General features: G+C 39.6%; 2 protein-coding genes across 2 annotated transcripts; one reads left to right on the top strand and one right to left on the bottom strand.

Moving 5' to 3' along the window:
* Nucleotides 1–35,842: 35,842 nt before the first annotated feature.
* Nucleotides 35,843–120,387, top strand: KIAA1549L (KIAA1549 like). Its single transcript, XM_074842607.1, has 22 exons — nt 35,843–35,861; nt 40,033–40,365; nt 43,207–43,821; nt 45,197–45,309; nt 46,812–47,031; nt 48,037–48,170; nt 50,495–50,657; nt 53,847–53,906; nt 55,473–55,624; nt 57,088–57,259; nt 60,599–60,762; nt 66,536–66,726; nt 70,588–70,715; nt 72,351–72,374; nt 81,580–81,758; nt 83,393–83,607; nt 89,233–89,362; nt 94,697–95,044; nt 101,606–101,703; nt 102,904–103,049; nt 107,410–107,561; nt 111,392–120,387. Exons 1-22 carry the CDS (start codon nt 35,843–35,845, stop codon nt 111,671–111,673), a joined length of 4,038 nt encoding a protein of 1,345 aa, XP_074698708.1. The 3' UTR covers nt 111,674–120,387.
* Nucleotides 120,388–125,247: 4,860 nt separating this feature from the next.
* Nucleotides 125,248–126,872, bottom strand: C16H11orf91 (chromosome 16 C11orf91 homolog). Its single transcript, XM_074842483.1, has 2 exons — nt 126,524–126,872; nt 125,248–125,453 (listed from the first exon to the last, which is right to left on the bottom strand). Exons 1-2 carry the CDS (start codon nt 126,870–126,872, stop codon nt 125,374–125,376), a joined length of 429 nt encoding a protein of 142 aa, XP_074698584.1. The 3' UTR covers nt 125,248–125,373.
* Between the last annotated feature and the right edge of the window lie 17,307 nt (nt 126,873–144,179).

Genomic DNA, 144,179 nt, shown 5'->3' with positions numbered 1-144,179 from the left:
TAGTAGTTTAAAATAGGTTTATTTGTCTAGTAGATTGCTTATTATGTGTATTTCCTATGAAATTTATAGTGGCCTGACCAGTAGGGTTGTAAAATGTAAAGTGATGTATTAATGCATTACAACTGTACTATTAATTCTTACCTTTGTATGATTCACCTGCCCCTTTATGGTCATATATTTGGAAAGAACAAATGCCGTTACCTTAATGTAAAATATTCAGACTTGAGAACCATTTGGTCATGGGGGGAAGCTGTTGTTGCTCTTGTTTTATTGGTATATAACCAGAGTAATGTCACTGACGTAGCAATGACGTTGCAAAAAGCACGCAGAAGTTTGGGAAATAGGCTAATGTTGCCTTTTGAATACTAACAGAATAGTCTTTAATTTTGTAGTCTCTTATTTATTATTTAAGCCCTTGAAAGGTTTTATCTATTTCAGTAAAGAATGGATCAAGCACTAGGAATGAACCAGGGTTGTGAAATGAGGGTTGTTACCTGCGAGACCGCTGCCTCAGCTGTAGGATTTGGAAGATGTTTTCTGCTGTGGACAATCAACTGCAGAAAGGGAAAGGTCTCTCGAGGCAAGGCAGCCGAGATGGTAGGCTTTGTGGTTTTGAATGTAAAGAGTGAACACAAGAGAGTTTGTTCGTGTTGATAATGCAAATAATTTAAATCAGATTTGATGCTTCTCTTTCTCTGAGTGTCTAGCTTGAGAAATCTAAGGCCCAATTTTGCATACGTGTTGGAAAGAGGGAGTTTTGACAACACTGCCAAATTCTAACAGGTCTTTAGAATGAGTGAACTGTCATTTTTCAGAGGCTTGTAATGAGTAGATTTGGCTGGATAGTCATAGGGACAGTAAATGACACATTTCTTACAGTAAGATAGCTCCATTTCTGTATTTCACACCCCTGCTCAAAAGCATCTCTATGCCTATGTTTCTCAAAGAAAGACCTGCAGTAATTTTTGAGAGGACAAAATAGCAAATTTCCTCCTTAATTTTGTTTTCTTAGAAAAACATAATCTGTTTTATTGAAAACCCACATCCCTATATCTCCAAGTTTGATTTAAGAATCGTCTATGTATAAAATCTCCTCTTGAATATTCCAGTTTAACAAACATACAAGGAAGTGAAAATAGGGCATTGTGAAAGAATTCAGCAACCTCAGCTACGGGAGTCCCCACCACTGATGCCTCTGATATGGCACTGCCTGTCATATTGGCTGTGTCAAGATCAAAGCTGTAGACGAGATCTGGGAGTTGAACTTGCATGTCCCGAGTCCCAGTCCAGTACACCAGCGGTGGGCATTTTCATTCCCCTCTAAATGAGCTGCCAAGCAGATTACCTGGCAGGATGCAGTGTGGCAGAAGTATTTCAGTCTTGAAATGGTAATAAATATTTACAGCTATTTCTCCAGAGCTCTTTAGTATTGTTAAAATGAACAACTCTAATTACAGAATATTTGTTGAGGTTGTGATGACTCAGCCACTGGTGCAATAAACAGAGGAACAGAAACACTGTCCTTCCTTGCTTGGAAAATGTTCTTCCTGTGGTTTTGTGGCATGAGTGTCTAGAGTTAACACCACAAACACAGCTGTGATTTTGGCTGCCCCTGACCTATCAAACTTCCTGATGCATCAAAAGCTTACATCAGCCATTTTTGAAAGTCTATTAATATGCAGTATTTAGCTTTATGTCTATTTTGAAAATGTCTGGTTTGTAGTGAACAATTCTACAGTGGCAGTTTGCCATGTTCAGATTGTTTTGGTTCATTATTGAAACAAACATCTGAATATTACCTGCAGTGCTTGCAGTGGTAGCACTAATGCTGAGCAGGGCATCTCTTCTACTGCAGAATATGCTGTGGAGAAGCGTACAATTTGCAGACATTACGTATTACCTATTCTGGTTAGTTTTGAGGTCTGGAGTGAGTGGTAGATGAACACTGCTCTTGACCTGGATTTCTGGGATAATGAAGCCCAGGAGAATAGGTCTGTAGAATTTTAGAAGGGTGGAATCAGTGGGTTTTACAGAAATTAAACTTCTTTTAAAAACCTCTACAGCTCAGCAGAGAGCACTCTGTGGATTCCTATAGGATCACTTAAGAGTTCTATAGAAAACATAATTTTCTGTCCTGTTTCATAGTATCTTACTATGTTTACACACTCAGCTTAATCCTTGTGCTAAAGTATCATTCTCTTTGGCAGAAAAACCTTTTTTACTGTAAGAGTGGTCAAATGCTCCAACTTTGCCCATGGAAGCTATGGAGTCTCCATCCTTGGAAATGTTTAAAACCTGACTGGGCATGGCCCTGAGCATCCTGCCCTGGTTGACCCTGCTTTAATGGTTGGTGCTGGACTCGGTGACATCCAGAGGTGCCTACTAGCCTCATCCATTCTGTATGACTTTCTCTAAGGTGTTCCCCTTCCAGATACCCCATAGATACCCAACTGGAACCATAGTAAGGGAATAAAGTGCCAGGGTCTGTTCTATAGGATCTGCAGAGACCTGTGGTTAGTCTCACACCCACATGCCTTCATAACAACTCTATGTCTATCAGAACAGATCTGGTCCACAACCTTATTCTCCTGAATAGCAATCCCCTCTCTCAAGGGCTCCAAAGAATGAATATCAGTACTTAAATAGTGACTAAAGATAATCTATGGAGTCATCGCGCTGATGTACTTGCCCATGCAGAACCAAGGACTGCCTGTTCCCCTTACTTGCTTACTCCTGTGAGGCACTCCATTGTGCAGAGCAGGATCCCAGCATACCATGCTCCAGTGCACGAGACCCACGTGTGGAAGGTGACCCACTGCTCATAGGTCCCATAGACATGACCTGGCACAGCATCAGTATTCCAGTTATTGACCAACAGGTAGAGATGAGTGTCCCCTGCATCATAATTCCTATATGTACAGTGGCACAATTAATACTGTATCTCTGTGTGTGACTTCAGAGGAGCCCTTCACCATGCTAATAATGACCTTTTAACACTTCTTTTTTTAAAAGGCATTAAAATTAAAATGAGTGGTACTCTTTCCTATTTCATTCCCACTGCCAAAGATAACAAATCTGCACTATAACTGCTGTAACATTGCACAGAGTCTGAGGCAATGATTTACAAAACCCCTTCAGGAGGGAGAAACTTTATCAGGCGATCAGCGATGGTGTCAGCCACGAACACCCTGAGGGGTGCTGGGACCTGTTCTCAGCTGCAACAGCTGTGACTTCTGCTGCCTTGCGTGGAAGAAAGCAGTAGCGAAGAAACAGCTTCAAAAAGCCTTAGGAAAATAGTAGATAGCAGGAGACGGAGGTGGAAAAAATAGTTAGCACATTAATAACAGAAACTTTTGTTCAAGATGATGTCCTCTACAGCAGGTTGCATCTGCCAGCAAGAAAGAATTGAACTAAAGATTGTTCATAAACATATGGACCACCTACTCATTTTTTTCTTCCCCTGCCAGTAGCTAGCCCCTGTGCTACACAAGTGAATGTTACGCCTTCTCCAGTCGATGCACCAGCCACCACTGGTGCTGCTCTGCAGCAAAAACAAGTCCACCATTTTGTGAAAACCTGAGGTTGCCAAATACATTTTTTTTCCCCAAAGTGTGGGGAGAGGGACTGAATAATTTGCAGGAGGATATCAGGAAAATAAAAAAGCAAGGTTTCCACTAAGTGAATGGAACTGTGGGAAACAGGCTTTGTAGATGTGGCCAAATTGTGCAGAAGTTTTTTTAAATAGCATTATAAATTGCAATTTGAGTTTAGATGTCTCTGTTGTATCTGTGAGAAATCAGGGTCCTTTTGCAGGAAAAAACATGAAGCACTAAATTGTTTCATTTAACTCTATAGACATTCTAATTAAGCAGGTCAGCTCATTTCAGACTTAAATTTATAACAAGACACCTAAAAGCCTTTGCAGAATTGGAGGTCACACGCAAAATAAAACAACACAGTATATGAAACTTAAAATCACAGAATCGCTGCAAAGACAAGAATCCCTCCTTAGCAGTTTGTGAAAGTATTAGCAAAATTATATTTAACATGTCTGTTTGTGGTTTGCTTCATTCCCAGAAGGCAATATTCAAGTCCTACATCAGAGAAGAGCATTTGAAATTTGCTTGTGTGGTGCTTGATCTCAGTTTGGTGGGTTTGAAATTCCTAAACTAGGAGGGTGCAAACAAAGCACTGCGATGAAACCAGTCCCACAGCTAACCTGGCAGCCGTTGTGTCACCCAAACCTGTCCTTCTTCCACTGCCTGATCCTGGGAACTACCTTGAATGTGAAGCAGCAAGAAAGCATGTTCAAGTTCACTGGTATGATCTTCTGTCTGAAACTGTGTTCATCAGGGTCCTCTCCAGTTTCACAGTCTGAGAGGACACTTTTGAGGCTGAGCTGCCCTTGCCCCTTCCCTGCAACAAGGAAAGTCATGTTGGTGATATGATGGCGGCACAGCTATGGGTGGGTGGACTTTGTGGTGTGTTTAACCAGGCACTGCAAGCCTGGTTCAGGCAGTCTCTGTGCAGGGTTCAAGGGTTTGGCAAATTTTGCGAGGGGAGATATGTGAGCTAGGCAAACCTTTGCTTGTAAATAACTTCAGAAGGGCATTCGCTTCTCTTCACGGGTACAGTAACAATAATAATCATGATCTCTGTCAAGTCAGCCCACTGTCTAGCCAGCAGTTTTGGAGCACGCCATTCCTGTGGTGACTTTTGCTGGGAGGCATAGACAGGGACAGCAGCCTGGGGCCAAATAGAGAGCATGCGTTTTTTCGAAGGTTTACTCTATTTTCACGACTCCTTGAGGCCAACTGTCTTCCTCCTTAGTGTATGAGTTGGCACCTGAACACCTAGTAATGAAATACAGTGGAAATACTTTGAAGTGTTAGTGCACCAGGTTGGACACCTAGCTTTACTGATGGAGACTCCAAAGCCTCTCTGGACAAACTGAGTGTTTGACCACCCTGACAGTAAAACAGTCTTTTTCTTATGTTTAAATGGAGTTTCCTGTATTTCAGTTTGTGCCCATAGCTTCTTGTCCTGTCATTGGGCACCACTGAGAAGAATCTGGCTCTATCTTCTTTGCTTTCCCATCAGGTACCACAGAGGGGAAGGATCACCTCCCTTGACCTGCTGGCAGTGTGCTGCCCAACACAGCCCTGGAAGCTGTTGGCTCTTTCTTTTGTTTTGGAAAGGATAGCACTGTTTGTTGTCATTAGTGCTCTCCCTGTGAGTGCTTGACCCCATTCTGCCACCAAACACTTCCTCTTGTGTGGGGACAAAGGGAAGAGACAGGATCTGAGCTTGAAACTCAAGGTTACTTGATGGGTATTTCAAATGTGGAACAGGTTGGAGGTATGTTATTAGGACTGCTAGAGTGAAATGGAGGTCTGAGACTGGACATACATGATTCTATTATTACAGATGCAGCTGTTATATGTGATTAGCCCAAAGAAAGGTAGCGTTTTATAGAACAACTCCAAAAATAATGAGTGGATGCATTCAAATTCATCCCTTCAACACTACTCCTAGTGGTTTAAATTGAGTCACCTTGCATCCTATGCAGCTACACAGAGGTAAAATTTGGCCTTGTAGCTTCATTTTCACCGTCCATATGCATATCAGAATTATTCCACAAAATAATTAAGTTTCTAATTCACACTAGAAGTATCCCCGTGTGATTTGGTTAAAGCCTTTAGAAATAAAGGTAGTGAAAAATAAAGGCAACTCTGAAAAGTTACATTTATAAGCTCTGACAATGGAGCAGTTAAATAAGACACATTTTATTGTGTCAGTCATTAATGTAGAAAAACCTGAACTGTCTCCTAATGATTTCAACATGGGTCATTACCTCGAGTGATCCAGTAGCACATAAAACCTACTATCAGCAGAACTGAGCGGGGAGGGGAGGAAGGTAGACATTATTGCTGCCTTGCAGCAAAATGCTTTGCTGTAAACTGGCTCTGCACAACTCAGGTGTTTTGTGATGGGATCACAGGATTCAGCCCATGGCCGCTTCTAGGCTCCCACTCTGAAAGGTCTCCAAAGTTTTGGTTTTAGTGCAACAGAGAATTGTATTGCTAATGTGAGTGATCTTCTCAGGAAGTAAAGCATCTGTGTGTTTTGGGTTTTTTTTTTTGAGTTTTTTGTGTATTGCAGTTTCCTGAAGTCATTATTTCCAGTGGCAGTAGTGAGTGATATCCTACATGATTTGTCAGTGCCACAAACTCTTACGCCTGCTCTGGTAGCTTAGCTCTCTGCTGCAGAGCAGTGGCCCTCTTGATCAAAATCTGTTCTTTACTGATACATCACGTTTGACCTAATTGAAGGTCTGTGTTTTCATTGGCATTTTTCCCGGCTTCCATATCTCTTTCTCTCCTGCTATTGTCCTTAGGATGTCAAGTGATATCGAGGGTTTTGCACCCTACAGGCCTCCCTGCTCCAGGGGCATTGAAGTAATCTCCCTCTGGTACCTTGTTTCCAGTTTTGACTTTTCTCAAGAGGCAAGTGCTCTTTGACATGATAAAATATGTCAGTTATAATTCTTAAATCAGCTGAAATATTGGATCAGTTGGTATACAGGAACAAAATTAGATGAATTATCAGAAGAACTCCAATAGACAACAGAGAAAACACGAGATGATGCTGACCATGCACATGTAATCCTGAAGCCTAATCGGGATGTCCTTTTCAAGCTGCACCAAGAATTTCTCCAGCTAGACTTACTTTGAAAGGACAAAATAATACTGTAGACTCCATTAATAGTTAAGATTCCTCAGGGTTTTTCATTGCATACATCTGAAAGGTTCCAATTTTACATTAGAAATAAAATGCATCTATTTGCCAGTGACAGCTAATGGTATTAATACTGGCCAGAATGATTATACTGCAGTCAGGCACAGTGCAAAAATCTTGACATAGCCTTGTCATTCTCTATCTCTTACAAACATATTCCTTTGCAGCTATAGTCCTACTGTGAATTAGACCTGACTGTATCAGTCAATCTGCTGACCGTGTAAATACCCCTAGGACTCTGAAGTTGAGATCATCACCATAACTCTACTTTCTCCCATTTTGCCCCTCAATCTGTCAATAGCTACTGTAATGCTTCAGTTTTAGTTAGAACTGGCTGAGTCACACCTGTCACTTGTTCTTTACTTGTTCCAAAATGGTGTGTTCTTAGATGAACTGCTAGCAGCAGGAAAATTCAACTAACATGGTTGCAGGAAGAAATATTGAACCTTTCAATATACTTAACAAAATGTTCTCTGAAATGACTGATCGAAGTTGTTAACTGTTTCACTCAACCCAAAATTACTTTTTTGCCAGGCAATTTACTTTTCCACAATATTTGCTGACTGTTTAGTGTGAGGGTGGAGATGAGGGGCATACATTTTATAGCTTACATAGAGCTTGAGAAACCCCTGACTGTACTTGTCTGTCTTTCCCTAGTGGTGGAAAATCTTTTTTAACTGCAGTTTAAAAAGTATTAAAAAAGTATTTGAGTTGGCGTCTTCTGGGAGTAAATCAGTACAGAAGCTAAAACTTCCTTCTCCAGGGTATGCAAGAAGCAGTATTGATGGTCACTTTGTTTCTGTGAAATGGCCTAATGATTTGGTATCAGGTACTGTCGGAGCATTGTAGGGAATGTAGCAGATACTACTTGAAGATACATATTGACAAAGGCAATACTAATTTGATCATTTGACATCACTCATAATATCTATAGAGAATTCTTTCCAATTAGTATAGGTACATTTACACTCTAATATGTCAAATGTTTTCAGATTTTGATATAAATAAAATAAATTGCAAGAAAATCCGATGCATTTAAGTGAGATATGGAACAATATGGCACATAAATTATAGTGTAGTTGTGGAAGAGCAAGAAACTCCTAAGAAATTCTGTTGCAGATGCTTTATGCAAGGTTTATAAAATCCAGTGCTGGAAATGGGACAGGAAAAAAGTATACAACTTGGACCTTCACAATTAACATCAACTGTCTTTAGTAATCCCATCAAACCAGACTATAAGAATAGTCTACTATCATTTTAGCATAGGCCTTTTGCTTCTATTTAAATACTTATTGTACTACGGAATAGCTTAGCTGTTAAATTTCTTGGCTTCATTATCTGTATTTAATTTTAAACATATTTGTATTTGTTTTCAGTGTGATCATCCACGGTGTCCGAGTCTGTGGAAACACTGAGTGAGTCCATTCAAAGCACTTGCTGAGTCCTAAGATTTGTCCAGGTAGAAAAAAAATATTGCTGTGTCCCGTCTACTGCTTTTTTTGGGGGGGAATTAGTCTTACTAGAAATCATTTGCCTTCTGAAGATGCATCTCCTAGACTAGCTGTTCTCATACCTTATGAACTGACAGAAGCAGTGCATCTTCTGGAGGCTAACCCAGAAGTTACCTGGAAAGCACATCTGATTGTGATAGGCACAGCCCATGAAATCAGTCCTGCAAACGCTTCACAACAGGAGAAGAATAGAGATGGTGTGGGGTGGGGGGGTGGGGGGAAATAGTAATTTGAATGTAATGGAAAGGGAGCTGAAGGAATTGGTGTAAGAAAGATGGGCTGTAAAGAAAAACATGGAGTTGCTGATACATTTCTGTTTGGATAGCCTGACAAATTCACTGCTCTGGGCAAAAAAACTCAGAGCTTCTCCTGCTGCCAACTTATGATGAGAAAGGTACGTTATTATAGTGCCTGAGAGGGTATTACTTAATGCTTCTTCTGCATTTGTTGCCTGTAATAGTAATTTTGATAATGTAGAGAGGTTTAGAAGAACAAATCAGTGTTTGGTACTAGAATGACCATTTTATTTATTGGTCCTAACTCATGAGTCCTTTCACAACTTACTTTTACAGATGCATTTTCTGTGGTATGACTAACACAGGTTTCTCCATCCCACTGTGGATACAGTGCACCAGATAATGTAGATTTTTTGACTGGATGATGATTATGTACTAGCCTGGGGACAGCAAAGGAACTATAAGGCCTTTGGGAAATACTGACAGAATGTAACCAATATCTAATCTTTTCATTGTAGAGTTGCTGATGTAGCTCTAGTGAAACATCTAGCAACTTGCTGTTGCCTATTAGGCAACCTCCCACTCACCAGCTATCCTTGGTGTTAATCTGTGGTCATGGGAATTAGTAAATCTATATTAGCACACCTTTTTGTCTTTGCTGTCTTTTATTGCTGTAGATTTTGTTTTTCTCCATAGAATAGATAAATACAAATTTAATCTATTGCCATACATAGTCTTGTTTAGTGAAGTCATTTTCAGATAATATTTACCAACAGGGAGACCTTATGAGTAGAAGGGCAGCCAAAAGAAAGATCAGTGGTATTGTAAAACTTCCATTAATCCATGGGCTACTTTTGTACAAGCTTTAAGTCACAAGAGAATTGAAAGGAATCACTGGCTTCACTTCCTTTTGTACTACGTTGAAACAACGTCTTAGGAGCATTGTGAGTGAATGGTTGAAAGTATGGATGACTTGGGGTTCCTTTTCTGTCCAGGCGTATCCTGCTGTACAACTGAACTTATGGGTGATGGGGTCCAGACTTGTAATCCATTTTTTTTCATTGCCATATGTAAGGCTTGCTTGTGCTGGAAGGGGAGAAAATTCAGAGATCTTTGCCCAGAACAGCTTAATCAGTAAAAATATTTTCTTAGTCATGGGATTGGAGAGAAACATGAAGATCTGCATCTTCTTGACAGGGATCTTGACTTCATCTCTTGTTAGTAGCATCAGCAATTCTCATTCAGGAACAATTACATTGCAGCAAACCCAAAGAATAGCCATTTTGGAGTTGCTTTGAAAATGAAATCTAAAACCTGTTCATTTCTTTAGTTATTCAATATTTAATTAATTAAGGCCATAAAATAAATCATTACAGTTTTGCTTAGATTCTGCATGCCTTCCATGCCTTCCAATGCTAAATTATTACTTTCTTTTATCCAGAGCAATGAATACTGTTGCCTCAGTCACAGCATCAAGGGTCCAACTAAACACTGATATTCTAAATTTTTGTGTGTTGCAGTTTATATACCCTTTGGTTAAAAACCAGTGAGGTTCATTACAGGAAGCCCACTTCAAAGACACAGTTTACATTTTTTGATGACACAAGTGTTCTGAGCAACAAATCCAGGAGAAAAAGTCTGAGTTGTTAATCCCATCATGATAGACCTCCTATAGCCTCCTGCAAATTCCACACGCCTTGGACAGACTCTTTTTGGCTGATGGGAGATTTGACTGTTTGCAATGGATTTATAATAGCAATTCTAAAACTGTGTGTGATGCAAGTGAATTTCCTACAAGATGTGTTTATTTTTTACCATAATCTGTTTTCCAGGGAACTGCATGGAAGTGTTTGCTATACTAACTGATCATCTGGGCTGTTCTGGTAAATATAAACCCTCCAGAATAACTGAATCATGATCTGAGTTCTGTGCTGGTGAATTTTCACACACCAGTGTTTTCTACAGTAACATTGAAAGCTAATTATTTTACAGATTTAGGATTTTTTTTTTTTACCTGTTTCTCATTTGGTGTGTTGCACTGTCACAACCCTTGTTAGAAAGGTCTCTAATTCACAAGGCAGTTAGCCTAGCTGGTGTGCTCACTGTCCTAATAAAACCCCACTCTTCTCCTGTCTGAAGTATCTCACTCTTCAACCTATTCAGGTAAAGCTTTTCTACAATGATGTATGCCAACCCCCTTGCAGTTTTCTTAGGAAAGGAAACAGTGGTAGCATTTCTTATTCTACTTGTCATCACTTTATTCAAAAATTTCACTGAACTTCTGTAAACATTAAATTAATTCAGATGAGACCATTGCCTCTCAAATGATCACTTTTTACACATACTGCAAGTGGGCACAAAAACATGGAGAAATTAAATACCTTCCAGGGGCTCACGCAGTGAATTGTCAAAAGCTGAGCCCTGGAGTCCTGAATCCCTGTCAGAGTTGCAGAAATACCTCACATGATTCCCTTGGGTGCTGAATGTACAGGATACACAAAATGAAAGTGTCTTTGATCTCTGATTTAACTACTACGTGCTTAATTAAAGACTGTTTGTAGTTTGTAGAAAAGATACCAGAATTTTGATTTATGAGTCTCACGTTTGTAGGAGCTGATACAACAACATGGCAAGATTATATATTTGCAGAGGCTGTTGCAATACTGAAGCATTCTGTGACTTCAGTGCAGGGAGCGAATTTCTAAGACATTCATTGAAAAACCACCTTTCTAAGTGGAATATAATTGCAGCACATGCACTTTTAGCTGGTAACATTCAGGTGAGTATCTGCTTGCTCTGACTGTCAAAATGCAACCCAAGCTACTGCCCTGAAAATCATCTTACAGCCTCATTTTTAGAGGAAATACAGAATCTCTTCACATTCTGATTTAGCTTATATTTCTGTAAAGACTGTTTTAATAGTTTTATATTTTTCTGTATTATGACTATACATTTTGTGAACATGTCTACTTCCCCCTGAGATAGTCTTAAAAAAAATCCAAATGTTTCCCACATGCTCTGTCAGCTGCTTTTTAAAGTTGCATTCATTTGATCCTTTCAGTTAATAATGAATCTATCATCTAATGTCGAAGGGCACCATAGTCCTTTTTCAGCTTGCCAATTTAGGTCAAAATCTTTCTTCGTATTTCGTCATTGTCCACCCAGTAGATTGGTTCTAGGGCTTTACTGTCACATTGCATATATGAAGCATTGCTTCAACTTCTACTTGGAAACAATTTGTATAAAATGTGTGGATGCATAATTTTCACTTTTATGATCCCACCGCGTCAGTTCTTTTCTCACACTTTTCCTGCTGGCGCACACCACCTACATACTACCCATCTCCTTCTGGCCTGCCTGTCCTACCCGCTTTCCCCCTGCTCTGGCTCATGAAAGCTCTCTTCGGCTGGGCACAGCCTCTGCCTGCTTTTTGTGGAAGCTCTTCTGTTCTTTTCTGTTCTGAGAGTAGAAAGGCACCATAGCCACACTGGGCATGCTGCTGGTGCTACTCAAGTACTACAGTCAGCGTTTACTCTGAGGGGATCTCTATTCTTTTTCTAAGCATTTAAATCTATTCCAAAGAGAAATCACAAGTTCTCTCTTAAAATAATACATTTCAAGCAATCTGGTCACAAATAACGAAATCATTAAAATGGTAAATAATTGCAAAAGAACTCTATGTACTTGCTTCCGTTAAATATATGTACTTCCTTAAGTGATTATGAAACAGTATTAAAGTGGACAGGTCTTTCCTTGGCATGATTTGACTGTTACATCAGTGGATTTACATTGATTTGTAACAGGTGAAAATCTGACCAATTTAACTTGGTGTAAGTGATTAATAGGTATTTCAGTGAAGCATTGAACCTGCTCCTGACTCTCTTGGTTTCAGTGTGTGAATCAGAGGTAACTCTACATTTAATTTAACAGTGCTAAATATGCTGTTGGCTTGCATTATAAGTAAACTACTTGATAAACACTTTGTAGTATTATTTAAATTAAAGTATTGCTTTCATTTATACAGTCTTCTGAAGAAAAGGATAACAATCATGCTTCCTGATTTAATGCTGAATGGTATAAAAAAATGGAGCATACATATCAATTCAACCTCCTCTAGAAAAGCACTGATCTCTCTGTAACTAGAGGCAAGCCAGAAATACAGATAATCGGAGGCACATCAAAACCCGTTCTGTAAATTAAAAGCATTTGTTAACAGTATGCCATTTCTCTGATTTTCTTCTGCAGAGAAATCATCTCTTAACCATGAATATTTCTGCTAAATGAGATATTTGTTGCATTCAACGGGAACAAAGGAAAATACAAATCTTAACGATTTTTTAATGACTTGATTCAGCTATTTTTAACTCCCTGCAATCAATAGCCATTTTTTTCCTAATTCAGCAGAAATTATTACACCTTCCCATCTAGAACCAACTCCACTGAAAATGGCTATAGACCATATTGCTCTTCATATTGTCAATTTAAAAACTTTTTTTAAAGAATGCAAATCCTAGGATTATTTGCAATAGGACTTTGATAGTTTGTAATTTACAGATCCAGCGTGAAGAGTCTATGGCTTCGCTATCTACAGAGATCTGGAGAGACTGTGAGTGAGTTCGGATACCACTCCCTGTGTCTTTGGCTTATTAAGGTTTAGTGTTTGTACATGTTCTGCTTACACTTTGGTGCATACCACATATACAAAACCTCTGATGGGGTTGGATGAGAAAAGGTTATCTCTCAGAGAACATCTTCAGCAGCAAAGTGAATGCAAGATTAATTTTTTCCTTTGTAATCAGCCTTGTACTTTTTCAACTCACCCTGTTAACGGCACTGCAGTAGCTGGGATTTAGGATATAAACAGGACAATGTTTATAGGAAGAGATGAGATGTTTTATTAGGAACAAGTTGCAGAATTGGCAAAATGCATGTTTTAAATGCGCAAGCCTTTCTTCATCTTTCAAATCTGAAAGAAAAGCAGCAGCTTTCAAAGCTAAATGCGTGAACGCCGGTGCTCAGAGTATAGTTAGGGAAGTATGAATTAAAATATCTTTGGGGATGTTACCAGAGAAGAGAGAGAATGAGGTAGATTGCTTTGTAAGGATGTGAAAAATGTATGACTAGTACAGAGTTTGAGTCCTTTTAGTTTCCTGACACCATGTGCTTACAGATATGTCAGTTATCTTTCTATTTATGTTTTTCTGTCTGTCAGATAAAACTGTAATACTTGCTTACCTCAAAAGACAGTATAGAAGATGAAGTAATTACTGTCTGTTTTGGACTCTGAGTGTGCAATATACTCTGAAAAATCAGGTTATTGGGATTTCAAGTTTATATCCAAAAACAGGGAGGGGTTGATAAAGTTTGGCATTAATTTTCCTGTACTTTAGATCCCTGATGTGAAAACTCATCTTTTTTTTTTTTATTTATTTGGGGAATGGACAAGACAATTGACTTGTTAGGGACAGTATCCTCAGTGATAAACATGAAACAAGAACTCATAACTAAAATCTGGTGCTCATAGCAAATATGGGAAATATATGGTATGAAGAGGATGGTTAGAAAGAAAAGTGAACATACAACTTAATTCCTGATTGCTATCCAGTCCCTCTGCTGAATAAGGCAAGGATTCGGAGGAAAGGGTGACATGTCTGTGTGCAATCAAAGGCTGTTGTGGAGGAACATGTCTAATTTTGGAATACTTGACTTTCCAATTTGAGTAACATTTATCACATCAGGTTTTAGTTTTTGATTAAATGTGATATTCAGCACTGTTGTGCAAAATCTTTATGTTATGTCAGTAAAAATAATGGAAAGGGAGAACATGGTGTTCTCAAACCCAGGACTTTGAATGAAGGCTTCTGACTTGTTGTGAGACCCTTGAGAAGATACCCCACCAGCTCTGTCTCAGCTTCCCCGAGGCAGGTGTTTTTGTAAAATAGGACTGATAATGCATCATTAAATAACAGGATTTTGAAATGGTAGTTTGTATTTGAAAATTTCAGTTTACGAAATGATCAGCTTTGTATTGCATGTAGATGAATACTTTGTTAGATTAACCTCTGCTTCATTTTGCATACAACATAATTATTGAGTTCACTATTTCTTGATTTTCTTTGTGAAATATCATTACAGGATATGTAAAAAAGAAAAGAACACTTAGGTAGTAATTATGGAACCATTTCTATTAGGATATTGAAGTTTCATTCAATTTTTCACCTACTTTAAATGTTGCTATTCAATTTTTTGGTCTGTATGAAGATCACAGTATATTTTCATCATATTTATCTGAAAAAAATATTTTTGGAACATTTAAACTAAATCTATTGCTTTATAATCTTCTGTGCACTAAAGCTGGGAGGGTTGTTTTGCCACTGAATGTCTGGTTTGCTCTCCTCAGGGCTTCCTACATACATCATTATTAGGTAACATCAGATGTGTCTTTGAGAGAAGCTAATCAGATGTAATCACTTTTACTTTATATTGCCATTAATTTTACTTTATTCAAAGTATCAGGTTTCTTAATTTATGGTTGTTTTGAAGCTTCCAGACAAGATTAAAGATCCTTTTTCTATCAGTGAGGAGAATGCTGTTGTTAAGCTCTCTGTTGCTGTGTGGCAGAGCCTCGGGAGGTTGGATGGCAGCCTCCTCGAGGTCGCTGGTTGTAATGTCCAGGAATACTCTAAGGCCATTCTCCAAGGCAGCATCTTTTCACAGTAAACCTGCCTTTGTCTGGCCTGTAAGTCTGGCAGGCTGTTAAATGAGTGATAATTGAGGAAAATCTGTAAAGTCCATTTTGATTTGACCTAATTGGCAATGCTTTTCTAAGACTATTATCACTTCATCCTTCTCCAACAAGTTGTTCATTTGAGTTATGCTATCAGTCCTTGTTCATGCTGATCTTGCTGACGGGGTAATTATTAAAGTATGTCATGCTGTTAGTAAAGATGGTGTATTGAATAATGTGTGTTTTCATGTCATGTGAGGGCTAAAAAGTTCTTTATAATGATACAGAAATCACTGCTGTAGGTGAATCACCTACTAGAAAGCTTCCACTTGTTTGGCATTTCCTTGCTTTTTTAGGATTTATGTTGGAAAAAGTATTAAGTGACCTCAAGCAAAATGTGTTCTGGAATATTGTGTAATGGATGTCACAGTTAAAACTGTAAAACATGGAGAAGACATTTTCATGGGACTCCGTTGCAGAGATGTTTGGTGGGAATGGTGAGATTGGTGTGCACAGAGAGCAAATGGGGATGTCCAGATGCAGAAGAAATGCAAGGGATGGCAGAAAAAGCGTGTCAGACCTAACCACATCTCAGGGCACCTCAGTCAGGAGGAGGCTGCACCCAGACTAAAATGAAGGTCAAACTGCAAATGGGGAATCACTGAGCTCTTCATTGAGAGGTAGTTGCAGAAAGATGAAGAGCAAGGCTGGAGCCTATGGAGAGACAGAGATCTTAGCCCAGTGTCAGCTCCAAAGAGCACACCCAAACCCAGCAGTGGGCTTCAAGCTTGGGAAGATGCAGGGGTTGCGATGGGGCTTTTCCCCAGCGTTGCTGTGGGGAGCCCGGTCCAGACGGCATGGACGTGGTGGTGCTCCTTGGTGCCCGACCGTGGGGCAGCGTGCCTGGGCACGCTTCTCTCAGGGTGTGTCAGGGCGTGGGTCAGAGGGGGTGGGCAAGTGAAATCAGTTTTATTTTTAAAATAAAATAATCCTAAAATCACCCTGCCCTGAAGCCCCGCGGTGAGCTGTGTTAAACTGTGGCTACAGCGTGGCAAATGCATTTGCTATGCTGTGACCTTGCAGTGTCCGTAAGGTGACAGCGTAGCACGGCCGATAAAGCACAGCATTTTTCACATTTGGGGCTGTGCCCTGTAGAAGTAGCTGTCAGAAAAGAATTAACAGGAGTGGGTTAGATATGTGAGGGGAGAGGGAGTATTTAAAAGATTTGGCAGGAGCTCAGCAGTGGGTATGAGTCACATTTCCGGCATGGTACGTATTTTTAGCATTTACTCCTTATGCTGTATCTTTTCTCATTCTACAATAAATAAGTACGAACCCTGTGTGCACCTTGGTAGCACTGGTCTTCTTTTTTGCATTCAGCAAAGCTGTTGTGGAGAGGTGGTGTTCTTGGGATTGGGACCTGTCTGGTCTCTGTGTTTGGTGGAGAAGGGCACCGACCACTTATTAGCCCCAGAGATCTTCAGTTTCTTTGTCCTGCTCAGAAAGCTCTTTGTGATCTTTCCCTTTTCTCCCCAACCATTAAATGGAAATGTGAGATGCAGCTGCTGAGAGATGAAGCTCTGGTTTCTCCAGGCTCCTGAGAGTCAGGCTGGAGGAGTGGGCTGGAGTGATCCATACTGTCTCTTGTGGCTCTTTTGAAGGGGGAAGAATCAGGGCGAACTCCAGGATTATATCATCATAGAGATTTTATGATTTTTAATCCTCTCCTCTCTAGATGAAGGGGAGGAGACCTGTTCTGTGTGACTCACAGTCAGAGAACAAAAAGGAACGCATGGTTGTCCTGCAAGTCAGATCACCACTCCATCTCAGATATTATTTCTGAAGTTTTTATATATTGATATGACTACTAATTAAAAAGGTAAAGAAATAATATTTAAAAGAATAAAACATATTTTTTATATTTAACCAATCAAGCGTTAAATGTACCGTCTCTGCATCAAGGTGCATTTAATGCCATGACTGAGGGCTTCAGGTTTTCTGCCAGAAATGTGGGTCATACTACTATGCTTTGAACTAATGACATTTGAGCATCTCTGGGTCTTTGATTTGAGCATGGAAATGGTTAGAATTTCCCATTATTTGTTTGAATTAGTAGTATAGTGAAAACTCTACCTGGAATCGTAAAAAAATAATGTGCAGAGTTGTACTGATGAACTGATACTAGAAGCAAAAGGCAGACCTTGTGCTGCTGACAGTTCAGATTTGTATAACCACTTTGCCTCAGTTATGTGGATTAGTTTGTACTTAAGCTTCTGCAGATTTTAAGAAAAACAAAAATGTAAATCATGTCAACATGTATTACTGCTTCATAGAGGAATTGTGCCTTTGTCTATACACAACAGTCCATTGGTGTGTCCAAAATGAAACTACTTGTCTCTAGAAAACAGTTTCTAAAGTATTTGCTACTTTCTTGTATTGTTTTGACAATACAAGTGGCAGGTAATTTTTTTTAATTACTTTTAATTTGCTAAGGAATCATGCAGGTATATTAATGATATGGGAAAACAAGCCAACTTCTGCCTAATGAATCAGCATATGCATTACGCCTGGTAAACTGCAAAGAAAGAAAAAAAATTTAATAATTTTTTGAGATTTTCATTTGTCATATGCTTTACTCTTCTTCCTTTTTTTGAGGAATTTGAGGTGTTTTTCTCAGGACCTATCAATCTGCAATTGTCTGTGGATTCATAGTAATGATACATGCAAGAAATGTGTCCATTACTTATTCTTTTGAAGTAAGTTAAAAAAATTGTACTTTCATTTAGAAGAAAATATGGTAAGCATATACTGTATCACTTTGCTCTTCGACCGATAAAAAGCAACACCTAGCTTTCGGTGAGTAAGCAGGGGATGGAAGGTGATAAATATAAATGTACTTGACCTTCTAAGTGCCTAGAGGTTTGAGCTGTAAATTTTCTTTGTCTTGAATCAGAGCGAAATTGGGCTTCTGACTCTTAAAGTTCCTTTTCATATCATTCTGCTGCACTTATTCTGTAGGACTCTGCTGTGGGATGTTCTGTAGTAGCAGGTGTGTGAGCATAAATCAATAGTTTAATGCATATTTCTATCATCCTGTGGCTACTTATGCAGTTTGAAAAATAAAATGATGGTTATTAACTAATTGGAAAACTGTTTTCTGTGTGTCCTGGGACTGTGGATTATAAAGAAAATCCCTCACATAGAAAATCTTTTTAATAATAACCTACTAAACCTATTAGTAAGCTTCATCAAGGCAAGAAGGTCAGTTGCCCCCTGAGGATGATTTGTCTTCTCTTTCACCACTCCCATAATTAGCTTCCTTGTTGTAAATGTTTGCCACTGAGTAGTTGAGGGCAGGCTATTAATCACGAGAAGCAGGTGCTGTGGTCTGCAAATGCTCGTTTCAAGGTTACAGCAGCACTGCCCATGGCTGCCTGGTCTCTGGGACTGTTGCAGTGATGGTCTGAAAAGAAACCTTTCTCTGTGTAGTTATCTTATGCCCTACTCTCCAGTTCTGTCCCTGAATGAAACGGCCTGTTTTCAGTAAAGGCTGAATTTTCTGCTAGATTGAAGACAGCAGGTTGTATAGACCAGATCTGAAATAAAAGGTAAGTATTGGTTTTATTGGTGTGACCTGATTTTCCTCCCTTTTTTCACTTCAGGCTCCAGGCTGATTTATGACTGCTGGGGGTGTTGGACCCATAGATTTTGGCCAATCTGACAGCTTACTAAAGGGCTTCTGCTGGTACTTTGGGAGCATATGTAGTATTTCAGGCTGGAAAAGTATCTGTCCTAGAGGAGAAATTTCTTTTGCAGCATGAACTAGCAGGAGAAAAATGGTCATTGCAGTGTGAAGCAGATGCTGTGAGGAGGCTGGGTTGCTTAGCTAGTGATGGAGGAAAAGAATACCAAAACGTTTCTCTCCAGAGCCATGCAAATTGTCTGGCCGTGCCTTCACTCATGGCACAGTATTGGTTTAACGTTAATCAAAATCTGCTCTGGAGAACAGATGGGTGAGAGCACACCACAGAAAACCAGAATAAACTCTGATAAAAAACACAGGTAGAATTTACGGAGCTGGTTGCTGGAGGGATGCAGTGCTGTGTAAAAAGGTGTGTACGTCTGGTCTCTTCTGGGTCTTTTCATGGGAACATTTCAGAGGACTGGGCATATATGCAGGACTCTCCTTCTCAAAAAAGATACTATTTTTTTTCTTGTGGTTCTGGGTAAAATAATTATCTTGTTAAATTAGAAAAAAAATACGTGCTGTAATAGACAAGCAGGGAAATTGCCCCCCTTCCCCTGCTACATGGTCAGCAGGCTTGTCCATGGCTGCTTAATCCACCTCAGAACTTGGCGCAGTCACCAAATTCGAACGAAAGAGCCAGGGTGATGCAAGCTTGTGTGGGCCCAGCAATTTGAAAAGAAAGCCTGTCCTGTTTGTCTTCTGCTTGTAACTCTTTCTCTTGATTGAAATCCTGAGAGGCATTTCTTCATCTGCTGGCATTTAAAGAATTTAGGAAGAATGTGTATTTTATGCCCTGTCTTTCAATGCTATGATATTTTAATAAGCAGCCACTGGGAATTAGTACTGTGACATTAGTTCTGGGTGGATATTTTGTAAAATCTTGCCCCTCTGTGTGCAGGAAAGGTTGTTCTTGGTCTCATTGGAAACAGAGTGACTTTGTTCCTTTACTGTCAGAGGAAAATACTTGTTTTCTCTCAGCCTCGCTCTTTTCTAAGAATGATCTGCTTTTATTTCTGGTGTACAAACACATCTGTCTTGATAGTTTGTGTTGTTTTTTTTTTTTTTTAATAAATGGTATCCAAAATGAGCATCCAAGTCAGATTATATATAGAAATAAGTAATTGCCCTTCTGTGAGTCTGTTTAGGTGTCAACAAGCTGCCTATAAACTCCATTTGTAACAATTAGGCTATTTGCACATTGTTTGCTGGAAGCCCTGAGAGGATCAAAGGCTGGGCTTGTTTGTGTTGCAGTTAAAGAGCATGGCCAAGCCTAGTGAATACCTTCACTGATGGAGGGGTAGGAGAGCACTCTCATAAATCCAGAGGCTGCGGGGTCAGCAGTGGCTGCTGGAGAGTGCTGGGCCGTGGGCACCAAGTGCTGCTGGCAGCCTTGGGGATTTGACGTGGATGGTCTCAGAGCTGTGCCCACTGCAATATGTTACGCAGTGGTACATATGTCATGTCTTTGGGTGTCTGTGGTTTAATTATGGCCCCGGCAGTGGTAGCAGCTCTAGTCATTTGTTTAACTTGGACTGATACATTTTGTTGTGTTTGAAAAGATTATGCTCAAAACTTTCATGTTGAACAGGGAGTTAACCTAATGGTCTATTAGCTGCATGGCTTGTCCTGTTAATGATATTTAGTCCTTTTTCTTATCACTGTTTCAAACTTGCCACCATGTTTAGTGTTTGGCACTGCAGTTTAAATTTATATAGGACATGGTTTGGTTTTTGTGTTGGGTCCATGGGCTGACTTGAGAAACCAGTTGCAAGCCCTTATCTTCCCATGCTGTGGGAGGCAAATATTCTGGCAGAGCAGAACTCTTTCGTAAAGCATTGTAGGACAGAGTGCTTTAAGGGCCAGGCTCTTAGGGGAGCTGTGCATCCCCTCTCATGAGCACAGGAGTGAGAAGTCTTCCAGGAGATGTTGCTGTGCAGGTCCCTGGGCCGCAGGGAAGAAGGGCAGAACAAGGCTTTGGTTATAAACGTCAAGTGTTTTTAAGCTAGGACATCTTGGAAGTGTGGTCACAGGTGTGACTGGTGCGTATGGCCTTTTGTTCCCTGGCTGGTATGTCTCTTCCATATTCCTGATGCTACAGATAAGAGCCTACAACAACCACAGTCCAGCGTTCAATCTTTTCAGTAAATACTATTTACAGAAAAATGTTCCCTGCTCAGAGGTTGTTTATTTTAATTGTCTTTACCTAATGAGAAATATACAACACTTTGTAAGACAGCAATCTAGTTAGTGACTTAGAAGAGTAGTGGGTCCTTTTGTTTTTACTCCTGCCAAACCAGAAAAAAGTGTTTTGCTTCAGATTAACTTCCTCAACATCTCTGTTTTGAGTCAATCAGCTCTCTCGCAAGTGTTTCAGATTAACATGCAACAAAATATTTAGCTAATTCTTCATATTATTTACCTTCAGATTACTTACTCTTTAAGCATGTCTAAAAAATGTTTTATTTAAAAATGAAAATTTGAAATTCTTTATTTTTGGAAATATTTCCTTGGGAGTTTTTTTGTATCAAAATATTTCAATATATTAAATGATTAAAACCTGTATTTTAAAGGAACTATTTAAAATAAAATTCTTCTCCGTTGTCTTCAGCTGGTTTGGAATCACACCCTGATTTTTTTTTTTTCTGCCCTTATTTTAATTCTAGCACCATTTAGACCAGCATATGCTTGGAAATCAATTGTACTTGTTCCCACAAACAGGTATTATTCAGCATTAAATTTGACATTTTTCAAAAATACTCAGTTATCTATTCAAAGTAGCGGTGTACTCAGGCTTTTTTTTTTTTTAGGGTAAAAAAACCCCACCTTGAACAGAATAACACAATATATACATTTTGATTTTAAAAATTTATTTTAAATTTAATAATATTATTTCTGAAAAGGCAGATCAGAGGGCAGATGTCCAGACTCTGCATGAAAATGTTGATTGCTGTGTGCCTGGCAGCTTGTAAATGCCAAGTACTTATTAAATGCTTATAAAATTACTTTCAGGCACTTCAGCTGATAAGTAGCCTGCAAATTGAACCTCTTTTTTTTGAAGAATATATGATGTATATGCATGTAATTGCTATTCCTCCACTTTCAAAATCAGTGAGCCCAGTTTCAAGACATCAAGATCGACTTGAGTGAGTTGAGGTAGTCTAAAACAATTAGCAAAGCTTTCTAGTTTTATGCCTCCAGAAACCCCCCCGGGCACTTTGCCCTTTCTTTGGATGATGGGCATGTGTTGCCTGATGTGCTCCATCCCCAGTTCACACTGCAGGGTGCTCCCTTTCCCATGCTATCACTTTGCTCCTTGTTGCCTTCCAGCTGTCGTCTTCTCAACCCTCTTTCACAGAATCTATATTTCAGTATTTCTCTCCTGGCCTTTAATCATGATGTGGTGGTGTTTTCCTTGGGAGTTTGGCTGCTTTCTCCCTCTGAAGTACCAGGGGACTTCAGCCCCCTTGATAGTAGCTGGGATTTGCAGCTCTTCATCTGAACGTTGTGAGGCTGGTGGGAGGGGGAAAAACCAAAAACCACTTTCAAAGCCCCTAGAACTATGATAAATCTCTCAGAGAATCCTTCATATTGTGTTAATGTATTTATGGATTTCAGAAGCTGGAGACCAAGCTACCGTATAAATCTTTAATGCTATGTACATGCATAAAATTTAAAATTACTGTTTAGTGACCTCATTGTAGAGGGATGGTGAGAAGAAATCCCACAGGAATGCAATATTCTTAATTCTGGGTTTCTCCGTTTATATATTTATTTTCTTAGAATTTAATTTGTCTGTGTTCAGCAACAAATATACTTTAGGCTAAGTAGCTGGAAGGCATGTATTTGAGGTCTTACTTTTGGGAAGTGAATTCCAGTTAGCTACCTTTGTATAAACGGCTTATCTTTCAAGTGTTGAACATCCCCAGGCCACGACGTTGCTAGGGCTAAGCAGCTTGGGAAATCGTTGCTCTGTTTCGGTTACTGAGTCTAGAATTTAGTCTACCAAGTTTGTAAATGTTGCCATAAATAAATAATATTGCTGATGTGGCAGGCTTTGGGCAGTTTTAGTTTGACATGTCAAATGACACTGTTGCTCTTCCAGGGTGGTCCCTACATGCATTGGAAATATGGGGGGAAGGCTGGTTGAGCACAGATTTCAGCAGTGCTTTGTACAACCACCTTCTTCCTATGGAGAAGATAAATGTCTTCATGGAACATCCTGTACAGATGTCTCTGTGCTCAGTGCGTCCTTTCTAAGTGAACGTGTCCTTAAGTCAGTAATTGTGGATGAGTGCGGAGATGGGATTTGCCCTGGTAGGGAAATGATTTGCAGCAAAAGTGGGTTTGGTAAGGGTGAGCTGCACACAGGGTCCAAACCACTGCTGCAAATTGGTGCCTCTGTGATTGTGGTTAGTGACGGTTTGCCTAGGATGCCTGGCACACAGGGCTGGGTCTGAAACCCTTCTAGAGACAGCAGAGAAGGTGAAGAGGGGAAATCAGCATGCCATAGGGAAGTAGAGATTGGGTAACTGACTTGTTTATTATTAAAAAAATAAATAAATTAGTGCTCAGTTCAAGTGGATACTCAATATTTTGGATAGAAACTTTCTTGATGATGTTTTATGACTCACCTGAATGTTGAAGTTGTGGTTGTATTTCAGTTTACCTAGGCAATTATATATATATAATTCAATATATAATTATAGAAAGAAACATTATCAATTATCTACCTGAAAATGCAGTGGTGAGTTGCGTTTTGTTTTTTGGTTTTTTTTAAGAAATGTCTTTCTGCAGGCAAGCCTGCTTGTTGAATTGTGAGCTTGCTGGTAGCCAAGCAGCAGGTCATTTACCGCTGAACACCAATTCCTTCTGTGCCTGTTCTTCTAAGGGAATGGTATTATCTTCAGGATATTTGTCTAAATGGTGTGGTTTTTTATTTTTTTGACATTATATCTCTAAGTAGGAGCAATGTTATTCTTAGCATGGGTGGAAACTTTACCACAGCATTTATTTGTCTTTGTTTAAAGAGACCGCATTTTCCTGAAGAAACCGTAGGCCAGAAGGGACTGATTTTGCTGGGGTCTGAGGAAAGTTGTAGTTAAATCACTGGTGACTGTTCCTCTAAATCCCCGTGGCAAGCATGGTTTGGCTGCAGGTCGGCTCGGAGGTTGAATCAGCGCAGAATGCCTGAACTCTTATGGAAGACTGAACGTGCTAATTAATTTTTAATCTTAGAGCCTTTCACCACACTGAGGGGACCCACTGATATTTGCTGCCTTCCAAATGTTGTTTTCACTTAGCTCGCCATGGTATTTCTCGAATAACTGAAATGCACACCTCTAGGCACATTGTGTGATACCAGGCACAGTGTGACAGCATGACTAATGTGCATCTACAATTAAAGTTCCTGAAGATTTCTTTTTTCATATGATAGTGCCAAGAGATTTCAAAGACTTTGATGTTGACAGTTACAGTAATTACACGGCATCCATTATGTTGTTCTTGGTAAATTAGATTTCCTGAGTTGGCCTGAGCAGAGGTGCTGTCTCCCATTTTAGCCTGCTGTCTAATCTACTCAAAACTTTTTCTACATACTGTATTTTGATCTACCGAGTATCAAATTGAAATTGGGGGTTTTTTTCTGCCTAGATTACTTATAGTACACTTTGTTACTGATTCTTAATGTGTCTCTTTTCATATGATGTAGATACCTGGAGTATGAAGGTGATTAACACAAGAGCTTACAGGGAAAAAAAAAGCTACAGCCAGCTAAATAAATAAAAATCAATGTATTTCTCATTGGAATCCAGAACATGTAACTTGCCTGTAGTGGTATCCACGCATTACTTTCTATTGCTTTTACATCTGGCCTGACTGGATGTACTGCTGAGTGATTTCTCAAATTTCTCAAAAATGGTTGGTGATTTCTGGGGTGTTTTTATGGGGTTTTAAAAAATACCACAAATCCTCAAGAGCAATCTTGCCACTCGCTCATTGCATTTGAGATGCACTGAATTGCTGAAGCATGGACAGTTGCAGTGGGCCTGATTGATCCCTGCCCTGCTGCTCTTGCAGCTGTTTGCAGCTGCGCAGACCAAATTTGAAATGTTGTCAGATTAAAAAATAAGTATTTATTCTTGCATTCAGGCTGATTTATACAACTGTTGTAGAAAGGATGGGCTTTAAAAGAGTAGTCAAGGTATAATGCTAGCACTTTCAGTCCCCTCATGGCACAAGATGGTATTGAGTGACCTGGGTTTAAATGAGCTTTATGCTTACTTTACAAAAATGTAAGTGGTAACAGTAGTTTCAGTGCAGTGGGGATTAGATTTACTATTCTTACAACAGGTTGGAATGTATTTACGTAATTAATTAAAAAAAAGAAGAAATCAGGCCATATTTTGATTGAAATGGTTCTCATAAACAAATTGAATTCACAGCTTGGATCAACTCATGTTTTTTTTTTGTTTTCCTTTCCTGCTGTGTACTCAGATTATAAGAAAGTTGTGCTTTCGTGATAGAACACAACTACTCACTGGGAGACAGAGCTTAAACACATCCTGGCTCACCCTGTAGTATAGGCTCCCTTTTTAATCCACTATGCTACAGTATTAATTTTTTAGCTTCAAGCTAGATTTTGCACTGCCAACAAACCGTCTCATTTCATAGCAATGCAGCCTCATTGTGATAGTCACAAACTGAGATTCTGTGATTGATGCTATTAAGTCATGTAATATATGGCATTCTGTTGTCAAAATTTATTTTTGTTATTGTCAAGGTTTTAATATGTCTAGGCAGAGTTTTAAATAATTGCTGCAATAAAAGAAGCCTTTGGGATGAAAAACATGGTGCCTGGTGGTTTGCAGAAAGGGAATGTGATTGAAGGGTATTTATCACTTTGAAATTACAATTTCTGAGATGACAAATCTTTGATTCATGCAGAAAATTGTTATCAATTAGGTTTTTAATTGGAATTCTGGAAACATCCCTGGTACTATTTTAAGTATCTCCTATTAATGAAAAAGCAGTAGTCAGTGAAGAATAAAATGAATTATTAGTCTTTATTTAAGATTCAAATCAGTTTTTGTAAAACCATGAAAAAGGAATTAATATGAAAGTCAACAAGACAAATCTTTCGACTGCGACCAGAATTTACAATCTCATTTCTGTCCTCTCCTACAAATAAAGCATTTGCCTTCAGTTTAAGGTAATTCAAAGCAGCACCTGTCTTCTAGCCCAGACCCCAAGGTAGGGGGTCTCTCAAGTGTCCCTCATGGGGCCAGCAGAGTCTCCAGCAGCTTGAGGGAGTGCCTTGGGAGTGGTGTTCACCTTGCTGTGCTCTTGATACACAGGTGCAAGGGAGCCTTTTGGGTGTTCCTTGGGGAACCATTGCTGCTGCTCAGGTCTGAACTGGTGTTGGGCATAGATAATCGTGAAGCCAGAACTTCTCTTCATTTCCCCCACCACACCCCCAGCTGCTTTGCCTTTTCAAGGTAGGCTGTTTGACACTGCGCAAAAAAGACTTTCTCCTTGGCTAACGTTTGGCCAACGAAGCTCTTTGCTCTGCAGGTAATCCAAGATCCTACCTGGGACTCTTAGAGCATTGCAGAGGGGCAAGAAAGAAGATAGACCTGCAGTAGATGTAGTGTAAGAACTGTTGGGGAGCAGGGTATATCCCACAGCTTGTCCTAGTGTTCTCCTTGGGGCTTGCAGGGAAGGACAGACCCTGGAGGAGAAGGTGGCAAAGCAGCACCACTCATTGAGAGAATTTTAAAAATCGGAAGGTAGATGCATCTGAACCAAATGGATATTTGAAAAAATAATTTACCAACCTTTTTTCTGCTTGTGCAAGACTCATGATCCTCTTCTGATTTTTTTCATAGGTTCAGCATCCACACTTTAACTCTTTACTGTACTCATAATTTTAGTTCTACTTAATGGTGGGTCATCCATGAAGTCACCAGTTTACTGTAATGGTGTCCTGATCGATGAAAGAAGAGCAGCAGTCTTTCAAAGAAAACTACTTTTCATAAGTGTGACATGTCACCTCTGTGGCTATGTTTGTGCATGTGTTTCCCCATTTTCCTGGCATCCAGACTAGTAAATCTTGACAGTGAGAAGAGTGTGTGTTGAAAAAGTACCTGGAAGTGGCATAAATCTGACTTAAGGAGTTTGCTTAAGCACTGCCCTGATCTGTGCAGTAAGTCACCTGTCAGGAAGGCTATGGGAAGAAACTTTCACCTTAAGTTTCTGATCTTACCCGGAGCAAAGCCTTGGATGGTCAGGATTTCTTTTTGGTAGCATCAGAGCTGCAGATCTTAACACTGGTGCTTTGACACCTGGGCAACTCTTAATTGGTAGTGAGTAATGAATGACTGCATGACCTGGCAGTTTCAGCACCTTCTTCCTTCATGCCTCTTCTCTTCATGTATCTTTTTCTTTCATTACTCTGTATTCATTAGTTTCCCCCCGTTATCCCTATCCCATTTCACTAGCAATACCAGCTTAGAGCAGGTTAATGGAAAACTTTCTTAAATGTTATATAGTGCATATGTTTGACAGTGTAGTGGTAAGACTGAGACTTAGACTGAGAGCTTTAAAATCCAGATATTCAGTTATAGTTATGTAATTGCATGGTGTATGTACAAAGGAAAAGCCTGTCTGAGTAGGGCACCGTCTTCTTTCTCTTTTTGTTAAAACTGACCATGCATGTCTCTAAAGATTAACTGAGTGGTTGGAAAGAAATTAGGGTCTGGTTTGGTTAGAGGCTGTTTTTGGAAATAGCTTCCAGAAATTTTTAGAGAACGAAATCTTATGAAACTTTAGCAAAAAGAGCAGCAATCAAGTGACAAGAAATACCATGGCAGTACCTAAAGTGGGTCACAGTCAGGCTTTTTTGGAGTTTAGTTCTGAGTTAAATTAGAAATTAGAAAGATGGATTTCAGTTGAGGATCCAAGGGGGAAGCATTTTTCAATCACTTTCCTGCCAGAGCCCTTTTTACTGATCTGAAAGGTGCAATGTGACAGAGCACTTGAGTCCCGTAAACTAAAGCCCAGCAGAAGACAGCCAAGCAAACTGTACTGCTATGGAGGAGAAAATTTATCTTATTTGGCTTGTTTTAAACTTTTTGGAGGGAATATTTTAATAGTTTTCTATCATGAGCCCCAAACCTTTCTATAGGACTTTAGAGATTTAAATTAGGAGGTCCACCAACTTGTGCAGTGCTGTTCAGGCACCATCTGGAAATAGCAGCATCTTTTCTTTCTAATAATGCCCTCTGTTCCAGGCAGTGCATCTTGGTTTCAAGAAACCAGCTGCTCACTTCGGTAACTGTTAACTATTTACTGGTTTTACAATTAAAAGTGACTTCAGCTATTACTAAAAAGTGATTGTGCCCGTAGCAGTGATCCTTCTTGTTTTGTATGATCTTTTTTTTTAGGATTCTTGTCACTTCACAGGGAAGATGATGTTGTCTAAGTATTTGACAGAAAATACCAATACCTTTATCTTAAGTAAAAGAATCAACTTTTTATACAATATCACTGATCACTACTGACATTTTTCATGTTTAGGCAGCCAATGCAAGAGCAGAGCTACAGTCTGTAAGTACAGCTTTGGGTTTGCTACCTTTGATGCCTGTACTTGTATGTTGATGCCTGTAAATTAAATACCGAACCACTGTAGAATATATAACTTGCATCTGAATGTGTCAGAGAAATGCAGAGGTACAGCCTATATAGGACTGAGCTCTCCCTACGAGGGACAGGGCTTCCCGAATGATGCAGAGCGCCCATCGCTTTTGCAGGGCAATAGGTGAGGAACAGCTGCAGGCACCTGCATCCTGGTGCTGGTCCGAGTGTGCATCACTTGCAGGGGAGTGTGGAGCTGGGCTGGGAGCTCAGGTATTTCTCCGGCATTCTTGGGAACCCCACAGTCTGCCAATGTTACCATTTGTTTTTCAGATGCAGAAGCAGATGTCATGTATTCGCATGTATAACATTTCACCTGGATTTTAATTCACGACCAAAAAGTTAGATTTGACTGGGGAGTTATTTAACCTTTTTACCACCAGGAACTGGACTCCCCCTTTGTGTTTTTAGCCTCTTGTACTCTGTCAGTGTGGGTGGCTGTTTTTTTGTTTTTTTTTTTTTATTACTGACAGTAAGGGTGTCCTGTCAGACAAGTGCAGCGATTTGCAAGAGGTGAGAAAGTGAAATGGAGCGACATATTGTTATAAACTTGAGCTATTGCCACTTTTATGCAGCAAAGAAAAGATCCTGAAAATAAAGGCTAATGAGCTGTGCAAAGCACGGTGAAAGTCATAGAAAATGGAAATAATTTTTAAACATTTGCATGATAGTTTCTAGCCTGAGCCAAGTCCTCACCTACTGTAGAGCAGACAAGGAGCTTAAGAATTAATTACCTTGTTGATGTGCATAGTTCATAAAGATGTAATTTTTAATTGTAATATATATTGCACCTCATGTTGAATATCCACTGCTGGTCATAGCAAAATTGTAGGTTGATTTGTTGTTTAGAAGAATTTAGTTGCTGTTCTGTCATCCTGACTTGACCTCAGGAAGCTCTGACAGCTCCTTGGAAGCTGGAAGTTTGCTTCATAGGAAAGTGATTTCCCTCCTCTTGAGAGAGGGCCCTTGCTTTGTTTGTAAAAGGTAGGAATCTAAGGGCAATACTGATTTTTTTTTTTTTTTAATCAGATTTTTTTTAACAGGGATTGACTTTAAACTGATAATTTCTGAAAAGTCAGTACATAAGAGCAAATTAAGATGATGTGTATAGGGCTTTCTTCATAGTTTCCATCCTTCTTTTTAAGTGGAGAGAGAGAGGAAAAAAAGCCAAAGCCTTATAAAGCAGCTCTGTGTGCTGTCCCTTACCTTCAGTGCTGTCAAGCCTGCTCAGGAAAAAATTTTTCTAATCTAAGAAAAAACATCCATTTTACATGGACTATTTCTCAGCAAGAGCTTATGTTTTTAATCTCATTCATGGACATTTGGAGTCCCCTCCAAATAAGGATGTGCCACACTTCAACTCAATATTTGTCTATTAGCTCATTCATGGGAGTGGATCTTATACGTTCACTGACTTAACCTTCATGTGTTCTGGGGCCAAGCAATAGACTTTAGTTTTTTGGATTCAGAAATCACATTGTATACCAGGATGGATAAACAGTGGTTATTCAGTGCAAAGCTTGCAGAGAATAGAATTTGGACTCGATTTATTGTTTTGTCACATTTTTACAAAAGGTATGTTATTTACTCTACTTCAAATGTGGAGTGGTCTTTTCAGACACTCTTCAGAGTGACCAGAAAATTTTCTAATCTAAAAATCAATAAAGTATTGACTTTTTTTTTAAATTTTTTTTTTTTTTTTTGGTAAGAGCAGTGACTGTCGTACTTTGGAAGCATTATCAGTGGGGTAGTACTGAACGCTGTGCAGAGAAAGCAGGATGCTTCTGTGTGTGACCTACATGTCCTTCCTGGCCTTCACCTCTTTATCCTTCATTAAAATCAGAGGCCACAGGCAGTGGAAAGAGCTTGAGAGTAGCAAAAGACATTGTGGAAACCTCTGTCCTTATATTGATCCTGTATACATGGCACTGCTGAAACTGTATCTCTCCTTAGAGAGGATTAACTTCTCTCCTGGTTACCTTGCTGGGATAGACCCCAAAGAGGGTCTGCCTTTGTGTCTTCCAGGGCAGGCACAGGGGTGCCCAGCGCACGGTCTCTCTGTCTGCCCTTCATGTCTTGGCCTGAAATAGTCACTGGAAAACACAGAGAGCTCATCCTCCCCTGACCTTGGCACTTGCATGTGCATTACATTTAGTAACTGTAACTTCAAAGCTCTGAAATGGATGAAATAACTTGGAATTAAGAAATTTTAGGGTTGTTTGGACACACTGTCAGGCATTTGGGTCGCACACTGCTTGGCTACAGCCACATAAGGTACCCTTTCATAGCTGATGCCTCTAGTACATACACATAACAGGTAGAGCTGATGCTGTGATAATCAGCAATTCTTGGATTTCATTTTCTTCTCTGAAACTGTTTTGGTCTATAACGTGCAGTACTCCAAGAGCTCTCTGCTCTTAGGTTTGCTCCTATGTAAAATGAGCAGCACTCTGAGTAATACTCATGCCCAATTAACAGTAGCAGGGGCTAAAGATCTTGTGGCACCAACCTGCTTGTTACGGTCTCTCTGCTGCACCAGAGGAACATGCACCTGCACGTTGGTGTTTTGGTGTCCTGGCTTAGACTGCTGCTGATGCCCTGATGCGGGTGCCCCCCCTCCGGTGAGGGAGTGGTGTTTTGGGCAGGGTGGCAGAAGCTGCTGCTGCCACTGCAGTGCATTAAGTGTGTCACCGTCCTAGTGCTGACAGAGCATGGCCCAGAGGGTCTTCCCCACTTGTGGGTTACGTGCAAAAAAAAATCCCCCTGAAGATGTGCTTGGTTTGGTGACCAGAAAGCTTTTTGGCTCAAGGGAACATTCACAATTACCCAACCAGCATGTCAAAATATATCTTATTATGTAATTTGGTGCACAGTTCAACCTTTTGAAAGCAGTGTTTTTTCTTTAAAAAAGTTCTGGAGACAATTTTTTTTTTCTTTGTTGAATAATCTACATGGCTTTTAGCAGAGATGCTCTTCAGTCTACACTTGTATTTGATTTTGCAGGGACAGTTTAAACTCTTTATTAAATAAAGCTTCTGAAAGCTTTATTAAAGGAGTAGCTTCTAGTTAAGAAAATACATTTGTATTGCATATAATAGGAAAGCTGTACTATCATTGACTTGTAGTTACTAGTGGAAAAACTAAGCTGAACCCACATTTCCTGTACTTTGCTGCCTAACTCCCAAAGAGTCTAAGCAGATCAGAGTTTGGTCCCACAACTCTTCTGATGCTCATTCAGAATGTGGTACCACTATTGCAGTCTGTCCTAGCTCTGGAAATTGAATAAAGTCAGTCCTCTAAAAATGTGACTTGCTTAAAAATCATGGAATTTTAAAGTGTTTTAGTTTTCTTCTATCCCATGACCACAAGAATTCAGAATTTTCATGTGAAGAATGAAAGCTGAAATACTAATACAGTCTGTTTCACTTAAGGGATATTTTTTTTCCCCCTTTAAAAAAGCCCCTCAAATATTGTAAGACTCAAGGTAAAATAATGAGAACTGGCAGCTTTGGTATTGCACATTCCCAAATGACCTTGAATTTTTTTTTGCTACATTGTTGATTAAATCATTTATGCTGCTGCTAGCAGTGTCTATATAAACTTCCCTGAATAAATGCAATTCCTTTACAAAAGTTTATATAAATGTGGGTTTACAAATAAATAGATAAGCAGTGTGCTAAAGCAGGCTGTCAGGCTTGTAAAAGCATTGATCCTAAAAGTGTTGCTGGATAAGCGATAAAAAATTTTAAAAAAAATGTCATTCCTTCACTTATTCTGTGAATAATCTGATAAGCAGAAACAGTAACAGGTACATTCAGTGGGAGCAAGGACAAGAGCCCCCATAGCACATTCTGGTTTCTATATGATTACGTGCAATTATGCTGCAGCGCTGCGTGGTGATGAAGTCCTCCTCTGCCATGCTGCTCTTTCCTGCATTTCCTAATGATCCGGCTGAACATCTGCTCTGTCAATACAACATGCAGATGATGCAGCTGGAATTGCCGGTGGCAGAATTGTTTCCTCCACAACCGGAGTGTGTTATTTTACCCTGGCTAATCTGTTGTCTCTTATACTGCTCTTCACCTCCATCCCCGCTTGCTGGATGCAATTAAAGCATCCCGGCGGAGCTGCCTGTGTGGCAAAAGAGACACGTTTCACCCCCAGGCGAGGCTGGCACTTGGTACAAGTCGCACCAGTCTGCTGGTTCCTGAAGCAATATTGATGACAGCCATGAAGCATTTGCAGGCTCAGCTCTGCTCTGCTCTCCCGAATCCCAGCCAGCTTATGTTTGGGCTGGGTGAGCAATGAAGGCAGGACATGTTGCAAGAGGGAGAAAAGTACATTTTCATTGCAGCCCTATATTTTTCATTTCATAGCTAAAAGGTTGCTCTTGATGCAAAGCTTTGCTGCTGGTGCATTTCCCTTGGTATCCAGAGGGAGTTCTGTCTGAGAGAGAGGGGAAGGGACACAAATAAATGGTCCTGACAGAAGAGACTGCTGCTTTGATTTTCACATGAGCAAAAATAGGGTTGTGCAATTGAAATGACCAAATGTTGTGTCCAAACATTTTTTTGTGTTACTCATTATGAACTTCAAACTTTTGTTTGCTGAAAAGAAAACTTTGTACTTATGGTATGTCCTCATACAGTTTTTCTCACTGAAAAACTGTTTTTGTTTAAAGAGAATTATGGTGGTTTGTGGACAAAATATTTTTCCTGGTTGTCAAAAATAAATTAGTAATAGTTTTCTGGTATTTTCTTCTAAGATCACTGGGAAGAGGGCTTTTTTTGACAGGAGATGGTACTTGTAGCTGTTGACTACTACAGGTAGGTAGAGGCTAGGATGTGAACAATCAATCTCAGGTGCTGGAAAGATCTGTGTTTTAATCTTCCAGGTCAGGATTTTAGGTTTGGAAAGTCAATATCCAATTTGAGAAAAGTTACAAGTGAAACAAATGTGAGAATCAATCTATTGAATTACTGTAAACTTTTCACAGAATCTGCATAAAGGAATTGATATTAAGGAGGTCAGAATAAACAGAATTTATTGTGCTCGTTTATTCACCTTCACTCTTTTGAGAAAGTTAGTGCGATCCCAAGGAAGCAGTTTTCCTCACCTCTCCACCATCCATTCCTGCTGTAGTAGCTGTGAGTTGACAACTGCTGAAAATGCACGTATTTGGGTTCTCCCTTCCACTGCACTGACTGAGCCAGGCAACCCCTCTGGGCAGGTTCCTCTGGGGGCCAACCCGAGCCCCACTGACCACAGAAACAGGCATGGCTTAGGGGGGTGAACCAAGGCTCAGGCTGTGTGTTTACAGGTTAAATGTTATGCAAAAGGTGTGAAATCAGGCTGCAAATGTCTTGTGGATTGGTGCCAAAAGTGAGACGTATGGGATGCATAGGTTGTGATGTAATATTTTCATCAATGTATGGCTGGAATAACAGATATTATGAAGGCATAATTAAGTTTTACCATTCTGCACAGTAAACTTTTGATATGCTACATAGCTATTTTTATAAATACTTGTGTCTTTTATTGATAGCATATTTCATATCCTTTGACCTGTGAAATCTGCATTCCTTGTGCCATTTTTCCAATTGTAAACTCTTAAGGGATAAAAAAAAAAGTCATTTTAGGAAACTCTGATGTGGCTCAGATGACATACATGGTAATGCTGTCGTCAGGCTTAATATTCTTCAACAGAAGTAAATGGTATAACCCTGTGAGAAAGGTGGTGCCTTTTTTCACTGGTGTAACAGATTCTTCTGTTTATTTCCATATCGTATCCCATATCAGTCACATCTGACCTTTGATCACTCAGTCTCTTGTGGTAAAACAATAATAAGCAGGAAATGTCATACTTGTGAGAAGGAAAACAAATATGCATTTTTTGATATGATAGTGGCATTGTTTTTAAGAGGTGATGCAGCCCTAGGATAGTGCTATCTATTACTGGGTAGACTGGGGTAAACTGGTAAATGGTGTCTCTCAGCAGTACTTATCTTGTAAGTAGGTTGTTATTTTTACGTATGTTTGTAAGTAATTGTGTTTCTCACAAGCTGATTATTTTTTTTAGTTATCGCTGTAATCGCTTTGCCTTAGGGCTGATTGATTTAGACCTGTATAAAATCCAGATTGCCTATGTAGTTTAATGTTGGGATTTCCACTGTGCTTTAGATGGCTATAGTTACTCTTCTGTAGATACTATTGTATTGTTAAAATTTAGCCTTTACAACAGTTAATAGCAGCTGGGAATTATTTTTAGTCATATTTTCTTTGTCTCAAAGTAATAATTAAAGCAAATGAATTTGAAAATTGAAATTCTGTCTTCAGTATGCTGAAGGCTATGAAAAGATATATACCTGATGTATAATGGGAAGTTGTCTTGGTCAGTCATAGAATAAAATTTTTAAATGTCCTCTTTATTAGCTTCACTCTTAAATGTTACTAATCCAAATGATCTGTGAGTAATGAAATGGAGGTCAAGACAACAAAAATCTTCTGTTGTTGAAGATACCTTTCAGCTGATATTTTGTATTGGCTCAGAAGTGGCAAAACAATATTTCTTGACTGCCACAACAGTGAGGGAAGCTCAGGATAGTCATTGTGTTTCCTTCAGTAGAATTGTAGGCTGTTAGTCAGTTGAGGATCTCAAACGTTTTTTTAGCCTTTTTATGGAGGGAAATGTTTGAATCCTGACTGTCTTTTGTGTTGTTTGTTTGTTTTTTTTTTTTTTTTTTAAATTCAGTTGGAGCTGAATTCATTTTGTGAGCATGTTAACAAACATACTCATCTATCCTGAGAGGAGCTCTGCTGCTGGGCTCCTACAGGCTTCTCTGTGGCTGCTCCTCTTGCTGGTTGCCTGCCATTGGGCCGTCAGGGCAGATGAGAGAGTACGTGCTGCAGCATCTGCAAAACACTCGCAGTGTTCATTATAGATCTTTGCCTTATTATGGCATAAAGCAAACAGGACCGTGGTTTCAACTATTAGCAGCACAGATAAAGCAATTCGATCTCTTCATATACTGCACTGGTGCATCCCCACCTTGAGTACCCTGTGCAGTTTTCGGCACCTCAATATAAGAGGGACATCAAACTATTAGAGTGTGTCCAGAGTAGGGTGACAGAGATGGTGAAAGGCCTCGAGGGTAAGACTTACAAGGAACAGCTGAGGTCACTTGCTTTGTTCAGCTTGGAGAAGAGAAGGCTGAGGGGTACATAACAGTCTACAAGTTCCTCATGGGGGGCAGCAGAGGGGCAGGTGCTGATCTCCTCTCTCTGGTGACCAGTGATAGAACACAAGGAAATGGAATGAAGCTGCATCAGGGAAAGTTCAGACTGGACCTTAGGAAAGCTGCTTCACTGAGAAGGTAGTCAGTCACTAGAACAGGTCATGGCACCAAGCCAAGGAGTGTCTGGGTGGTGCTCTTGGTCTATGGTTTAGTTTTAGGTGGTCCTGTGAGGAGCAGGATGCTGGACTTGATGATCCTTATAGGTCCCTTCCAACTTGAGATTTTCTATGATATATAGATCTTATGGACAGGGCAAATAGACAGGCATTCTCATTAGCCACTACCTTTTTTCAGGGGAGATTTCCAGTAAAACAACCAACTTGTCTTACTAGAAATAACCAAACTTGTGTGGAGAATAATATGCAACTGTGATGTCTCAGGAGCAGGGGCAGAAGTTGGACAATAAGTGACACTTCTTGCTCCAGAGGTGCAGAATTCATTTATCCTTTATTACTGTCACAGGTTAAATGTATGCATTACCTTCAACCTTTGGACAGGTACAGAGTGTGGCTACCCTTTTACTTTATTAAAGGGGGGTGAGGGGAGATATTGGTCATCTTCTTGGTTGCTGCCGTGCTCTTCTCTGGTCCCTGTTACTCCTTTAGGTGTGCACAAAAGGGCCCAGAAATTATAAAGCCACGATGTTCTCTAAACTGGATCAATTTTTAACTTCCTGCTGTGGCATATTGAAGATGTTTCTCATTATTGCAAATGGAAAGATCCCTAATCAATGATGGTTGTTGTAATGAGGTTACTGCTAAATGGGTTTTAGGATTGTTGGAGGTGATGGTTAGTCAGTAGTCTGAAGTATGAAAGAATAACAAGTAAACCTGAGACATGAGAAACAGCTACTGGTATGTACAAGCAACGCCTCAGTGCAGAGTGCGTGCAGGGTGGAGTTCTCATTGCAAATTTCATGTTGATTTGAATTGGTTGTCTTCTCCTTTCATCAAGTGTTCTCAGCTGTTGATAGATGTAGAAGTAAAATATTTTCCCAAGTCTGCTCTTTTCTGTGGTACAGTCTTGGTTTGCACAGTATTTGATAGGGATCTGTAGCTGTTGATATCATCCTACCAATTCTCAAGCAGAGTATGTACTACATTTTAAATCCATGTATTGGGCAGATAGTTTTGCCTTTTGCATGCTATGTCCAGTTACTACCAGGATGTTGAATTCATGGCAGAAGTTTGAAATAGATACTAATAGTGTTTTTCAGTAAAGGTAGAATCAAAGAAAATTTACTGCAGTGGAGTGCCAGCATTGTATATCGGTTTCAGAATATTGTATAATTTTTTTAAACCTTTGATAACTCAAGAACTTTACTTCATTAATGGATGTAAACAGAAAAACTGTCAGTTGGTATGGAATGGAAGAAACAAGAAGCGAAGAACTAGAATTAAGCAGTGGTTAGTGAACATTTTTATTCAGTGTTTTATCATCTTTTCATTATTTGAGCTTTACTACTTGTCAAAATGTGGTAACATCAATTCAGTGGTTTTTTTCAGGTTTATATTGTCTCTCTGCTCATAATCATTCTCATTAAACCAAAGTGTGAAGAAATATATGAGGAATAGTGCAGATTGTGTGTGGATTGATGTTGACAGATTTTGCTACTTTAGAAAGCAAGAAAACATTGATTTGTTTAATTCCTCTTTAGGACTCGCATTTGCTAAATGTTAGAAGATATCCCATGTGAAGGCTTTGCATTCACTTTTCAGCACGGCCTTTCAGTTCAGAGGTGAAACAAGACAGTTTGAGGTGTAACAGATCAGGTAATGATGACTTCATCAGCTGAGATGACCTCACAGAAAATTAAACTGCAGATTACCTAAGGCCTGATTTTGCAAAGCACATCATCTAGTTGTTAATTTCAAGCATATGTTTGAATCCATTCTAGTTGAGCAAAATACATGTTGTCTTTCCTACCTTCTGTAAAAAGCTGCCTGACTAACAGGGAAGGAAAAGCCACCAGAACACAGTCTAAATCACAGTGTGCCTCCCAACATATGGTGGAGCACGTAGAATATCAGAAATGAGGCCACACCAGTCATTTAGGACTCTGGTCCCCCAATGACACATCAGCAGTCATGGTGCAAATACAAAAGCATTACTTTTATGCTGCAAATCTCTCCTGGTGGGTCAGGTTCCCTGGCGGACCCTGCAGCCTCCTGTCCAGCTTGTTGATCTTGTGGTGCAGCTTCATAAAGGCTAATTGGGCTTTCCCCTTAACCTGTTTATCTCTTGTTGCTGTAGGTAGCCCTGCGTCTGCCTACCTTTGCTTTTCTCCAGAATGCTAGTGTGTGAGTTAGCCTGTGTTAAGTGAAAGGTCTGGGGACTGTTTTGGTTACTAGGAGGGCAGAGCTCTGTTCCGTTACCCATCCTAGAGCTGCTCGCCTAAAACAAATTGCTTTTGGATTCTATATTCATTCTTGCATTTCATTAATGGCCATTTCAATAATGGCCATTCTTCATCATGGCTTAATAAAGCTCTTAAATACAGGGATAAAAGGGAATCGTAGAATCAGAGAATGGTTTGGGTTGGAAGGGACCTTAAAGATCATCTAGTTCCAACTTCTGTTCCATAGGCAGGGACACCTTCCACTAGGCCAGGTTGATCAGGAAGATCTGTGTTTTGTTTGTTTGGGGTTTTTTGGTGGGTGTTTTTTTGTTTGTTTATTGAGTTGTTTTTTGTAGAGTGAAAATGTCACGCTGAACATAATTCCAGCATGTTCCTGTTGAATGCACACAGGAGCCTGAAGCAGCTATTCAAATCATCTACTTTGGCCTGCGCATATGGATGATGGGCGGTGTAGCACAAGGGTATCGCAAGAAAGAAACTTAGCTTTAAATAGGTGCAGCGTGACCCATTTTCCCCTCTGGTGTTCTGCTGCTGGCTCCTGTTCATGTGGGCTGATCCCCTTTGGTGCTATTGGCTCTGTTGCCCCTTGGGTTTGTTGGTGGCTGGAACTAATGTCCAGCCCATTTTATAACCATGTATCTCAAGGCCTGCCCCTGCTTAGTCTTGTGTGCCATTACACTGGGGTTATTCATAAGGGTATGGAGGAGGTTGGCATTCTCTGTGCCTGATCCAGATGTGCTGCAGTTGGAGGGCAGGGACTAGCTCTGTATTGTGCCTCTGTTTAGCTATGCAAGGGGACACAGCTTGGCATGGTAGCAAGTGCCAGTAATGAGTTTAGATCTATTATCTTGAGCGGGGGAGAGGGGAAAAAAAAGCCCCTTAAATTTTACTCTTGGGTGAATCTTAATCTTTAAATTAGTAAGGAATGAGAGATTTCCCATGCTACAATTTTAGAATAACTGTAATCATTTTAAGAAAACAAAGCCTAGGAACATTATGGTGTTGAATGTAGACCAAACTGGTCTTTGAAATGATGCGTTGTACATCTGCATATATCAAAAAAGCAGTTTAATTTCCTAATTTGTTTTGGATCTTTCCCCCCTTTCCTCATGTTCATCCCTGTTTTATTTTCTTCCTTTTGTGTCTATAATTGCATGCATTATTAGAACTGGCAAGATGAGCACCTCCAGATGCATCCTACAGGAACCCAGCCAATGCTGACTCTATTCCCGTGTCAGACTGCATGCCAAGTCAGTGAAGCTTGGTTGTGTAAAATCTATACCCTTTCAACACTTCTCCTCTACCCATCTTCTCACATATTTTGACAGAGGGTGACTGATGATAACCTCAAGGCTTAAGGAGATGTCTTTTAGTATGTTGAACCATCCCAGTTAGAAGTAGTATTTTGGAATAGTATGGTCGAGGAAACTTTCCTTATTCTTCTGTCAGATGAAATGACCTGAGGGGTTTATAATCTGTCATGTTGTACCTTTCACTGTTTTTTGTGGGTTTTTTTAACTCTCTCTGAATTTTTATGTCCTTTGAATACAAAAAAAAGTTCACTAATTTTACTAAACATAATGCATTTTGTGTTGTGATTTGTTGCAGCAAGACAAGAACTCCTTCCTTTTGCGGAAGAATATACTAATTTTATTTATTATTTTACAGGTATCAGGCAACAGCATATCAATGTTGCTCCTTCTACAGGATCTTTTCCTAACTGGAGATCTAGACTATCACCAACACGGCCTTCCACAGAAACTAAGACTCCCTCAGTGTCTGATATTTCTATGGGACAGACTTTGGAGAATGCAAACTTGCTTCAGATGATAAAAACAACACTGACTGGTACACGTACCAGGACTTTGGATCAAACTCATCTGTCACCCACTATTTATCAAGGTAGTGGAAACAGTGCATCCCAGGAACCCGCTGAAGTTTCAGCTGAGTCGCCTCTGAGGTCATCGTCTCAAGATGCAGATGAAACAGCTGCTGTATCAGGTTTGCTTCAACTTGGTATGTTTGCCACATTGTCCACTACACCATCAGTGACACATTTGAGTACAGATGTGCCATTTCAGCTAATACCATTAGAAACACCCTCCATTTCAAAAGAAAGCACATCAGGATCAGACATGCTTGCTGCCGTTCCATCAGCATCATTCTCCTCATTGGTAATTCAGTCACCTCATACCATTAACTTTTCTACACCAGCTGTACTGCCCATCAAAGTGCCTTTGTCTGCAGATCCTGAAGGTTTCTTCAACACAGATTCAGCCAGCTCACAGGTTAGTGAAAGCAGAAATAGTCCTCTAAGCATGGTCACTGTAGTACATCCCAGTATGGTGAATCACAGAAAGGGTCCCAAGTTGTTTATGGGTACCTTGCCTTTCAAGCTCTCTGGATCAATAACAGTGCATTTCACAGAAATAGTGGGAAAAGGGTCTCCTTCAGAAAGGACCTCTTTTTTGTCTGTATACTCTGATATTCCTGTGTCAAAAGCATATCGGTCTTCCCTGCCAGGAACTTCCAGAAGCCTGACACGGTTTCCTATTGAGAGTACATATACTGTATCTTCTACTGGAGTAAAACCAGTCAGTCAGCCGTTTAAGGCAATGTTGACTGACAGAAATAGTGATATCACTCCTCTGTCATCAGTTTTTCAGGATAAAGCAGAGGTTCCTACATCAGTCTTCCATCCTGTGGGTACTCCACATCTAATACTGCAAATGAGTCATCCTCAGTCTTCCACAGCACTGACTAATTGCACTACCAGTGCACTTTTCATGTCATCAGCTCCCGAGAGCCTGGCTGAGGTCTCCAGCTCAACAGAGAGCACGCCTTCCCTTTCATTGCCAAAATCATTTATTCCAGATGCAAAGCATGCTCACAATGCAGTGCTGCCAGTACGAGCATTTAGAAGCGAAACAGATTTTCTCTTTAGAAACGCGACACACTCCTCTTCAACAAGTGCAAGGTCTCCCTTGCTAACTGAGACAAATGACACCTTTACTAGGATAGCACGCAGAAACAGTCCCAGCGCAGCAGCAGTCGATGAGGATACTTTGCAAATCCCTCTGACTGTTTCCTCGCAGCACTCAGTGGTGGCTCAGAATCAGACTTTTGCAGAAGACCTGACTGATGGTGCTTATCAGGCAAGTGGCATACGATTGCCAACTGTTTCTGCCCATACTCTCCCAACTTCTGATGGCTTTCCTGTGGCAAGAATAGCTCAACAGCCTTCCACAAGAGGGGTGACAGCAACGTTGTCCATGAACTTTAATGCTAATAGTGTTCTGCCTTACGGATCTCAGCTTTCCAAAGTTTTTCCAGATATCAAAACCAGGAAACTCCTCAAAGGATCAAAGATACTAGGTAGTGTTTTGGAAACAGCCATGACTAGTCCTGATCTAGCTGCAGGGCCATTAATTACTTCTACTACAGGCCTTTTAAAACCTGAATCTGCCATCACAAATACATCTGCTAGTAATACCTTTGTAACTGCATATCCTCCACCTGTTGATGCAGAAAGTCCAGATGTAACTGCAGGTGAAGACAGAAATATGAGAGAGTCCACTGTTGTGACCCCACATGCAGAATATTCACCTCTAAGAGCTTTAAATCATTTTACCTCTCATCAGGCTTCACATTCAGTTGATAGAAAGCTACTTGCTTCTGTTGTGCCTCCAGCGTGGGGTATGCTGCCATCATTCATTTCCATGACAACGGTGATGGACAGCCCTAGTTCCAGCTTTTCTGGGATTTCAAATGTGGACTCTGAAAGCAATTTAGATCCTGTCAGCTCTCCTGAAGTTGCAGCTTCAGCTTCTATGTGGACCAATACAGCGTTGCTGTCTTCAGCTGACATTAGTATTCCTTCGGTAAAAACCTCAGTCAAAACAGCAATAAGAGAAGTTCCTCCAAGTATTTCTGCATTGGAAACTAATTACCATGCACCATACTCAGTAGTTTCAAGTCTGCAAAAGAAAATTAATACAAATAAGCAGCCACTTTTCTCCACCCCGTCAGCAAACTATATGTATGCAAACTCTAGTCAAAATGTTTCAAATTCACCCTTTGCTGGAATCAAGTCAAATAGTTTTCCAGAATTTTCTATAGATGCATTTGCACTGAAAACAACTCCTGTTCAGTATTCATCCCTTGCTACCACTTTGACAGTGCCTGACCCCTTGCAAAAAAAGCATGGAAGTGCAGCTGAAAGCATTGCTAATTTCTTTACTGTTGGAGACATTAATACCAGTACACACCATGAAGCACCTCTCCACTTACATGCGCCTTCTGTTAATGATGCAGGGGCTTCCCCTAGCTCTCTAGAGTCACAAACAACTGATGCTGGAAAGATTACTTTACTGACAAAAACCTTAGGCACAACACCGATGTTGGCTTTTCAGCTCACTGGCACCTTGACTCTTTCATCCAGCAATGAAGACAGTGCCATCCACGGCATGCTGCCAGCCGGGTCCCCCTCTCCTGTAACCAAGCCTTCTAGCTCAACACTCTTGCACAGTTTTGTTATAGAAGATGACATCGGTTCTGGATATTTGGCAGAATTTGCAGATAACCAATTAGAGTCCTCTGGTTTTTTGGTTGTGGCTGATAAAAATCCAGCTACATTTAGTGTGGAGGAGTGGGACACAAGTGCTACAAGACATAGTTTAGTTCCCAGTAATATATCTAATAAAGCTACCAAGGGCATCCCATTACAAACCCCGACCACCAGTGCTCTGCAGTCAGTCATCATAACTTCTGTCCATGCATCACCAACACAACTAACTTCTCCTTTTTTGTCAACAACCAACTTTACCCATTCTGTCATTACAGTGTTATCTGGAGTATCTTCTGGTGCAATACCTACAGTAGGAACTTCAGAAGCAAAACCACTAACAAGAAAATCATCTCCAGCTTCACCAGTGCCAGCTTCTTCCTTCTTTTCTCTAGGCACTGAAAACACACCTTTGCCATCTGTGATGGCTTTAAGCACACCAATACTGACACTAACAAAAAATAACACTACCACAAAATTGACATCAGATCTAATCTCAGTAGGAACACATACAGATTTTCCTTTTGCAACAAGAAACACAACTGCATCACCTGTGGATGTGACAGCTATGCTCATAACACCTAAAAGCAGCATGGTCACAGCTTCCACACTGGCACCCACAGCACATGTGCCAAGGCAGATAGAAACAGCAGTAACTGACACCCAGAAGTTCCCAAGCTCAGAAATCACCAAAACGTCAACCCCATATCCACTGACAATTACAGCAGCTTTGACATCTATTACAGCATCAGCGAAAACAACTAGGCTTCCCCCTACTCCAGTGGAAAACACCTCTGCTCCTCCCGAAACCACCGTAGCAGCCGCTTTCGCTAACATGACAGCAGCTCCTCCCCTGGATTGCCGGCTCTCCAGGAACCTTATGGTTAAAACAGGTATGTGGGGCCACTGAATTTGCAGAAAGGACCTTGCTTGTCTGTGAGTGGGAAATACACTCAAGTGTCAAAGAATGTGGGGGCATTAGTGATTAATCTGGGGATGAGGCTGCTGCACTGACAAACCAGACAGATAAAAGCAGGGTAGTTAGATAGGAACAGCATTGGCTTTATTTGTAGCTTGGGTTTTACAAAGAATGTGTCAAATGGAGTAGTGAGATCAGGGGCTCTGAAGTTCAGTGGGTCCCTGCAGGGATCTAGCAGAACCACCTATGTGGAGGGACAGCCCCATATGACATGATGGCTTGGTCCCTGCTCTGCAGTGAAGAGTCTGTTACTGAAGAACATAGGGCAGTAACCTGCCTCAGTCTTTGGCCCTGTTTACATATGAATACCTAATTATGTTCTTCTATGAACACCTAATTATATTGTTAAAGATTAATTTGAAAATAATGTTTACTATTTAACTCCCACTTCAAAATGGGAGGATTTTGAGCTTTCTATGTGAACAGGATCACTTCTAGCTCTACTTATTTTTTCACAGACTCTTTTCCTTAGCTGTAAGGACTCTAAACTAAAGGGGTCTGGAGAGCTCCCTTGCCCAGGCTTAGTATGGATTCCTTATGGAAGCACAGTGCAACACCAGAAGATGTGTATCTTGGAGATCTTGGCAAAGAAAAATAGCTATGTGAAAGGGTTTATGACCTTGTATAGACCTGAATGATACTGGGGAAAATGAAATAAGCAGCTTTTGGACCTAATGTGTGTTTAGTAGCGACTAAGTATCTACATCAGTAGCACGATGAGTACGACTATTTCTAAAGATAGAAGTAGCTTATATACAGTGTATGATCAAAAGTACTTAAGTGCAGCTATAGAACTTTCTGCAAATTATAAGAGATAAAGAAAAAGCTAGTGATAATGTTAATAGGAAGTGTCCATACACTTTCTTTAAAAGTAAAATAATTGTAGCAGTGGAGTAACACATTCGTTTGTTTATTTAACTCTGGCCATGAAGGTATGAAACATGCGTCCTTTACATAGGCCTGCCTGGGCAGCACCAGCTGGGAATGCTGCACCAGGCTGTCCCCAGTCAATGGAGTGGCATCATACCTCGCTCAGAAAGGCATCATGGCAAAGACTTGTTGCTGAAGAAATTGCATTTGTTAGACCTCACTCTGGAAACAATGGGCTATTGCCATGGGATGATTGGGGATGCTGCTGGGCCCCTGCAATTCTTGCTGCCTTTGGAGCTGCTGCAAATCCTAGCTGCTTTCATGATCTCCACCAGATAGCCCAATGTAAAACAAATAAAAAAAGAAAACAGTAGCATGGTAATGTCTCAAACAAACATGTGGCTTGTGTTGTTCCACAGTTCTGTTTCTGAACACAAGGAGGATGCTGATCAGCAATGCCTTCAGGGAGAGCGTGAGAAAAGGACTCAACCAAGTGCTGAGACAAGCTTTCAACCAAAATGTCAGCGCTCAGGTAAGCATGCTTGGTTTGTCTGTGTGATCTCACCAAAACAGCTCTCCCACCAAGAGAATCCCAGCTGGCTGCCGTTCCAGTGACGTCTCTGGATGCAGGGAGCCTCTTGGAGGCGAGCACTGAGCTTCTCCTATGGAAAGCAGGCGTAGGTGGCACCCACTCTGTGCAAAAAAAATATAATAAGGACTGTTCCAAAGTTTTTACCACTTCATTTGATAAAGTAGAAGGGAGAAATGCAAATTTCTTTTTGGTATGTTCTATGAAATGACTGCTGACAGCAGTTTCCTCCTCCCCTTGCAGCTCAGGAACAACTGTTCAGTCAGCCAAGTGCTTCTGTGCTCATCCTGCATCAATGGCAAAAGCAGGGCTGGTAAATGGGGTGTCACTGCTGTCAGTCTGCTCCCAGGTTTGAAAACCCAGTACCTGACAAGTGCAATTCCACAGGGATGAAAATCCCAAGAAGGGAGAAAGCAAGTATTATTGAAAATAAATGAGGGAGATGTGTTTGTCACTTTGCAGCTAAAGTGCACAAACCTCTGCAGTGCTGCGTGTAAGAACAGGCTTAGGTGGACTGCTGGGGCACTCTTCTCTGCAGCACAGGTTCCTGTGCACTTAGGCAGGAGTTTGTTCTGAGTCCGAGGCTGAGTTATACTCCCTAAGCCACTGGGAAGGAAAAAAGTAATTTTGCTCAAAATAGAGGGCATCAGGTTGACTTCTGTCCCCATTGCTGCAAGCTTGGATGATGGATGTTGGTTTGGGAATTGTATATTCCCGAGTCTCAGCAGCAGCAATAAAAACTGTCAAGTTTAGTCCCCCACCTTCTTGTAAACCTGAGAGAAGCTGCCTTTTTCTAACAGTGGGAGCCAGCTAAAACTTAGTGTGGAGGACCAGTTCCAGGCCTTACATTTCAGAAAATACAGAATTTTGAGGTAAAACTCATGTTTTGACTCGCAATGTGTTCATTCTTGTGGTTTGTCATTTCTACTCATATAGGGATAGCTTAACCATCTGGGGCAGTATAGGAAAATAGTATAGAAGAGACAGTTGAGGTTGAAGAATCAAATATTGGAAACTTTTGTCTTTCAAAAATCTGTCTCCAAACCTGCAGTGACAGACATGCGCAAAATCAGTGAACTTCAGGTATGAAGGAGGAGCTGGAAGTTCTTTAGATTCTCTGTATTTTTACATTGATAAGTAAAATGTCCCAGTATCTATATGTGCATGAAGCCCAAGCCTAAATTAGAGATATGTGAGCTGTGGTAGCAATACTGCACTGCTTCAGTTCGGAGCACATTTTGCATGGACTTGGGTCTAAAGCTCCCTGAAAAGTTCTGCTAATACTATGTCTGGTCTGACACTGACTGATCCTCTAGGGTTTATAGGGGATAACAGGATAAAAACCCTGCAAGGGAGCTATATTCTGGATAAGAAGTCTCATCAAATAGTGGTTGAACTGCAAACAAAATTAAAAAAAAATAAAAATGTTTCCCTGTGTGTTTTAGGTTGAAATCCTGGAGCAATCAACTAATGTAACAGTTGGTTACTATGTTACACGGGGCAGACTGGTTTTTATGCCAGCTGCTGTAATTGAAAGGCTTCTTGCATATGGCATCAGCAACGCCACAGCAGACATCAAGCAGCATGTACCACATCTCCAGTCCGTGGCGGCCCTGGCCTTGCCGTGGAAGCCCCTTCCCGCGTATCACTTCCAGTTGAAAACAGGTGAGCAGGGTCTGCCCGTCTGTGCCCCAGGTTGAGTGTGTGTTAACGGTTCAGTGCACAGGGACGATGCTTCTCCTCCCCTTTCCCACCCTGCCTCAGCCCCTGCTCTCCCGTCCAGCAGCAGGATGAACTCTGCTTTGGTTTCACGCGTTGACGTTCCTGGCGCGAGCAGGACAGCCAGTGTGTAGGTCCCTGTCCTGTGTGGTGCTCTCGGTCACCTCTGCTGGCACTGCTGTGAAGTGAAGTGGCATTGTATTAGGGATGAGTCACACCAAGATGCTCCAATAAGACTTGGTGTTGATTAAAATGGACTTTAATCAATGAGTCGTGCAGTAACCTGTGCGTTCCTTTTGAGAATGGTCAGATGAGAAACATGACTATGTGATAGATGTATGTATTCTTCTGGCTGGGCCCAAGGTTGCTACGTCCCCCTCTCTGTACTGTAGCAGGCATCAGTGCAGAGCAGTTGCAGTGCAGCACAACATTATGAGCTATGAGAGCACAGAGTGCGCTGTAAAGCAATGTATTGAGTTGTAAAAAGATTTCTTATGTGTGTGCTTACATGTTTATATACACACATTTACTACAATCACCCAGTTAAGTATATTTTTTCCTAGCACAAACAGAATGAGAATCAATATTATGATTGATTATGTCTTGCAAGAGTAAATGACCTGCAAGATTTAAAAGTATGGCTTGTGTGTTAGAATGATTTCACTTACTGCCTGGCACTAAGTATTTGTACAGTGAACTGGTCTTCTCTTATATATGACTGCAGAAACAATCTCTGTGGAGAGTATCAGCTGTAGTAATGCAATTTAATTCTTACATTTTGTCTTAATTAAGGCTAGTTTAGTGCAGTGCTTGGAAGACATAAACTGGTCTTACATGGTATTATTTTCACCTGTTTAACTTGTAAATTGGTCACCTTGCTGTCGGACATTACAGGAATTATGCAACCAAGAATATTTTGTTCACATATAAATACATTGGTTCCTTTTCCAGAGCTGCAGTTTGTGGGTCAAACAGACAATATACAGTCATGCAAATTTGTTCAGACCATGGAGCAACGGTTACAGAGAGCATTTCAGGATGCTGAAAGAAAGGTCTTAAACACCAGCAACAACTTAACAGTTCAGGTACAATGTTGCTTTGCCGGTGCCTGTTGCCAAATTCTCTGGGTTATTCTTTCCTATGTATATGCTCATATTTCAACATAATGTCTTTGATAGCCACTATGGAAGTAAGTTTATGCTTTCAGCTGAAATAAGATTGTTTTATTTATTGCAGAAAAAGTTATAAATGCATGATTTATAGAAGAGTGTTACTGTAATTTTCATGAATTTGAATTTTACTGTTTGCAGTTAAATCATTTGAGTGAGATTCAAATAAAAATATATAAATTTTTCTTCCAAATTTATGTTTTTACTGAATATGTTATTCTGACGCAGAAGTTGCTCTTAGTGAGGCTATTCAGGTATAAAGATAGTGTCATGGATAGGTGTTTGTAAGATCTAAGTTAATGGAATATATTACACTTGCAGACCCAAATTCACTATTAAGGGCCTGATTTTTACAAAACTTTATGCTTAGTGGACCAACACCATTATGCTCTGTGCCATATTTCAGGAATAAATAAATTATCCTCTGGGTGGAATGTGTATTTGATGTATGATAAAACTGTGTATGGACTTGCACTCCTCAGAACAGTTTGCATGTAGCTTACCAGAAGGAGAAAATTGGCCATCAGAACTCTGCTTAGTTACTTCAGTACTGTCTCTTGTGAGTTTGTGTTCAACCTGGAGGAGCTCAGAGAGGCAGAAAAGTGCATGGCAAGAGATGACCTACTGCAGAAGATAAAGTGATTATCAACCCATTCAGTAGCTGGACTCATGATGCTGAGGGGACCTTCATGGTGGCTAATTTGCTCACAGAAGTAGTAGTAGATCTTACAAAACGCTGAGGCAATTTTGTAAAGAGCCCTGGAAGAAAGTGGTAGTTGTGTTTTTTGTTGGTATTGCCAATTTAGGAAGTGATAGGATGGAGGTCTTGGAGGCGAGATATAAACTGGGAAATAAGAGGCTCAAGGGTGTGATATTCATGATAAATTTTTCTGAAATTATTCCAGTGCCATGCAAAGGCCTAAGTCAGTGCAACAAAAAATAATGGAAGGGTTTTAGATTAATAACAAACTGAGGAACAGTTCTGGAGCAGATGGAACTGATACAGAAAAGGTATCACCGCGCTACAAGAGTAGAGAGAATGGCAGCAACATGGGTGAAAGGCATGAAACACTTGCATGCAAGAAGAAATTAAATTTGCCTTTGTTCTCCAACCATGAGTGGTGTTGTGAATCAGCAGTGATCCTTTAGAGTTTCCCATAACAGAACTACTCAGGATTTTTCTTTTTATTTAAACCTTTCTTAAGGTTTTGAAGATGGTCGGGTGTAACTAGAGAAAAAGTATTGAAGTTACAAAAAGCAGTTGGTCAAACATATAGAATAAAAAGTCATCAACCCTTTTTAAACTCAAGCATATAACTCATGGCTTAGATTATACCTGTGGGCTAACCTTGCACTGTGGAAAAGAGTCCTCCTCTTGCCCTCTGCTCATTCTCCAACTGTCTGCTCCTGGCCATTTGTAAGTGGATGTCAGCTAGGCAGACCTTTGGTCTGACCTCAAACTCTTCTGATGCTTTTCTTACACCATGTTTTGTGTTTTTACTTACTGATCCAAATCATAAAAATGGGGTATTTAAATAACATTCATGAATGCTGAATGCTGTTGGCTCTACCTACAGTATCAGTAGCCAAAAAACATCCCTCTTGTCCTAGGACATGAGTTTTCTGAGAAAACATGTTTTTTCCACTCCTGCCTCACCTTTGCCTTTCTGCTTCCTGCATAAAAATGGTGTTTGAGGATGTGATCCAGTATTCACTAAATAGAATTGGTCCTTAAATGCAGACATCAGATCTAGGGTCAGGAAGAGACTGGTGTAGAGCTGAAGTTGGGAGGAAAGCTGGTAATCTTATGATGCTAGGAACAGAAGACACATGATAGCCCCTTAATTCATATGGTAAAGGTGTAGGTCTACATAACTGCACTAAGAAGGCAGCAAAGAGAGCAAGACATACAGGCCTTAATACCTCTGCATCAAATACTGAACATTTTTTTTCTAATAAGCATCCTCACTGTCATCTTACATTTCCTGATAAAAAACAGGGAAAAATATTTTCAGTCCTGACTGTACCTTTTCTGCCTGATGTAGTCCTCCAGTAGCTCTGCATGTGCTAAAGTAGGAATTAAAGTATCACAAACCGTTTTACACAATCATGTTGAGCGAGCTGTATCTAATCCATTGTTCAAGTTAACTTATTCCCAGTTTGTTTGCACTGTTTTTTTTTTCTTTTTTCTAACTGAGCTGAAACACAGCTACACATTATTTCTTTTACCTCTGTTTCAGATTTTGAACACGTCTAATGTCTCCCAAGCTGTCACTCTGTTTTATGTAGTGAACAATCAAAGCACAACTCTAAATGGCACTATTTCCAGCAACCTTCTTAATCAGCTGTCAGCTGAGCTGGTGGGTTTCTATCTAACCTACCCACCTCTCACCATTGCAGAATGTAAGTATGTGCTTCCCAGCATGCAGCTGCTAAAGATTAGCCAGCGTCGGGCTCTTGCTTTGCAAGCACCATAAGGTTTGTTGTCAAGCTCACGGATTGTAGGTGTTTTGCTGACTGCTTTTTAAAATATTTTTTTTTTAAACAAAAAAAAATGGTGGATTAGGTGGGGGCCTAGTTCTGGATTTAGTGTTTACTTCAGCTGCTAGAAACACTGGCAGATAATTAAGAAAAACACATAGATGCTGTCATTAATAAAAAAGTGCATATGGCAGGTTCCAAACAAAATAAAATTGTAGTTTTATGTAAAACAAACCACAGAATTTCCCAAGTTCTCCATTTCAGGAAAATTTAGCACAACACATAAAGTTCATCTTCGGCACAGCCTTTTACTTTCGTAAAAGACTCAGCCCCCAGTGCTTGCTCCTGTGGCAGGGCTGAGTAGCACGCTTTGAGTGTGTGTTTGGGTGGTGGGTGAGATCTATCTATGCTTCTCTGTTTAAGAAGTTGTTGGTGTTTTTGCTGAACTCCATCCTCAGTTTAAAATGTGGTTTAAGCACTTTAGCGCCAATAATTTGCTTGCATTTCAGTTGTTATGAAGAGTCAGAGGTACAGAGAGCAAGAGAAGGTTGCGTGTCTGGGCAGCCTATGCAGCATATATGCTCTCTGACTCTGCATGCTAATTTCTCTAAAATGAATAAAGGGACAAGACATTTGATTATGGGGATTTTTGTTTAATCTGCTTGTTAAACTTGGTATGTGAAATTAAGCTCACTGTAGAGCCGGGTTATGCCGTCATTGAAGGAGATCAGCGCTCACTGGAAGTGAGAGGAGACAGGGACATGCTGGGGCGCATCAGCACGTGGTACTGGACTCTGGTTAATGAAGGGCAGGCTTCAGCTGATCTCCCTGTGTGTAAATCTTCACAAGATGCTTATTAAATTTGAAATGCTGTGTTCAAATACCAGTAAAGATCTGGTTAGGCTTCTGGTAGCTATCAAAGTCCCCGATAAGGCTAAACCAGTGATGGAGTAGTTTGTAACTTTTCATTTCACAAGTATTGAAATAATTGGGCACATAAGGATAGAGCCAATTATGCCTTTATGACCAGAACATTGAACTGAGTGGATGTATAGCTTTAGGTAAAATTATTAAGGTGCTTGTTCATGTTCTGATTCTAAGAAAAAGCAGAAGGAGGCTGCTGGAAAGAGCATTGGGGAAAACACAAGTTACTCTTTCTGTCAGTCCATTTTATTTGCAAACAGCTCAACAGCACAGTAATTATATTGTGCAACTCTTCACCAGTTACTTGCACAATGAGCTGTGTGTGGGGTAAGTGGTCCCTCTCTGGTGCGAGGCAGTCGGGAATCATGGTTAACTCTGGTGATTGTGTGAATTCTTGATAAAGAAGGAGCATATATTTTCTTGAAGCAGTACCTATCTAAATCAGATATTTGCAAACAAATAGGTGAGACTGCCCGATGATGAGTTCTTGCACTGCGTTGGTGCTCTTCTGAATCGGGCTTTCCATCACAGGATAAGAGGCACATCTCAGAGTAGGTTTGCATTTTCATCAAGTCCTTCCACAGCCAAGGAGGGGTGTAGGGATGCTGTTGGCAAACGGTGTACTTGAGGACCTAAAAAGGGATGTAGACCATTCATCATGAGACAGGCTCCTTCCTTTACGTGGCTAGCGGGTGAGCCTGTCCGAAGAGTGCACTGTGCGTGGGACTCGTCTTCACAGAGCATCCAGGAGCACAAGGAGAAAGCCCGAGGAAGTTTTGATGATGGCTGCTGAGCTGAGATGAAGTGTTTGGCCTCCAAAATAAGCCTTTTGCATAGGAAAAGGATTATGGTGCTTCTCACAAAGGCAATGCAGGCATATATTCAATAGTCAGGAGCTGTGAAAGCCATTTGTCACACAGTAAGAGTCTCGTGTGGTATTGCAGTTCTCTGCCAATCCCCGCACATGATGAACTGACACAATACAGTCTTTAGCTAGTGCTCCTTTAACAACTAATGGCTTATATTTCATTTTGGAGTTCTTGATTTTATTCCCAGCGCAGCAGGTATACTGCAAACTCATGAACTTAATGCGTGCATAGTGTTTATGGCTTCAGACTGATAGCATGTCTTATGAAAATGTTTACCCTGAAAAGTGTTTGATGCTTATTCATGTGGCAGTGCAGTTGTTTCAGTTTATCAAACAAATACTGCTGCTGTTCTCAGTGTGTTATTTCCCAGTAGACTCTGGTGGCTCCTCCAGAGCCTTCACAGTCTGTTGCGGAAATGCACAGCTCGGGGCACGCGATGAAATCCCTCCTCAAAAGCAGTGACTGTGTGTAATCAGATGCTTTACAATGTTTACTATTTCGAGCCACTTTAGAGTTTAAAAATCAAGGTGTATCAATAGCAGTGTATCAACATGCAAGGCATGAATATTTTCTGAATTAAGTTCCAAGTATTAATGCCGTCTCTGTTGTGTAAATCTATTGGAAAAAATGCTGAGCTGTATAATGAATTAGCAGCATATTGAACTTTACAGCCTAACGCACTTTGGAGATGGAAAAGCTAACAAAAGGCATCAAAACGGCGAGCATCAGTTGCTCGCAGATGTAAACACATATGGTAGCAATACCTTAAATGGTGCAGAGTGAGAGTACCACACTCTAAGGGGTGTTCACAGTTTCGTTAGTCCATTTGTAATTCACGTGGAACTGCCCTCTGATTGGTGGAATCTGATCCTGGTTTATTTTAATACCATTTCTGGTTAAAACGGTGGTCTGGGTTAAGTACGGATTAAATCACAGAATCACCATAGAATGTCATCTTGTTTCCCCAGGGGATTATTCACAGGGAGGAAGCAGCAGAAATGTATATAACATACATGTGCGTATTACTGATCACTTTTAGTAATGGGCAATCCTGGGCTTTGCCCCAGATAACAAACCAGCCAATATTTTGGCAACAGATGTATGTTCTACTTTGTATGGCAGTCAGTGCCTGTACTGTTTGCACTCGATCCCCTTTTTCGGACAGAAGAGAAATTTCAGTCCTGAAAATCATACCTCTAGATCTCCTGGGCCATAGTTCAATTTTATTTATCAGTGTCTGGTTAACCAAAGAGTTTTGTGACATACAATGTGTAGGATGTTGGAATATTATGACATAATTTCAACTTTTATTTTAAAGCTTTGGAGTATCCAAACCTTGATGTCTCAGAGTCAACTAGAGACTACTGGGTGATAACAGGTACTTTTAAATCTCCTTTCCTCCTCTATGCACTTCAGATAATAATTTTTAGTGCTCGATTATATAAACACATTGGTGCAGTAATTTTACACAGAAACAAGTGGCTGCCCACTGAACCTTCCTGCTGCATTCAAGTGGGCAAATGTATTTAACATTACGCTGGGGCATAACTGTGATTCATCATCTTGAACAGAGATGTCTCCTGTGTCCAACACTCACCTCAGAGTTTATGCCACTTTGGTTTAAGCACTTCTGAGAGCATCGCTATCTTCTCAGAGTTTTAAAACACAAATAGCTTCTTTTTTTTTTTTTTTTTTTTCCCTGAGACTTGGATTTAAATCTGAAATCAAAAGAGACTTGTAGACATAACCCAGCAAGAAAGGTGATCTATTAAACTGAGGAAGTTTGTTATGATTTGCTGACTCTCAGGGTCCAGGAATTTTTGCATCTTTTCACCTGAAACATTAAGCACGTAACATTCTGTTGGTGGAAAAGAAGGTGCTATTAGGCTTCAAAATACTTGTTTTATCACAGTCATTTCACTGGTATCACATTCTCATTCACAATCGTTTTGACTTTAGAAGTGATAACTGGGCAAGAAAGAGACCCTTTCCCCCAGACATCTTTAAGTGAGTAGGCACTTTCTAATTGGTGTGTCTGGACCTGAAATTGTTTAATGCTCAGGAGAGCAAGAGAAAAGGAGCCTGACATGAAAAGGATTAAATTCTACACTCTGCTTCCAAAAGCTGGTGTGATTTGGTACCTGTGATATCTATTCATAATTTTGAGATTAAAATAAATTTATGCAGAGAAGATGATCCTCTGAAGGGTGTGGTACAGCTCCTCCCCATCTGGACCGTGTGAACCCAATACTCCACTTCTTGCTTTTCTGCACGTCCTGCAGTGGAGTATTATTGATATTACCATGGAAACACTGTTTTCAGAAAAATCATGATGGTCCCAAAAGATTTGTGAAATAGTATTGAAAAATCATACATATGTATGAATTAGTATGCCATATCACTTTTTTGAACTTCATGTAAATTCAGTGTCTTTTAAATTTTACATTCATTTATACTTAAGAAACGTTTATTCGGTTTTCAGTGCTCTCGAACATATGATATTTTGTTTCCAACTGAGTTGTACAAAATCCTAATTTCAGATTTCAAAACTGCTGGATGAAAAACTGGTTTAGTTAACAGGAGCATCTGGCAATAAGCATAAAAGCAGGCAGCTCTCAAATAGGTTTTAACTTACTTTTTACATTGAAGATCATAGATTAGATGTTTCCTGGAGCCATTTTGGTAAACTGAATGCCTAAGAAAGTTTTTGGAGGATTTTATTCTCTAAAACATCGTTGTTGTTATCCAAGAAGAACAGTGCAGGGGCTGAAAGAAAAGCATGCTATATCCCTGTCGGGAATTACTGAGGGATTGTAAGAGTGTCCAGCTATTTTTCTTCTAAGCTAGTTAGTACATTCCTGTCCCAAACTGCCCTGCAGACCATCTGTTACTTTATCTGTCCATGTAAGATGTGCTGATATGTGATTTTTCTCCATTCCCACAGTTATTCAAGGGGTTGACATTGCATTGCTGGGACTGAACAACCAGAGCTTTGCAAGATTAATGGAGCAGCGTTTGGCCCCGCTGTTTATGATGTCCCATCAGCAAGGAAGGAGATTCAAACGTGCCACTACTGTGGGCAGCTACACTGTGCAGGTGGTCAATGCGACGTTGGTTTGCCTAGATATGTGTGGAAAAAAGGGATTTGTTTGCATGTGTCCTGTCTCAATTTGTGTTTAAAAAAAAAAAAAAAAGGTTTAACTGGGTTGAGATTTCCTGTCTTTTTTCATGGATATCAAAACAGTGAGTGCAAAATGCGTGGCATTACTAATGGGTTTCTTTTTCTGCAGTCAGCCATGTTTGCATGCCTCTATCTTCTAGAAATTGCCAGTAGTTCATCAGTGTTGATAAATATTTTCTCACTGATTGCTATGAGGATTGGTACAAAGTACATATTCTAGTGAAGAGTCTTGTATTCAGCATAATTAAGAGTTCCAGGCTTTTGTTCATAAAAAAATGTTTCCTAGGTCTTCCTTTCCTAGGTAACTCAATAAAGCTAGAACTTCTTTAGTTTTTAGTATTTTTTTTAAAAAAAGTATGAAGCAATCTTTATACAAAGGTTAGTCTTCAAATCATGTGGCCACAGATCACATTATGAAGTAGAGATTTCAATCCTGAGTAATTTATTAATCATCTTTCTCTTATTTAGCAACATTTCCCATTCAGTATTTTGAAATGATCATATCTTGTTTTCTCACTAATTTAGCCGACCTAGTTGTGGGGGATTCAAAGAAGATCTGTCTTCAAAAATTGCATGACAAGTTATTGCTTTTTTTTGATTATATGATGTTTTTCAAGAATTGCTTCTTGCAATATAAAAATAAGTTACTACTTTTCTCATTTGCCCACAATTCTGTGTGTTTTCCCACTGAAAGAATTTAAAAGAAGGAACAGTATTTTACTTCCCAAAAATGTGAACCTTTGTAAAATTTTCCATGAGGACATGACATATTTTAGTCCACAATATAATGGTGAAGAATCACAAAACTACTTTTTCCTCTCATTATTAGAGGTGTTTGACACTTCCTCTACTCTCAGGGAAGATAGAGGTACAACGTAAAAATTCTACTGGTGTTCTGCAGAATAAAATGGAAAAGGCATGGTTCTCTTTATTGTCAGCCTGGGATCAAAAATAATGAGTATAGAAGTAAAATGTGAGGGAATTTTTCAACTGCAGTATGCCAGTAAAGTATAATTTTTAATATTAGGACAGAATTTAAGAGCTCCCACTTTACGGAGGACTGTAAGGTCCAAACATTTGATCCTTTCCTCCTTTTTACTGCATGCTTTTCTTAGTATAGAGTTTTACCTTAGGATTATGTTTAAAATTTTTTAAGCCAGCAGTCAGTCCTCACTAATCTTAATAGCCTAGGCTATGAAGGGGAGAAGCTCTGATCCTGTGAGAATATTTGCATGCAGTTTATGGGGTCTTGAAGGAGTTCCCTGTGTGCACTGCTTTCAAGTAGCTCCTGGAAGGTTTTGCAATGGTATAATACAAATACAGTATATTTCTCTTTCTCTCATTTTCTTTTTTTTTTTTTTTTTTTCTTCCCTGAAAGATGGTAAAAATCCAGCGTATTCCAGGACCCAAGGAGCCGGCTGAACTGACATACTATACTTTATACAATGGGAAGCCTTTGCTGGGCACTGCAGCTGCCAAAATTTTGAGTACTGTTGACTCCCAGCGGATGGCCTTGACACTAGGTTATGTTATTCAAGTTCAAGCTGATCGTAAGAGTTCTCTTAAAAATTCTGTGGTTTAGTCCTTAATTTCTTCTACTTTTTTTTTTTTTTTTTTTCCTTGTGAAATCACCAGTGTAGTGGGGGAAGCCTCCACTGATCACACAGACAAATTTCAGCTGCCCATTTCTAAGCAGCTGCTTACATCAGGCTGCTCTTTTTCTTGTGGAAGACAGACTAATCTTTTATTGTAGTAAATCAAAGCTATATACCAACTATTATTTAGCCAATCACTGTAAACTCTACTGTACCACTAGTTCTACACACATACAGCTCTGAACTGAACAACTTTATGGAACTGGAAAGTCAGAATTAATTCTGATGCTAACAAAACCGTGACACTACAGGCTAATGACTGATGAGGCTAAACTGCTATTCAAATAATTTGGCCCAAAGTAAAATGTGGGGGCTATCAAGATGTCACTTAATTTTGACTTGTTCAAAATAATGTAGATTATGTCTATCTCGAAGGGAATATTTTTTTTTTAAATAATAATTTTCACCAAGAACTTTGTAAAGTGCATAACATGGTTGTTAAAGATATTGTTTAGAAACAGATCAAAAGTTGAACAGAACTACTGCGTGTATGGACAGTTTTCAGATTCAAGATATGGTATTATCATTCAGAATAATGTGGCCAAGAAAGTTATTCATTCCTGAAAAGTGTTCCCAAATTTATTTTTTAAGACTTGCATCAGATACTGAGTGATTGTGGGCACAGGTGTGTTCTTAATTTTTTTGGATATTCCTGTATAGTTGGCCCACAGTCATAAACCTGTGGTGAAACTTGGAGGGTTCTTTGTGCAATAACAGCTTAATGACTAAATCGATGCCTTTAACCAAATCTCTCCACTTTGCCAAGGTTTTTATCCATTATTTATAGTGGACTTCTGTACTGGATCTCCTTACTGGCTAAACAGCATATAAAATTGGCTTCCCTGATGCCATTTTTTCTGCCTGAATGAGCAGTGATATTGAAATAATTACATGTAGTGGTGATAGGAAGAGAAGGGACCACTGTAATAAGTAATTGACGTATCATCCATAAACATATGATTAAGTTAGAAGACTGAAGTATGATATCATTTCCAGAGAATACACTATATACTGTATCTGTGCCTTGATTTGATCATGGTCTGTTACTGACTTTAATTAGACTGAAACCAGGGATCTCCATTCCTGCTGCCATAAAGTCTAGCATTTAAATTCTAAATTACTTTGTTTTCCATGAGAATATTTCTTTAACGTAATTTTTACTAAAGCAGCTGTAGATAATACATAGCAGTTTTCTAGCTCTTTGTGCAGTTTTGTGATTTACATGGGTATTTAGGCAATTATGACATCTACTGCTCATCATCTAACTTTGTACTTCCACGATCTGATAAGACAGCCTCATTCATCTATAGATTTTCATACAAGTTAAATATGCACAAAATACTGTAGGAAGAGAATATACAGAAATTGAAATTATAACCCCGGGTAACTGAGATTCTGAAGTATTTGAAATGTAGGAGGTAGTTCTATCTTTATACCTTATTATGGAAAAAAATCCATTTCTTTCATTTTGGACATGGTATTTGTAGTCTGTCTTCATATTCCCAAAGAAAATACTTTGTGTGCACTTCATTTTTACTCATTATAATTTCTGTTATAGCAGAATGAAAAGTTCCGTACCAAAATGCAGTAAGAAAAAACATCTACCCTCAGGAGCTCATGGTCTGGTTAGACAAGACATATAACAAAAATTATGGATGTTCCCATTTTATAAGTGAGGGACTGAGTTATAGCAGAATGAAAGGCTTGCTTGTCTTATTGAGTTGAATGAACCATGGATTGACTTACTGAAGGTCACATTGGAAGCTGGTAACTGAATTAATGATGTAAACCAGGACTCCTAAATGTCTGTCCTATTAGCCATAAGGTCATTGTTTCCCCTGCATTACCTAGAAAGAATAAGTATGATTTTTCAGCAATTGTTTGCTGCTCTCACAACAGCAGTCTGTAATTAAAGTTACTGTTTTCTGATAAAATTCAGATTCCTTCCCTTTCATCCCCAAACTAAATGTCAAAGTCGATAATTTAGAACTATGCAAGTCCATTGAAAAGTGAACCTTGAAAGGCTTCAGCCTGGCTTTTTGGGCATACGGTTACTGGGCAAGATATGTGTCTAAAGGTGCTATTCCTATCAGCCAACAAACTACATTGGCTCTGCAAAAAGTTGCAGATGAACAAAGAAAATAGGCTCAAGCTTCAGACAGATTTTCAGCTGGCTTTTGTAAGTGCTGCTGAACAAGATGGTATGCACTTGTAGTCTGATCCTGAAAGATGCTGAGTGCCTCTGACATCTAATAAGCTCAATGACATTTGAAAGCACTAGTCTCCTAGGAAATGGGAAAGGCTGCTTTATGCTGGTATTCTCACAATTGCCTGTCCACACCAGCAACCAGTGCCATAGGAAAATAGAGATAGCATGGTGAAGTCCACAAAATATTTCACTAAAATCAAATTCGGCGTCATAAGGAGATTATCTGGTGTTTTTCCAGAAAGAAATTAAAGGAGAGAATGGGGGATGTGTCACAGGAGGATCTCTTATGTATGTACAAGTTGAAGGTTCATACTAAGAGACTTTATTCTGTTAAAATGGAATCTAAAACATTTTAGCATCACTGCATTTCTGAAATGTACCCTTTTCCTGGTGCCGTTGTTAATATATCTGCAAATAGGTCTTTCCAACCTCATCATTTCCCCTCCTTCAGAAATGATGTATTCATTTTGACCTTAACTATGATAAAGTATTTCTAGAGCACAAGAGAAGCATTTTCTTATTGCCCTATTGATATCAATAATAACTACTAGCATGCTTAGCTTCATTGTTTTTGAAAAAGCTCTGTCAGTTTACTCCAGTCTTTGGCACCAGGTATGGACTCCACGTGTATACTGTTAACACACATGCTACCTTACCATAAGCTGGTTTTGTGTTTAAAAAATAATGAGGGACGTATTACTTGCATCTTTTTGTGTTTATTCTGTAAATGAACCATTGGAGTGATATCTAATATGGCATCAAACTTGTCTTGGGAGTTGATGGCTGCTTTTGCATATAACCAAGTAACATATAACTAAGAGAAGAGAGCCCAGGGATTTGTGAATTGAACAGTGTTGCTGTGTTTTGGTTTTTTTTACTTAAGGAATACAAAAATATAGCTAGATTACTAACAATCCTTTTATACTAATTATTATATGGAGACAGCTGAAGACTGTGTTGGAAGCAATTTAAATCTTGCGGTTGCACAGTGAGACTCACCAATGCTGGTTTGCAATTTTCTGTAGCTGTGGTGAAGAACCCTCCAAACAACCTGTGGATCATTGCAGCGGTGCTGGCTCCCATTGCTGTGGTTACGGTTATCATCATCATCATCACAGCAGTTCTGTGCAGAAAGAACAAGAACGATTTCAAACCAGACACCATGATGAACCTGCCTCAGAGAGCTAAAGTGAGTGACCGATCTCTAGATCCAAGATGTCTGTTTGCTTTCTGAGGTTTTGACTGTGTTTCTCTGCTAGGTGTAGTTGAAGGATGTTTGGATTTGAAATGGTTGTTACTCACAGTCTGGATCTCTGCACTTCTCTGTCCTTGATACCACCGGTCACAGCAATTACCCTTCTGTTTGACTCGGGACTCATCAACTTTTGTAACAGCTCATCCTTTGTGGCATAGGTAGCAGTGACAGAATAACTGTTACGCAGTGATGTAAGGCCATTAGGGCTCAGTAGGCTTTACTTGGGGCAGGTGCTTCCTTTGTAAAGTTAAGGAAATGGGATGTTATGCCTAGGCCTCATCAGCAGCATGTCTGCCCTAGAACCTCATTCTCAAATCTGTGGCCTGAGCTGGTCCTACCTGCTGCAGGTGGCAATGGCTGTAGCTCTGGGCTTTGGCAGCAGTTCAGACCTGGTTCTAACCAGTTCTCCACCCAACTGCTAATCCAGAGAAGACAGCCTTTGAATTTTTTTCAGAAAATTTCTCCCACTGTTATTTTCCTAGTTTTGAACTTTCTGATTTATTTGTGGATATTGTTGGTTGGGTTCAGTTATATTTTCCTTAAAGTTACTAACCCATACCAATTACAAGATGTTTTTTTTCCAAATCAAATGCATTTCCAGTTTGGTTCTCTAACAGAAGAATGTCACAGAATACTGATTTCTCTCCATAGTGAAAAGAGTCTGCCTTCTCAGTGCTGCTGTTAAATGGCTCTTAAACAGAGCCACCCAAAGTTAGGAGTTTTTTAGGCTAAAGAGCCTGTGTGTAAGTCATACTGTTCCTTTGCCCTTTTAGCTGGCTTTGTTCTTCTCCATTGAAATGATAGATTTTTTTCTTTGGTTTCTTAATGCTACAGACAGCAAGATTATTGTGATTTCAGCTCTGTTGCTTCTGCTGAAAAATGTAGATTGGAGGGAGAGTTGAAGGCATGATGCATATGACAGCTCTTTTCTCCTCATCTTAGGTTAGTTGCAGATGGGTGCAGCTGGTGCCAGTTGGAAAAAGACTTGTATAAAAAATGATGCAAAAAAGGCATTTCCATTTTGGTTCCAGTATGCTCATCTATTTATCCAGTGTTATCAAACTAGAGTTAAGACGAGATCTGCAAAAGTGAAACAAGCAATATCACAGACACAAATAAAAATTAATACCACTGCAGTAATTTCATATAATGTCTCATTGAAACCTCTAAAATGCAAATCATGCTTTATTAGGGGCTGTTGCAAATACTATGCACCACTTGATTCTTCTTATACGTAATCTTAGTCCCAGCTAAAGGACAAAATGAGACTAAATTTGTACATTGTTTTGAGCTGGCCATCATTATGGGATGCTTTACAGCTGAAGAAAGTCACTATTTAAAAAAAACCACTGCTGTTTAAAGCTACAGCACAGAAAAAACTTGAAAGCATTTTAATCCATAGTCATCCTTCAAAAAAAAAAAAAAAAAGAGAAAGTTGATTCTTCACTTTACCTGAGATATCAGATTTAATCAGGCTATAAGATACATGGTCAGGTTAAAACCTATTCAGTCAGTTTACATTTGCATCAGCAGTCAGTGTCATCAGATCGGAGGTGGATCTGCAGAGCAAAACAATTGATGCTGAGCTCCCAGCGTCCGCTCTGCACTTGAGAAGATTTTCCTGTAGACTTGTTCACATTTGCAGCTGGAGTGCAGGAGGTCCACTTCTAGAGTGCATTTCCCCTTTTTAGTATATTTTGAGACTCCATAAAATTTAATTTAATTCATTATATGAAAAGTGATGCATTTCAAAATGAAAGCTAAATTGCTTTCCATTTAGTTTCACAATGATGGCTCCATCAAAAAGGTTCAGCCAGATCTAGTTTAGGGTATATGCTGATATATGGACTGTGGAGGATAAATTCTGCAGCGGGATTGGAAATGGACTGGTTTTGTCATCCCTGATTTCAGCATCTTTGCTTAAAATAAGGCTGAGAAATGTATTTTGGGAAGATAATGAAATATGGTCATTTTGAAAAGAACAGGTTTAATTTTATACCAGCATTAGGGATATCAGGAGTAGTGGTAATTACTTGAACTGTAATTGCTACATTTCATGCAGTTTGGCAATACAAATAGCTGATGAGGACATACCTATATCACATCTAAAATGAATATATTCTATTTCATGGCTTAGAAAAGTGCCTGAGACTGCTTGATTAATCTGTTCTGTAAGTGGTGTCACAGCAGAGTGATTTTTAGTTTAAGAAGCAGCTTTAATACTTTGTTTCTGTGCATCTGAGATTTGCTGTTGAATCACTGGAGCAATTTTTTCATACCTTTTGAATATCCAGCAAACTGTATAGAGAGGAAAAGAGAATATTATGGGATACTCACAACCTTGGATTTCAGCTGGATTTGTTTTCAGTGGTGCCATTTAATGTGTTCCGGATCCAAAAGTCCTGCACCAAGGGGACTGGCAGAGCAGAGCTGCCTGTTCATCGCTGCAGTCCTGTTGCTGCTGGGAGCAGCGGAGGCTGCGGGTCCTCGCAGAGCAGAGCTGCCTGCCACGTCCCTCCGGAGTCTCCGTCCTGTGCCAGCGGGGCAGGATGCCTGAGCACAGCACAGAGGGGTAATGAAACATTGAGTGTCAACTGTCCTGTAGCAGGGGGTGGTGGTGTAACAGAACAGCAGGATTGCTGCCTGTGCCTGGTAATTAAGGAATGACTTTTTTATTGTAATGGACTGAAGGCTAAATAAATGAAGTTTAAAAAATGACCTCTCATACATAGTGTAGTATATAGTATCTTTCTTAGGAATTGTGTTGCTGTTCTGAATTGCCTTAGCAGTCAGAGACATCTGGACTAAGTTGCAGGGAAAAGGGACTGTTACTATCTTTTCAGTTGGCTCTCCAGTTGTAAAATTAAAAGTAGTATAAATTCAAGTTGGTGAAATTCTGATGGGAATTTATTTTAATGTTCTTTCAATGCTGTTTTTATTTTGAGCAACTGTGTTTACTTTGAGGTTTTGGATAGATGATAGCTTTTACTTCCCTTGCTTTCTAATTCACAGCATGCTTTTTTAAAGGCTGTAATCTGATTTGTCACCTTTTCTTTCATTTAGAGGATGAAAGAATAAGCTTGCAGGTAAACAGAGATAAGATCTGCAGTTGAAGACCCACAAGCAAAAGCAAATACTGCAGGCCATGAGAAAACAACCATTATCAATTTGATAAAGGGCATGGAAAAAAAAAAATCAGAGATGATGTCTGTGTACATGGGTATACATGTAGAGGGAAGGGGCTGATCATCCTTTTTTCTTTTTTTTTCTCTTCTTTCTTTTCTTTTAAAATATCAGTGTCTTTTTCGTGATTGTTACAAGGGAAAAAGTCCCAGAAACAACTCCCTATATTCAAACTACCCTTTGCCAGGCAATGTAATTTAATGGTCTCATCATTCATTTATTATTTCAAAAGCAATATTCAAATCCCAGACCTTCGGTCTTTCTCAGTATTTTGGCTGTATTGGACATCTATGCTTGCAGTGCTTCAGCAGTGCCTGATTGTGATTTAGTCTTGCCAGTTCCCTTCAGGGGTGGTAAAGCCATCTGCTCCTGTGGGCTTTTACAGAGCAGGGTTCCAAGATCAAATTTTACTTAACACAATATGTCTGCTGACGAGGGTGGCTTTTTCAGCTCTTCCTTTATTGCAGTTTGTTACTAGACATGGTGGTAAGTAGAACTCGGATTAAAATAATCCTTCATTTTCTTCCTTTGGCAGATCCAAGCTGGGAGTCTGCAGAGTTCTTCTTAAGTAATTCTCATGTTCTGCTGCTTTGGGTTTGGTTTTGTTTTTGTTAATTACTTTTTTTAAAATAAGTTATGCAATATAAGTTGTAACTTCCAGTCTTTCAGAGGCATGGAGGAAGAAATGACTGATTTAATCAGCTTTTTGTTACCTTTTTTGCAGAATATCTAGGAAGGTCTTGACTGACTTGAAAAACATTAGTTTGGTTAAAAATATTACTGTCTAGGATGTTGTGCAGTAGTTCTTCCTAGCTGTCCTTCACACAGCTTCTCCTTCCCCTTCCTTCATTCCCTTCCCTTTCTTTATTTCTTCTCTGCGTAGCTAATTTGGTGGCTGCTTTTGTAGTACCCTGCCTTCAGAGGAGGGCAAGCAGAAGGCTCTGTCCGGGGCAATGTCATTATGACTTGCCGTGGGGTGGTGATGGTGAATTGGCATTTCTCTGATACATGGCAAGTTTCATCGTGGTAATGTGCGGAGATGTCTGCTCTCCCAAGTCAGCATTAGCCCAGTTAGCATCTCCTTAATTCACTGCAGCTACTTATCAGAGGAATACTGAAGTATGTGAGCACATTAGAAATCCTCAGCCTCAGTTTGAACAGGAGATTGGGATTGCAATGTAGATCCCCATAAACAAAAAGCCTGTTTCGTTTTAAAAAATAGAAGACAGTGCCCTTATTTTCAGACTGAGATTGCCTATGAAATTTATCTGTATTTATAGCTATAGCCCAAATTTAGTAAGGGACAGAACAAGAGAAGATGTTTTTTCAGAGCCCATCCTTTTTCTGTGCCATCAACAAATTTTGTGGTCCAGCTGATTTCCTTCTGGAACTAAAATAGTCAATAACAACATGACAGGAACCTGAGAGAGACTATTCAGTTATTAACTATCTAATTCTGATGTGTTTCCCAAAGTATGTTTGAGGGTTAAAATCACCATTGTTCACCTTTGAAATGTTTTATGGTGCTTTTTTGGCATTCTATTAATAGTCTTTGTACTTCAGAAAAAGCATCCTTCCAAGTTTTTTAATTCAATTTATTGTAGCAAGAACATTTTAATGTGTTACATATTTTTTCCAGAGGTGGTTGGGAATTTCTTTGAGTGATTTATTTTTCATATTTTTTCCATCTCTTTTTTCAATATAAAATGCAGGTTGGTTTGGGTTCCCCCCCCCCCCTTTTTTTTTTTCCCCCAATAGAAAACGCAGTTTGGAAAGTTAAGTTTTACTTAAATGCTTTAATTTTTCCATTAAGAGAATCCACCTTTTGGCAACTGCTTTGCCTGGAAGGCAAGTTCTGCTTGTTCCTTGCCGAGGCAGCAAGGAAAGCCCGGCCGGGCTTTGGGGAAGGAGCGGCTGGGCACACAGCCCTGGGGTGCCTTGCTGCAAGGCTCTTGCAAATGCTGCTTCCCAAGAGAAACAAGTGAAGTCAATAACAACTTTCCCAGTAGGCAACTGGCAAACCAGGGGAAATATAATTTCACTGATCTGAAAAAGATACTTTTCTGGAAAATGTTGCCCATGAAATTTTGATGTGAGCCGTTTTTACTTTGTCTTGATTTGGAATAAATTACTCCCACCTTTTCTGGAAACACAAGATTTTTGTCAGAGAAAGTTTTCAATTTTCTGTATGGCCTTATTTTTCTTCCTCCTAATTTTTTCTTCTGTATGCTCATTCTTCCATTGTCTGTTAAAGGAATGTCTGGAGGTGTTACAGCAGGGTAAGAAAGGTTAGGCAAGATCAATTTTATACTAGCTAAACATGTTTAAAATATGTGGAATGGAGATCTCATCAGAAAATTGGTTTGTTGTTGGGCGTTCATATGTCAATCTACATATTTTTACCTGTCACTTATGTAATTAAAGAAGTTAAGGGGTAGTTGAAAATTTTATATTGAATTGGGAGTTTTATATTAACATATGATACATGCTGGAAATGTCTTTTTTTCTTTTGCTTTTTTTGCAGCCAGTACAAGGCTTTGACTATGCCAAGCAACACTTAGGTCAGCAGGGGGCTGAAGATGAGGTTTTACCTGTAACTCAGGAGACTGTTGTACTTCCACTTCCAGTTAGAGATGCTCCTGCCTCCCAGGAAAGAGAAATTACTCAGGATGGGAGCACCATCAAAACTGCCAAATCCAACGAAACAAGGAAAAGGTACGAACTGACGACGTGTTTCTGCAGAGGGGTGGAATAGGGTACATGCTACTGGTTGCTTAGGAAAAAACTGTAAGGTTTGGCAGCCAGGCTCTGTGTGTGGCAGATGGTTCCTCCATGATATATTCTTGGCATAGTGCTGATCTGCGCTGGATGTGTAAGATTGCTGCAAAATGCAAGATAAAATAAAATGAAGTCTTCACAGATTGTACATGCGTGGAGGAGGTAAATGGGAAGTGGCTCTCGTAGGCATGCTGGTGTTGTACAAGAGATGAACCCAAACAAAACATGGGATCTGGAACATGAACAATGATCATTTCTCAAATGAACCAAAAGACAGGACCTCCGCCCCTGTAAATTGCTGTAACTCCACTGATGGACGCTGTCAGAATTGGACTACGTGTCTTCATTAGCAGAAGGGCAAATCCTAAACATCCACTCAATTATGGAAGACCTTTAGATCCAAAGCATCTACAGAAGGACAAAACTTTTGAGAGTGGACAAACAGACTACATAACATCAGTGTCTAGGGTAAAGTGTCCCAGCTTTGCAGTTTCTTCACAGGAAGTCTACAGAGTTGAAAGATTACAAATTAGAAGGTCCCCAGGAAGCTATCTGGCTCTTCCTCTTCTCAACACTGCAGGGTCAAATACACCCCTAACTCAACTTTATCTACCTTTTTTTTAAAGTCTTCCAGAGGTGGGATGATCACAGCCTTCTCAAACAATCTGTTCTTCACTACTTTTCCCATTAGGAAGGTTTACTTCATGTCTACCTTCATCATCAGAAGAGCTGAAGGTCATTATTTCTTGTCTTGGTCATCTCAGGCAAGGAAAGCAGATTATTCCTTTATCCTAGCTGGTTTGCATGCTTCAAGTCCATTTTTCCTTGACCCGCTCTCCTTGAAATTAGTTTAGAGTGGAGGATTATCAACTTTTTATTGCTGAAGAATGATACTGAAGGGGAGAGGAAAATAAAACTGTTAGGTAAAGCCTGAATAGAGGTAATAGTTGTCTAGTTCACAGTCCTTACCCCTTGAAGGGACTTGGTAACATAAAAGAAGAGTATCTGGCCAGTGCAGAGAAATTCTGTAGAAAAGAAGGTCTTCATCGTTGAGTCACCTCATCTTGTACTTGTTCATGCACAATGATATTTGCCCCTTTGGAGTAACAGACAAACTTGGAAAACTCAGCACAATACTGCTGTATGCTGGGACAGGGCCACACTGGAGCCATCTGCAGCCGCGGTCGGTGGCGTGCTGGGAGGCGTCAGCCCAAACGGTGCGGGGCTGGAGGACCTGGCACTGCTGCTCTTCATGGGGGGTAGACCTCCCCATTTGTCATAAGCTGAGGTCTTCCCTACAGAAAAATGGCAACAGAAGGATCCTGAGCTGGTGTCTGGTTTGACATACTTCTCTGGTTGTATAGTAAATCACCTGGAATATGGAGAGAGCTGTCTGCAGGGAATACCAACAGAGTAGAGCAAGCCAGCTGAGAACTCCCCTGGTTCCTGCAATTGCTTCAGTGGGTCCGGATGTAAACTGTTATTCTGCCCTTTAATGTCAGCAATGTATTGTTCACACCATAAATCACTCGAACCATGAGAGTCAGGCTGTATATTCCCAGCCAAAAAGCACTTGTCCCGTTTGAAGTCTTCTGTCCTCTCATGAAATGATGAATGGAAGATGACTGTGACACCAGCTGTGGTTGCTGGTGCTGGGCCACCACAGGTTAAGTCTTTGGAGGAACTGTTCTTTAAAATGTTTTGAAGCCTCTCCAAAGCCATGTGTAATTACACACAAAAATTGCAAACCAGCCCTGTTAATTAATCCTCTAACAAAAGTGATTAAGAACTTCATTCAGTCCTTTGAATGAGTGCAGAAATCCACCTCTACTTAATCTTCACAATTTTAAACAAATTTTGATAAGCAAACTTGATCCAGGAATTTACAGGAAAGTTATTCTGATTATAAAATGTGTTGCACATTGGTGTCTTTCTAAGCAAATAACTAAGAATTAGTTTTGACTCCTTCAGAGTGATTACTTGAGTAAGTGAGAACATGCAGAGTTCTAGCCTTTTTTCATTCCCAGATCTGTGTCTGGGGATGGAATTTAATGGTTTCTAAAGATGAAGAAATATTTCTTGACCTTTATGTATTTGCTCTTTCATTTAGGCTACTTTGCCGCCTGGAAAGGTCAATTTAAATCAGACTGCCATGAAGTGGCTGGTAACTGATCAGAATATTTTCTCTGATATTACCACTGAAGGAAACTTCACAGTTAATAATACGATGGGCACTTAAAAAGGATGAATATTTAGATGAGTGGCAGCAGATACCATTGTGCAAGCTGTCTGTGCTTGTAACTTGTTCCCAAGTGGAGCAGATTTTCTTCAGGTGGTGTTCTGTCCCTGGGTGTATTTTTTTTACTGAGCTGGGATTATTCATTAGCAGTGACAGACAGGTTTATAGGGGAGAAATGCTACTTTTCAAGAATATTTATTCTCAATACAATTTCACAAGAAAATCCTCAGGCTGGGCTGAGCTGAGCTGGAGTTCTCATAAAGCCCTGTAGCTGGAAAAAGCCTGTCTCAAATTATATATATTTCCACCTAGGCTATCTTCAAAAGAGAGTCCGTAAGAATTACTTTTCTCATACTTGTCCCTTCTTGTTCTGACCACGGTAAATGCTCTCTACTTACACCAAACAGGGCAGTCAGAACTGGAGGTAAATGAATGCTTCAAGATGGCAATATAGTATTGGCAATAATTTACAGGACAGTTTTTACAGTTGTTTTGCTTTAGTACCATTTTCTGGATACAAAGCCATTGTGATGGCAATAGAACTTGATTTTTTTTTTTTTTTTCCCCTGTGTAAATGAAAGTCCTTTGATAAGTCTGTGGATTTTTTTTTCTCTGATGCAACCTCTTTATAGTATTCTGTCATTGGCTATGACACTTCAGTGATAGATTGCAGATAGGTGCATGAGTAACTATACAGATCCTATAGAGGTTTTCATTCCCGTTGTGGCAAGTTTCACATGTAGAAACAATGTGATGCCATGTCTGGATGTAGAGTAGCACCAAATTTAACACTTTGTACTTTTGCCTGCTTTTCCCAACTTGTGCATTAAGATTTGAGTAATTCGCCCACCCCAAAAAGAAGAGAACTTCTGCTCCAGTGCAGCCCAGAGTTATGCTGCTCACTTCTGTTCTTGCTCCTCGTTGGGACTGAATGCTCACAGCGGTTCTGCTCTGCCCTCCCTCCTCACCCTCTGCAGGGACCAATTTCAGGGCAAAGATATGCAATGGCTGAGTAAAACAACCATTTTCTTATGAGATTCAGCAAATAATGGTGCTGGTTAAAGCAGGTTATATGCAAAAAGGAAAAAATGAGAATTTTCTCATCACATTGTGTGGGCGTACATGTAGAGTGAGTGAATTTTGCATTGTGGCTGACAAAACAGTTGAGTGTAAATGCAGGCTAAATAATAAAGGAATTAGTTTAGCCATATATACAAAAACAAAGGCCTGCTTTATTTTAGCTGTCTAAATGGCACTGAATTGATAACAGGATTTTTGTCCTCTGCAGTGCCACTTCTGTCATTGTGGGGGTGGTGCATGGGAAGTGGTTGCATTCGATGCCACTACGATGCCTATCAACCCTGAAATAATTGAGAAGTCGTGTTCTGCCATCACCTCGTTCCTGCCTTTACTGTGTTTCTGTGTGCAGTTTCTGTCTGCTTTTGGTACAAAATCAGACTTGAAAACTCAGTGATGCAAACTGTGCAAATGAAATAACCTTGAAATGAGGTTTATAAGGAAGAACTCACAGCCTCCCTTGTTGCTATGGTTACTTGCAGCCGGTCCCCGAGTCAGAACGGCTCCATCATCAGCAACGGGTCGGGAAAGCCCAGCTCTGGCCGGAGCTCCCTCCAGAAAGTAATGGCACCACAAAAAGTGACAAAAGACGACGGAAGGAAAAGAAACGGTGAGAAGTGTGTGTTGGTGAAAGCTGCTTGCAGTTGCCCCTGTAGCCGTACCCACACAGGCACTAGCTATGTTGAAACCACCTTCCTATACCTTCAGCAGTACTTAGGCATTTTCTGTTTGTAGCTGGTTTACTGGTTTTTTTCTTCCCCTTTACTGCTATAACTGTTTCTCAACCTCACATGAAACAATATGGTGTTTACTGTCTGTGTGGGCCTTTGCAAGTTTTCTTTCTTTTTTTTCTTTTTTTTTTCTTTAAATACCAGTAAACTAATGAAGACATGATGCTGCTTGGTAGGTGGACAGGGTTTACAGCTTTTTTCTGTGTAGAGCCCTAAGATATTAAATCCCATTACTGCTGTTGCTAAGCTGGCCCAGATTTGATGAAGATGAATTAATTAGGTAAAAATTAGTTTGAGAAAGTGCAAGACATCCAGAGCTTTAACTTTCCATCTCTTATCATCCTTGTCATGCCCATTATTAACGCTTACTGGCAGCTTTTCCTGATGCACCTAGGATGTTACACTGGATGTTTTTTACAAGCCCTTGGCTGATGGTGGTGACCTTGTGACTTGAGGTGTATCAGGAACATCTGATCAGAGTAGAATTCAATACCCTTTCTTCCTCGCTTTTTTTTGGTCTGTGTGTCTGCTTATTTCTCCTGAGTTATAGCTTTGCTTCCATAGCTATATTTTCCATACGAATAGAAAACACTGTGGGTGAACCAATTGATCACTTGCCTCTAGAGGGAGGGAATTAAACTGGTTGTGGTGTCATCAGATCCTGTCATGAACACAAGTCCGTAATTCTTTGTTAAAAATGTAAGTGTGGATGGAAGGTCTCAGATAAAGAGAAAATCTCAGTGTAGATCTCTTCTCCTTTCTCCAGTAAATCACCTGAGTAACCTCTGTGGAGCATTCTGATGGCAACCCTGATATCACTTCATATCATCTCTTGATGATTGTTATGCCTAATACTAAAGTGTCACGCAAAGGATTTGCTGCTTTAGCAGGAATACAGGGAGATACAGAGACAGATACAAAACACCAGAGATGGCCTCTGTTCTGTACAGGAAAATCATACTGCATTTTTCAAGTGTCCTCTGTTCTTTCCATTCATGTACCATAGAGCATTGCATCTTGTGGGGACTGTGCAACTGATATAACTGTAGTACTCTGTTTTTAAATCAGCTGCACTGAGATTTATGCATATTTGCAAATTCACACAAAGAACTGAAGTTAATTTTCTTTTGTTATGTGTTTGTCACCAGTACTGCTTGCTTCTGACAGACCTGTCACTTCACTGGTTACTCCAGACCTGTAATAAGTATTTTGACTGGTCTTTCTCAAAGAGTTCTGAAGAGGTCTTTTTTCTTTTTTTTTTTTTTTTTTTTTTCATAGACAACATGACAATATTTCATGGTTCTAAGTTTCAAGGATCATAATTATTTTTTCACCATTTCACATGTAGCTCATTTTGAGACAGCAACACTTACGGTTACTAGAGTTAAAAACTGTAATTTATGCTGGGTTTTTTTATTCCCTACACAGGAAAGCCAATATTCAAAACCAGTGATAGGTGATGTTTACACGTGTAGGCAAAACAATTTAGTGAAGGTATTTTTTTGTTTTGCTAGGTTTTAAATCTTCAAAGAAAATTGGTAAGAACTTTGAGTTTCTTTGTTAAAGAACTAACCTTTAACATTCTTTCTTCTGGTCTGGACTGTAGTGTGTTTCTAGAACATACACATGCTACTTAAAGAAACCTTCCAATGTATTATAAGGGAATACTAACCTTTATTTTAAATCTTAATTTCATTATAATTTTAGCTTCAACTTCATTTGATAATAATAACTATGCACTTTTCAAATTAGTCTGGAAAACTAATAACTGCTTTAATTACACATTTATCTTACCTCCTCTCTTCTGTCTTCTGAAAAAAAGCCTGAATAATGATGTTACTTAATGATGGTCAAGGTGCTCCTTGTTTGAAGCAGCTAAATGATTTCTAGTTCTAGCACCATAGGGAAAACTTCTTTAGTGTATACTCCTTTTATACTATGGATTCTTGTCATTTGTTCCTACTGCATGCTGGCACTAAGATATTGAGCTCCCATGCCAGAAAGGAAAAGCAGTATTTGCCCATTGAAAAAGTAGTAGTACAGCATATATACGAAATATGAAACCAGCTGTTTCTGTCTGACTGCTCTGGCTTTGAAGGAGCCTGCGCGTGAAGCACCTTATCCGCAGAGCCCTCCTGGTAGAGACTTCAGCTACTTCTAGAGGAACTTCCTTCACTTGACTGCCATGGCCATACAAAGGGTCACCTGGTACTTTCCAGGCAGAGATATGAAGGGGAATAAATACATTGTACCCTGGTAAAGAGATGGGGATTTTTTAGCTGTAGGCATATTTTTAAGATATGTTTAGGAAATTTTCCTGATACAACCCTTTCAGAACAGCTTCTGAAAAGGAAGGTGTGGTCATGGGAGATGAAATGACCTCCCAGAATTATGGATCTGGCCCCACGTTTATTCTCACGTGCAGATGTGCTTTTGACTTTTGAGTTGTGTGATCCCAAATGCCTATTGAAGTTGAAATTAAGAAACAAAAATCAAGGCACCCATTACTTTTTGTCACAGAGCTTATGCTTTGTTTCCCAGTGCTATGATTACAAACACTGTCATCTCTGATATTTTGTTCTTTTTGCAGGCTTTTATCTTTATTCAGCATGATTAGCATCAATAGAATGTGTTGGCTGTTTTTCCTTCCAGTTTAAGAAAGAAGCCACTTTTCTCCTAGTTGTTTGTCTGAACCCGCTCCAGCTCTCTAGCCTGGTTGTAGGCTGACACCTCTAATGCGCATGTCAGCAAAAGCAGCAGCATATTTTCTTCTCTGAGAAGCAGCATCTTAAAACTGGAATGAATCCCTTGATGGTCACATGTTTGATTTGGGGACTCCAAGTTAGAATGGCTCATTAGTTGCCATAGTTACAGACCAATTTTAGATTCTGTTTCTTGCTGACATTTAGTTACATGGAAAAATGACAGCACTGGATGTTACCTCAGTACATAAACTCTATATGGCTTGTATCAAAATTGACTCCAAATGGAGTGTGTCAGGGCTGAGAGTGAACAGTGTGAAAGCAGCATAGACTGACAGGTTTGGCTTACAGACCTGATGTTTTTGAGGATCAGGAGAACTCTTCAGCTGAGTCCTATTTCTACAGAAAACACAAATAAAATATCTATTTGTATTACAATAGTGATAAACTTTGGTAACGTAATTGCATTTTTTTCCTTTTTTTTTCTTACAAAACACTTATTGGTATTTTTAGAAAGGAAACTTCCTATTAAAGTTGATGAGTTGTGCTTTCATTTACTTTGGGCACTTAGGGAAAAAAAAAGAATTAAAACCTTTTTAAACAAGTGCCTAATTGCATGTGTTAGAGGACTGTGAGATGAATGAATCAGCCAAGAGAGGTACAGGCAATTTCTGAGATGAGTTTGTAAAAGAACAACAGGATATTAGCACTTTCACCTATCGTTTTATCAGGCCAGATATCATTCAGGGAGAAGCAAATAGCTTCACCCACACGTGCTTAAAGATCTACAGCAGCCTACACTAAAACCTTTCCTTTCACCAGCTCCTCACAAAATGAAGCCAATGAAAGTTATATAGGTTGTTTTTCCAACCTTTAAGTGCTCAATCTGGCAACTTTCCCATTAGCATCTTTGGGAGGGTGTGATTGCTTGCTTGTTTTGAGAAAAAGAAAAGCTTTACTTTGCTAGCAGTTCTTAATGAAGCATATGACTCCATACCTTTTGGAGTGACTCCATAGCTTTGACTCCATACTTTTGGCTGTATACCATGACTCTGTACCTTTGGCTGTAAAATTGAGCCCAGTTCTGTACTTGAATCTCATCATCATGAAAAGACACATATCACAAGTGAAGATGCACAAGCAGCATTCCCCAAAGAGTCAAACTTCCTTGTGTAAGAAACTTTCCTATACCCCTCCTAAGAATCCCAGCTGGAACACTTCTTATCTTCCAAGCATTTGGACACTGTCTTTAAAAATAGATGTAACTTTTCAGAAGTCGTTCAGTCAAGGGCCTCACTCCTTTTTAAAATATCAGTCTCTAAGATTATAATTTTCTCTGTCCAGGCAGAAGCTGTCATACATTTTTAATTATCTTTTTCTTCTGTTCTTCATAGGGATATCTGAAAATCAGCCTGCAGGAACAAAGTACTGGGGAGGAGAACTTGGCTGTATTATTGGCTTGGGTAAAATCAAATGGATTTTTGGATGTAACTCAGCCAAGATATGATACACTGCCTCCCTTATTCTACAGAAGTGTGGGCCACTAGTTTTCACACTGTCCAATATGGCAGCTCAGTGTCAGAGGCAGTTTTCCTGAATTTCTGAGCTGTTGTCTGTAGTGACTCAAATTAAAAAGAAATACGGCAATAGCAGTTGAATCAGTAGCAGTGATGTAGCAGTCTGCTTTGACACAGAGTTAGCTGGAAGATATGGTGTATCCCCAGCAAACATCCAGCACCCTTCATCTACCTTTTCTCTGCTGGGTGGGGTGAAATACAAGCTAGATTGGAAAGCGCTTCATCTTGCCAAATTATGGTCCTTTAGAATTGGTTTCCTAATCTAACCTAGCCAGATAGACTCTCTAGTGACTCCAGAGGGTGACAGCTAACTGGGACAGATCCCTCTGCTCTGTAGGTACTCACCTTTCTCTTTCCACCAAGGAAGGAGTCCAGACAACTGCATTTGAGCATATGTGCAGATTTGAAGTGAGATTCCCTCTCATGATGCCTGTGCCTCTGAAAGGCTGAGAAATAGGAGTGCTAGGAAGAATTTATGGTGTAGACTCTTGTCTATTCTGTTCATCATTCATTCCCTCGTCCTGAATCATTAGCTTCTTTTGCCCCAGAGTGTTAGTGGGGATCTTGATCTAACTCTTCACCCCCTCGCAGTAAACTGCCAGGCTTTTCTGGAGTAATTTCCTGAAATTTAACCCTAGCAGGGTGAAAAAAAAAAAAATCCACTTGTTCAGCTGAAATCCCTTGTATTTGCACCAGTTACTCTTCTGCTTGATCATCCCAGAAGCTTTACACATTGATTCTTTTTTTTTCTCCAAAGATTTCAGCTTGTGTGACATAGCCTAATATTTCCCCATACTGTTTCGATTTCTTCCACTGTCTCTTTTTTTTTTTGTGTGTGTGTTTGTTTTAAATGTAGAGAGCACTGTGACCCTGCTAACATCCTGCTGGTGACAGTGAACCCTTTGTTTCTTCAGACATAGCCAGTATTATTTCCTGCTGCTTTCTGCACTTGGTTTTGGTTTGCAAGAGGCAGCCAAGTGTTGTAACCTATTCTGTGAACTTCTGAGCCACGTTTCTGAGCCTCTTCATACTCCTACTGAAGCAAATGGTGCCAGTGCTCCACCTCCTCTTCCCCCAGAGAGAGTGGGAGAAAAACAGCACCTCCAAACTGTCTGTACTGTGTGAGTGGGGCCACCCAGGTGCTATATTCACAGGCATGGTAGAACTTGCATAGAATAATTGGAAAATACTTTGTTTGGCCTCTTTTATGTCAGCTTTGTTAACCCAGCTTGCTTTTTTTTCTTTTTTTTTGGAGCCAGTCTTTCTGATTGTTTTTCTCATGGCAAGAAAATACCTTATCCTATGTTGCTAAGGTGCCTGTTGCAGCAGACCTCTGAAGGAACTGGGATCTGCAGGTGGTTGCGCAATTAAGTATTAATTCATGTCTGCCTTCCCCTCCGGATGAGCTTTTCTTTGCCACATAATTGAGTCTGACAGCTGTTCTCATCCAAGCAATGGTGTGAAGAGTGTGTAGATGTTCATGCCATCAGATCCAGTGGCTGTCTGGATGGTTGTGATCATTCACTAATATGTCAGCATTGAAGAAGACAAATGGACGCTTTTATTGTGCAAACAGAAAACTTTTTCTCAAAGCTTTCTAAAGCTCATAGAACACTACGTTCTTGAAAAAGCGTCTCGTGCTGTAAGTTCTCATACCTTTCCTATCTTCTTTGTATAGTCATCATCCTTGTCAGTTAAATAATTTTTAAGAATTATTAAATATGCCTAGGGTGGTGTTACAGAAGTGCCAGTCGGGAAAAGGGTCTGATGGATCCTGTACGAACATTATGAAATACATGGTCTCTTTTTGAAAGACTTTGATAAATAGTTGAGGCATATATGGTTGGAGGAGATGATGTAACCACAGGGAAAAATGTCTTTGCTTCTGTTTATAAGGACAAGAAATGTTCGTAGAAAGTGAATGAAACAAGCAGCTAATAGAAATGTAGACATCCCATGTATACAGTTTCATAAAAACCACACAAATGTCAGTTCAGAGCTCTCAAATGACCACCTTAGGTAACTTCTATTTTCAGGATCCCAGGCAAACCCAGGACTGCAACATCTCAGACACTTGGCCTGGAATTTAGCAGCCTTTGCATATGAAAAAATCATATCGAGGAGGAATCATGAGCTGCTTCCATTAGTCTGTAAGCTGTCCGCTTCTCTGAAAATACAATATTTGTGCTGTTCCTGGAAGGCTTAGAATTGCACTGTCTCACAGTTGAGTGTATTTCGGAAAGGGAGTGAGAAAGAGAGAGAGACAGTGTGTGTGTGTGTGTGCGCACGTGTGCGTGGTTGTCTGCTGCACTGCAGGATCTTATAGAGAGGTACTTCAGTCCTGAATAGGTTCAGATACTGATGTTAGGAAACTTGTATTTTACTTTTAGGCTTATAAACTCCTTTAGAAGCTTATGGATTTTTTTTTTTTTTTTTTGCTAGGAGCTCTTGTTTATACCTTTCAGCTAACAAATGGAATGATTTAGGTGATGTAGAAAATGTCTAAGCTTTTTCTATATAGAGAGATTTTATCTAAAATGAAAATTATTTCCCCATTATTTACTTACATTCAGGAGTCAGGATTTCTGTTTGAAATACTGATACGCAGGCTCTTTCCTAAGGAGTCTTTTAGATCTGTGGCATAGTTTGCTCTTTGTCAAACTATAGGTATACAACATGGGTATGGTTACAGTGTTTGCATTCCCTTCATACAAAATCAGTCTTTGAAAACTTTTAATACTTCGTTGAATGACCTAAGGAAAAGGCAGAGCACGTCTACCTGCTTGCGATTGTTTCCCAGGTTTTGGCTTTATGCATTTTTCTCTATTGATGTCATTCTTTTTCTGAGGACTTCCAAAATCGGTCAAATGGTTGCTTCTGAGTGGGACAGCACATAACTTTGGTTCAAGTATTTTGCTGTAAGGTTACCTGATCCACAGGCAATTTAAACTTCCTTACTCTTTTTTTACAGGTAAGTATTTCAGTCCTTTTTTTCTTCTTTCCAACATATTTTGATTTGGGAGAGGGGAGCAAAGACAAGGTGAAAGGAAAGAGAGAGAGGAGAGAAGATATCTTGTGTGGCCTTCATACTGAAATCTTATGCTGACAAAAGTATAACTTTTTTTTTTTATATAAATAAGTAGATAAAAATAGAATATTCCACCTTTCTAATTGTTTCTCAACTGCTCAGAGCTACAGTTCCACAGCCCCTTTTCCCCGGGCTGCAGGGCTGGTGGCACGAGTGGGTAGCACCATCTGCTGGCATCGCTGGCTGGAAACGGTGCGGAGCTGCACTGGCACTGCGAGCTGGCATCCCTGAGGCAGCTTCAATCCAGCAAATCTTGTATACTAATAGCTGCAGTGAGGTGGAGATAAAGCTTCAGTGATGATTCTGCTCTTTGAAAACCCAGTGCCACGCTGATCTTCACTGCAACTGGCACTCAACCTGAATACATGATTGCTTTGGATATATCTTCATGTACTTCAGTCACAGGAAGATTAAGAGGAGTAATTCAATCTCAATGGATCATGTAGCATGAGATATCTAGCACAAGATATTTCAGAGATGGGAAATTACTGTTAAGTAGGTGATTAAGTTGGTTTTTTTGCCCTTTTCTGCTGCTGGACTTCTAAGTCTTGCTGTGTGTGCACGCAGACAGTGCAAGCAAGAGTAGAACAAGGAATCCATAATAATGTTGGTACGCATCTGTTTAAAAACAGAAATTAAAAGCATTGCTTTGAATTTGTGTTGCTAATTATAGTAAGTAAGTGTGCTTATTGTGGTTGAGTATAATATCTGGGCAGTTTTATGAAGTTTCCCATGCCTGTCAGTCGCTTGCCCAGCTGAGGCGTTCGGATGGGCGGAGTGGCCCAGGGCAGGGATACACAGCAGAAACAAACACTCCAGGACTCTCACTTTTTTCTGAGCTCCCTTTTGGTTTGTTTTTTAAAGTTTAGAGATTGCTGTGGTTCAATTGTGTTATAAATGCTTGCTGTAAATTCTCTCAAAGACATAGATAGGAGCAAATATTAAAATTCCCACAGTACTTGCTTATGGTTCACTGCCAATACAAACTATAGCAGTGTGCCAGTAACTGCAGATCAGGCTCTACCAGTCATGAATGAAAAACCCCTACTTTTATATTATAAATGCCAATTAATGAACAAATGCTAAACTAAGGTGGAGTAGACTTAAAATTTCTAGTCCCATTTGGCTATGATTTCCATGCCAATAGCACTGCAGTAGATGCAGGAGATGTGCTCACCAATGAGAGGGCTGATACTGAGGGCGCTCTTCGGTGTCAGCATACCAGATCAGAAATAGCTGTTGTCTGTGATTCCTGATTCTCTTTACCCTTAATTTTTATTTTCTTTAATGAGTCTTTGAACCAGAGGAATTGTGTTTAATTAAGCAAAACTCTTGGTTTCTGATCCTGAAATGAGGTCTGAGGAGACAGCCCACACATCTGTAGCTAGTCATGTTCTCTGTGGGTGCCTGGAGATCACTGCTGAGGTCTCAGCAAGCGCAGTCCTTCTGAAACACTGGGGTGGAAACACAGCTGCGCTTCTTGGCGATTTCTGCTTGAAGTAGGGTACACAGAGGATGTTTGGAAAGAATCATGTTTTGCAAGTTGATGCTTAGCCAGGGATTTTTCTGGGTGTGCCTGGCTCAGACAAATGCGGAGACAGGCAGCCAAGGAGAAGGGATTCCACAACTTCTTGGTACTTGGACTGCTGACAAGATACTATCCAGGCTCCCCTCAGCTTTCATCATCATGAGGGACCTTCTTTGTCAGTGAAAAATACAATTCAGACAAACTTTTTCTCTCTTGGAGATAGTTGTGTCACAATGAAGGTACATTGTTAGGGTAGCATGGAAGTTTCAGAGGTGAATTACAGACAAGACCCATCTTCCAGAACTGCATCTGGTGACGTACATGAGAAGCAAATTCATTCAAAATGTCCCCAGAGAAGAATGGCCATGCTTCACTTTTATACTCATTGTAACGTAAATGCATTCCTGTTCAAGTGTGGTCTGTGACAGATGAATGAAGAGATACTTGCCTGATTTTGCTGGTGTGGTGTCCTGGTGGCATGGGTGTCAGTGGTAGTCTGGCAGTAATTTCAGTGAGTGAGGCTTGTGATCCACTTGCTCCAGTGAGCATACAGAGTGTTTGAACAGCCTCAGGGGGGATGAGGGGACTTCAGACCCACTAAAGACTCTTACTGTATTCTGACAGTTCTTTGGAGCCGAAGGGACAATATTTAATGACAGATTGATTTAACCCATATATTTCTCAAAAGCTCAAATAGTGTCAACTCCAGTCCACACTGAGTACAGACAGAAAGATAATGAGCTTACTCAGTTGGCTCATATTTTATGTTACCCTGTCAAATATTTTTTTTACCAAAATCATTGGCTGTCTAAACTGCTGAGTTTATACAAGTCCATTGCAATTTGTGCAGTGATTAAATATTAAACCAGAGTGTATTTTCAGAGGAAATAAATTTAGAGCAGACCACTTTGTTCTTTAGCAGAGGATCTCTGCTCCTGTCAGTTAGGAGATGGAGCAAACGTTCTTCCCTCTAATAGCATAATTATTCAAAAATATTTGCAAGGATCTCTTTGTAGAATTTGTGCTCATGCTTTAGAGTTATTCTTTTATTCCAAAATGAGGATAAAAGGTTTAAGATTCAACAGCTGACAAGGTGATGCAGGTTTACAAACAAAATTTGGAGGAGAAAGGGCCCAATTGTATATGAAAGAGTTATCCATTTATATAGAAATCTAAAACTAAAGATACTTTGCCATGCCATTTAATTTTAAAGATTTTTCAGAAGCTGCCTTCTATCTCTTAAGAAATGTTAATGTTTTAACTTTATAGCCACCTGAGGTACTACCTTGCAAAGCAAAAAATTAACGAGCTTGGACATCATCAGTTTCTTAACCATGTTTTAACACACAACAGTTAATGGTTCCATTTTTAACAGGTGGCACTTCTAGCATTAATAACTTCTGCTAAAATCAGTAGGTTTATTTTTCAAATTTTGAGAATCCTCTTGCAGTGTAAGACACAAAATGCTGCGCTCTTGTGTTAGATCAGGTGTAACTACTGATGCCTTGGCATGTGGAGATGTGAAACCTGGGAAAAGATGTACTTTGACTTTCATTGTCATTTTCATACAATTTTCTGTGTCTTTATTTTTCTCCTTTTTTTCCATCTTATTAGTGCAGATTGGAAATCAACCTTCTTTGGGGGAGTGCCAGATAATCCTTTGAATACATAATGTTATATGTAATGTAATCTAATGGGATTTTTTTTCCAGTGTAAAGGTCTCCCAGGTCTGCTCCTTGAACGTACTGAGCACATCATTAATCTAAACGATGTGCTCGCTGAGTTTTACCTTGAACATGCAGTAAAAATATCTGTGTCTTTATGCTGAGTAAGTCTGATGTGCTTTAGTGCCTGTAAGTGATGAAGAGGAAGGAGGCATTCTCTTTGATAACATTGCCAAATCTGCCATCGACCCCTTCGACACCTCTTCTGGATCGGTACAGCTGATAGCTATCAAACCTGTGGCACTACCTGCTGTTCACGCTGCATCAGATAGGAGCCAGGAATCTGCCATCATTAATGGAGAGGTAAGGACTGTCTGATAATGTCTCCAGCTGTTTCCTTGGCTACATCCACAGGTGGAACAATCTTAAGCTTGTTAGAGTTGAGGACTGGTAGGAGGTTTTCACCCTGAGGCTGCATAAAGTTCCATGAGTATTGTGGGCTCAGAGATCTGAGAATTTAAGATCTACTCTTTCACAACACACCTATAAATGCATGCGACCTTGGAAGAGGCAATTCTCTATATTTCTGTCACCTTCCCAATATCCTTTTCTCCTATTGTATTTGTTTCAACAAAATGAGTAACGAAGGCAGAGGGCAGAAATAAGATCTTTGTCTACATGACTTCTGTGGCTGAGCATGGAAATGTCTCCAGCTTGTGCCAAGCTGATCTTTCTATACTGAGCAATACATCTCATTCAGAGCAAGAAGAGATGCAACAGGACCATGGCTTTGCTCAGTCTGCACTCCAGCCTGTGCACAGAGGGTACAGTTGTTTCCTGGGAAAAAAGTGGGATGGCACAAGTCTCTGACTCAGGTTCTGGCCAGAAACCATGCTTTGGTTCCAACACTCGTATGATAATTCATGGTTTTTATGTAGATTTAATCAAGACTGGTCAATTTACAAAGGACTGAGGCTTTTATATCGTTCTTAAACATGATGGGGACAAGCCAGAGAGGTGTCTTGTTTGCAGACTCACACTGCAACAGTCATTTAAAGATCAGCCGGAATCTCTCTGATGCTGTTTAAAAGCAACAGGGAGGGCTGCTGCCAGAGACACAGTAAAAGACAGTGTCATCAGGCTTCCCATGGGGGCATGGATTAGAGCAGTCTGTCGTGCTCCATTTCATACTTGTGTATTAAGCCCTGCCACATAGTTTCCAAACTCAGAGAAAGGCCTATTTAGATTTCAGCATCTACTTTCTGTAAGTCAACAGGATGGCATTGCCAGTGGTGTGTGCTCTCTTGTACATTACATTTCATAAAATTTGTGAGAAGACTGTAGAATTTGACTCTGGAAGCACAAAGTCCAAATAAATTGCTCATTTCCATGTAATTGACAATTTCAAACAGAAAGGAAATTTTCTCAATACTTAGGAGCATCCATGGGACCTGACCTGTACCAGGTCAGACCAAACACCTGTTTATTTAAGGATCCTGTCTCTGACAGGGGACCATAGCAGATTCAGAAGGAAGCATATAAATATAAGGAACATATGATGATATTTCATTGGAATTCTTCCCCAGGCATTGGTGGTGACTTACTTAAAGTTTTGTGTAGTCAGGGGCGATGTCTCTGTACTTACAGGACCCTAGAAAAGTTTTCATTGGTGAGTTCTCCCCATGTTACCCAAAAGCAAGCACAGTGTTGGGTCACGACAATTGGCTAACATCATCAGTGTTTTTCTTCAGTGGGTGTATCTGAGTCACTGTTGTAATGGTACATAGTTTTTAGGCTAAAATTATTTAACCATCTGCCAAGCCATAAAAATGCAGCGACTCTGTTCACTTGCAGTTCCTCACTGCTTACAGATGGCACGGTGTGGTACAAAATGCGCTCTGTAAAATGACACATGCAGTGCATCAACCACATTCTCACAATATCATTTGGAAGTAGCCAGCCCAGCACCATCCTTTAAATGTCTTTCTGCCTTTTAGGTGAACAAGGCTTTGAAGCAGAAGTCCGATATAGAACATTACCGCAACAAACTGCGCTTGAAAGCCAAGAGGAAGGGGTACTATGATTTCCCACAGGTTGATAACAAGGGGCTGACAGACAGAAAAAGGATGTATGAAAAAAACCAGAAAGAGCTTGACCACATTTTGGATCCAGATGCAGATATCTCGTCTCCTTTTGCTGAGCCTAAGAACAGGTGAGACTTTTTATTTGCAGTTCTTCATCTAGGAAGAAAGTTTATGTCCAGGGTATGTTGGGAATCAAAGGGGCTGTTCTTAATGAGCCAACTGTTTGCTGTATGGTCAGCTGGCCCCTCCTACTTTATGAAGAAAATTCATATGACCCATGATTATTTATCAAAGTATGTCATCTGGTAAAACTGCAATGTGGTTAAAAAGCAAGAAATGGAAAGACAAAAAAATAAGGGAAGGGACTGTTGCAAGTTCTTGTGAGTCATTTTCCAGGTAACGTAAATAGAAGTGGTAGTAATGTTTTTGGTAATACTGAGAGTGGACTTAAGCCAGGAAGTTAGCATCTGAATTCATTCTTTTCCACAGTTCAGTGGTGTCATTATTTTGTCATTATTTTTATCTGAATATGACTATTGCAATAGGCATAAGATAACACAACCAGTACACCGTCAATGTATTTCAGTAGGTCCTGCAGGGATAGTGTCTGTAAGATTGTGTGTGTACCTGTTGTTGGTGATCTTCCTGTGCCTTTAACAGAAATTCATAATTTGCTCATCTGTGACGCGAAGCTGGCGTATTGTATAACAGTACTAATGTTTGATTAACACTTCACTGTCTCTTGAGGATGGCACACCAGTAGTATTCATCTCCCCATTTTAGAAACGAGGAGGGAGTGTACATGCTGATTCTGCCTGAGCCTACTGTGGGTGGGTGGACCTGATCTTTTGCTGGTGCTCTCTGAAACACAAGTTGATGCATTGAAAAGAGGAGATCACACCAGTCCTACCCCGGGAATGGCACAGTATGCAGATTACTCTTCTTTAGGGGTGGTGGAGGTGTGAAGGATTATAAGAGTGTGTTTGCCGTTGCACCTTGCACCACGAGGGCTCTGGTTCTTACTGTAATCAGGGACGAGCAGCAGCTGACCCATGAGGGAGAAAGGGATACTGAAGTACGTTTTTCTGGAAATGACCCTCACGCCTGGAGGTGCAATCTTGCAGCCCATCTCCTGGGAGGTTCAGACCAAAGTTTTCCTATGAGTATAAATCATAACTGCAATCAAAGCATTGATGGTGACACAGTCTTTGCACACAGTGCAACTTCAGCGATTACCCTTGGGGCCCAGAGATGAAAAAGACTGTAATGGGAAATATAACAGCAGTTGGCTCAGAATATGGGCAGGAACTGTGATCAGATGAACTTCTATAGGTCTAGAGTTAAATGACTGAGGGATACTGCCCTTGATGAGCCGTTTCCCAGGGTTGCACTGATCAATGAAGGAGAAAGATGCTGACTTAAGTGTATGTTACGTCCTTGCTGGAGGGTCTGGGCATCATTTCCTTGTGCAGTTTTCCAGTGGGGAAGGAATAAATTGCTCCAAGTGCACTGAAAGGTAAGATACTGAACCCTCAGTACACAGGAGTCCTGCTCTGTCTGCACGGACTGTCTAGAAGATATAGATGGAACTGTAGAAACATTGATATGACTGTGTGCTGTCCATATAGTGAAGGACTGTGACATTACTTTGGATGTTTATTTTGTGTCACATGCCATGTAGGAAATGTTTAAAACATTAAACATGAAGCTTTAATGCTAGCCATCTGCTTTTTGTTAAATATACTGATGTTTGTTCATGTGCTAATGTGCTGCAAGGTCCCAGAATACATTTTTTTTCTGTGTGTTTTCTAATGTGTTGTGTAAACCTGTCATAGTCTATTTGAGATAGTGATCACTGGCATGATATAAACTGCTTGAAGGCAGGTATACTGCTGTAGAGGAATGATTTCATTGTGTAGCTGAACCATAAAAGGCTGACTGCCAGATTTATTTGTTAAATATATAGTCTATATCCCTACATAGGAAGAGAGAGGAACCATTTCTGATGTACTTTCTGTAAAGACCTACACAGATGTTGCAGGTGTTTGCAAACAAACCAATTCCAAAGTCTATGCTAAAATTTCCATACTAAGACCTGGAACTGAACTTGATAGGCTGCAACACAGATGACAGCATTATTGTCTTCAGTATTCTAACTAAAAAAAGATGGCTAAAATGGCATACTGCTGGAGGAAGGCCTTGAATAAAACTACAAGGTAATGTGAGTTTTGGTGACTGACAAATGAAATGATACAATTGTATTTTGGTAATGAAATAAAAATTATTTTAAAGCAATGTAGGTTAGCATAAAATTGAAAAGATTTGATTTCTAACGTTTTCTGCTTTGAATCCTTGTTTGTATCGTTATAGTTACAGCAATTAAAAACTGAAAAATTGCATTTTATGTTTTTAAATAATATCACTTAGGAGTCAGTCATAGATTTCGAAGTTTCTAGGGAAAAGGTCTATTCCACTCTTTTCTGTTTTGTATATATTCCACTAAGTTAAATCACATTAATAAAGCATTTCCAAAATATATCAGAAAATAAAGATTCAGTTGATTACTCAAGATCGCCTTTACAATTTGGATTTGTTTTAAATTGTATTTAAAAGTGATTTACAAAACATTGCTACTAAATAATTTGGTTTGCTCAAGAACAGCGTTTAGCTCTTAGTACCTTGAGTCTTCTGTGCCATAAAATTGATGTTTTGAAATGTTCCAGTTGTGTTCCCAGAAGGCACTGGCTAACCCATTTGAATGCCAGTTGTTAGCGTTCATACCTCCTTTCTCATTAGTAAAACTTTCTTAAATGAGCTAATTGGCAATCTCAAGGCAATTTTTAAGAGCCTACTGATCATATGCACTATTCTGGGATTTTCTTTAATAGTTTGTAATCAGGTCAAGAATCTGCATGAATTAGATTTGAATCCCTTAGAAAATATATCACAACTGCATCAACCAAGTATTTATGGACCTATTGTAAAACATGTACGAAATTTTAGAGACCTTTAATGTAGGAACATAAAGATTGTCAGATCTGATTAGCCTTAGCATAATCTAGCTCACCATGTTTTCTGGTAATACCGACAGTATAGTCTTGGAAGAAACAATGTAAGGCACTTAAATTTATTCAGTATTATTTTTATAGGGGAAATTCATTCCAAAACCTCTGCTTGTCTTCTGCTTTGGCAGTGCATTTGGGACTTTCAAACATGTGCATGGAGATTTGTGGTTAAGTCACACAGAAGTTTTTGAAAGTTGCCTTAAATTTAAGTACATGCCTCAGTACTCAGTTTAATCAGAAGTGTGAAACTGATATTTTTTTTTAGTGATACCTTTTATTCTGTCTGATCATGTAAATGTCTGTCTTTCTGGATTTCTGCAAACCAATTTCTGCTGTTCTGATGTGTCAAGGCAAAAAGTTCTGTTAACCAAATCTGTAATATCTGAAGAATTATTTCTTCTTATCAGTGAATTCATTTGGATTGTGTTGTCTTTTCATTTCACTGGTGGTTCTTGAGATGTTAAACCATGAAGTCTTTGTAATGGGTGAATGGAACAGGCTACTTAACGTGGTTTCCTCTTACGTCACTTTACAGAAATGGTCCTAGGCTTTTCAATATCTCAAATATTGTAGTAGATCTCTTTGTAATCAGTTCAGGCAGTCCCAAACATTTCAGACTCTGGAGACCTTATTTTTACCCCACTTACTAAATCAAATAGAGCTCACAGCCACAGGTTCACTTATCTTTAATACAAGTATTTTTTGGCCTTCAATCAAATCTTAGCAGAAGTCTCAAGTTACCTGGCAAGCATAGGAGAATGTTGGAAAAAGTCACCCAAGTCTTCTCCCTTCAATAGCCCCCTTCCAAATTTCTACTTTCAACTCTTCTCTGATTCCCACAAATTTATCAGTCATGGCTGAAAGGCTGTTGTGCTCTGACTGATGTTTATTGCCTTTGAAACCCTCCCTTGCTGTAGCCTCAAAATCATCCCATCACTGTGTTAAATCCTGTACCACAGCAGCAATACTTTGCTAAGATTTGGTTGAAGGGCAAAAAATGCTTGTCACTTTTGAATTTTTCTGATGAAAAATGTACCTGGATGAATGCAATACACTAAAGATATTTTTACTTTCTCAAGAATTAACTGAGCAAAATAATGTTGTGGACACACAACATTACAACATTGCTGCCTGGGTAGAACTAGCAACCCAAGACAACCTTGGGAAGACAAGGAGTAAGTGTACATTTCCAGGCAATTGTCTGTGAGGGTTAGTTGAGAACTGCTGGCTTCAGGTGCCAGAGGAAGGGACAATATGTCCTGGCAGTTATGGATAGCTCTCCATCTGACCTAAGTGCAGACACTGTAGAAGCAGGTTGCCCCAAAATCCGTGTTGTTACACTTTTGCTATATCTCTTACTATTATCTGCTGAGCATAGTGACCGGGCTGGTCCAGTGGGCCCCAGCTCATGTTGGGGATCCATCTGACAGCACAATGCAACTATTCAGGTGTAAATCTTACCTTGCAAAGAGAGACTGAAAGTGTGAATTCAAATGTAATAGTGCAACTTCTCTTACTTCACTATGAACATTGTCAGGTCCCCTGTGGAAAATGAGCAACACACATGTTGGATGACCTGATCTACTTCTAATATTTTGAATGAAATAATTGCATAAAGCAGAAAAATAGCATGACTAGACAAAGGTAACTTTATACCAGGCTCTAACAATTATTGTGTTAATAAATAAAACTGTCATGCCATTATTTGATCTGTTATTGATCTACAGTGGGAGGAGCGCTTCTCTGGGATATGCAAGAAAATGACTAATGGCCAGATACACCATGAGAACAACATCTCCTAAACTTTTCTGGTTTAGATGTAGCCTTCTTAAAAGATGCAGCTTGATGAAGCATGAAGTTTCTGTATCACGATTTGGCAACTACTCCTGAAGAGTTTACGTACAGATATGTTCTGTATCTTACAGAGGAATGCTGTGTTTGTTTTTGTACATCCAGTAACAAGGGAAGAAATGGTTGTGTTTGAAAGATTACAGTATATTTTGGGTATTGAGTTATATGCTGTCTTTCTATTACATTTGCTTCCCCTTGCTTCTTAGCACAAGAAAGCTCAACACCTAGGGGTGCCTTTGCCCCAGTGCTGCTCACAGCTATGCTGGAAGTGGTTTAATCCCAGGGAGTGCACATCTCCGATAAAGTTGTGCCCAGTTACCAAAGTGGCTATTTAAAAACAGTATCTTGCAAGCAGTTCCCTCCCACTCCTGCCTCTCTTCCTGTTCACTTTGCTGTGAACAGTGTTCATTTCAGTGGAGCATTATTCTGCTTCTCTCTCATTGCTCAGGATCAGCAACCAAAATCTCTGCTCCCCATCTGAGTGTGTGGGAGGTCCTATTCTTTTTTGATAATAACACCTGTTTACTTTTTATGAATTTGAATCATGTCAGCTGAGGTTAAAAGGGTTCTGAGATCTTGGGACATATTTCATCTGATAAGCTCCCACATGTGATGTCCGTGTCTTTTATGTAGCTTTATTTTCTTTAACAGTAAACAAAATTAATGATCTCTTAATAATGTTACTGATTTCTAGCACTTCCATATAGAAAGATTATCCTATAATCAAGTGGCATTTTTATGAACCTCATCATTTTAAAATAAAGGTAAATATTGAAAAGTGCTGCTTGCCATTTTTTTTGTTTTCATTTTACTGTTTTCTTGTTTCATGTTTTCTAGGCAACCGATGAAGAACTCAGTGTATAGAAGCAGGCAGTCTTTGAACAGCCCTAGCCCAGGAGAAACTGAGATGGATCTTCTTGTTACTCGAGAAAGACCTAGGCGTGGAATCCGTAATAGTGGATATGACGTAAGTTTATCAGATACGTGCAGTGAAATTTGTTCAGCAAAGTCTTAACTTACTCCTAAAACCAGGAAACTAATGCTCAGCTACAAGCCAGAGTGCCATTGGGTATTTAACATTACAGTACTTAATGTGCACTCAGCATGCTGAAAAAAGCTCGGGCTACTCAGATCACAGACTCTTTCACATATGTTATAGCTGTACAACATTTTACAGTCTGAAATGCAAACAAAATGTTCACCCTGAAACTCATTATTTGCCAAAGTATTGAATTTTGATAGTTCTTCTAAGCTTGTGACCACTTACTTGATACTGAGGTTTTTTCATTACAATTAAAATCCTCTGTTTGTTCTGTACCTCTGATGCTGCTCTCTTGATTCAGAAGAATGAACAACCAACTTCTGGAAATTTCACTTAAGTCCAGATGGCAGTGTTTTGTGGAAATCCCCTAGGAACAGATATTGTCCTCTTACTACATCAGCACTGGGAGAGTTTCGCGTAGGTAAATGTCAAAACCAGCCAGAGGAGATGCTGGTTTATGGTCCAAGGAACTCATGCAGCCAACACAAGACAACTCATCTGCCTTGTGCAGTCTGAACATACACTGGGTGCAAGTTGACACTGTGTACATCAGAATGAGGATGGATAAAAATAGCCCCCTCACTGGAATAATTTAGAATTTTTTCAATCCTTTGTCACGTGTACAAAATGCTGTAGCTCAGCCATCCCTGAAGATCAGTCCCTAGAAAAGGTCTAAACCATTCTGGAAAATAAGGAAATGGTGGTTATTCATCCTCTAAACTCTGTAGGAGACAAGCATTTTGTGTGGGGCTTAATTGTCAACTCAGCCGCTAGGGATGTGTTTTTAACAAGGTGGAGGAACGTACTAAGGTCAGGGATGTGTTCAGGGAACTTTAAATCTTTTACAGAATTCTTTGGGGCATGTTGTGGGTGTCAGATTTCTTGAATGATTTCCTGCATTTGGACACTTCCCATCAGATTGCATGAGTCACGTGCCATGTAAGTGGGATGACTGGTTCACTGCTTTCTGAGGCATTAGAATACATCGCTGTAGCCTGGAAAAAAAAAAAAAAAAAAGGTATGACCTATAGAAATAGGTGTTGCAAAAATATTTTTACACCCCCCCACACCCTTTAAATGTTTCCTTTATTTTTGGAGCTTTGTTACATAAAAACATTACCAAGCCAGCCTTCCTTCAGCATCCTGAAAATCATGTTTCAAGAAACAAGGGATTTTTTTAATATGCTAAGAAAAGCTAGTTTTTTGTAGGTGATATTTTCCTGAAATGAATGTTGAAAACATTCTGGGAGCAGGCATGGCCTCCTGCTATTAGTTCAAAATTAATATGCTATAAAGAGTAATATTTTAAAAATACATTTTAATATATCATTTATACCATATATAAAGTGAATTTTAAAGAAAATTTGTGAAGAACCTTGAAAGTAGATTAACGAGTTTGTGCAGATTCTGAAATGTCCTAAAAGTAATTATAAATGCTGAGATCTGTGCACATCACACACAAGTTTGCCTTTGCCTTTCTTTTAACGTGGCAGTTGCACAAGCTGTCCGTGGCACAGTCTTTTTTACTGATAAATTTTTAAATTTACTGATAAAATTCCTTTTGCCTGATGTGCTGCAGATTCACTGCAGTGCACCTCTAACTCTGCATGTTTTTCCCATCTGAAAGCAGAAAGATGCCAGGGAAAATAGGACAGGATATTGAAATTTAGTTCCCAAGCCTCAGCGTGGGCTGGTTTTCCTCACTCCTGTTTGAGGTTCCTCAGAGCTGTGCCAAGTGTCTGACAGGCTTGGTCTCCCAGGATACCCACGGGTGAGCACTTGTATCTATATTTACGCACGGAATTCATATGGATTTCACCAGTGGTGCAACTAAACACCTCTGTAAATCTGACCTCTGATAATGGGTGAAAAAAGGCTGGTTTGTATGCTGAATCTTGTGTCCTTTCTCTTCTATGTACTAACATCTGGTACCATTCTTTGACACCCACTTTGTTGTTCTAAAGCTTCCAGCCTTCTCAGACTCCTGCTAACCTCTTCCTCCCAGTATGCTATTTAGCAGCAAGTTCTGCCAAAGAATAGTGAAATTTGTGTTTTTATAAGCAGTTCCAAATAATTAAATTCATGAATCAAATAGCTCATATAATCTCCAAGTCATGAGACGTTTTTCACAGCTTAACAAAATACTTTTTTTCTTTTGAGCTGTTACTAGTATGGCCAGGTTATGTGTTGAGGTTTATCTTCCCAACAATGATAAATATATTTTTTCTTTTTTTAACAAAAGAGACTAAGATCTCCCCGGATTCTTTAAGAAAACCGCTTAAGAACCCCTAGACTTATATGCACAACCAGATCGTGAGAGTTTGATCTGCATGATTTTGCTTTGTCCTTTAAATAGCAGAGGGAAGTAAGAGCTCAGAGATCTGCCATTCCACTCTACTGATTTTTTATTTATGTATTTTTGGTTCCCCTTACATAACAAACTTCTAATATTTCAATTATGGTTTTCTAAAAATATTTCATTCACTATAATGATTTTTTGATGATATTTCTCTGAATCATAGTTCTGTTTCTCAGAGCTAAAAACTGGTCAGGATATGAGGTCAATAGTTACAAGCTGTCCGTATAGAATGGGTAGCTTTTTGCATTATTGTGGAGTGTACATTCTACTGTTTGATGTTCTGAGTATATTATTTGCCTTTATAGCATCTTTTATAAATGGATTATTACTGACCAGTACCTATCTTTCACTTTTAAATAATCCCAACAGGGTTTACTACATCACCTTCACCTAGGATGTAGATTAAGGAGACTTTATTAACATGTTTATTATTTCCAACATGTTCACAGACAATTGTGAGCAGAGCAAATGCTCTAATGAAGAGAGTCTAAAACCTGCTCATGAGCTTCATGCTAGTGCAGAAAATATCTAGGCTGGTTTTGGTGTAAGAGGAAGAAAATGACCTTACAATACATATCTAAGAGATCAAAATGCAAAAGAATTTACTGGTATAGTTTTATTGATATAGTTAAATTAATGCAATTCCTCAAAAAGCTTACAGACTACTGTTCACGTGAAGAATTTTACTGATATAGTTGCAGCAGCAGAGTTATGCCAAAAGTGTAAAGTCTGTCTCTCAGTACAGGATTTTCTTTTCCTTCTTCGTGTAATTCCAGTTCCTTGTATTATACAGTAACTGTGTATGAACAATATCTGGATTTTTATAAGGGTAATGTTAATGTATAATGGCATCTATTTATGATACGTGTTTCAACTGATAGGAAAGCAAATGACATACATCAGAAAGTGATAAAAAAGTAATGGTCACCAGTCTCCTCCAAAATCTTCCTGTCAACTTTTATATTGATAAATAAGCTGACTTAATGTTGACTGCTAATATGCATCCTTTACTCATACGATGTATTTTAGATGTTCTGTAGAGGTCTAATGGGTTGTAGTAGAGAACCTGATTTATTTCAGCATTGGGTAGTAATAGGTCTCTTGTGGGACTCCATTCACTGACATTTTTATAGGCATGAGGAAACAGAAGAACTGTGGTTATTAATCATCCAGTTGGGACATTATGATTTCAGAGGCTCTTTGGTTGCACTTATACAAACTATCGCTGCATTTTATAGTCAGGCTTCTAAAATTTACCTGATTTTTATTTACTGTAACAACACAAATAACAAGGGAATCAAAATGCAGGAAGAAAATTAAGGGAAACTATTTAGTTGAAGATTTTTCAGTTTAAGGTAACTTTGTGCTGTTACATTGTTCCTCCCCCAGTCTGATGTGTGTACCACTTAGGAAGCCTAAAGTTTGGTTTGAATAATATATCATATAACCGTATAAATTATTGTTAAATTCTAATATACAAATGATTAATTATTGTCTTAATTTTCCTTTTTTATTGCTGTATTTTCATTAAGTACAAAATATAGCTATACTTACAACAGCTAAGAGAGAAAACAAGTTAACATCTTTTGTTTAAATATATTGTCAGTTTTTAGGCTAACCACATAACTCTCCTCTGAATGGCTGATAACAAAAGAAGAAAGTCGGTTTGATATTTTCCTCTTCAAATGAAGAAATCCGTACTATCATTGTCCTACAGTATATATATGATCACACACAGCTTGCAAAAGGTTGGGGGCACAGTTGCTTATCTAGTCAGATATAGAAACTCACTATTACATGGGAAAAAAACTATGCCACTCTAGGAGCTACAGAGCACTCAAATTATCAGGATAGTGCTGGAGTTTTTAGTAAGAACATCCTGTTGTGTTATTTGTGGCTATTTTAAATGCTAAGACAATTCTAACCACATGCTATATATAGGAGGAGGTACACATGCTATTCTTCATTCCAGTTATCTTAGCATCTTAAGTACATTTTACTGATATTTAAAGAATTAGAAGGAATTGGTTGCTTTTTCAGGTTGCCTGTTTAAAATGTATTTTTAAAAACTATAGGTTGTAAAACTAATCTTACAGAATATAGATGAAGTTATATGTCAAGTTCTTACAATATTTTTCTGTCTTGGAGTTACAGGCAAAAAAAAAAATCAGTGGGGTGATTTCTGTTTGCACTTATCTGTACAGAAGGAATTACTCTAGGAGTAACCCTTCAAGTTAAGCTGCCAGAGTACTATCTCCTCATTAGAGTACATGCTTCAGTCACTGTTCCCACATTGGTTTTGGCTAAATTTCTGTGTAACTGCTGTTCGGTGACTAGGTAAGATGACTGAGCTGGGTCAAGATATTTTCTGTGAGGGACAGGACCTAATTTGTGGCATCATTGTTAGTGGTCCTCACTGGGTTAGAAAGTTCAGGCAAACTCCTAAACTTTAATTCTTCTGAAATCTTAACATGTGAGAATGGACAAAAGAATTTCAATCTCCGTAGCTGTAACAAGAGGTCCCTTTGTAAGGGGTCCTTCATAGTGATTGGTACTACTTAGGGAGCCATACTCCTCCTGGCACAGTTGTACTCCCATTGATAGTAACAACTAAGAAAAGAATTTAAACATTACTTCTAATTGTTTTAGTGAATCATTGACAATTTAATCTGCTGCAGAGTGTCCCTCCTAGTTTTTGCAGCAAACAATATAGGATATAAAAGGCTATTATACTCGCCTGCATCATATCACTCCTTTCCAATATTTGTCGTGTGTCTATATTGTCACAATTCCTGACTTTGTATATGTTACATCTGTGTTTGAGAATATTTGTGCTGCTTCACACAAAACACTGTCTTGTAAAGCTTTTTACGTATACATGCTTTTATTCCATCCAACAGACTGAGCCTGAAATTATAGAAGAAACAAATGTTGACCGTGTCAACGAGCCTCGGAGTTACACCAGGTCCCGTCAGGCCAAAGGCCACTCGGAGACCTCAACTTTAAGTTCTCAGCCCTCCATTGATGAGGTTCGACAGCAGATGCATATGCTCTTGGAAGAGGCTTTCAGCCTGGCCTCTGCGGGCCACGGAGGACAGAGCAGGCAGGAGGCGTACAGCTCAGCACCGCACTTGCCCTACTCGGAGGTTGTGACCAGTGCTCCTGGTACCATGACCCGACCTAGAGGGGGGGTACAGTGGGTACCCACATACAGGCCAGAAATGTATCAGTACAGTTTACCAAGACCAGTAAGTGAAACTTCTCTTTAGTATACTGTAATATCATAAAGATATTTCTACTATGAGCCAGATTTTTTTTTTAAAGTAGTAGCCCCATTTACATGCTTGCAACCAGATGTAAAGCCATGCTTACCATAAATAAGTATGGGTAGTGGGGTGTATGTATGTATGCTTACCCATACCCGTCTCTTGCAGGAAGACTCAGTATCTATTTTAGGAACAAGGTCGTCTTGTCTAAATTGTGCTTCAAAGAGTAGGCTGCACTAAGCTCCAGGCTGTTCAACAGGTCAAGAACGTGTTTGCATGTCTCCTCCTATTTACTGAATGCATACTAGGAAGCGGTCTGGTTTTGTAGAACAGCTTTGTAGGCGTCTGGGTATGAAACATTCAACACTTCTGTGTGAGGTCTGTCACTGAAGAGCATCATCACAAGCGAGTGAACCAAGTGTAATAATCAGACCTGAAATGTGGGATGTTATTGACAATCTTGCAGTTATAGCTGTTACTTGGGACTCTAGAGATGATTTAATTCCATGAGTTTCTTGGTTGACTTTATGTAAGTCACTCTTTATCCTTCATTTTCTAGCCTCAAATTGTGGCTAAAATGTCCTTATCTCACAGAAGTAATAAATGAATTAAGACCTTAAATCCGTGGGTGGAAATTGTGGATGGAATTTTGTAGGTATCTAGGCAGACGTTGAAGCAGCACTGTGCACACCCTTGGCATGTGAAACTGCCCCTCAATTCCTGCATACGGTGTTGTGAAACTCAACAATATATTTTCCTTCTTAGGTACAAATCTAAACCAGAGATGACTGGTTTCAGATAAGAAATATCCTATCTATCAATATCAGTGTGAAATGTTAATTTTAAGGCTTTTTTGGTTGGAAATTAGTATTTTTTGGAAAGAATGCATTTCAAATTGAGTCCCCTACTTTGGCTAGAATAAGAGGATAATGCAAAAATGTCCTCAGTTAAAATTAACTGTTACTATGGCTTCTTTCCATGACAATAAAAAAAATACGTTAAGGGATGCTGCATCTGAACTATTCTGAACATATTTGAAAGCCAGTGGCACTGCCTGCAAAGGTTCAGGCTGGCACTATTTAAATCATGCTAAAGGTTATTTCTGGCACTTTGAAATTGGTCCAATGAACTTCATACATCCTATAACCATATTTTATGGTTAGAATTCGATTACAAGCTTAAGAGACAGCTAATAGGTAGTCAGATTCCTTTAACACTTCAGAGTCTTCCTAAAATGAAATTAAAAATATTATATGGTGACAGGTTTTAAAAAAAACATAACAGCCATACTTTTTTTGGTGAATGCTTCACTATTTTCTGTCTAAGACTTATTACTCTTCTAAATCTTCTGCATATTTAGGACCTTTAAGCATTTGCTTATCTTTCTGGCATTTTGCAGATAGTGTTAAAAAGTTCCCTGAAGATAGTTGATTGCCACAGATTAGGATAGGCACAGGCTGCTGGACTGATAAGGGCTGTTAATTCAGTTTTCTGTGTATCAGTTTCACAAATATGAGCTGTACTTTAACCACACCATTTACTGGTTTGTTCTCAAATGGGAATGGAGGATTGGAATTGAAAATATCCAGCTGAGATATGTGTGGGAAGTGAGCTGTGGGTAGGAAAAACATGGAAGAATTACTGCTCTCAGCAACTTAGCAGCTGTTTGTCTGCCCAGGATACCTCTGCTCAGCAGCTCTCCAGGAGATGCTGTGATGGAGAGCACTCGAGAGTGAGTTGGCTGACATGTAGAGAAGGTGTCCAGGGTCGGTGAGCTGAGGGGTGAGTGAGCAGCCTCCAGCAGCTTTGGGAATGAGCAGTACCTGAACACTGGGGTGTTTGTTATACAGGGGAGGATGTTACCTCTGCAAACCAAGATTTTTTTTTTTTTTTTTTTTTTTTGCCCTTTCTTAAAATTCAGTTTTTAGTGGCAATTAAAAGTCAACATTAACAATGCTATTATAATTTGAAATCTGGGTTCAGGAGCACTTTGCCTGCTTAGATGGAACAAACGCAGACATTGGCTTTACTGCTGGGCCTTTAGATACAAGGCAAATATAAAAGTCTTCAGTCCGTCACTCTTTTCTGAGATCTGGCTCTTCATGGTCCAGTTACTAGACTAAACTTTTTTCAAGATCGCACAAACTTTTCAGTTTGTGGGAGTGCACCTTTAGGTTTTATGAAACCTAATGCAAAGGTATTTCATAGGTGATACAAGTGCTGCATAAGATTTCTAGCATAAACATGCTCTACCTTTATAAAGCACAAATGGTAAACAGATTGAGGCAAAACAGCAAAAATTTGCATGCAAATCTCCATCTGAGTGTTTGCTTCTGTTCCTAAGTATTTGTGCCATATGCTTTCAGGGGACCAGAACCACTCTTCAGGTCTATGTTTCTTCAGGTCTCCTCCAAGTTATGGATCTTTAATTTTTTGCAGTCAACTTCGTGGTTAGTCCCACCATCAAACAGCTGTGTATCTCTCCAGAGTGTGCGTGCATCTTCTTTTTCCTTTTCCTTTTTCTTTTCCCTTTTGAGGCCTTTTCTGTTTTTTTTTTTTTACATGCTACCATTAATACCTAAATTATCTGTAGCTTTTATAAGGGAATGCCTGTTTGCCAAACTGCCCATGGGTAACCTGTGATAACAGGATTCCTTCATATGGGGCTAGTGCCTTCTCCCGGCAGAGGAAAACTAGTAAAATGCAAACTCTTAGTGTTGCTCTGGAGCCTCCAAAAATGGGATGAGAAACACTTGGCAGGGTTCTTGTCATCCAACTGGTATACTATGACTGGAGGATGGAGTTAGAGTTGAGTGTATAACACAAGCCTGACCGCCAGCGTTGTGCCTTGGCAGATCACGTTACTGCTTTGGAAATTTGTGCTGCTCAGTCAAGCAGAGAGTTATGGCCAGGGAAAAAACCCAAAACTCTTTATTACAAGGCTGGACCAGTTCCCATCTCTCCTTTTGAGTGCTCTGGAAAGGGGAGTGAGAGTAACAGAGCTCTGGGTCCCAAGGTGGGACCTAGCACCATAAAACAGGCACTGATGGATAGACTTGCAGGCTGAGTGCCTGGTAATGTATCCAAGTCCTCAGAGCTTCTCTTCATTCAACAGAGGTAAAGTGAGAGTATTTTAACAAAGTTCAGCGTCTTTAGTAACATTTATTAAACTAAGTATGAAACAGGACAGCTAGCGAAGCAAAACGAAATCTAGCTGAAATCAGTGAGTTTGCATTATTCCTGGATTGCAATTTAATAATCAAATTAGTTAAATCATTCAATGAGTAAACACAGACACTGCCCTTTTAATTCCTATGGTGAGATGTAAGGAGATGGTTCTTTCTGTAAACAGATTTGTCTTGGGTTAAATTATTCAGTGTTGCCTTCTAATTTGGAGGTGGTAAAAATATTTTAATACTGCAACCAGGGAAATGTAGCTTTAAAGCCAAGTTCAAAGTTTTTCCTTTAGACTGTAGTTACTGTGTGCTGATTTAACTTTTCTTTCCTGCATCCTGACAGGCGGTACCTTAGACTTTTGTGGAAGGGTTGTAGAAGACACTGGTGCAGGTATCTGCTGGTGGCTGGACTTTATCTTTCAGAGGGTTGTGCTGTATGTCCCCTGGGCCTAAGAGCTGAAGTTTCTCTGGAAAACTGCAATTAGTACTTTTTAAAATTCTTCACTGGTTTGCTTTTTAAGTTGTCAGTGGTTTAGCCACAGCAGACTCCTTCACTGGCATTTCTTCCTGAAAGGGTGGCGTGGGTTCTGCAGTCTGTCCTGAATCTCAGATTTGATTACTTCTGCCAGTGATTGTGATAGCCTTTGTATTATACAAGTCCTCATTTTTCAACAAATTACAGTTTGGGATTCATGCAGAATGTTTTTCTTTTTAAGTTGTTTTGTTGGTTTTTGGTTTTTTTGGTGAACAACAGGAGTGATGCAACTTTTCTTTTAAAGGATAAACAAATTTTGAAAATTAGGCAATTTTTCTGTTAAATCAGCTGATGTTTGTTTTGTTCTTTTCTGATTGGAGTTACAACAGTGCACGAATTTCAGTGAAGTGACTATTTCTACAATCATGCCAGTTAGCCTAGAACCTAAGGGCTTATCTAAATCTATAACAGACAGGCCTCTATAGTAAAACTTTGGTTTAATTTAGCCTCTGAACACTTTTTTTTTCCATTCATGTGTTGCATGCAGGCAAACACTGATGCCCCGTCCCATTGGAGAAATTCTAGAAATTTTATTGGCATTCCCTCTCGTAATCATTTTGTTGTCTGTGGAAGCTCAGCACAGAGAGGACTGACTGCCATCCCCCAGAACGGACTGTTCCTTGGCATGGTTTAGCAGATCTTCTAACAGGATTTTTCGCCTTAACAGGATTCCCTCTGCATAGCCATTAGCAAAATATTGCCACTCAGTCAAAATTGGTCATCTCTTATGTAAGCAGCAAAATAAATGCTTTGATTTTCTACTTTTTTCCCCAAAACTTTTCAGTACCAGTCACAGCACATTTATGACCTGTTCTTTGAGATCCCTTAAAATGCTTCCTTCGACACCCATATTCCAAAGTATATCCACTAACACACAAGAGAAAACCCAAATGTACCTCTGTGTCTTTGTCTACCCTGTTATACTCTAACAGTATCTGGAGTCACCGACCACTCTGAAACATTAGCTTGTGTGCTGTTCCTTTAAAATACAGCAAAAAAAAAAAAGAATTTCATACTTGGTAGAAATGCATGCTGAGAGCAAGATGTGGGGTGAAAGGCTTGTGGAGCCAGGAGGGAAGTGTTCAGTTCAGCCTGTGAGAGCACTGCCAGCTTTTCAGATGCAGAAGAGGCATTGCGGACCATTTCAAGTCCAGTGCTATTAGGAGAAATCTAATTGAGGTTTTCTTTGATGCAAATAGGATTTGTTTTTTCTATGCAGTTCTTTCATTAAAATCAGTATTTCCAACCCCTGGCTTCGAAATGTACTGTTGCTTTTTTAGATTCCCCCCCCCCCCCCCCAAATATAGAAATACTTTAAATACCATTGTAGCATGGTGAAAGTAAATATTAGGAAATTTTGTAGGTGGCATGAAAGGAAAAATAATTTTCACAGACATGCCTTTGAGGGACTCTACCCTGCTTTAAAAGAGGTGGCAGTGAGAGGCGGGAGAAAGATGCTTGGTCTGTATTGCTTTTCCCTCAGAGACACCAACATCAAAAGTCAGTATTTGATGCTACCTTTCCTCTGTGTTAACCCTGTTTTGCAGCTATTTGAGAAAGAAGGTATCGGAACACTGTCTAAATGTGTAACTTTTAAATATGATTACTGAAAGATAGTGGGTTTTGATATTTAGTGTGGGATTTATATTGCCAAATTCAAACCTAAATGTAGGTGTTAAGTCTGACCTAATCATGTAAATTCTGTAGGCTCTTTCCACAGGCAGGAGATAGAGAGTGACTCATCCCATGGTAATGTTTTTTTAGCTTTCTCTGCTGTTTGTGGTGGGAGCTTCTCTGGTTAAACCAAATACCTCTTGTTTAGAGGGCCAAAGTCCCACCACTGGACTTTGGCCTCTAGTTTTTGTCAAAATGCCCATGTCTTGATACTGGGCAGCCTCCTTGTAATATGTTGCTTTCTATTGCTCTGATCTTATCTTTAATCCTCTGCACTGCTCTGAAGCAGTCAATAAAAGCATAATTACCACCACCCCCCTGAAAACACAATGTGTTGAAGTGTCAACAAAGTGCTAGAGAGAGACCACCTCTCTGTCTTCAAGTATGTTTGGCAAAATTATGACCTCTAATCTACAGCAGTACAAAGAATTCAGAAGAGACGTTTGGTCCTACATGTCATTTCTTGGGTGCCATGGTTTTCATGGACATGATTACTCATTCTTCACATGTATTAGTGATGAAATCTAGAATTACTATGGGCTAGATGCTTAATTTTGTGACGTAGTGGGTTGGTCCTGTGTTCCCCTGAATTACTCTGCTTTTTCAGAACTGTTTGAGACCTCTGTTATTGCTTTAGAAAGTTACAGAGCTTGGGGTTTTTATGAAGAATTTTCTTTTCATCTCTTCAAGGCTGAAAGGAAGAGGTTGAAATATGCATTGCTTACAGGCAGCTCCACTTCACTAGATGCTGCTCTGATGATGCTTTCTGAATTTTTAAAATATTTTGTTTCTGGAGGAAGTGAAAATACTGAGATCTTTTTCCTGTGGGTCCAAAGCAGCTGTTGAGTCTCACATAATCGTAACAGCTTTGCTTTACCAGCAAGGTTACAAATGTCACAGAGACAGTGTTTGATACATTTTATTTTAATTAGACTTCATCTTGGCTCTGAACTCATTTGTTCATGTTTTCTTCCACATCCTAAAATCACCCAAGTACTGTAAATTCTCAAATAAAATGCAATTACTATTGATTCCACAAAAAGTTAACTTCCTGTTGGCCATCACACGAAGCAGGTATTTAATTTCTGACTTTCTTTTGTTCTTTTTAATTTGATATCTGCTGATGTTTCAGAAAATATTTATTTTTCTCCTTTACAGGCTTACAGATTTTCTCAGCTTCCTGAGATGGTAATGGGTTCTCCTCCTCCTCCTGTCCCTCCCAGAACAGGTCCTGTGGCTGTTGCCTCTCTCAGGAGGTATTTATCTGTTGTTTTATTTTAGGTATGATCTCTAAAAACCACTGTTGTAATAAGAACTGGGGCAAATCCTGAAGGGGCATTTACAAGCCACTTATAAGGCACTAAAAGACACATTTGCGAAATTAGAAACATGTTGGTTTTGTTTCATTTTAACATGAAGAAGAAAGGAATAGCAATGAATTTTCTATTAGCTAATCGGTTTCAATAAAATTAAGAAATCCAGGCTCCAATTTCTTTTAAAACATGCTTTGCTTCAACTCGCATAATGGCGTATTGTATTGCAGATGTGTGGTAGATAATTCACACTGTCATTCTCCCTGCTCTTTTCTATTGTAAGGGCTTGCAACAGGATATGGATGAATTGTAAGATGTTTCTCAGTACTCTGGGTCCAGGGATTTCTGCCTAGCTTTTCTGATATACCTGCATTTCTGAAGCCAAATATGTGCAAAAAAAGCCTGATTGCCTTAGCTCTGTGCACACGTTTTGCCTCTTTCTCACAGTAAGGCACTCTGTAAAATGCATTTCAAGGAATTTTTACACTTCTGTGGTGGATGAACTCCTTTAGCCTTCAGTGCTGTGCTGTTAGGTACTGCCTGGTGCCAACTGCAATTTGAGGCACTGCAGACCTGCTGAGAGTTGCTGTGGAGCACTGAGGCCAAAGGAAGCTTCGGAGTGACTGCTAATGATATCGTAACTGCATCCAAATATTCAGGATATGGACACTGTCTGTTGATAGATTCTTGTTCATCCATTACACTGCTCTAAAGCAACTGGGCCACACCATTTCAAAATATGTTAGTACTTCCCAAGGGCAGTTAACATCACTTACCATAGTAGTCTCCTACTGTGTGATACCAAGTCATATATACTGTAGTAATATGGTATTGTCTACAGTTTTGTGTTGATGAACTATGGTAAAGCTCTGGGTTTTGTGTTTCACGTCACAGGCATTTGTCTGAAGTAGCAAGCAAAGACTCTATGCAATGGTAATAACATGCTTTGTCAAAGTAGCGACCAGTTGTTCTCAAACCTCCAGACTTACTGTTTTCCAGTTCTCCAAAATTCTGTCATGCCAGAGCAAAATTAGGTAGCTTGTTCCTAGCTGGCTGTAGCTGATAGGCATGTATGTAGGTATGAATCTCATCTGTCAGTCAGAATGATAAAAGTTTCTATTTTATTTCTTTCTTAATGCACAGGTCTACATCAGATATTGGCAGCAAAGTGAGAATACCTGAGTCCAGTGGGGCAGATCAGGCCCAGCATCATGATCAGGCATCTTTTGCACCTGGTTCAAGAGCTCCCATGTCTGTTGGTCCACTTGATCAATCAGCTTTTCACTCAGGTGAAAAAATAGTGCAGACCCAACTTACACCTTTGAGAGCCTCACAATTTATTTTGAATATAAGTGAATGTATGGGATATAGCAAATAGAGATGATTATTTGGAGAAAGATTGTATTAGGTGTTTTTTTTCTGGTACAACTAAAGGACACCTACAAAGGATTGCTCCTTTGTAAATGCAGCATCAGCTGCATTGTAAACTACTACTCATTCTGCAGAAGTACCAGGAAATGGTCATTTCTGAAGGTAAGATCCAGCAGTAATGTACCTGATCTTTGTTGAAGTATGGCATTCTGCTGGCTTATTGATAAGGACTCTGAATTATTAAAGCCCGTCAAAACAGTTCATCTGTACCACAAAACCCAGTGGAATTTTTATGGCTGGTACAGAGGGTGTTGGCTAGCAAAAGCAGAAGTTGCAGTATTGGGACTGTTGTGTGACTCGCACTTTGTGTTGCACCGTGTACAGAAACAAAGTGTGAGAGATGGGTAACAGGGTTCCGAGGGGCATGGAGAAATGGGGTGGATCCTTCCATAATTTTATCAGTCAAGAACATCAGGTCAAGTGCTTGAAAACAGAGTATGTACAATGGAGCTGTAAGTAGTACTGCAGAAGGAGGCTTAATGGCATTCAGCTCTGCTTGGTTTGTAAGGAAAAGGAAAAACTAGTGCACATGAAGAACAGTGTGTGCGAGACAGGTTTTCCAACCTGACTGTGGGATGAGTTTTTATGATTCCCTATTTCCTCTTGAGAAACTTAACCCCTAGTCTTGTCACAACAGTGGGCTGCTGAGGGGGGTAAGCTGAAGATATGTGCCCCCTTCCCTTCAAAACACAAGGCAGCAGTGCTTTTGCATAGTCAAAGGTAATCCATTAGCTTGTCTCCCCTCCTATTTTGGAGAATGTGGTTCCTACTCAAGTGCAGAACTTGTTTTGGGTCTAAATGTCCCTGTGTTAAAGGCCTAGTGAGTTCCTGGTCCTTTTGATATGAATTTTGTTTATGAATGAATTGATTCAATAATGAGATTAAGCTGATACACTGTTTTGATGGTATCTGGATAACATTTAGCTGGGAAAATATTTGAAATAGCTTCTCATTGGAAAAATACGTTTTATGGAAAAGCTATAGAAAAGACCTTACAAGGTTAAAAAAAAAATCTTACATTGTCAGTTCAAAGTTTTGAAATTAGTAGGTTTATTAGACATTGCTCTGTTAATCTGCCAGAAAAAGTTATTTCTTAGCTTCCTCAGAAGGAATACAGTGTTATCTGCATTGTATTCAGCATCACCTACTGAGAATAATAATGTTGTTATGCAAACCTGTTGTCAATTAATTAAATATAGTAGGTTCTACTTTCACTTCTTGTCATACCTTCTGCAAATGGTGCATGTGAATCTGAAAAGAGCAGATGCTCACCCTTTCATTTTAAAGCATTTGAAGCTATAAATATGCCACACTACCAAGAGCTCCATCGTCATGTCTGCAGTAATGTGTTCTGTGCGATATATGCTTTTTTATCATTTACAGTGATGTGGAGATTTTATTGCTGTATGTTAAAGCAGGTATGTTATGTTGCCACTGAAGAATGGCTGCATTTCAGAAGAGACAAAGTGACCTTTCTGTACATTGTGGAGTTTCCTAGAATAATTCTGGGGGTAGTTGGAGGAAACTTTCGTATATGATAGATGCTAGAAAAGGCTATAGTACAGGGAAAGACAAGGAGAGTTGTGAGAAACCTGCAACTTTAATACAAGGATTTCTAATGTTCTGATAGGAAAAAAAAAATTTATTGCCTCAATACATGAAGAAACATTGCTGCAGGTGCCGATTTGGCATGAAACAGCCTGATGTTGCTCTCATGCAGCCCATCAACATCAGCTCTAAGTTCATGATGTTGCAGTAAGAATTGGGATGAGGTATTACATCAGCTAATTAAGTGTTCAGTTTGAATAGTAGCTCATTTTGGTGTGGTTAAATGAATAAAAGAGCATTGTGGTGTAGAAGTCACATGTCATCTACAGGAGGAGCACTTTCTTCTCTACATGTCTGAAGAATACTTATTTCCAGCCTTGTTGACTCATTTAAAATAGCGAACTTTGTGCTGTCTGTGATCTGGGAAGAACAAAGATTGTCTGTATCTCTTAGCCCGTGTCCTTCCAAACCAAGGGGCTGGAAGAATTGGGATAGAGGTCCTGTGAGATACCCTGTGGCTACTTGCCGTGCAGGTGTACATCATAGATCACACTGATCCATAGCAATTCCATGGTGACTGATTCTCTGATGGCTGAGTGACTCCAGCATCCTCGCTGACATGGGTGAAAAGGCACTGCCACCCAATGTCAAAATGAAAGCTTGGACTTAGTCCCTAACAGTAGAAAACACTGTGTAAATGTCAATCATAACATAGAGGTTTTTAGTCCATATTTTGGATGACGTATCCCTCATTTTTCTTCCAATTTTTTTCTGGTTTTTTTTTTTTTTTTTTTTTTTTTTGAGACAGTCTTGAAACAGATTTTTGCTCTGGAAAGAATTGTGCTACAAAATATATTTTTCTCCTCTTAGCAAGCCCTGATTGCATCCATAGCTAGGGCTGCATGGGAGGTCATTGAGAACTTATAAATCACTGGTTTTGTGGAGACTGCTGTGGGGATGGGTGTCGCTGTTTGAGTACTTCTATTTCTGTGCGTGTGCCTGTGCGGTGTTCCCAGCATCTATCAGAGTAGGCAGCATTAACCCCCTTACAGAGTGTTCAGGAGCAAGGATGTGCAAGGGCTGTAAATGACATTCTAGGGGACAAATATTTGAAACAGCCAGTAAGTGATGCTAATTTCTATCAGTTATTCTCTGTATGAAGTTTGGGAGAATGCCCATGTCTTGCCACTTTGCTGGCATCTCTTACACAGTAGCATCGTATCTACTGAGAGCAATTAGTGGCAATATTCAAATGATGTGCAGTTGGAAGGAAGAAGAGTGTTTTCTCTGCATTGAGTCTAGTACAGAGCTGGTGCCCATCTAGCCAATGTTACTGTACTTCCATTCCTCAGTGAAAATGCTTAAGTTGTACTTTGTGTTCTTATGGGGATTACTGGCTCTTCTGTTTTCACATAAATGTTGTTATTTTTCCTGTATTCTGTGAATCTGAAAAGTAAAATACATGTCCATGTATTATAACTGAGTACTCAGAACACACCGTCCACATGGTTTGTTTACTGCCTGATAAAGATGATATAGAGCCTTCCCACCCAGGATTTAGGAATGAGGATTTTTGTGACATTAGTGTAGCTTTAGTATATTGCTGGTGTCTGCCTTCATGTGTAAATAGACAGTAAAAGAAGGAAGTCTTACTGGAAAAGCAAGTTGTTTGTACTTTAGTCTAAACTTGGCAAATACATAGAGTAATGATGGCTTCTCTCAAGGGAAATAAATAGTGGGAGCGTGCAAGAAGATGCTGGTCTTCCAGACAGCCCAGTTATAGCCTGTGGATAATATGAGTAATTGCAGCAACAACCACATTGTTCTCTGCATCTCTGTGAGTCCCAGTTATAAACCCTACCTGAAAGAGCAGATGTAACCATATGCAGAGATTTGGCTGAACCTCATACTGGGAAGGCTGGTTTCTCCCACTCAACTTGGAGTATGACAGTGAAATTTTAGTAGAAGGTTTCCTGGACATCCTTATGCATACATCTTGATCAAAGTGTGATAAAACAGATTTGGTGTCAGCAAGTTTCCTATTAAGTTGTAGCTGCATAATTTATTGCGGTCATGGACTGTTCCTGGAAAAGGAATCGAGCAGGTAGGGCCTTGGTATTTTTTATGGAAGCATTGAAGTTTTATGATGGGGTTGTTGAGATTACAGTCTTTTAAATGTGTATCTCACTCATTTTTGTAGGTTTTATGCCTAGAGATATTAAGACAGTTCCACCATGTAAACTGAATGCTCTGTAACCTGCTGTTGAAAAGAAAGGTGCACTACTCTCAAACTCATGGTAACAATAGCTAAAAATTGAATACAAGGAAGCAGGAAGCAAATATAACAGGAAAAAAAGGTTTGGGTTTTTTTTTCCCAATGATTCAAAGTTTTGATGAAGATCAGTTTTTACAAGGATCAAGTCCTAAGGGCTAAGTCCTCATACCTTTATCTGAAGGCTGTTTATTATTATACAGACAACCGCAAATCTTGCCTTCTGCAGTATTTCCCAGCATTATAGAGATATTCTAGTCAGATGGTGGGAGCCTTACATACAACTGATGGTGATCATTCTCACCAATAAAAAAATTAAAAAATTACTAAGGCCAGTTATAAGCATTGAAAAATGTCAGCTATCAGCTATTAATTATCTGTACTCTCTTTCTTAATAGGAAATACCGTACCAGCAGTATTTGCCATACCAGCAGCAAACCGACCTGGCTTCACAGGCTATTTTATTCCAACACCACCCACCGCGTACAGGAACCAAGCCTGGATGCCCTATGCTGGAGAGAATGAATTACCAGGGCAGTGGGCAGACTCAGTAAGCATCCTTGCTTTTCTAACTACATATATTTTCTGGGATTTGCAGAGGAGAGGTTTTAAGCAATGCTAAGTGATCAGCAAAGAATCTGAGCAAGATAATTCTTTCTTGAATGGTAATAATCTCTAGCAGTGAAGAGTTATGAGAGGGTGGCATAGATACTTTAGGTGTCCATCCCATGAATTGCAATTTTAGAGAGTTTAAGTATTCACTGGGTTAGGGGCTGGCACCCATTTAAAGTTGGTGGGTTAGGTACCATTTTTCTTTCCCAAGGCAGAAGTTAAATATTTGGATAGACACATGGCAGGAGTAGGTGATGCTACCTTTCAAGGTGGCCTTGTGCTGTTTGGAAGCTGGGGAGCATCTTCTCCTCCTGGAGGCTTCTCTCAAGGCAGCCCAGCTCCCCAGTCCTAGCTCCTGGCTCTGCTGCAGTGCCGCTGTGCAGTGTTTTAAGTCCTCCTGCAGGCTGCAGTGACAGATCATAAATTAAATAATTAATTGCACAGTGCTAGCCTGGGACAGATGTAATTTTTAGTCCAAACTATACATACCTATATTTCAAAGAAATAAAGTTGAGACATCCTAAAATGAATTGCGGTATTTTATCATGTTTGAAACAATTTCTAAAATTTAGGGCTTTTTTCCACTAGGAAAAAAAAAGATCAATTCTGCTGCTTGAGCTCACATCTGGTATTTATGCAGAACCAATTAATCTAAACAAACTGGGAGATGGATTCTATTTCCTTGTGCATATCATCACCAGAATATTTTAGTGAATTGCATTTGCAGTCTAATAGTTGGCTTTGAGCAGCTAAGCAAGAGACAACACAGTCATATAAATGTTCCTGGAGGCGGCTATTTGTTGCCAAATCTTTATTACTGCTCCTGATGCCTGCAAGGAAAAGAATTCAGTTTGACTGTCAGATGCAAGTCTGAATTTGTAGGCTGAACTGTCAAGAAAGAAGATGTTCATCTGTAAGCTGAGCACATCTGCTGATGTGTTCCTGACACCTGGAGGCTTTTGATGCCATGGTACAGATTCCCTTCCCAGAGCTGCCCTTTAAAGCATGGAAACCCTTTTTCTTTTCATTGGTTTATTTTTTTGGGTTTTTTGTTGTTGTTGTTTTTAACCCTACTGACATTTTAAATCCAGGAGGACCCTTGTGTCTGAGCAATCATTTTAAACTTTTTCTCCAAGAAGAAGAAATGAAAAAAAAAAAAAAACACCAGGAAAAATATTTTATTTCCATTCCTTTTCCCTTTCGTATGCCCCTACTCCTTGGCTGCAGTCTCAGGAAAAAAGAGTCAGATATCACTTGTCAGAAGGGGAGACTGAAAACAAACTGAAATGCAAGTCTCCGACCCCTAGTTTATTTCTCTGGAAGGAGAAGAATGTAAACCTGTTGTGGGTTTCCCTGTCTTCAGGGAAAGGTGGGAAGAGCAGTTAGTGCCAGTGGACCGTACACAGAGGACTGGAGAGGGATGCAAGAAGCTGTCTGAAAAATAACTGTGGCAATATAGAATTCACAGGAAACAAATATTCCTTTTAACTTCACTTACCCATTTCAGAGCTAACAACTTCTTGCTACTCAGACTTTCAGCCCTCCTGTGACTTTGCAGAAGAGGAAAAAAATGTAAAACCAAACCACTTCAGTTTCTACAATGAATTTGCACCTCCCAGTGACTGAAAATATGTCAATAAATTGTCTTTATTTGAAAATCATTACTAGAGGAACTATTAATAGTGTTAGCAACATAATATGGTCAGAAAGCCTGAATAAAACTGCAAAAAATAAAGATCTAAAGTAATACTCAGGAGTTTGAGTTTCTGGATGTTTTGTGGTTTCTGAGCCTCTAGATTATAGCTTGATCATGCTTCCAAGGTTTTCTTGACAATTAGTAAGAACAAAGGCTTAATATCTATAAGGCGAAAATTGAAATTCCTTCCTTTTCATGCATTTCCACTAGCTGGACTGTAAATAACGGGACATAGGAAACAGGAGATTTGACAACAAAGAATTATAAGCTTAATTTACTGTAATGTACTATTTTCTCAGTTAAAAGGTAAGTACTGAAGCACTAAGTTTTGTGGGAGAAGGGAACTGTATCCAACAAAGCATTTGTTTTCCAAATTGCTAGATAAGGCTTAGTGAAAGTAGTAACCTGGTGGCCTCTAGTGGTGTGTTCATGTGTACTACTAAAATAGTTGTCTTGAATAATCTATTGTAAACTAAACAGATGCAACTGCATTTAATGATCGCTTTCATATCACGCCTGTTTCCTATGTTTGTCTCATCACACCATACTGAACGTGTCTGACGTTCTCTTCATCGCTTGATGGATATCTAAGATCGTATAGAGCATGTGTAGATCCTAGTGGTCAGGTTTTGATAGGTTCTTAGATGCCTGAAGTAGCAAAATTTTCAAAAGCACCCAAGGGGTTGTTAAACTTTCACAGGGCCAGAGTCAAAATGGGATTTAAGCAAAATTCCAAAGCTGTCATTCTGAAGTCCATGCTGAGGTCCCATGTTCCTCGGAAGGTATACAAAATTGGCAGATGTTTTACATCTTGACACTTCAGTCTGCTTGCAGGCACCTAAAATTCTGAAATTCTGCTTCTGGCATACCCACCAAAGCATTACCCCTGGTGGGTGAAGCACCTTACACCTCAGCCTGACTGAAACCCCAGAATTAGCTGAGACATCTGCCTGCCCACCTGTATTATAAGTTCCATAAAACCTTAATGTATTTGGAAAGTAAAAACATGTAACCTTTCAGTGATTAAACATTGTGGAAATTTACCAGTTAACTTATAAGTGTAGTATTCTGAGTGTAGTGTAGGCAAGTGTACTTTTCTGAGTCACTCAGTTCATAAAAAAGTGTCACTGAGCTTTCCTAACTTGTCATTGGCAAGGACTAGAATGATCAGCTGGTAAGCTTTTTCTCAAGGAGAAATTATCTTGTCCTAGTAATAGGTTATGGCTTATCTTCTATAACAACATAAAGCCTTCTTCAAAATGAAGGGCTGTAGTTTCCTGTTCTATAGACTTCTGCAAAACATAAATAAATACTATTTTTATTTGATGCACTAAATACTTCTGAAAACTATAAAGACTGGTATCGTGGTTCATGGATTTGTGAAGGAAATTTAGTATCTCACAGTGACTAAAGGGCCTACATTATTATTTTAGTTTTAGCCAGTGTAACTTGGGGCTGAAATCAGTGAAGTTACAACAGAGTAAAGTTGCGAATCCCTCATGTAATTCTGTTAAATGTGGCCAGAAATCCTGATACTTCTGAGAAGTCAGTGTTGAGTTTCCAGGTTGGCATACCTTAGCTTATCCCTGTTGTCTGGATCTAGTGAGTTTTTATTGGGAACTGTAAGTCCAGAGACTTGGCTGACTTGAATTATACAGTGGCTGCAAATCAGCAAACTCTACTTTTCTGTTCTAGGCTTTTTGGTGTCCTGAAATGTAGTGGTGCTGTCTGTTTAAAACTGGAATGTTTCGGAGGAACAGTAAGCAGAGGACACACTTCCAGAAAAGCCTTCTCCCTTTGACTTTTTGCAGTGATGAAAAATGAGGACACGCAATGTTTCCACTGCTAGGTGTTTTTGCTGCCACAGTCTGGGGAGTTGAGTATGTGGTACATTGACATATGTGCATAAAAGACACATGCCAAGATAGACGTTTGTAAATGGACCCTTAGGAGTATGAGGTTTACATTCTCTTCATACGGTCCTCTCTGTTACATCTTGTTCTGTCCCAGGGACAGGTGGCACTATGGATCAATTGTTCTGTATAATTTTGTATAATTACAATGCTCTACAGGTACCACTACCTGGATACATCGAGGCTTATCCACGGTCCCGCTACCAACACAGTTCTCCTTCACGACTTCCTCGCCAATACAGCCAGCAAGCGAGCATGCACCCCAGCCTGGAGCAAGCTCCTTTGCCGTCCACCGCCGCTTCTCAGCAAAGTCTGACAGAAAATGACCCGTCTGATGCTCCTCTCACCAACATTTCTACAGCTGCCCTCGTAAAGGCAATAAGAGAAGAAGTTGCTAAACTGGCCAAGAAGCAAACAGATATGTTTGAGTTCCAGGTCTAGTATCTTTTGTGCACAGTATTTGTATTGTGCAACCTGGGGTAGCCAAATGACTCCTTTCATTTTCAGTTACAAACTTGTGAATTGTGCCAAAGTGATGGCGTTTTTCTCTGTCTGAAAAGTCAACATTTGAAATGACTTCAAGTAGAGCAACAGGACTCTGAAGATACGTAATTCTGCTTGCCAGCTAAGGAAATGCTGCCAAGTTACTGTTTAATACGGATAAGATTGATCATATGCAGTCGTCACTCTCAGCTCTTGTATTATGACCCATTGGCACTAGAGATGCTGCTGAACGTGTCTGCGCCACAGCAATGTTTCGTTTGCAGGCCCAAAGGCAGAGCTGCTGAAAATAACTTCTGCATGTCAAAACTTTGATTAAAGAAGAAAATACAATAGAACATGTTTAGCTAAAGGCCACAGTAGGTGTGGTGGTGGCAATGTTAATTGTTTGCTGCAGGACATTGTATAAGGGATGCTGATTCCAGCAATGCAGAGCGATTCAGCCTTTTCATTCTAGAGACTGTATTCAAACCAAAAGAATTTGAGATGAGTAAGTAATACAAATAAATGTCCTGTAAATAGCCCCGATTCTCCTCATCCTATTAACAGTACAAAGAAGTGAAAGAAGAGAAGACTGTGAAGAAGGAGAATGATATTTTGATAATTGGTGGCTACCTTGTCCCTCAATGCCACTGATGAGTTATGGAGGGGAGTTTTTTCAGCGTGAGAGAATACAATGCGTGACGAGCCAACAAAAGGATATTGGTGCTAGAAGCTTCCAGGAGAAATGAAAAAAGGTTATTTGTGTTTGCTCTATATTCAGGCTTTTCAGTCTGAATGCATGTGAAGCTGGTGAACCTGAGACCTTTGAGGCAAGTCTTTCCAACCTGGAATAATGAATGCACCTGCTTGGACAAGAAAACCTCTGTTTAACACAGTGCTTTTTTCTCTTTCTTAAACAATGATATCTACTAAAGGGATGCCAGAAAGTGCTACCTGAAGCTGCAGTTGATTTTGATTACACTGGAACAGTGAATGCACACCTAGGAAGTTCTGAATGTAGAGGATGTGATTATTACATTAACATGTAAATAAGTAAACAATGACATGGATTAACAAAAATACTAATGTTCTGTGAAAAAATGGAGCATTTCCAGAAATTATGCTGACTTTATATTGTGCAAGATAAAGGTCACTAATTATTAAACTGCATTGTTGTATGAATCCAATCCTAAAAGAAAATCAAACCAGTTGAATGAAACAGTAGTTTATCTTTTGCAGTTATACAAACTAGTTGGAGATCATGAACAATTGTTTTCAGTTCCTTCAGCAATTAGCTTTGGGAACTGAAGTTGTTGCAAAATTTGTTGTGTTGGGCATGTTTGATGTCAACTGGAGTTAAAGGTAATGTCCTTCATTTCAGTAAGTTATTAAGTTATTCTCAGTTGCTTGTGCTATTTTGTCTGATCATTTCATTTCTCTGAGTTTCTTTGGTCTTTACTGAGGTGAGAAAGGGAACTTGGTTTAGCTTTTGGCCATCGATAAAATGAGAGGAGGGGAGAAGAGACTAGAACAGAGGTTAAAAGAAGAAATTGATGAAGCACAAACTTTTAAAGCAGAACTATTTTTTCCCCAAATAAGTATAATATAAACCCTGCCTGAGATTGTGATACATAGTTATAGGATATACAGATATCTTCTGCTCCAATACCTTAAATATTGCAGAAGCCTTTGGAATGCTAGCTAATCTTTCAACAAATGTGAAATTTCTTTTTTTAATTTAAAAATCAGATATAAATAAAATGTATTTTTGTAATTTCTATGTATATATGTGCTGTATATTTATATAAGTGACTAGTCTGTTATAGTCAGAAAATTTCCATAAATCAAGTGCAAAAAAAAAAAAAGAAAAAAAAAGAAAACCCTAGTAATTGTAATGATCAATATAAACATGCTATGTCTGGAGTACACAAATACACATTTGGGTGACTTGGATACAAAACAACCAAAGAAACTCAATCTTTCATATAAATATAAGTCTAGTAAAGACAGACTGCTCTCAGTTACCTGTCAGCTAAATAATACTGATGTTATCAGTGTAATACAATACATCCAAATTATGTTGAATTAATAGCTGCCTAAGAATATCACACTTTAAAATAACTTAAAAATACTGGGCCAAACTCAGAGTGCCATAAAAAGACTAGTTCTGGTTGGCTTCAGTGGGAACTTCACTCACTGAGAGCAAGGCTGAGTTTCTCTACTAGGATTCATGTATACACTCAAGTTTCACTAGAATCCCTTGAACAATATTCTGCTTGTTTTTTTAGTCATTTAAATCATTGTAATGTAAGTGTAGACATAATTGAAGAGTGGCTTAATTTTATTTAGCCTAAGCTGGTTCATAACTGGCTTACTCTAACTTGGTAAGTGAAATCTACACTAAATCAGGTTAGCCACATTTTGCATCAGCTTTATCACCTCAGTTTTTGAATGGTTCTTCTATTTAGCCCAATGAAATTTTGCAAGTAGATAGGCCCTTCTGTGCAACGGGAGTGAAATGTGCTGTGAAATAAATTTCTGTATCTTAGACTCCAGTTTTGCAGACTTATCCTAAAGCTGCAAATATGGAAACAGCATCGTTGATGGGAGTGCTGAAGTCATAGAGCTGGGAGAGTGATGTTACAACATAGTCCCAGAAGAGTCACAGGAGGTAGGACATACCAGATTTAAACAGCACTTTTGCGACACTTAGCTCTGTTTGTAAATCTCTACCCATTCTTAAATCTCTGCCCATTCTTAAATTTAAGCAACTTAGTAGTTCTATTGAAAAATGTGTGCAGGTAAAGCCTCTTATATCTTATTCGATGAAGCATGTATCTTGCCATACTGGAAATGAAAAAGTTTGGAAATTATGTAGACATACAGGGCTTGAATGCCTGCATGCAAACAAAATGAACAGACAGGAAAAACCCCAAATAAAAACATTTAAATAGCCTTCTAGAAAGAAAAAACATTTCAGTAAAGTTAAACAAAGTACTCTTCATACTACTGAGGAAGACCTGTTAGACTTTCAAAATTAATTTTGTTTGGTATTGTATCGGTGATGTGCAGTCTATTGAATATTCCCCGAACCATCACTCTGAAACCATTGTGGTGCACTTTATTCATGAAGACATCTTACATTCTTCATTCATAATGGCTTTTTATCCTGTTTGTAATAGGTTTCTGTATTTTTTTTTAAGTACAAAGTAAGATTATATCAAGACAGTAAGGACATTCCTGGGAAAGAAAAATCATGCTGTAATATTTATACTGAGCACAAAGCAATGATAAAGTGAAAATACAGTGTACAAATAATTTGTAATATAATAAACATTTTGTATGGCTACAATTACAATATAGTTTTTCAATACTGATTTCAAAGAAGAAAGTATACCCATTTAAAGTTATAACCTCATTGGAATATATTAATGCGATTTTTACTGATAAAAACCTAGTCATTAAGGTTTTTCTACTAAGTGCCCCAATTTTCTTTAAAATTCTGTTACGTGTTTGGGTGAAAATACTGTTTTCTGTGTACAAAAATGTTGACGTTCTGACCACTATTTGTCGTCAGATTTGTAAATCATCATTAGAAACATCTGCAAATGAAATGCATGTAAAATTACTTCTTGGTATGTGTGTAATGACCACTTTCAGTAGGTATACTGTGTGTGATATTTATTAACATCAGTAGAACAGTAATGTTAAGAGGATAAGAGGGCACTATTTGACAGTCATTTGGGGAGAGAAACATATTATCTGGATTTGAGAGAAGCTCTAGCACTCAGTCTAGAAATGTGAATAATATTTATATCTAATAATATTATGGGTAGAACCTGATAGAAGTGCATGCAAATCCTACATATAGAAATGGGAAAACTATCATAAGTAATGATCATTTCTTTTTCAGACTAACTTTGAAAAGGTGAGACATGTAAGAAATGTAAGATAAAAACGCAAAGCCGGTAGAAAAAGCATTAGTGGATTGAGTGGCAGAACTGCCTTGTTTAAGGGATCATCCATATAAAGCTAACAGCAGTTTTCATTATATTTCAAGATGTCTGATTGTTAAAGAATTAATTACATCTTAATGTACTGTTTTTAGTCCTGCACTGCAAATATAAGAGCTAACTGCCAGCTTCTAAAAGTCTGAGGAAGCTTGAAAGCAGCATTTTCTGAGCTGGCAGAAGTCACTTTGTTTTGCTGACCTTGTTCATCCTGTACACGTCCGAGCAGCTCTGAGTACTGTGTCCAAGGATGCTGTAAATCAGTTACGGTCCTGACCTTGCATTTCTCTTACATAAACAAATCTGAGCAGCTTCTCGTACCTCATTGACATGAAATGGGATAGGAAGAAAACAAGTGTGAGAGAACTTGAAGGACATTAACGGGTCAGGAGTACCTTAACGGTCTGGAAGCCATGGATCTTCTGTTGCATGTTAAATCATGCCTACTGGAAAATAGTTGGTTTTGGCAGCTGTTCTCAGTAAGGGGCATTCCTTTCACTGTCAGTGACCAATATGCATAAATTAAGGCTCAGTCCTATCACAAGAGAGTGTATCGATTTATGCTTCCACTCCTTTGTGTAAGCCATGTGCATTCTCTGTGCAGCTCCACATGAGAGAATGACATAATTAACATGAGTGGTTTCCAGTTACTTGAAGTAATCTCTTGCAATAAAACATCAAGTTGTGTGGCATTTTATATATATTTTACTACATCATTAGGAGGGAGGGGAAAAAAAAGACATGATCATATAGTATGCTAGTATGTTAATACCATTAGCCTCTTTTTTTTAAAAGGCTTTGTGGAAAAGGGCAAGTTTGGTTGGCTCGGATCAGGACTGCTGACTAGCCAGAGCGCATGCGGGGCAACAGCCCTCTTCTGCTCAGTGTGCTGTTGTGGCTGATGGAGCAGATCACTCCTCTCTCCGCTTACTACCCCTCTGTAAAAGGTTAGAAGCACACAGCTGTTTGGAGTAAAACAGATGTAATACTGAAAATAAGTCTGTGGGGTAAATAATATCTACCTAGTTCTCCATGATTGCTCCAGATGCATTACTGGTCTGCTAAGCAATTTTTACAAAGCGGCGTGTGTTCCAAGAGAAATGAGTTAGCTTAAGCTTGTTTACTACAATGTTATTTATATAGAGCACTGTAGACTTTGTAACAGTGCTATATGGAATCAGTATGTCAAGTCTACCACTTTCTGTGGTAGACTTTTCTTTTCATGGGTTAATTTTTCGGCCATAACTTCAGGACTGAATAAGATTTTTTTTTCTTATCAAAATACTTCAAAGTTAAACTTTTTCATTTTAAAGCATGCAAAATGAGGATAAGAGTACTCATTGAGAATGCTTTTTTTTTTTAACTCTTGCCTTTCTCTTGTAAATAAATAATGCAAAACTCGACTGGTGGAAATGAGATTTATATAGGTCAGTAAATGAATTGCGTACTGACTTGCTCTTTAAAAGAAGTTTTAAGATGGCTAAGTCATAAAGGCAAACCTGGTTAGTACTGCAGAATCTCTATTGAGAATAACTGCATTGCACATCCTCGATCAAAGATGTTTTGCCATGCAATCACAAACGTGCGCATCTGATGATTCTTGTTAGGAAAAGCCTTCCTTGGGCTGTGTACAAGACATAGGAGATAAGACAGGGATTTCGATGGGGCTCTGAGGTGGATAGATTACCTTATGTACACATTTGCCCTTTGGGTGGCCCTTAATACCTACAGACATAAAACCTATAGTCACCAAAGTGGTATGGCAGAATGGTGGTTTAGGTCCTGATTTTTAAAACTGTTGACATGCCCCCAAATCATCTAATACTTCATGTCTTTAAAATCGCCTTGAGACCATAGACCATATTTTATCATACTCATATATATATTTGTGTGTGTCCAAAAATATTTTTTGAAAACTAGTTCTTCATCTATTTGTCCCCATCTATTTCAGGTTCTTTAATGTGTACAGAAGCAGTAGGGAAGAGTTAGTTGCCAGAGTTTTACTGTTATGAAGCTCATGAAAGATGAGAAATGGGTTTTAAATAGTTAGGTGGTCAAATGTATAGCAGATGTCTCAAAAATAATTACAAATACCATGAAGTGGTGTTTCAGGAATTTGATTTTTTTGCATTTGTTAAAATTCTTGTTTTAAGAAGTGCCTGACTTTTCATGAATTTCCATGCTCGATTCATTCCCAAGGAGTAGCTTGAAACTATATTACATTCTGTAAATAATTTTGTAACTTTATAAATACACATTTACATACTAGGCAATAATAGGTCCAAATGATTGTAAATAATACAGAAAGCTGATTCCACTGAGTACAATAGTTAAAGAGGACGCAAATTTTTCTTCCAAAGTATGTCCCTCTCCACTGCAGCTCAGTGCATTTCTGTGCTTTGTAAACCAATGTCTAAACACTGTAACACACTGGCATCAGTTAAAATCTCGTGTATCTGGCAAGGAGCACTGACTTTTGCAGTCTCCAGTGGGACCTTGTAAAGAGTGCCTGTGTATATGATTAATTTTTTAAACCATGAACTCAGAAATTTGTGGGTTCTTAACTCTGGCTTTTTGCAAGGAATCGGGGGCTTTTAGGTCCTGCATCACCAGCAAACTTAACCAATAGATACCTTGGGATGTGATGCAGCAGAATAGAGCAGCCTACGCCAGGGATTCACCAGGATCTAAAAAGCAAGTGAAGTAGAAGAATAGGTGGTAAACCTTCTATTTCAGCAGTGGATGGACACTAATTAATTATGAATTGATTACTATGGCTGTTCAAAGAGTCTTGAAGTTAACTGCTTGGAATCAATTTTATGTATTTGGTTAGCTCTTGATTTCTTCATTTGTTAAAGCAGTGCAAAAATAGCAACACTAACAGTGTATTCTATTTCAGAGTTATAAACATGGGAGATCTGAATGTAAGTAAACTTAAGGTTTATTTGTCCTTGCCTTTATCTACTACTTTCAACACTGTAAGTAGTAAAAAAACCCCAAACACTTTATTCTCCACCAAATTAATTTTAATCTTTCTATGACAGACTGGGAAGGCTTTTTTCATTTAATGTTGGCGTTGGGTTCTTCAAACTGTATTTGAGGTCATGTTTGATAGAAAAAATGACAGTGAAGCCAAAAATTTTGGAAAATAAGATAGAACCCATCTTACTGAGGCTTGAGTTTTGGTTTAGGATTTAGCAACCCAGCAGAAACAGCTCAGACCCAACAAAGGGTCTGTTCTGGGCAGTTCTTTGGTTCTTGTTAAAAAGGACGTGTACAGTGCAGATATTCCAATGTTCTGTGACCTTTTATTTTTATTTAATGTCTTTCTTGCCATTGCTGTGCATTCTGAATTTGACTTTTACATTGGTGTACACAGAGGTGCACTCTTTAGCTTGCTGATATACTGCTGGTGTGATAGAAGTAGCAACCAACATAGGTGATGTAATTTTTAATTAGTTATGGCACTTTATGGCTTTGGCCCATGTTCTACTTTGTGATACTTAGAGATGTCATACTAGTATTAAGGCAAAACATGAATACAGATAGCATCTTCCACTGAAGTTATTGGTAAAACACCTGCTTACTTCAGGGACTGCAGGAGTGATCCAGTATTGTCTCAGTGAATTTCTCACCACAAGTATCTTAAAATTGTGCAGACAGAGGAAGGATGCTCTCTGGTTATGGATAGCTGGAATTAGGAGATCAGAGGGCAGTTGACCCTTCTTCAGAATTTGGGATTGGTCCTGGGCAAGGTGCTTAATCTGACTATGCCTCAGTGTCTCTGTCCATAAAGCAGGGTGAAGGGACTGCCTCTCCTCACTCCTGGTGAAAAGCTGAACTAATAATGTTAGAAATACTGAAACCCTGGAATGCAAGCAGATACTTTAGTATGAAGCACTATTTATTATTTCATGGAGCTTGGTAATTGTTCAAGACTATAAATTACCTGTTCCTCTGGTAGCATTTAAGTATATGTGAATTTACAAGAAAAAAACCCCACCTCCTGATACTATTTCAGTATGTTCTAGGAAACCTTTCCAATAACAGCTTTTTCACAGAGATGTTACATCAATAAACTGTCTTATTTCCCATACAACAGATCTCTGATGAAATGAACTTTTCTTATGTTTTTGAATTACGGAAAGGACTAGCTCTGCATGATTACAAATATCCATGTTATCTTTGTTGTTCACAGCTTGATTCAACTAAACTGTAATGGCTGTGTCTGTGAAAACTGCTCAAAATTTATAAGTGTTTCAGCTGTAAATGGGAAAATTAGTTGTCTGAAGACAGAGCTGCAAAATTGAGAGTGATTTGTAAAGCCAAGTCTAGGGATTAAACTGAAAGAGAAGAAAATAATTAAAATTTTATACTATGCAATCAGAAGGGAAATCTCCAAGAACTGGTTCCTTTTGCAATTACAAACATAAAACCACACCAGTGGTAGAATTTTACATATCACTGAAAAGGAGGCATTTAAAATGTTCTGGGTCATTACCAAATGGCTGTGTTTTTACTCTGAACCATAGGGTGATTATAGAAATGAAGCTTATGAGTACATAGAATAGTTTCTTTCATGTTAGTGGCTATAGCTTAGTTGAAGTTGTACATGTTTTTTCTTGGCAATTTTGCACATTAAATAAAATGTCTTAAAATCTATGTTGCTACTTATTGGTTGTTCCTGCTGTGTCTTTTTCTTTAGATCAGCTGCTTTAAAACATGAGCATGTTTTTTCCCCTGGATTTGCCAGGCTCCTGGAGCTGTGTAGGGGTCCCACTGCTTGTGTTCTCGAGGCAGAACCTGGCAAAGGATAGCAAAGGAGTTTCAAGAACTCCACAAGTTAAAACCATGTATTTCAGCAGTGGCATTCGCTCTGAAGAAAGGCATTTGCCTACCTTAGAGGTGAGCAGGACAGTAACCAGCAAGCCCACGGGTTTTGAAGACAGCTTGTGATCCTGTGTTTCCTTTGTGTGTTTTTGTTCTCACCTTAATGTCCCCTATGCCTTCCCCTATTATTCAGTCAGTTACTGTGGTTTTTATCAGTATTTACTCAGGCCTAAGTTTCCTGCTGTCAGTCTGAAGTGAAATGAAAAGAAAAAGGAAAATGCAGGTATATGCTTTTGATTGTACTGCTTTTGTGTAATTTGTGATGCAGGAAACTTGGAATTATAAGTTAAATTTACTACAAGGAACACATCTAACCCTTCCTCCCTCTCTTTTTAGTTTCAGAGAAAAAAAGAGGCAGGAAAGGATCTTCCCAAAATAGAGGATAAATGAACTTCCTAGTGTATGTATCACTACTAAGGTTCTGGACAGATGGCATACCTAAGATACACTTATATATATGTAAATTGTGACTGTGAGTGCTTAAATTGGCTCAAGGGGTTGTTCTGGCTTCTCTCAAGATATTCCAAAGTCTCAGCCTATTTTGCAAATGTATGTTTTCAGTGTGTAACATTAAACAACTGACTAGTGTTATTAATAATTATATGTTTCCTTAGAAAGGCCAAAGGCTGCACCACTTACTGACTGCTTCCCGTTTAGCATCTCTTTGATTCAGTATCTAGATGTCAGTGATCCTAAGAAACACTACCTCCCAAACAAGAGGACAAGTTTCCTCGAGTTAAGAAGTGCTGCTCTTGATTTCCCTACTTTATGTTGAGATATTAGCCCTGATTTTTCAGCATGGGTGAATCTATCATGCAGCATTCACTGCTGAAAGCAGAAAAATAATTTTCTGATATTTTAGTGCTTTTGGATTTCCTCTGTAATCTGTCCCTGAGCTAATTAAGGCAGCTTTACTTGAAGATTTACTTGAAGATTAATTTACATTCTAATGATCCATTGTAATAAGACTGAGTATCTATTTGGAGAATTTTAACATAGCAAACTCTAAAATAAAGCAGTCTGAAATTTGATGGACCCAACTGTTTGGTATAAAATACTTTAAAGCTTAAATGCAGTCTTGTTTTCAAATGGCTTTGCATCTAATTTTTTCCATCATAAAGCAGCCAAGGCTGCTTCGGGTTTCAGAAGACCTGAGGGCCCTCCTTGGGGAGGACGTAGGTGCAGACACGGCTCTTTCAGCAAGACAGCTGTCACTGCTCAGCCCTAAGGTTGGCTGAGAAGACATGACACTGCTTTTTGAGAAGCCTTCTTTGTTAAGGATTGGAAATGGGAGCAACCTACTGATGTTTTGAGATCTCTGCCCACGAATCAAAATCGTAGCCTAATGTTTCTTTCTTGAATGCCATAAGGATAGATTTGTTGAGTCACAAGGCAGCTATATGAAACAGATCTGAGCTGTGCCAGCATATAAATGTCAAGTTTAGCCTTCCCTAAGCAGTCTAAGAGAAGAGAAACAATTAAAAAAAATTAATGATGCATATTTCGTGAATAAAAAGCTACAGCAAGAATGCTTATTCGATGTTTTTTAATATATGTTTAATTAAAGGAAATATATATTTAATTAAAGGAAACAATAAATAGATCAGTTTTGAGATGAACCCGTAAGCCTACAGAGATGAGAGCAAATTACTGGATGTAATAAGGTCAGGTGGAAATAGAGAAGAAAAATAAAGGTAAATAAAATGTTCACGGACAAATGAGAATCAACATATGTGCCATTATGGTTAACTGGTTGTTTGTCCAGGCTATTAGTACAAGCTTATTACTCTCCCACCAGATTCATGCACATGAATGTGTTAGTACTTCCAACTGAAAGTGCAGTGATTCTTTCCAGGCAGAAATATGCCATCGTATGTCTCATGTTTCCCCTACAGTCTCTAAGTTACTTTTTGTAGGTGCTACTTCACACACAGAAGGCCAAACTGGCTTTCCAGTGAAGACAGCCACCATCCTTTAATGATCTTCTTGGAAAGCTGAGATGCTTCAGTGAAAGGACTTTGACCCTGACAGCAGAGTGCCGTGGCTGATGTTGGCCAAGAGAAACCATTGTGACTTCTTTTGGCATACGAGCCAACTGATTTTCTTTTTTTCCAGTAGTTGTGTGTCCCCAGGCAACTTTAATTGAGATTACATATTAACTGATGTTATTCCTTGCATCACCCAGTAATTAAATATGAAGTTTTAACATAAAGGCCACATGACAGAAACTGAACAACAGGTGGAAAGAGATTTAAACGGTGTGCTGGGAAAAGTAACTCTCTTTAAGCCAAGAAAACCTGAATAAATAATGGCTGATGAGAGCTGGATGCAAAGTGAAAGAGCTGGTAAATGGTGAGGGGAAGTAATAGGAAACAGTGATCATATGTAATGGAAATCCTTGTAGGCCCTTGCAATAACCATGGAAAAAGACTGGTTTAGGGGAATGTTGTGGAGATTTGGGAAAATGAAGAGTTCCTCTGCTACTTAACTTGATTTAAAAGCTCGAACTTCTGCATGAAGTCTTTGAAAACCCCAGTATATTGGCCCTTTTTGTCCTATCTGAATTTGTCTTCTGGTATTTAGGCACTAATACAGTTCCCGTTTTCATAGTAATTAACCATTTCAGTATCTGTTCATAGGTTTAGCCTCAAAACCCTTTGGCTTTTTGTCCTCATTCTGCAGAAGGAGCTGTAAAACACTGAGGCCCAGATTTCCAAGGTATTTTGGTAATAATTTGGTTCTTTAGGCACCTAGATCTACCTTTCATATATTTACTGCTTCAGCCTCCAAGACGTGGTGGGAAAGAGAGATAAAGCATCAGTCATTATGTTAGCATTTCCCAACCAGGTGTACAAATACCTCTAAGAAGCCCGCTTTGGAAGTTACTTGTGGTGTGCTCTCTGGAGAAAGATAACTTAAGATGCCAACTAGTGAAAAGAGAACTGTTTAGCCCAAAGCACGTGTCACTAATTAGGCTCTGAAGAGCTAAGCAGCAATTAAATGGTGCCAATGAGGGCCTAAAGAGTGGATTTAAGCAAGCTGAAGAGGGAGGGTGTTTATATTGGAGTGAAGGATGGATTTGGAGTGTAGAGGGGGATGCTTACGGCAGCTACTCTGGGCCTGCGCACACCCGACCCAGTGTGTGGGGGCTCTCAGGGCCGTGGGGGCGCCCTGACCAGCCTCCCCCCAGGCCCTCCACCGCCTGCCCTCTGCCCCAGGGGCCTGGGAGCCCCATTTAAGCTCAGGGCCTGGCTCCCACCCTGGTCTGGGCCGTGTTGCAATTGTGCCTGCGAGGGTACTCGTAGGTTTTAGGGCTGCCCTGGAGAGCCCGCCGTGGGCCTATGTCAGAGGCAGTCTTGTCGCCACTCCTGCCCCCGGGCTTCCTGCACTGGCCCAGGGCCTGCGCCCTTGCTTTGCCCTGCCTGAGGCACACTGGAGCGCTGGATAAAACCTGGCCTTACCGTGCCCCCCCTGGCCCTGCTCAAGCTTTGTTTCATTAAAAAGCATATTGATTAGCAGATGAAACCACGAATTGCTGTATTGACAGAGACACCTGACTGACAACAGCAATAGTGAATGGTAAGATTCTGTTTAAGATCTCCTAGCTGCTTTGATAAAATGTGATTATTATAGTTTGCTGATTGGCAAATGGGAGTTACAAACTAGATATTTTTTTACTATAACTCTGTGTAGCGTAGATCAAAATCTGGCTGGAAAGATTAAGATAGCAGAAGTGAATGCTGTAATAAGCAGTAATAGGAAATAAAATTATGATACCATATTGTGTTAAAATGCTTCACAGTCGAGCAACTTGAATGCATTTTTAAAAAAGCAGATTGAAATATTACTCTTTAAAAAAAGCTGCTTGCCAAAATATGATCGCTTCAGGGTTGGTAACTTTATTATATCATGCTGCCACCTACTGCTCTTGAATTAGAACAGGGAAAAGTAATTATCTTTTCATCAGTTGGCTGAGCCTGTTTACTACTTTGTTTAGGTTACTCTTGATGCCAATATGGCATTACTTTTTTAATGACAGATGTTCTGCAGATCTTCGATCTGTCATTGTTGCTTCTGTCCATTTTTTCTCATGAAAGGAGATGCCTTCCAAACGTAAGGATGATGTCACTTCAAAAACTGCCACAGGTTTTAGCCTAAGCACCATTAGTCCTAAAATAATAGTAAAATGTTAGTTGAAAGTCAATGTCATGTGACTATTGTTAAAAATTAACTAAAGCCATAACTTCTGTAATTTTGTGGTACACTAAACACAGTAATACACTGTGTTTGTAAAAAAGATTTTTATGCTAATTGGAAAGTAGTTTTCTAAAGCTTGCTTGGAGGCATAGGACTTTTGACTGTATCTGTTTACTACGTTGCACTTACTTAACGTACTTAGAATTAAAACAAAACTCTCTGTATTTTGTATTGGAATTACTGTGTTTCCCTGCTACGTGTATCTTGAACATCATCAATGGATTGCTATGAATCCTGACATCAGCAGTGTTAATTTCTTAGTGTTTTTGAAGAAAATATCCATCCTGTTTGCCTACAGTAATTGGAGAAAAAATGTTAAAATACATAGTGGTGTTATCAGTAACTAGTACCAGAGAAATAATACACAAAAAAAAGTCAACAAGAAAATATACTCTATTTTTTAATTAGGCAGGAGAATAGCATATAAGAAGTAGAAAAATAATATTGATGATCCATTAAAATATACTGATAGAGTGACAGAATATCCAGCTGAAATAATCCTCATGTTGGTGGCTGTTTTTTCAGCTTCTGCCTTGCTTTCATTTGTATCTTTTCTTCTTTCAGTGCCTTCAGAAATTTATCTAAACAGGAAAGAAACATAGTTTGTCATTAATTTTGTTATTAATACTTTAAAGAAAATCAAATGTGTTAAGAAAACTAGTAATATTCCTTACAATTTCTTGTCTAGCAAATACCTGAAGACTAAAGTTTCTCACATGTATTGAAAAAAATACGTACTAAAATGGAAAAAGGTATCTATTGCTGTAACAAAGGAAAAAACCTATTTCCTGTTCTAAAAAGTAAATGTATGCAAACTACCTCTCCGAATTTGAGATCTTCCTTTGAATGTGTATGTCTGATGGCCATTTTTTTCTATGTTCTTCTAACCTTTGCACTCCTGAAAGTTTCCCGGCTGTGGCCTTGAAGGAAAAGAGCATCCCTTACAGTTGTTAGCCTCCCTACTGGAACTCAGTAATCGCTATCTGCTGAACTATTTTATTTCCCGTACTTCCTTCATGGCCAGCAGGTTTTAAAATTAAAATGCCCTACTTTTTTTTTTTTTTTTTTTTTTTTTTTTAAATGCCTCTGTGTGGTCATCAGTGGCCTATATTTTACATCAATGCTGATTTACATCCCTAGGATCTCATTAGTAGTGGACACATTTTGCATATACAACCTCCCTCTCTTTTGAGCAGTGTCTAAATTGGTTTTTTGCTAACACTTAATGACTTTGTGGGTTTTGTTCATTTGTCCACATCCGTAACTCTTGTGCCTCCTTTACTTTGTGCCCTCAGCCGGTTGCCCCTGACCAGTGACGGGGGGAGGGGGGGAGAGGGCTCCTGACAGCGGCTTACCCCCTGCTCCCTGCGTGCTCCCGCAGGCACCTGCGGCCGGGAGCAGTGGGGGGGGCGGGACCCCAACCCTCGCCCCGCAGCAGCGCTGCCGCGTCCTTGTGGGCAAAGAGAAGCCCAAGGCCGGCCGCGCCCATCCCGGCTGGGGGGGGTAGGGATGGAGGAGCCTGCCGCCTTCGAGGCCGGGCTGTGCAGGGGCCCGGACCCCCAGCCCTGCTCTCGGGGCCGGGCAGGCTGCGGGGCGCGGGCGCGGCGGCTGTCCCCGGCCGTAGGCGCCCCCGGCCCCGGGCGGGACGCACACTGCTGGGCGTCGAAGCCGTCGCCGACGAGCGCCTGCAGCTCCAGCTCCTTGAGGCGGATGCCCAGCTCGCAGATCTCGCCCTCCAGCTGCGGCTGCTCCCCGGGCCGCCGCGCCGCCCCCCCGCCCTCCGCCGCAGCCGCCGCCGGGCAGAAGAAGCGCAGCGGCTCGTAGAGGATGGGCGCCAGCCCCGCGGCCCAGCGGGGCATCTCGGCGGCGGCCGGCGGGGGCTGCCGTGGCCCGGCCCCGAAGAGGGTCCAGGGGCGGCCGTCGGCCGGCCGCGGGACGGGCTCGGCACGGTCGTGGAAGTGGGGGAAGTAGAGCGGCCGCGGTGGGCGCTGCTCGGCCATGGCGCCGCCCGCCAGCCGCGGTTGTGCGGGAGACGGGCCGGCCTCGAACGGCCGCACTCGGCGCGGGCCCCTCCGTGCCGGCCGCCGCGGGCCCGCTCCCCGCGCCGACGGCAAGCGCCGGGGGGGCCGCCCCCCCTCCTCCCGCCCCCTTCTCCCCCCGCTCCCCGACCTCGTCCCGAGGCTGCAGCCCGGCAGCCAACTGCCCCCGGGGGGGCGGGCCCGGGCCCGGCGGCGTCGCCGCGTAAATTTCGAATCTCCCGACGTCCAACACGACCGGTGTTGGGAGCGCCCGTGGGTGACGCTTCCGGCGTTGTTGAGTTTTGCTGTGAGAGGGCAGGTGTTTCACCCAGCAGCTTTATTTCTGGGCCGGGGACGTGGTATTTCAGGGGTGCATTAGGCTCTGAAAGTAGCTTTTGTTAAAAGAAGGGAGGAAGGCTTGTCCTAAAAATCGTCTTTGAGCAGTTTATCCTTAGGCTGCAGGTGAAATAAGGGAACTGGATACTGAGGGTGGAAGGATGTTGGTGATGAGATTAGGGAAAATTTCATCTTCAGGTGCTTGCTCGTAGATAGGTAATGCTCAGCGTAGCTGGTGTTCAGAATTACAGGGTGGGGTTTTTTGGGGAGGTGGGTGTGCCCCCCTGAAAATCTTCCATGATTGTATTTGGATTTGAGGATGAGACCTGTCACTAACACTGGCTATCTGTTTGCTATTTCTTTTAGCCTTAGCCGTTTCCATGAAAGATGAGAACCCCCTTCCAGCCACAGGCAGCGATCAGGGGCACTGCTGATTACTTCTGTGGAGCTCAAAACAGGCCCAAAAGACCCTCTCAGGCTTCCAGCAGGAGCACTTCTGGGAGGGATTTAAGCTTATTTGAGGTGTTCTGGACAACTCTAATAAGAGAGGAGCTGTACCAGTGCTGTTGGTAAAGGATTGATGACTGGGGGGGTTAGTTACGATCAGTAAATTCACTTAAAATGAGGCAAAAAGCTCACTGCAGTACTAATGCAGGCTTGAGCAGCCTTCAACAATAAATAGCCCCTAAGGGACTGCTGTGTACTCTGGAGTAAATTCTATTTTTAAAACTTTCCCTTGAATAAAATGAGGAGTTTGGTATTATCTTTTTCTAGAAACTGACTTCTGTGTACTTAGGTGTAGTGCACTGTGCTGTGAGCCAATACTGATGTGAATGTTTTGAAATTTAGCAGATCTGCAGACATTAGCTGTCACAAGAGTGACGGTCAATGCACTGAGAAGTGATAGGAACAGAGAGATGGTGGCAGGAGTCATTCAGTATTTAATTTTCATGTGCACTGTTTAGGGAGCATCCTCTGATTTAGAGTCAAAACCGATTGCGTTATATGCACTGTGCTTATGTTATTAAAATTCCAGTACCAGTATAATACCAGTACGGGTTGCATATTTTGTGAATGGAACACACATATTTGAAATAAGCGCTGATCAGATGACAAATCTGGTACTAAGATTATTTTTCTCCCAGTTCTTAGTAGATTAGACAAGAACCCCCAATAAAGTTGATTCTACATGACAGCGTGAGGAGAGAGTCCAAGCATTTGGTGGGGACAGCACCTGCAAGTGTCTCTCTTTTTGTTTCCATGATAATTTGGGAACATACAGTAAAAGTCAATAACCCTTCCTTAACTAGGTCTTTGTGGGTCACTACTGAAAGCAAAACAGTGCTTGTGCAGGATTTTCAGGGAGCTCTACTTTTGAAACCAGCAGAAGGCCCAGTGCTCCCACTTAACCTTCCCTAAAATGAGTTTCTGTTCATATGTGAACATGCAAAACAAACAGACACATTGCTATTTTATTTAAAGCTGATTCAATTGGTCTTTTTTATGCTCTTATTTAGCTTCCCTTTTGCTGGTACAGTTCGTGTTATCATTGGGGTAATATTGGCATACTTTTAAATTAGTAATACTTTGGATAACTGGATTTGGACTTTTTCTCTGAGCCTTTTACTGTCACCACAGTAAACTACAGTCTTGCTGTTGTCAAGCAAACCCTTGCTTCTCCACCTCTTAACTGTTAAAGCAGATTAGGTAAAATATTAATAGTATTCAGTAAGGGAAACTCAAATATATCAAGTTGTGTGTAAGTATATATGGAGATGGAAGAGAAGGAGTATTAGAAAAACAGTACGGTTCTCATGACTTTAAAGCACAATTTAAAATTTATATAGTGTATTCCTTATATAGGAGATGATAAGGAAAGGGATCTGCTTACAAAAGAATTGAGAAAAAAGAATTAAAAAGAATTATTTCAAAGTAATTGAGAAATAGAAAAAGATTGGATCTTTAGTAAAAGCATTTATTTTATGAAACAGCACTTATGACTGACATATTTTTAGTGAAATGGCGTTAACAGTCCTAGCCATTATTTGGATTTTGGTAGCGGCATGCTTCGTGCTCTCCTGGAGTGTCCTAGAGAGACAGGTGATGCACAAGGATTTCTGCCATATGACTTACAGTTTTAAGGATGCTTGTATGGAAAACAAGGGTAGACTATTGATAAACATTTTGATAGGGTTATTAATGTCCTTTTTTTAGAGTTAAAGCCAGTATATGTACTTAATTTGTCAGAGATGAAATGTGGATATTCATTAGCACGTGTCTATTGGGAAGGTTTGGTCATTTATTACAACTAGCAGGGATAAGATGCCAAGAGATGTCAAGGTCAGTCTTGGCCCTGATCCATTACAGCAATTCTAAGTTTCTGGAGATCAATTTTAGTGAAAAGAGAAAGATAACTCTGAACACAGAGAATGGAGCTTTTCAGCTGAAAGGGGCAAAATGGGAAAAAATGTGCTGAGAAGTAAGAGGAAGGTACCTGCATTTACCAAAGAGGAAAATTTTTGAAGGAGAGAGCATAATAGAAGTGTTGTAATTTCACAGGTACTGATAACACTTTTTCTAGCATTTTTCTTTCATCATTTGTTATCAGTCAAATACAGTTTATAAACATTTCTGTTTTCCTAAAACATGACTAGTGAATCACAGCAATACATGGTTTTATAGGCCCCCTGCTAAAATTATGAACATGAAGGTTCCTTTTTTTAATCCTTACAGCAAAAAAAAGTGTGATATTAATGCTGAAGTAGTGGGTCATGTTGTCTTTAGGTGCCATCTGGTGGAGTTTTTACAGCATTTTGAAAGTGCTGCTTTTTCTCCCTGATTGCATTAGTCATGCAGATAAGTATGTGCTGAGCACAGAAAAGGTTGCTGCCAGAATCAGAGATACAGAGATTAGATAAATTTGATGACTGGAGTGCAAAGGCTGCAGCAGGGAGAGTTAGTCAGGTTATAATGCACATCTTTATAGTATGTGTTTCAGAGCTTTCTAGTTCTCATAACTCTTAAAACTTTCTCCTTCATTTAATGTATAATTAGTGATAGCCTTTTTACTGTGAAGCAAATAATGTTCTTGGTAATGATATTTTGAAATTAAGATGATGACATTCTGGAGTTACAGTCTAACCTTTCTTGAGAGGGATGCTGTCAAGACATTTTAGGTTTTATTTTTGTAATTGTACAGGCATCTTGAGGTGATGCGTTGCTATTAATATAACCTCAAAGATCGTATTAAATAGCAAAAGGGTTTATGTAAATTTTATAGTAGAATAGTCACGGTATACATGGTTGTTAGACATCTTCAGGATTTAAGAGTCAGTTATATGAGTTACAGCTGGACATGCCCCATGGGAGAAAGTACTGTCGTTTTGCTTAACCAAAGAGTTTAGAAGTATATTATTTTCTACTTAGGCCTCAGTAATAAGGTCCTTTTCACATGTCCATGCAGGTCCTACCTAAAGCATGAGCTAGTGCATGATAAAGCAGGATTGCATTCTGGATGCTGCCTCCTGAAAGCAGGTGAGATATCTGGGAAGAGGCAGGGAAGGGAGAGGAAATATTTCTGTCTACCTGCCAGGAAGGCTAATTGTGCAAGATGGAAAAAGGATGTCACGCTGTGAGTTGTGAGAAAAACTCTGCTTTTATGAGAGATATGTTCATTTTCCATATTTATACAGTGTTACACACCAGTCAGACATATGCCTTCATTTCTGGCATTCAAAATTTGTTTCCAAAGTTGGATTCCTTTAATCCTGGGTTATGCAAATGAATACATCATGTAGACAGAAATCTGGAGTAGCTAAGCTGACCATAAAAGACATAAAGATCAGAGTTTTGAGACAAAAAATGTATGTATGTGCTTCATAGGCCAGCAGTTGCAGTATGGATTATAACGATACCGATTTAATCCAATAGAGGGAGTATTATACATACACTTGGTAGTGTGTTATAATATGATAAATTTAGTGCATTCATGTCTGTGTATTTAAGTGTTGATATTTGAAGTGCTTATGAAAATGTTAATTTTGGAGAAGCAAGTCTTTTACTTATCTAGCCAAAAAAGACAGTAATGACAGTATTCCAGCCACCACTCCTCTACAGTACTTAAAACTTTTTGAAAGGCTTTTCTGTTGAGAAAAGTTAAGGATAGTCAATTAAAGTTATGAAGTCTGAGGGCAGCTAAAATATTCTCATGTTAGCAGCAGCAGGCAATGCAGTCTCCAGTGTCAGTGACAATATTAACATTTGAAATAGTGGGAATGGTAAACTATGCTGTTAACTGCTTGTGTTACCATCTAAGCTATATAGACTTTTTATTTTGCATTTTGTATGTGCATTCCATTTGTACTTACATTCAATGATACCTAGGAGAGTGTCTTCCATTGGCTTAATATTTACAGTTTGAAAAGTTACAGCTGCTGGCAACATATGCAGTTTCAATACTGATACTCAGAAGTGTTGAGTGTGCATGTGTGTGAATTCATGTTTTCACACAGGTTGCTCTAAGAATCTGTAAAAGCCACAAATGCTACAGCTCTTCCACTTTTACAAAGAATTTTGTGTAGTATTTAAAAAAGGAAAGCAGATTTTCATCACTGAGATACCCTGAGAAGTTGTGTCAAAAAGTTGGATTTAACATCTAATGTGTTATTTAAAATATCTACTAATAAATCACGGTGTTTGCACTCAGTTGAGAGTTGTGTTGGTCTTCCAACATGGATATTCTGCCATCTCTTCCTTTTAGTTTAGCTTTTTAGTTTAGTTGTCTTTTTTTCTGCCCTTTTTAGAATATTTCATTATGTCGGTGGTCCTGGCTGGTCCAATAATGTAGTTTATATCAACTTCCCACTTTCAGTACCCAAATCCCCAGACATTCTCCAGCAAAAATTAGTAGATTTTCTGCTTTCTAGGTGAAAAGCTTGTAAAAATCTATAGAGGAACTGCTGTGCTGTATTTCAGATGCATGGGTTAGCAGGCAGTGAGCTATGACACTTCTGCTCCCCTTGTTCGTTTCTGCTCTTTATGCAGGTTGTTTCTCACATTTGTGACATTTGTTGTGCTGTTTCTTAATGATAAGTAGAAGACTCCCACTATGTTTGTGAACTATTGTACTATATCTAATTTGTTGGTTTTGGTAGTGGGGGACTACAGGGGTGGCTTCTGTGAGAAGATGCCAGAAGCTTCCCCCACATCTGACAGAACAAGTTCCAGACGGCTCCAAGATGGACCCACCGCTGGCCAAGGCTGAGCCAAACAATGGCATTAGTAGTGCCTCCATGATACCATATTTAAGAAGGGGTAAAAACTGCTGCACAAGAGCAGCTGGGAGAGAGGAGTGAGAATATGTGAGAGCAACAACTCTGCAGCCACCAAGGTGAGTGAGGCAGGAGGAGGAGGAGGTGCTCCAGGGCCGGAGCAGAGATTCCCCTGCAGCCCCTGGTGCAGCCCCTGGTGAGGCAGCTGTGCCCTGCACCCAGGGAGGCCCACGGGGGAGCAGAGACCCACCTGCAGCCCATGGGGGACCCCACGCCAGAGCAGGGGGATGTGCCCGAAGGAGGCAGTGACCCTGTGGGAAGCCCGCGCTGAGCAGGCTCCTGGCAGGAGCTGTGGCCCCGTGGAGAGAGGAGCCCACGCTGGAGCAGGTTCTTGGCAGGACTTGTGACCCCACGGGGGACCCACGCTGGAGCAGCCTGTGCCTGAAGGGCTGCACCCGTGGGAGGGACCCACGCTGGAGCAGTTCAGGAAGAACTGCAGCCTGTGGGAAGGACCCACGTTGGAGCAGAGGAAGAGCGTGAAGGGGAAGGAGCAGCAGAGACAACATGTAATTAACTGACTGCAACCCCCATTCCCCATCCCCCTGTGCCACTCAGGGGGGAGGAGGTAGAGAAATTGGGAGTGAAGCTGGGCCCAGGAAGAAGGGAGGGGTGGGGACAGTGTGTTTTAAGATTTGGTTTTATTTCTCATCATCCTACGCTGATTTAGATTGGCAATAAATTAAATTATTTTCCCCAGGTGAAGTCTGTTTTGCCCATGACAGTAATAGGTGAGTGATCTCTCCCTGTCTTTATCTCGACCCATGAGCCTTTTGTCATATTTTCTCTCCCCTGCTCAGCTGAGAAAGGGGAGTGATAGAGCTGCTTGGTGGGCATCTGGCAGCCAGTCAAGGTCAACCCACCACAATAAATTAATCTATATTATTTGCTATTAATAAAATATACTTATTTTTACTGAGTTCATACTGGTTTTAGTTTATAATCTGTAGGACTTATTGGTGACATTGATTTCAGAAGTATGCCACTCTTTTCCCTGATACGTGTGTCTGGTCTGCTAGATTTGTCACATTACAACAAAACAAACCAATATGCAGAGGCCTATTTATAAAGTCTCAAAGCACTATGCCAGCAAACTGAAAATTAACAGTGAGCAACTAATTAACAATTATACAACTTGAAAGAAGTGCTAATTAAAAAGTTTTTAAGAGATGAGTTTTCAATTGAAATACAAAATTAGCCAGAGACTTAGTGCCTGAAATAGAAATTTGGACTGATTAGCAGAAACACAAGAAGCACTAGCTGTGTAAGAAATTAATTTTTTTCAGGTAAGCCTCTGCCAATCTTTAGGATCAGAAGAAGATACATTATTTTGGATTGAAAAATAGTTTGATTTATACTTTCTGTGTTGGTGTTTCAGTCTTACACATATTTACGGTGTGTTCAGTCACAGAAGTTGGAGATCTTGGCAGAGAGACCATGACACTCTGCATCTCTCTGGTGATTTCTGTGCTACTGAGTTCAAAACGCCTGCCTTATTCCAAGAACACAAAATGAGGTAAGAAACAACAACATAGAAGTTGTCTGGAAGACTTAGAGCTGCTTGTTTTAAAGTCATTCAAGTCTGGTAACTTGGAGCTTTGTATGCTTTGAGGTTTTTCTTCCTCTTTGCCATTATGTCCTGTTCAGCTATGGAATGTTGGGAATGGGAATCCAGTGGCTTCAGAAGTGGTTTAGATGCTACATTTTTAGAAGACAAAGTGGTGAAGGGTGCATAAATGGAATAAAAGGAGCATTAAAAACTGATCTGCCTGCAGACTCTCTGAAAAGATCTTTTGAAGTTGCCTGTTTTTATGCATTGTATCTTGTGTATGAGTACGTGTAGGGTGATGGAAAAGGAATTAGATTATTCTGATAGAGCAGAGTAATGTCTGCATGTTAATTCAGCAGATAAGTACTTTTATTAGCTGTGCTTGCGTCTGAGTTAATGATGGGTGCTTTTTCTTTAAACTTTAATCTTTGTCAAACTCTGCTTGTTCCACCAACTATCTCTAGGATGACCTCCTTTTTGAAATGTTATTTTTGATAGTCTATCTCTTTTCTGGAAATCATATTGTTTTAGGAGTGTAACTGGCAATCTAAAGGAAGTGTTGAGACCTCCTGTGGAGTGGGAAAGCTGAATCCCACTGAGCATTAGACTAGAGATCTGGGTTTGGTGCTACCTCACACATACATGACATGAATCATCACAGCAGATAAGGTTGCACAAAAAAGGCACAGTTCACCACATAAAAAATTAAAGAGAGGCCAATCCATGCCAGCTTTGAAATAGTAGAACTCATGAATAATCCTGAAGGCAGTGTTGCACCTTGCTGTTCATACACCATACTCCAAACACCTTTTAAAATTCCTATCGCAGAATATTTTCATCTTGGCTCAATAAACAGTAATAATAGGTTTGACAATAATAAAGTTCATTTAATAGTACTGGAATGGGTTGCATTTTTTTTTCTTTTGTGAAATGAAAGATGTTGGAAGAGAATCTACATGTCACTCAAATATTTTTCTTTGTGTGTTAGGAGTTGACACTGTCATAAATCTATACTTTTTCAGATGATGATGTAGTCTATAGTTCTCAAAATTTATTTGGGAGATTTTATACAAAGCCTCTAAAATTCAGGTGGATTTTACTGTGAATATGCATATGCTCATAACTTAAATAGGCATTAACATAAAAAGCCTTTGTATGGATCTGTAAGATTTGTTCTTTATTAGTTTACACTAGACTTGGGGGCTAAGCACTGTGCTAAAAACCCGTTATGTCTTTAAGAGTTACCATTGTGTAAGATTATATTTTCAGAACTGTGTAAATATTATTGGCATATAAAGTGAGTTTTTATTCATACTTAGAATCACAGAATCACAGAATGGGTTAGAAGGGACCTTAAAGATCATCTATTTCCAACCCCCCCGCCATGGGCAGGGACACCTTCCTGTAGACCAGGTTGCTCAAAGCCCCGTCCAACCTGGCCTTGAACCCTTCCAGGGAGGGGGCAGCCACAGCTTCTCTGGGCAACCTGTGCCAGTGTCTCACCACCCTCACAGGGAAGAATTTCTTCCTTATATCTGATCTAAATCTACACTCCCTGATAGAGTCCCTCCCCATCTTTCCTGTAGCCCCCTTTATGTACTGGGAGGCCACTATAAGGTCTCCCCGGAGCCTTCTCTTCTCCAGCTGAACAACCCCAACTCTCTCAGCCTGTCCTCATCAGGGATGTGCTCCAGCCCCCTGATCATCTTCGTGGCCTCCTCCGGACCTGCTTGAGCAGGTCCGTGTCCTTATGTTGGGGGCCCCAGAGCTGGACACAGCACTGCAGGTGTGGTCTCACGAGAGCAGAGTAGAGGGGGAGAATCCCCTCCCTCGACCTGCTGGCCACACTTCTCTTGATGCAGCCCAGGACACAGCTGGCTTTCTGGGCTGTGAGCGCACATTGCTGACTCACAGTCAGTTTTCCATCCACTAATAGCCCCAAGTCCTTCTGCGCAGAGCTGCTCTCAACCCACTCATCGCCCAGCCTCTATTTGTACTTGGGATAACTTGCCAATAGTTATTGTAAAAGATAGGCGCCAGTTATTCTCAGGATTAGAACTGCTGCAGTTTGGAGATGTAGATGGTTTCTAATTATAGCAGTATTGGAATGTGAGTGGTCTCTGACTCACTAATAATTTTCTTCAGAGCTGCAGCCCATCCTATCAAGGAATGTGAAATCATATCAGCGAGTACAATCTGCGCCACTTATATTAACTACTTAGAATAATGGAGACTGGCTCATGCCAAACAGAAGTACAGTGATTGCAGTGAAACTGTATTATAATGGTACATTGAGTTTCATTAAGAGGCATTTTCATCATACAGCATAGCTGATTCAGAGCAAAAATGTCATTCAAGTATTTCAGTCCAATATGCTTTTGCTCACCGTTACTAGCACCATGCATTGATGAACAGAAATTATGATAAAGGTAGAATTTTCTTTGAAGCTACTTAAGGCTGATTTTTTTAAAGTGTACAAACAAGATATATATCTCATAAACAGGAATAACAACTGGTGTATATTGATTGATTATTAAACTTTCGTCTTTTATTTTAAACAGATTAATCTTAAACAGATTTACATTTAGGCCGTTTTTCTCAGGAAAAATCATGACCTTCTGTTTTAGCCATGTCTTAGGCTTTCAGGATGATCATGGTCTGTCATTGAATTTCTTTTTTTCTTTGCAAGATCCGTCAGTTTAAGTATTTGGAAGACTTATGGACTATATTGATAGTATATCATGGTTTAAATGGATTCTGTGCAGTTCCATCTTCAGCTGCTGTGACCTCATTCCTCTGCTGGAAGATAACTTTGCAGCTAGCTGGTTGCCGCAGCAGTGCTTTTGGCAGTTCTTTCTGTGTATTTCTTTCTGTAGTTTATCATGAAAAACTAAATGATCCAGCAGAGAGGTTAACCCTATGTATAAAGACTCTGGAGGAGAAAGCAGAATACACTAAATCAATAATTAAATAACTTTATTCTTTTTTCAAAAAGAGTGCCCATCCATCATCATGTCAAGCTAATTCTGATTTATAAACATAAGAGTTTGAAAAGTACCACTGTCTGTAGGAGCAGATGTAAGATGACCTTAATCATTAGCTCCCTGAGAATCACCTACATGGTTGACTGAAGCTTCAGACTCTCAGTAATGGGCAAGTTGTAATCCATGCATTTAAAGTTAGTGTGTTTCAGACAATATGTGTGCCTCTAGGCATTGACACACTGAAAATACAGATTATGTAAAGTAATGAGTATTCCTCTCAGAAATACTAATTCTGGTGGATAGCCTGCTGTCATGTAAAATGGTCACTTCTGATGAACAACTTTTAGATAAGCTTGGTTCCTGTAGTTATGATGTTGATGTGGATCACGGTGGATGGAAAGAACTGGAGTAAAGCTATGGAAATAATAGAGTGGAGCCAATTAGGAGTTAAAGCATCTCCTACCCTGGGAGAGACATGATGAGAAGTAGGACTGGGCTTTTTAGGATAAGAAGACTGAATTAGAAAGGAAGCCTGGAAGAAATCTTGCAGTTACCTACATAGAAGTGATTTTTTTTGTTGTATAGCTGAAATAATTAAACCAATTTGAAAATGGTTTAAAGCTCCTGAAGGGAAATAATGGGGGATTTTTTTCCCCTTGCTTTAACTTTGTTTAAAATATGTTTTCCCTGAAGCATTAGTATTTTTTCTAGGGCTTCTTACTGTTTAGGCAGGTCTGTTACTGTCCATTTTCCGCTGCCTCTTGGAAAATTGTTTTCCCATCACTTCAACTGACTCAGTTGAACAATAGTTCAATGCCCTAATACAATGAAAGATGAGCTTTCAATTAATTCTGGGGCACCTCTGCTATTTTCTTACTTTAAGGACTAAATTGTAGCAAGAATGCAAAAAGGGCATCTAATTTAAGCACAAGTTTGGTGGTAGAGGGAGGGCAAATACATTGAAGACTTGCTAGCTATTGCCACCCGGTCACAAAATTATCCAAGGAAGCAATTGTCTGTGAAAATGACCTAGATGGAGAAATAAGAGGGGGAAGGGCACAAGGAGGAGGACCATGTGAATAGGTGTACTGTTAGGAGCATAAAGATACCCCTCCAGAGTGTTGCTTTTTAAAAATAAGATATTATGTGCAATCTGGTTTATTCCAAAGGAAAATGGAAAGTCTGGTCACAAGTGTTTTCCTGAGACTGAAGGATAAATCCTGGAGAGGGAACAGCATGGCTGTTGTTTATGGATACCTTCTCCCATCTTGCAGTAGGGTGGTGGAACAATGGGCTCCTTCCTGAGCAGGGCTGAAAGAAATTGCTTCATAGCTGGGAAAAGGAGGCTGGAAAATTTTAAAAGTAGGTGGAATAAAATACGAGGCAGCTGCATCAGCAATATTGCACTAGCAGTGGCTAATTCTGTGCCTCGCTGTTTCTTTGAAATGTCCTCTGCTGGACAGTCATAAATGTTTTGACACCTGCGGCACATTTTCCTCTTTGGCTCTTGACAAATTTCAAAATATGAATACTAAAACACAAGCTAAAACAAATGAAGCTAACAAGGCTGTGGCTAAGTGTCATTTTAAGACATTGGCTAAGGAGGTTTTTTCCTTTATAGCCCACATGAAAGTCATCTAAAAATAATCTTTGGCCCAATTATAGTGAAATAGCTTCAGCACTGGAAGGCTGGCTGGAGTCTCATCTCACTGGTGCTGTGCTAACGATCGTACTTCCTCTGGCTTCAGTGCCATTGCTGTGGATGACGTTAGTTAAGGTGTCATCAAAGCTTGATTGTCTACTGTTAATTGATACATATTCATTAGCTATTAGATGGCATCCTGTCATTGATTTGTTAAAATTACAGGACTCGTATCTGTAAAATACCTTGCACTCAGAGCACGTATTCAAACCAGCTGTATGATCCTTGTAGTAAATAAATGCCTCTTGTGTTAAGCCGCATCCATCCTACTGACAACATTTGTGAAGCAGTGTAATGTAGCAAATCATATCCAACATAAACAGATGAAATGCATCATAAATGAAACAGGATGCATCTGGAAGATGGTGTAATGAAAGTAAATGTATGATTTCAGCAGATTGGGTATTTCTAATTAGCCCTGAATAGTTCATTTTCATGGATAAGTATATATCCACATAATTAAATGTGTAGTGCTTTCATGATAGTTCATGATCAGTGCTCTTTCCTTTTATTGCCAGCAGATGTCTCTCTTGAATATTGCATAGCATGACAACTGATAATCTTAACTCTGATTTAAGGTCCTTGCGTGGGTCGTACAGCTGTTAAGTGCCTCCTTCTAGCTGGTTCCCAATTAACTGAAATTCTCTTCTGAGGCTTTGCACACAGACATCGAGAAATATACTGAGTTAATGGTATCCAAGAATGAATATGCACAAATGTCATCCAAATGTTCCATAAAAAATAATAATGGAATGATGCACTGCAGGAAAGACAATTTGAGAAATACCTAATTTGATTTTGCTGGGGAAGAAAAAAGTGAGGGCTCAGACAAGGCTTGAATAATCTAGCAGAAAAAAAATCTTTTACCTAAAGCTTAGAGAAAACATCTTTGGTATAATAATGAAATAACTCAAGTGTCATTTTAGATCCTATTCCCCAATTCATATTCTGAGCTGAAATAAGAAAGTAGTCTAAGTAGGGGTGGCAAATAGGTAGTGTAACCTTTTCTCTTTACTAATACCAAAGTAAGATTTTGAATGAGAAGGTGGGATTTGAGAAGTTTGAGCAAGGTGGAATTTGAGTAAGTCCAGTGTACAGTATAGGAAACCCTTCAGGGGGCAGCTGCTGCTGTGAGGAACATGCTGGTGGAATTTTTGGGGCAGGAAACTGAATGTTGATGAGATGTTGACAGGATGAAAGCAAGGCTTAAGTCGTTGTGTTATCAGTAGGGGAACAGGCCAAAGGTGTAATGTAGTTGAAATTCTAGCTGCTGTGTTGGGTGGCAGAGATTTTGACATGCTGAAAAGGAGTGGGTACATACTATAGAAGTCCACAGAGAAACAGAGAAGTCACAGTGGAGGTTCATTCGTTACGGAATAGAGTTTGGCAAGTAAATGTGGAAATTAATTAATTAGTATATGTTGCAGAAGAAGTGGTCTGAAAATAAGGATTAAACCAGACATGGATTCACTAGGGATTTTCTCCTTATTAGCACAGCCTGGTGCTTCAGCCTGCTTCTTAGATAAAGGTTCACAAGAAGGATAAGAAACTTCAGAAACAGAAGGGGTTATTGAGTAGTGAAAATGGGATAATGGGAAGGTTCCAATTTTAACATGCTGAAGGTAAATGGAGGTGGTGTGTCCAAGGAAGCGCGTGCAGCATTAGCATGCACTTAAAAATACATGTCACTGAAATGCAAATACATTTTACACACAGCTCACTCATTAATGATCGAGATGGGGAGGGGGGGGGGTGTGTGCTGTGAGGGCAGAGATCAATTTGTCTAACAGCAGAGCCAAGTAATTTTCCCCACTGAATACTCTTCAGGTGCAACATGAGTGGAGCGCTAGAGTGGAGGATCTCATCTGCTACCTGACATTAATGTTTAGTGTAGCAGGATTTTTTCTATTAAAATATACACTTCTGGAAAATCAATTAGAAATGAAGTCTGATAGAATCCCTAAAGAAACCTGCTGTGTATTTTTAAAGTGTTTTTTAATACAAACCCTTTAGGAAACTGTGACACATCTCCAAAAGGATAGATACTTCAGAAATGCACTGCTAGAAATAAATTCTTTTATTGTGTTTTGTATTACTTTTCAAGTTCTTTTAGTTTCTTTTATGAAAAGCTATTTCTCTTTCACTGTGAGAGTGTTTCTGTGGGAAATACATATCTGATATCAACAGATTCCACATAGGGTTGTTTCAGGGATATGTGTAGTTTCCAAGGGCACAACTTGCATTATAAGGAAAATGAAAGTTCTCCTTTTTTAATGAATCGCACAATGTAAGAACAAAGAGGCCCTTGAAACTTTGCAACAAAGAAAAGGGAAGCGAGTCTTATTTCCAACCCTGTAAGCAGCAGTTTTATGAGTGTAGAATTCTAGATATGCAGAAAGAAGAAAAATACCTGGATGGCAAGTTACCTTTTAAATGGATGCAAAATGGGTGTCCATTTTTCTAGCTGGCTTTGCAAATGTCAGCCATGGAGTTTTCCTTACGAATCTAACCTTTAAGAGAGGCTGCTTAGGCCTGCCACATCCTGCTGCTCTGCATACTCCAGGGAATAGTGGAACACCTCTCTCTAGATGAACACAAATTAATTTGTTGGAAGCTGTCTTTCTGCACAGCTGGTCAGACCTTACTCCACTTGTATATGTGTGTGTGTATATATATAGTGAATATTGCACAAAATACTGACTTTTGCTGACATGAAAGGATAAGTAATTGCTGATAAGGAATTTGGTTAAATTGCTGATCATAACATTAACATTGATTTACTGAATTACCGTGCTTTACTGGGAAGAGGTTGGAAAGTGCTGCAGGGAGAAACTTCTCCCTGCTTTCACCATGTACTGTGACTTTAAGTAGCAATCTGTCTCTGGAATTAGGGCAAGAGAATAAGGACACTTCAGTCCTAACATCCCTGTTGTGTCAACCTTATCCCAATGTCATATAATTTTTCCTTCTCAGAATAGAACAAATATAGATCAACACATGTTTGTTACTACTGTGGATTTTAAGATGTGGGAAGTGATATTTAGGCTTTAAAAGATGGATGGTCAATTAGTTTATGACTGTTAACAGCACTGCAGTTTGCAAAGATGGAGAAAATGTTAATCAACGCTCAGAATCTCTGCTGGTTGCATCTAATTGGCAAAAGGAATTTTTTTTCATTTAGATAGTGCTGCACTACGGGTACTGCACATAAATCTTTTGTTTCATTTTCTGGTGGATTTGGTACTGGATGGAAGAAAGGTTTGATCTGATGAATGCACTTGTTACTCTGTGCACCCTGCTCTGAACAGGCAGTTGGACTAGGTAGCCTCTGGTGGTTTCTTCCCACCTAAATTGTTCTGTGAGTACATTCTATGATAAAAAACAATTTTCGGTACCATTTCTAGTGATGATAACTGTGCAAACAAGGTATGCAACATTGGTGGTCCTTCGTAACTATTCTATTACATGGGCCTTTTGAAGTGAATGAGAATATTTTTATTGGCGGCAGTAAGCATTAGGTCAGACTTTTTACCCATAAATTTTCCGTGTAAACACGGTAACATTTTCTTAATTCTTATGTAATTGCACTCTTTAAAAACAAATCCTTTTCTAGAATTACCTTTTTTTAGGGGGAAAAGAACCTGCTGGAAAATAGTATAAAAGCCACATTTAATGTGAAATATCTAATAAAATCAGTTTTAAAAACTACTTAAGATAGTTTAAGCTATTAATACTGATTGATATTAGAAATCAGTATGTTTTTCATCATATGAGATTTTGGTTTTATTTTATATTTCATTTATGAAGTTAATGTAGTTATGCTTCTGAGTATAGACACTTTCTTTTTTATTATTTTTAAGACCACATTGTATTTTTTGGTTTCAGCATTTCAGAAAAATATCAAGTTAAAGTAAGCCTCATTTAAAAAGCCTTGTAGTATTATTTATATAAATGGTATCTTTAGAAAAATAGAAAAATTTTTTGTAATGTTTTGTCAAATCTATTATGTAGTATCTAAAATTTACATTTGAATTATTTGATAATATGATTCCTAAATGATACTAGAAGTGTGATACCAAACAACAAGAGCCAAGTAATTCCAAACTAAGAATTCCATTACTTAAGGTTTCATTCACATTAACGTGAATCAAAGTGAACATTATTTCTTTGACCTTCATTGTTCTGTGTTCTATTGCTAATGTATTATTTTAATATGATTTTTTGTCAGTATATATGGACTTCATGTGATACTGTATTCCATAACTATTGCCTCAATACTTCTGCAAAATTGAATAAGGATATACTACAGTCACAGTTTATCCTGGTTCATAATTAGTCAGCTGAACTTTGTCATTTTAGGCTAAAATACCCAGAGCTCCTTGGTAGAAACATTTTTTTAAGGTGACTATGAAAATTGATTTGGTAATTGAAAAATGATTGAAATAAACACAATTGCTCATGGTACTTGAATATACAATTAATGTAATACTTAGAATTTACAGCTATTATGAAGATCAAAGCAAACAGGCTAGTTATTTTTGTAGCTATAATTAGATATTCTACAGGGAAATATATTTTAAGCTTGTTGCTTCTCATATGAAAGAACTTAGCAGTTGTAATGAAGTCTTTCAAGGAAAAAAGAAATCCGTGCAGTTAATGTTGTGTTTTGCTTTCTGGAAATATTCAGTCCACAGCAAGTCACGTATATGTTTGAAAACGTTAAAGGAAAGCTGAAGAAGCAGTGGGAGTTGTGTGTTTTGAAGGTATGTGGATGGGAGACAGCCCTGTCTGTTTGCTTGATCTATTCCTTCAGGCAGAGGCTGGATGAGAAAAAGCTGCCCAGGATAAGAAGTAATCTTGCTTTCTCAAAACAGCAGTAAGACATGATAGAAATAGCCTTGCAATATGGGAATTTTGATTCACATTTGGAGCTTATTGTTCTGCTTTGTTGTAAGATGCTTCTGAACATCTAGAGATGAGCAGGGGTTCTGTTTTCTCATGTGTCACTGTTGGGCTGTTTCAGGCTTCTTGGACCAGTTTTGCTGCAGTTACGCTCTGTCACAGCAAAATTTTACTTCTGTTGTGCTTGGGAATACTACACTTAGAGATGACTTTAAATCTTCAGTTATAACCAATACAAGTTTTTGTCTCTTTTTTGCTTCATATATGTTGCAGTTAGTTTGGAGTGGCTTGCGCTGACTCCTAGGTGGTTGTTAGATGCAATTTAAGCAGTTACCTTTTTTTGAGTATTATTAATGTGAGAAGCCATTTGTCTTTTCTTACTGCAATTAGGAGCAACTGAGGCAATTGAATTCAGCAGCACAAAGTATGGAGGAAACCTAATACTGGCCTGTTTTGATGTGACATATGCATATTTCATTGAAAATCAAT

The sequence above is a fragment of the Strix aluco genome, chromosome 16 (genome assembly GCF_031877795.1).
Source record: "Strix aluco isolate bStrAlu1 chromosome 16, bStrAlu1.hap1, whole genome shotgun sequence".
Lineage (NCBI taxonomy): Eukaryota > Metazoa > Chordata > Aves > Strigiformes > Strigidae > Strix > Strix aluco.
Note: the sequence above shows the minus strand (reverse complement) of the source record. Positions and strands in the feature narration are given on the sequence as shown.

What these genes read in the sequence shown, in the direction of transcription:
- C16H11orf91 (XM_074842483.1), bottom strand. Translation starts at nt 126,872, where the DNA reads ATGGCCGAGCAGCGCCCACCGCGGCCGCTCTACTTCCCCCACTTCCAC. An exon ending in CGGCTTCGACGCCCAGCAGT is followed by an intron (nt 125,454 to 126,523) that starts GTGCGTCCCGCC and finishes TTTCCTGTTTAG; the next exon opens with ATAAATTTCTGAAGGCACTG.
- KIAA1549L (XM_074842607.1), top strand. An exon ending in ACCAAAATGTCAGCGCTCAG is followed by an intron (nt 45,310 to 46,811) that starts GTAAGCATGCTT and finishes TGTGTGTTTTAG; the next exon opens with GTTGAAATCCTGGAGCAATC. An exon ending in TCCGTAATAGTGGATATGAC is followed by an intron (nt 89,363 to 94,696) that starts GTAAGTTTATCA and finishes TCCATCCAACAG; the next exon opens with ACTGAGCCTGAAATTATAGA.